The sequence below is a fragment of the Podarcis cretensis genome (genome assembly GCF_951804945.1).
Source record: "Podarcis cretensis genome assembly, chromosome: 13".
Lineage (NCBI taxonomy): Eukaryota > Metazoa > Chordata > Lepidosauria > Squamata > Lacertidae > Podarcis > Podarcis cretensis.
Window position 1 is genome coordinate 19,258,861 of NC_137182.1, and position 115,244 is coordinate 19,374,104.

A 115,244-nucleotide genomic window follows, 5' to 3' on the forward strand; every position below is an offset into this window, starting at 1 on the left:
CCACTCCCTGCAACATCTACTTCGAAATCCCATCCCCACACCGTCAAACTGGCACCTGCCATTCTGATCTCCTGCTTCTGCTAAGACCCCACTCTGCAAAATGTTAGGCCACCGTTTCGTTGTATTACGAGGTGCAGAAAAGACAACCCATGGGAATATATTGATAACACAATATATTAAGGGTTTGGGTCGGAGCCTCAGACTCTTATGCTCATAGGACTGTGTGGTGTAGGGTAATGAAGAAAAATCAGGCAGGGTGCAAGACGCACAGGAAGAAGCTGTTGGAAAGAGATTTGGTGGCAAGGCACAGGTTCAAAACAGCAGGAATCTAGGAGACCATAGAAGTAAGAGTGCTGGGGGCCGTTGAGTAGTATGGGCAAGAGGGATGGAATTGTGGGTATGGGCCAATTAAGAAAAAACTAGAGGGGGCTGTGGGTTTTTTAAAAATCTGATAGAGTAGCATTGGGTGGAGTGGCATAGGTTTCTTGGTGGATATGAGGTGGAACAGGGTGCAGGTTCCCTAAAGGAAAGAGCAGAGGGGTTGCCTAGAGATAGAATGTGGGTTGCTTTAGCCAAGCAGGGGCGAGGAATGGCTGGGCAGAATGATGGAGCTGGAGTGATGTCGGCTGTGCCTGTGAGCTATGTTGAAAATTGACAGCGCTCAGGGAGAATGAGTGTTTGGGGGTCTTTAGGGGGCCCAGACGGGAACAAAGTCGGGGGGGGGGGTAGAGCGTACGCTGTAAATTACTGGGTGTGCAAAATGGAAAAGAGAACTTGGTGGGAAAGGGGGGGTGGTCTGGTGGAGCTGGGTAGATTGCTTGGATTTTCCTTTAAGTGGGGGCATCCAAGGCTCAAAGGGTAACCAGGGACAGCGGAGCAGAGCTACAAACAAGGTTGGTCGGGGGGGGGTATGGGAAGAAATGAGTGGAGGGGAAAGACTTCTGTGCTTGGGGAATGGGCAGGAGGAAGGCGATTCTGGAGGAGAGAGGCCCCTGGAGAAACAGAGAGAGGGCCTTTGGTGAGCTGCTGCTTCCATGAAACAGACGACTGGGGAGGGGGTTAGAGGCTATAGGCGCCTCCCCAGCTTTGGCGGTGGGGCACCCTGTAGATCGCCAGCGCTGGCCATCACGGCAGGTCGACCTACCTATCTGGAGAGGCTCCAGGGCCCGGGTGGGTGGAGAGACGGAGGGGACGGGAAGGTGGGTCTCTGGGGCTGGGTGGAGATGGCTTGGAAGGTTCCAGGAGAAGGGGAGCCCGGAGCGAGGCTGCAGGGCTTTCAGAGAGGAGCCGGAGAGGGAGGAGGAGGCGGCGGCGGCGGCGGCAGGCAGATGGACTGTGCGCGGCTGGGCAGAGACGAAGAGGCAGGGCGCGATCTCGTGGGAAAGGGGCTCGGAGAAGGCGCCAGGGCGCACCGGCGGGGAGGCTGGGTTGGGCGGAGGAGTTGAGTTGCAGGGAGCGTGCCGGAGAATCGGGATGGGCGAGGGCGCGGGGTGGGGTGGGGGCGGCGGGTAGGAGAGGCTGTGGGTGCCGGGGTGGTGGTGGCCGGATCCGTGCGGAGCGCACGGAGAAAGGTGCGGGTGATCGGAGAGAGTAGGCAGCGGCGGGTGGCAGCGCAGGGGGTGCGATGGGGAGCGGGGAGCCCTGGGATGCGGGAGTCAGAGGCGCATTGGGGAAAGGCCGGCGGGGAGGGAGGGAGGGAGGGATGCAGAGACGGCAAGAAGAAGCTGCCGGACGATTTTGGGGCAGCTTTGGAGACGATGGAGCAAAGGCTCCGGACGGTCCCCTGGTGGAGAGGTGGCGCCCCGCTGGAGAGGGACGCGGAGATCGGGTGCAGCAGGGCGCAGCGCGGGGCTTCCCGGGAGGAGATGGGGGTTCCTGAGCTCGGCGCTTACCTGCCTTTGCAGCAGGCGGGGGAGGCTGCGGTGCTGCTCCTGGTGGTGCTGATGCAGGAGGGATGCAGGAGGGAGCCTGGATGCTGATGCTGGGCCCCCTCCTCCGGCCTTCAGGGGCGATTGCCATCCCTCAGGGGGACCCCACTCCCCAGCCCCGGCATCCCTCCCTCCCGGCCGGCCGGTCGGCCACCGCCTGGCGCCCCCCTCCAGCCCGCCCAGGCAGATCCAGAGAGCCAAAAGAGAAGCAAATCCCGCCCCTTCGCCCAGCGCAGAGCTTGGGCGCGCCTGCCCCTTTAAGAGATCTCTGATTGACAAGCGTTCCGACCAACGAGCCTGCGGCATGGTCCGGGACAGCCCTTTAGGCACCGCCCACGCGTGGGGAAGGGAGGGGAAGCCGAGCTCCGAGTGGCAAGGGGGCCGAGCCAATGGGGTGGGCGAGCTGGTGGGCGGGGGGGCTGCGATAAGCCAATTGGGGAAGCCTATGGGCGGGGCTCAGTTTTAGGATGATGTCATCCGGTGGTTCTTTAGGAAAAAGGAGGGGGGAAGGAACAGGAGGAGGAGAAAATCAGATGCATCGCAGGTTTAAAAAAAAAAAAAAGAGGGGGGGGGGAGTAACAAAAATGCACGAAATCCGTGCAATGACCCAAGGAAGCGTCCCAGCCCGTGTTAAATAACGCAACAGTCTGGTGAAAAGAATGAGACGTTGCATCACGGGCGGAAAATGCACCAGATGCGTGCAAAGAGAGAAAAATCGAGACAGTGAAATGCACCGATTCATGCAGCTCAGAGAGGATATTTATGCATGTACCACCTGGAGATACACCTACAGCTGAGAAAATGCAGCAACCCGGCGGAAACCACCAAGAGGATACACTCCAGCCCCATCGCCCCCGAGATGCACAAACTCTCTGCGAAAGGAGCCGGTGGGCTACAGAGGAGTGAAAATGCACCGGCCCATGCGACATAAAGAGAAATAAATCACGGCGCCCCGTTATGAGGAGATGCACCAGTTCATTTCACCCAGGGGGGAAACAGCAAACCGTGAACCTCGAGAAAACCTGGAAGGGGAGGAAAGGCGTGACACGCCAAACCACGTGCTGCTGAGAAATGCACCACTTCATGCGAGTCAGTGTAAAAAAAAAATAATGCATCAGTCCAAAAAATGCGTGCCAATCGGCATAGCCTAGAGAAATCCATCCACCACCTAAGGAAATGGCCATGCAACAACCTAGGGAAACTCATTTGTGCAAAAGGGAAACGTGAAACAATGCCCAGCAAGGTAAGCAAGCGGTTTGGTTGTTGAGCTCTCCGGATGAGATGCGCTTGCTTAAGAGAACCCAGGAAAGAAACATGGAAATATATCAAGACATGGAGCAGTAGGGGAAGGTGCAAAAAATCAATGCATGAAGCCAAATCGGAACAGCAAATCATTGCAAGGCAGAAGACAGTCCAGGGAGGGAGCAGCAAGCTTGCATCATTAAGGGCCTTTCCAGATGGCAGGGGAGGGAAGTAACACATTTTATTCTTGGTCCTCTGTCAATGCTAGCTCTGAATAAACTCTGGGATATGCTGTTTTGTCCTCACTGGTAACCTTTCTGATGTTTTCTTTATTTTATTTTTTTTGCACTTCCTTGGATGGAGAGGGAAGGAGGATGCAGAACCTTCAAAGAACACAATCTTTTAAAAAAAAGTTTAAAGAGAAAAAGGAATAGAAAAAGATTCATGAATGGCAAGACTGCAGGAGGATTGTGTATGTCCTGGGGTTTGTCAGTTACATTGGTGGTGCAACTGGGAAGCACCCAGTCTGTTTAAAAAAAGAAGAAAGGAAAGCTTGTAAAATGATTTACAAAAGTACAGCGATACGCAGGCACTAGCCAATAGGTCCTTGTTCAACCACAGTCCTTGACTATAGTTGGGAGGGGAGTTGTGGATCATCTTTGCCCAGTGACATAATATTTTGCTTTTAGTACTGGCAAAATGCCGTTGCCCTAAAGGGAGTGAGTTGCAACTCAGCACTTGAAAAGTATTTCCTGGAATGGCCCGAAGAAATGCGCCGAGTCTGTGACGAAGATGTGTCAAATGCATGCAGACGGTAGGTAATATTCTGATCATAACAGAGAGCAGTGGTGAATTTCCGTCGGCACGGACTGCCTGTCAAGCGCAAGGAGATAAAACTTGGGAAGTCCATCGCAGTAAGGGTGCAAGAAACATCAGATTGCATGAAAATGTCCCTATTTGGTAATTCAGAGACTGTGGCCCTGGGAAAAGAGGCAAAGGCCGTGGGACCCTGTGTAGCCTTACAGAGATGTGGAAGAAGAACCAAGGAACTACACACAACTGTATTAGCTGCTCATCTTCAGCAAAGCTGTAGCACCCATTCCTGTGGTCAGTGAAGAATGAATTGCTAGGAAGGAAACACAGCCCAGTTTTCTGATCCAACAGTGACATGTTAGCCAGTTCTTGCACACAGGAGAGAGTGGGGAACCTGAGGAATTCTACTACACTGTGCAGTCCATCGCAACCCAGAGAGAAGCGTACCAGTATGTAGACACGCAATCTGTAGGAGGATATGACCAGGGGTTTCAACTGGTGCAACATCATTTCCAGTAGCACTATAAAGATCATGGGCTGTTCCCTCTCCCAGGGGCTTCGTTATTACATAGTATACCGTATTTTTTGATCTATAAGACTCACTTTTTCCCCTCCTAAAAAGTAAGGGGAAATGTGTGTGCATCTTATGGAGCGAATGCAGGCTGTGCAGCTATCCCAGAAGCCAGAACAGCAAGAGGGATTGCTGCTTTCACTGCGCACCGATCCCTCTTGCTGTTCTGGCTTCTGAGATTCAGAATATTTTTTTTCTTGTTTTCCTCCTCCAAAAACTATGTGCGTCTTGTGGTCTGGTGCGTCTTATAGAGCGAAAAATACAGTACCTCCTATGTAAATGGGAGTTCATTAAGCCATTGCAGAGTTGGAAGGGACCTTGAGGATCATCTAGTCCCAAGTCCCTGCAATGCAGGAATATGCAGCTGTCCCATACGGGGATCGAACCTGCAGCCTTGGCGTTATCAGCACCATGCTCTAACCAGCTGAGCTATCATAGGTCACAGCCAATAGGTGTTCCTAGAAACATTCTGTGTTTGTCTAAGCCAGGGATGAGGAACCTGTGGCCCTACAGCCTCCCAAGTCGCATCAGCCTCAGCTAGCATGGGCAATGGTCAAGGATGATGGGAGGTGTGGTCCAGCCTCATTGGGCGGGCCATAGACTCCACATCACTGGTCTAAACCATGAGAAAAACGACTATGCTACAGGGATGATCACTGCTGTTTTAGTAACGGAATCTGTGGCACTCTGAACTACAACTTCCTTCATCCTTGATCATTGCCCATGCTCGCTGGGGCCAATGGGAGGTGGAGTGTTTTTTTTGCATTCAGGGAATGTGTCTCAGAAATTTGAAAATGCCTCTTGCTTACCAGAATAGAAACCTCAGAAGGATGTGTTAAGCGCTTGCAGAAACTAGGTACAGTGGTACCTCAGGTTAAGAACTTAATTCGTTCTGGAGGTCCGTTCTTAACCTGAAACTGTTCTTAACCTGAGGTACCACTTTAGCTAATGGGGCCTCCTGCTGCCGCTGTGCCGCTGCCACATGATTTCTGTTCTCATCCTGAAGCAAAGTTCTTAACTCGAGGTACTATTTCTGGGTTAGCGGAGTCTGTAACCTGAAGCGTCTGTAACCCGAGGTACCACTGTAAAAATGTTGGAATTTGGGTGTTTTTAGATATTTTTGTCATTTGTGTGTTTGCTACCACTGGCACATGGCTGTCCAGAATTGGGGGGGTGTCTCCACTTCAGGGCTATAGCTTAGTAGCAGAGAACTTGCTTTGCATCCATGTTCAATTCAAAGGATCATGCAGCAGGTGAAGGGAGAGTCATTAGCCTTGAGCTAGTTGGAGAACCAGTCTGTCCTGGATTTAAGACAGATTTCTGTCATCCCTGCTGGAAATATTGCCTTCCCTATAGAAATCTTTGCATCTCCAAGCTTCCCCCAAATCTGAAAGTGTACCCCTTTTGCTAGGTATACTCAAATTAAATTCCTGCTCCAAACCTTCCTGTAAACCCTTCCTGGTTGGCTTTTTATCTCTGTCTGGTTCTTTTAAAAATATCCCACACCCTATCTCCATAGCAGCAATCGGTTAATTTTAGACAACGCTCACTAAAAATTCCTTGATGTGGAGATGGCTCCCTTCTGGATCATTGGTCCGTGTGACATTGGGGACCTGTTGGCCTGCGGTCTGAAGGGTTGGTGGCTACAGCAGAAAGGCTCAACCTGAGCCAGGATAACGCCCTGAAACATCTTCTTGCTGCTTCAGGAGGCAGGAATCATGATACGCAATTGTGATGGGGATATTTATTTGTGCTTCTTGCTTCGGGTCTGAATTGAGAGCCATATTGTTCATTGGAAGGAGGAATACATCAGGGATAGCAATCTAGCCCACTGTACAAAGGTAAAGTTTACGTTCATTGCTCCGCCCATTTTGGCTTCTGGCTCCGCCCAACATTGGCACGTGGCCCCCAGAAGGTTGCGCAAAAGGAAATGGGGCCCTCAGGCTGGGAAAGGTTTCCCATCCCTGACATGAGATAGCTGCATTTGGACAATGGTAAAGAGGAAATAATAATAATAATAGCTAACACCATTTTTTAAGCCTTTGTATCTTCATGGGGCTACAGAATAGACTCTACCCATTGGCCTCCCTTTTAGGAAAATAACATGTACAGTGGTACCTCGGGTTACATACGCTTCAGGTTACATATGCTTCAGGTTACAGACTCTGCTAACCCAGAAATAGTGCTTCAGGTTAAGAACTTTGCTTAGGAAATTCTGGGTGTATGGCAACCGTACTTTTAATCAGTGTATACATAAATATACAGTGGTACTTCAGGTTACATACGCTTCAGGTTACATACGCTTCAGGTTACAGACTCTGCTAACCCAGAAATAGTGCTTCAGGTTAAGAACTTTGCTTCAGGATGAGAACAGAAATCATGCTCTGGTGGCGTGGCAGCAGCAGGAGGCCCCATTAGCTAAAGTGGTGCTTCAGGTTAAGAACAGTTTCAGGTTAAGAACCAACCTCCGGAACGAATTAAGTACTTAACCCGAGGTACCATTGTACTGTAGCCTAGTCACTTTCCCAGCTAGCATAGAAAAAACATTTCATACACCAGCTTTCCCATGTTGGGCATCAGGAAACAGTGGTGAGCCTCAGAAGTCTGGCGCAGCAATGAAACTGCTATCACATTAGCAAAGCTAAGCAGGGCCCAGTATGGTTTCAAATTGGATGGGGGACCTCAGGTGGAGATTTGGGGGGCGGGTTTGAGATTCCTGGACTAGATGACCCTTGGGATCACTTCCAACTCTACAATTCTGTGATTCTATGTTAACTTGGCCAACACTCGGAAGCCTGTATTACAGGAGTGGGTAACCTGTGGCCCCTCCACATGTTGCTGAACCACAACTCCCATCACCCCTGGCCATTGGCCATGCTTGCCGAGGCTGATGGGAGTTGTAGTTCAGCAGCATCTGGAAGGCCAAAGGCTCCCCACACCTGTTAGAATAGACTGCCCCTTGCACCTGGGATTAGATTTCACCAGCGTTTACCAATTTGGTACCCTCTGGAAGTTTTTGGACCTTAGGCCCCAGCCTGCGCATGATGAGAATTATAGGCCAAAACACCTAGAGGGCACCAGGTTGATGAGCAGAGTTTCTGACTTAGACGGAACTGCAGGTTCATTGGAATTGTGCCATGGAACCTCTTCCCCCATAGCTGAAGCACTGAGCCTAGCCAAGGGTTTGGTGCTTTTGTTGCCATGGCACTTGGCTGACTTGATGTGCCTGCTCCATAGCACCCACTGGCAGCTCCAAAGCTCTTTCTGGGAACGGACAACAGGAATCCCTGTATTCCTAGACTGATCAGAGCAGTCAGCACCCGACTTCCTTTCTTTTATGCCTTCAACATCCCCTTTTCATCTGCTTCAAAGCTTCAGCAGAAGCACCGCAATAATCATTTCTGGGCCCTGCTGCACTATACAGTGGTACCTCGGGTTACATACGCTTCAGGTTACATATGCTTCAGGTTACAGACTCCGCTAACCCAGAAATAGTACCTCGGGTTAAGAACTTTGCTTCAGGATGAGAACAGAAATTGTGCTCTGGAGGCGCGGCAGCAGCAGGAGGCCCCATTAGCTAAAGTGGTGCTTCAGGTTAAGAACAGTTTCAGGTTAAGAATGGACCTCCGGAATGAATTAAGTACTTAACCCGAGGTACCACTTTACATCTAAAGCAGGTATTATGCCACTTTAAACAGTCATGGCTCCCCCCAACGAATCCTGGGAACTGTAGATTGCTAACGGGTGGAGCTGTGGGTTAAACTACAGAGCCTAGGGCTTGCCGATCAGAAGGTCGGCGGTTCGAATCCTCCACGACGGGGTGAGCTCCCGTTGCTCGGTCCCTGCTCCTGCCAACCTAGCAGTTCGAAAGCACGTCAAAGTGCAAGTAGATAAATAGGTACTGCTCCAGCAGGAAGGTAAATGGCGTTTTCGTGCATTGCTCTGGTTCGCCAGAAGCGGCTTAGTCATGCTGGCCACATGACCCGGAAGCTGTACGCCGGCTCCCTTGGCCAGTGAAGTGAGAGGAGCACCGCAACCCCAGTCGGCTATGACTGGACCTAATGGTCAGGGGTCCCTTCACCCTTCACTTTCAAGGGTGCTGAGAGCTCTTAGGAGACCCCTGCTCCCTTTATAAAACTAAAATTCCCACTGTAGTTTAACAATCATCTTCCCATAGAAGTGTAGCTCTGTGAGGAGAATAGGGAGTCTTCTGCCTCCTTTGGTGCCACTGCATACTGCTGCATGCTTTGGGTGGGATGGGCACACCATGCACATGGCTTCTCCCAAGGAATCCTGGGAAATGCAGGCCTACAATTCCAAGCATCCTTAGCAAACCACAATTCCCAAGATTCAACCTGGCCTTTGATTGATTTGACATCCGATGCCCTTTTAAATGTGTTGCGGGAGGGGGAGATTTTTGGCTTGTTTTAGTTCTCATTTTTATTATGTGTTTTGTTTTTATATTGTAATTTTATGTTGTGATCCGCCTTGAAATCTACAGCTGTAGTGGTGTACAAATGTAATTCATATCAATTAAAAAATATGTTATTTGCACTGGCATACTTTATAGTGTTTGTTTTCATCAGACCACCGGGTGAAAATTAAAAACTCAGGAATGTTGAAGCGCGCCAGAACTGCAATCGAATTATAGGCAGGCAGGCAGGCAGGCAGGCAGGAGCTGGGGAAACCGACACAGAGATGTGAGCAGAGACTGCAACATGAACTGACATATAAATGAATAGAGGTTAAACCAAGATGATGGCGAGTCAACTTAAATGCACACACGCACACGCTTCCCCTACCATCAAAATGCCCAAGGCTGGATTTAGCCCTCAACTGTCTTGCAGAGTGAGAAGCTGGATACCAAGAGAACCTCACTGTGAGTGTGCTTTTGTCCCAAAAAGGGCTGTCTAAAGGGTGCAACCAGGGGTGGACGCGTTCAATCCATTAGCTGATTGGGGGCGATTACAGCGATCCCCGTCCAACTTTGACAGGTGTCAATCACCTGGCATCCTTAACATACCAGGTGGTTGACAGGAGGGGCGGTCTCATCCTACTATCAAAGTTGGCCTTCACAGGGTGTGGTACTGAGGGGAACTGGCCTCCCCCCGGCCGGATCCAGTTCCCCACGGCTGTGTTCAAAGGGTGCAGCGAAGCCCTGAGACAGCTTGGCCTCTGGGGAGAGGGACATGCTGCAAGCGTTAGTAAGAGGTGGGCATTTTACCCAGTCCCAACCCACCTGCACCCCTTGCAGAATTAGACCTAAATTTGAAACCTGAGAACATTTCAAAATCTTACGTTTCGAAGTTATGCATTTTAATTCCAAAATTAAACATGAGAGATAAAGGTGTCTACTGGATAGTGCTGGGACGTGGGTGGCACTGTGGGTTAAACCAGAGCCTAGGACTTGTCAGTTGTGGAATGCTGATTGGCTGATTTTATTTCTGGTTGCACACGTGTTGTTGATTTTATATAGACATACCGTAATACATAAAATTGGGAGGTGGTTGGCGCTCAGAAGGTCGGCAGTTCGAATCCCCGCGACAGGGTGAGCTCCCGTTGCCAACCTAGCAGTTCGAAAGCACATCAAAGTGCAAGTAGATAAATAGGTACCGCTCCGGTGGGAAGGTAAACAGCATTTCTGTGCGCTGCTCTGGTTCGCCAGAAGCAGCTTAGTCATGCTGGCCACATGACCCAGAAGCTGTACACCGGCTCCCTCAGCCAATAAAGCGAGATGAGCGCCGCAACTCCAGAGTCGGTCACGACTGGACCTAATGGTCAGGGGTCCCTTTACCTTTACTGGATAGTGTTAAGACCAATAAAAGATGATGGATGTGACTAAGGTTTACCAGCTTCAGCACGTCTACTCTGAGTAGGGCTTAGCTTGAGTACCATCCACCTTGTTGACTGACTTCCAGGCAACTTTGTTAAATCTTGGGCCTCCAGATCTAATGTTGTTTCTACGCTTTTGTGGCTGTCGAAACCTCATGGGCTCGACATTAGAATGCTGCATTCCAACGGCAGAAGAAACGTTTTATTTTTTGCGGTTTGCCTGAGAACTACCTCCCCCTCTTCCCGATTCATTTCAGTGCTGCTCCTGAACGGCAACTTTTCCAAAGAACCCAGAAATCCTGAGTTCCTGCTCTTCCTGCTAGGTTCTCTCTTGCCCTGCGAGAGAAAGAGGCATTGCTGGCTTGCAGAGTCCTATCTCCCCACCCTTTCTGGTAGATGAGTCTCCAGAGGGCAACCCAACCTGTAAAACCAACTCTGGAAGCGTAGTGGGGTGACTCACATACCCATTGGGCAGGGAGCAGCATTTTTCTTGTTTTTCTGGAACAAGACCCAGACCTCAATTTGTAGCAGTAGGTGGCAAACACACAGCAATACAGAGCCATTACTTCCCCCGCTCCCTCCTTTGGCCTACGAAGGGAATGAGGCCTAGCGCATGAGACTGAGGGGTGTGGTGCTGGGCACATGTGTGTTTTTTTTGCCTGTGGCTCCCCTCACCTGCCTCTCCTGAAATGGCACCTGTTCCATTAAGCAAGCACAGACCTGTCTTTTTTTTTTAAAAAAAAAAAAACATGAGCTTGTATTGGGATCAGGGAGTGATGGCGGCGGGGGAACACGCTGGAGGAACGGCTGGGAACCTGCCATTAAAAACCTATTTGGGACCTGAAATGTGTTGCGCCCAAAGGCCTGCTTGGAGGCGATAGGGAGCAGCAAGCAAAATGGAGGCAGTTTGGAGCCAGGATATACCTGAGTCTCCTGAGGGCCTTGAGGAACTGGAGATGCTGTTGAGACTCCAATTCCCGTCAGCAAGAATGTGGTCAGGGCAGAATTAGACTGAACCTTGCATTGTATAAATATAAGTTTGTAGGGAACTTAATAGAAACTACATCAGAAATATGTAACTGTGCGGTATAAGATAATCAACAGATAAAGTACAGTGAGACTAATTGGAAGTCATTTTTAATTTCTTGTTTTACAAGTTTTACAATCGTTCACATCACTGGGAGTACAAATGATGTTTGTTATAAGAATTGTGTTGTTTCATATACAGTGGTACCTCAGGTTAAGTACTTAATTCGTTCTGGAGGTCCGTTCTTAACCTGAAACTGTTCTTAACCTGAGGTACCACTTTAGCTAATGGGGCCTCCTGCCGCCGCCGTGCGATTTCTGTTCTCATCCTGAAGCAAAGTTCTTTACCTGAGGTACTATTTCTAGGTTAGCGGAGTCTGTAACCTGAAGCGTATGTAACCTGAAGCGTCTGTAACCCGAGGTACCACTGTATTCCTATTGTCTGTTTGTGAATTTATAGTTTGTTTATTTGATTGTATGTTTGTTGGTTGGTTTGTCTGCTTTCCTGGCATAAATGTATCTATTTTAAAAAATAAAGATATATTTTTAAAGAAAGAAAAGAAAAAGGAATGTGGTCAGGGACGATGGGAGTTGTGGTCCTGAAATACCCAGGTGCACGTTCCTTCTTGCGATTCCAGCGGCCACTAACTCTGCGTTAGAGAGAGAGAGAAATAACTTTCCTTCCTAATGTGTCATGTCTTCTTCACCTTCGGGCTGCAAACCCTGAGAATTGCATCTAGCATCCTCAGGAAGCTGCTGAGGCCATCGCAACCTGCCAGGGGCCACCTCCAACAGTTGTCCTGGACTCCCATTTTTTAAAAAATTCCCATGGTGCTTAGCGTTAGGCAGCTGCCATTTAATTTCCCCACAAGGCCCTTGACACAGCCTCACTCTGTGGAAAATTTCCATGGAGGAGTGCTGCTAGGCAAGGAGGGTATAGGAAGGGACACACGCACCCCACGGAGGGTATTACCCTCAAAGGGCTGAGGCTGGCCCTGCTGGAAACCTCTGTTATTCGTAATTTATAAAAACAGAACCTAGAAATTTTAGGGAAACAAACAAATATGATAAATATAAGAGGGCACGAAAAGAAACACACCACCGTTCTTTTTTAATGTGAACACAAAACATCAAATAGCCAGATATATCCGCTGATGATCACATATATTAGAAGGGATGAGGAACCAGCGGCCAGGCATTGTTGGACCAATTCTCATTGTCCCTGACTACTTATGGGGGCTGATGAGAGTTGGGAGTCCCAAGAACATCTGGAGGTTCATTGGTTCGCCACCCCTGTATTAGAATAAAGGTATATTGGCATAACCATTTCCATATTTAGAAATACATGTGTCCTGAAGGATATCGGAACACGGGAACCTTTAATGAAGAACTGGTATTTGCCAGAGGAACCTAAAAGCCAGGATTTCCTCAGTAGAGGGACCCTCTTGGTTCACTGACAGAAACCTTCCAACCATTGCACCTTGGGGTGCCATTTTGGGTAGGAATAAGTTGGCCTCGGCTCATCCACACCCCAGTTTTAGGTCACATATGATTATTCCTCAGAAGTCCCTATATTTCAGGTTATTCATTTCAAAGGGTCTATCACTTATCCAGAGTGGATTCCCTACGATGGTTAGATGGCACCTTGTACGCCTCCTTCCAGCAACTCCTGAGCCAAGCTGGTGCCAAATGTACAGTGGTACCTCAGGTTACATACGCTTCAGGTTACAGACTCTGCTAACCCAGAAATAGTACCTCGGGTTAAGAACTTTGCTTCAGGATGAGAACAGAAATCGCGTGGCGGTTCCACGGCAGCAGCGGGAGGCCCCATAAGCTAAAGTGGTACCTCAAGTTAAGAATAGTTTCAGGTTAAGAACGGACCTCCAGAACGAATTAAGTTCTTAACTCGAGGTACCACTGTTTTGCTCTACTTTCCTTTGGAACATGGCAGTGAGGCAGAGAGGGGATCTTGTCAGGGCACCCCAGGATCCCTATAAATGTTGCTCAGGCTTGTGCTCCAGAGAGTTCACTTTGCTTCTGCTAATGCAGCAAAAATGCCGGAGGCAGCAATTACAAGTTACCAGTCTCTGCAGCAGCCACAGCAGGCGCCGTGATTCTCCAGCAGTTTCACCTCCGTTGTCTTTTGAGGCTGACAGAAGCCAACAATAACTTATTTGGATACAACCTCAAGTGACTTACTATTAACAAATAAACCAATGGGTCTCTACTAGGTTCACAAACCAAAGGCACTCATTCCTTTACTTAAGAACGTACATAATAAAGGAGCAACTGATAACTAAGCAATATTTTCAGGACAGATCAGAACCTTTAAAAATTGAAGCAAAGGAATCTATGCCTTTGCCATGCATAAAACATGCTGCTTCTCTTTACCATTTAAACGTATCCGAAAGCAAGCCTTGAAAAATATTGCTGAGAATTTGAAGGCCAGTTTGCCATCCTTGTTTTGGTCAATTTCGCAGTGATCACTGAAGCATACTAAATGTTATAGGGATTAAATTAAATGATGAAATGAGACTTCCCCCAATAGCTGAGCTTGCAAGATGAAAGCAAAACACTTTGGGATCAGCTCACTTGTGTTCAAGACTGCAAGAGCTTAGCATATTTATCATTGGTTTACTTTTAGCAAAATCATCCAGCAAACCGAAGGTTTCATTGTTTTAAGTAATTTGAAACATATAATTTCAGTTGCTGACTGACCATTCCTTTGCTAAATGGGTTGTTGATGAATGGACCAGGATGGTCATTTGATGCCTCATGAATGGGATCTAACAGAGGAGCATGTCTCATTCCTCCCTGTTTTTGAATGAAATCTCAAGTTTGGAGATGGTGGCGAGGGAGGAAGCAGGGGTGTGCACCGAGTTGTGCCCTTTGAAGACAAGACAGAGCTCAGGAGCCTTGAAGTTGCCCATTGAGTTCCTAAACAGCAAACTAAGTACACATGCAGGTCACAGCTTTCTCTGTGATAGTGAGGTGTTCTGTATTTCTATTTACAATTATAGTAATTATTTCTAAACTTGCATCTAAACACAAAAATCAGCATATGCACTTTTTAAGCAAATAACCATCCTCTTCTGGTGACATGTAAGGGGCTGCCTTAAGCTCAGTTTGATAGCTGCCAGAAATCTTCCCTGTGGAATTATTTCCAAAGGAGTCCATCCAACTCCATTGCCTTCAGATTGTTAGGTGAGACAGTGCTCCATTTTGTGTGTGTTAGGGTTTTGCTTTCTATATTCTTTCTTTTTTTATAATACTTTTTATTAAGTTTTCCATTTTAACAATCCAATCAAATCACATTAAATATTCCAAATAATACAAATACATATCATGAAGTCCAAATATTTTGCCAAATTATATCTTTCTATATTGTTTTGATGTTAAAATTTGCCTTGTGAACCTTATTGAAGGCCAAATGACAGGATATATTTTAGCTTTATTTTTTTTAATAATTAAAAAAAATACATTTAACCGTTTTTCCCTAGATAAAAACCCACCGTGTTCCCAGGATCCTACCACTACCTTGGGGCACTTCCATCGTGTATGTAACCAGGATCCCATTGCCCAAACCAGATATATCAACTCAGTAATATGGCAGGACAAAGCCGCTGGTGAAACAGATTTTGCACCTACGATGGCTAAAGCAACATCTCTATTCCAAGAGATACACGTACCATGAAAATGCTCCTTACACACACTCCTGGAATGGCCACAAACAGAATGCAGCGCCAGCAAGGCACTAAAGGAGGTGTAAATACACCAGAAACCCAGTAGGGGGTGCTCTGCCAGCCATAAAGCCCTAGCCACTGTTTTTATGAACCTTGACCTTGCAGACATCTGCTGGCTGCCAATAAGCTATTGGGTCTAGTTTAAGGTTTTGATCTACAAAGCCCTTCAACTGGCAATCAGGTTACCTGCAACATCACCTTTCTCATTCACTATGATCAGCTGAGGAGACTTCTCTTGGTTGCGCCATTTTGGAGAAAAACTTGGTAGTAATCAGACAGAAGGCCTTCTCGGTGCTGGCCCCTCTCTGTAGGCTCAGATAGTCACAGACACTATTGATTTTGGCATATTCTCAGGCCTCTGCTGATATTTAGTCCCAGAGGTTTCGTTATGTCGATCTGCCCTAGCTGGATGCTGTATTTTAATATTTGCAATGCAGTTTTAATATCTTAAATTATGTCACTTAATTGTACAGTATTAGGTTTTCTTTGTGAATGGTGAACGAACCAACAAACTTGACAGAAAAGTGCCTTTGGAAACCAGGTTTGCCAATATTTCATCTAGTCTGCTTTGGAATCAAATCTTCCAACATTTCTTCTACGGCAAAGGGCATAGTTGTATATGATAAGCACCATAACACCACATATTATTGACAGAGAGAAGAGAGGCCCTTGATGTAACAAATGCCTTGAGTGTTGTGACACAGAACCAAGCTGGGGGTGTACTAGGGATGGGCAATATAGCGTCCAAAACCGGTTTGAAGTCCATATTGTGATATCGGTTTCATAATCTTTGACCTTGCAATATATCACAAATTGTGTGTGTCTGTGTGTGCGCGCTACACAAAAATCACAATGTGAGGAAAACCGTGAAGCCAACCAACGCCTCTACATCTACATAGCTCCATCCTTACTTCAGATATTGTGATATGTCATTACAGTGGTACCTCAGGTTACATACGCTTCAGGTTACAGACTCCGCTAACCCAGAAATAGTACCTCGGGTTAAGAACTTTGCTTCAGGATGAGAACAGCTGCAGCGGGAGGCCCCATTAGCTAAAGTGGTGCTTCAGGTTAAGAACAGTTTCAGGTTAAGAACGGACCTCCAGAACGAACTAAGTACTTAACCTGAGGTATCACTGTATATTGCCATGTTTAGCAGGTGATATATATTACAATGTTGAAAACCAGGAATCGCCCAACCCTAGTGTGTACATTTGCATAATCATTCTCCAACTGAGGTTCAAACACCCAGGGAGGGAGGGGAGTCGCGACTCGGCAGAGTCAAAGGGAATGTATGGCATTAATATGGTTTGTTAGAAAAGAATATGTAAGGAAAACAATAAAAATTTACTTGAAAAACAAACACGCATTTTAAAGAGCAGAAAGGGAGGGGGGAGAGAGATGCAAAAACAGACTGTAATACAAAGTGAGGCTTCTCAAACACTGTGCTTTACTAGTTTATTGATGTATTACACTTAAATCACACTCTTCTTTTGGAACAGCTTACACAGGAGTTCCCTGTCACTCTTCCCTTACAGCGCTGATCAACCAGTGACCTGCTAGTAGTATAATCACATGACACCCATGGGGACCGGGTAGCTGGCAAAAAAGCCCGTTGAAGTATGGGGTTCTGCTAAAGGAAGACAGATTTTCCTAGAGAGGGTTAATCAGCTATTAGGAGGAGCACAACACTTTTGGCTGAGCCTTTGGGCAAGGCGGGGTGGGGTGGGGGTTTGACTGGGTCAGGAAAAAGATATTTGCACCCCACTCTAGCAATGGCGAAGTGTTGCATGTGCTCCCCAACAACAGTGTATTATTAGGGGAGCTTAATGCCACAAGCAAGCTATTTGGTCCCTCTAAATCAGTGGTGGCCAAACTTGGCCCTCCAGCTGTTTTTGGACTACAACTCCCATCATCCCTATCTAACAGGACCAGTGGCCAGGGATGATGGGAATTGTAGTCCCCAAACAGCTGGAGGGCCAAAGTTTGGCCACCACTGCTCTAAATCAAGTGTGGCAAACCTGCAGACCTCCTGATATTTCCTGGACTATAAGTCCCATTTACTATGCCAGCTAAGGCTGATGGGAGCTGCGTCAAATCGCATCTGGGAAGCCACAGGGCTAGCCCAGTGTTTCCCAATCTTGGGTGCCCAGCTGTTTTTGGACTACAGTTCCCATCATCCCTGACCGCTGGTCTTGCTAGCTAAGGATGATGGGTGTTGTAGTCCAAAAACAGCTGGAGACCCAAGTTTGGGAAACACTGGGCTCGCCGCTCTCGTTCTTGACCAAGGCACAGCATCCTGGACCATTTCAGCAATCTGAAGAGCCAACGAGTCCAAGGGAGCCTCTGAGCTTGCGTTCTCACTCATCTAGCCTCCGTGGTGCATGGCAAATTGCTTTTAAAAAACAGAAGCCTGGGAGTGCCGTGAAACGTGTCACAGGAATATGCTGATCAGAAATGGGAATACAGAGTTTTAAACAAACCCAAAACCAATGGACAAAGGCATGAATCCAAGGAACCCCCAACAGAGACTGTGAGCATCAATAGCCAGGACCTGAAAAGTTGTATTTACCGTATTTTTCGCTCTATCGCTCTATAAGACGCACTGGACCACAAGACGCACCTAGTTTTTGGAGGAGGAAAACAAGAAAAAATATATTCTGAATCTCAGAAGCCAGAACAGCAAGAGAGATCGCTGCGCAGTGAAAGCAGCAATCCCTCTTGCTGTTCTGGCTTCTGGGATAGCTGCGCAGCCTGCATTCGCTCCATAAGACGCACACACATTTCCCTTTACTTTTTAGGAGGGAAAAAGTGAGTATTATAGAGCAAATAATACGGTATTTGCTTTTTAAGGCGCTAAAGCATATGTTCTTTTCATGACCTCCTCTCAGAGCCAAACTAGACCTGAAGTTAAAAGCCTTTTGCAATTTTTTTTTAAAAAATGCAAGTTAATTACAAAATCCTATCAGCATACTTAGGGGGCTGATAATTAACAGGATCAGAGCAGATGTAGAAAGGAAATTTAACCTTTTCCTCCCGTGCAGCAGTCTTGAAGCAAAGCCCTCTTGAACATGGCATGAGTTTGTTGAGGATGAGTGGGTAAAAACATCATCCAAAAGCAGATGAAGTGAGCCCACCACTTGTGAACCTTTAACCTGTGCACCTTCAAGTTTTACAGACATGGGAAAAATTAAAAAGAGCGCAGGGTTCCAGGAAAAATGACGTTGGGAATCCCAGCCACCACTGAAACCAATGTGTTTTGACTATACGCAACTCTGGCTTTTAGACGCGATCGCCGGAACGTAACTCCTGCATAAACTTCTGGTTTACAGCCCCAATTACAGAAGATTTTCCTCCGGACTGTGACATGGGAGGAATTCGCTCTCCATGCCTGCACTAATCCCGTTAATTATCAGCACCCTCTGCCCCCACCCCTCAAAGTTGATGCAACCTGCATTTTAAAAAACCAGCACGTCAAGTCTGTGGCTTGGCCCTGAGCCCATATTCTGCGCATACGTGGGGTGGGTCCCAGTTCTGCGAAGAAGTACAACTTGAAAGGAGGGATGTTTTTGGAAAAAACTCAGTTTTTCATTTGAGCTCAGGGGAAGTACTGTATGCAGAGAACCGATCCGGAAAAAAGCAACACCATATTCAAATAAATCTAGGCATTTACAAGGAGATTTGACACTCCTTTTGGATTATTTTATCGAATCCCAGCATCCAGGAAAATATTTCTTTTTAAATTTTTGCAATTTGACACATTTTGCCGTGGTAAATACAACCAGCTTGGACTGAACACAAGAGCTGGACAACTCTTAAGAGTTGCATTTTAGCATACAGGTGTGCTCTTGGGATTAAATGAAAGACTAGTTTGAACAGCCTGCTCAGCTATCTATTTCGCTGTAAATTAGGAAGTCGCCTTACAACAGGGGCAGAGGCTTTTCGTCCATCTGTTCCCAACCTGGGAGATTTATTTTATTTTGTTTGCACGCAGAGCCTATCAACATGAGGCTTTCGTTAGTGCACACTTCGTTTAATGCGAAGAACCTGCCTCACACAAGGTCAGAGACAATTTTGTCCATCTAGGCCTGGGTGGAGAACCTGCAATCCTCTATATCAGGCATGCAGAAACATTTCTGGGTGTTCCTGAACTACAACTCCCACCATCCACCCCTGCAGTGGCCATGCTGGCAAGGGCTTTTGGGAGTTGTGGTTCGGCAACAAATAGAGGGCTTCCCCCATCCCTGGCTTAGCATAGCAGCGTTGTCTATTCTGACCAGCAATGGCTCTTCCTGTGTCTCAGGTATCATCCGATCCTTTCAGCTGAAAAACACCAGGGCCTGAACCTATCCTGGAAGAGTCGCCCAGAGTGGCTGGGGCAAACCAGTCAGATGGGCGGGGGTACAAATAATAAAATTACTGTCAATATTATTAACTCCTGCAGGCAAAGCATGGGCTGTACCCACTGAGTTATGGGTCTTCTTCCTAAATTGCACCCTATTGACACATGAAAAAGGGAGGTTTCACGCAAACCTGTGCCAACTCCCAGCCTGGGAGACCTTTTTGCACATACTGTATTTTTCCATTTATAAGTCTATATTCCCCCCCAATTTTTTAAAGCTTAAAAGTGGGGGTCGTCTTATACATGGAATGTTGCAATTAATTATTTCTTAATTTGGGGCTCAAAAAATTGGGGTGGTCTTATACATGGGGATGTCTTATACACAGAAAAATACGGTAACTCTTTGGCTTGGCTTTCTGAATGTCACGACAAGTAACAGTGGGTTTCTCTGACCCATGCCAACTAAATCAGACTAAAGCAATCAGGTGACTTCAAGTCAGCATGGATCAGCTGAAAACTACAGGCTTTCGCATTCTGATGGGGCTGGGAGCCATGATATTTTATGTAAGCATTCTCAAATCATTATTATGCAGCTAGAGCCACAACTTCTCCCCAAAATTCACCTAAACATTACTTTTTCACAAATCCTGACCAGAGTTTCATTAAGTGCTCCACCTGCTGGTCAAAGGGTCAAACTGCACTGCAGCTTATTTCATTCTGATTTTCCCCCCTTTCTGCCAACACTCTGATGGAGCTTTTGCCCCTGGAACTAACTGAAAGCACACCAGTGCAGGTAGATAAATAGGTACCACTGTGGTGGGAAGGTAAATAGCGTTTCTGTGTGCTCTGGTTTCCCTCATGGTGTCCCCTTGTGCCAGAAGCGGCTTAGTCATGCTGGCCACATGACCCGGAAAGCTGTCTGCGGACAGGATAGTCATTTAGAGGCCTGTTAAGAGAAATCTAAAATAGAGGTCTGTTGTGATTGTTGTGGGGTAAGGGGGATTATCTCTTCTTACTTAGTATAATCTGGACAGACATTATTTACATACACGTCGTGTTATTCATAAAACTCCATAGCGTTTTGCTGTTTTTTATCTCATTAATCCTCACAGCAACTTTGCGAGGGAGGCCGTTCCAGCCCCCATTTTACAGATGGGAGAACTGAGGCTGAGTTTACACAAGTTTACCCAAAGATCGCCAGTGAGCTCTGCAGCTGAAATTATTGTGATTTCCCACATCCATATCCAACCTTGTTTTGCTTTTTTTCTTAAAAAATCACATTCTACTATGGGTTGCTATAGGAAAAAAAATGGTTTGGCTTGGTAAAGTTGTAGCCCTAGAGTCCTGGGACAGTTCTCTCCTTCCAAGGCTCTTATCAGTATTAATTGGCAAGATATCCCAAGGAACTCAAGGGCACCAAACATGGGTTTTCACTGTTCTGTCCTCACAACAACCCTGTGAGGTAGGTTAGGCTGAGGAGAGAGAGGGACAGGTGATATGGTCAGCCAGGTAGATTTGAACCCAGGCCCAAAGCCAGGGCTACACCATGCCTTCTCATCAGTGTTGGCGTTTCTGTGTCTAAGCCCTATACGGCTTAGGACCCTCGTACCTACGGGACCGCCTCTCCTGGTATGTCCCACAGAGGAACTTACGGTCTTCAAATAAAAACATCCTGAAGGTCCCAGGCCACAGAGAGGTTAGGCTGGCCTCAACCAGAGCCAGGGATTTTTCGGCTGCGGCTCCTGGTGGAACGCTCTGTCACAAGAGACTAGGGCCCTGCGGGACTTGACATCTTTCCGCAGGGCCTGCAAGACAGAGCTGTTCCACCAGGCCTTTGGTCAGGGCGCAGCCTGACTCCCTCCTTTGGCAATCTTCACAGAACTTTAGCTTAATGGTTGCCATCAATTTGATTTTAATTAATTTTTATAATGAATTGTTTTTAGAATGTTGCACTATTTTATTGTTGTTAGCCGCCCTGAGCCTGGCTTCAGCTGGGGAGGGCGGGATATAAATAAATTTTATTATTATTATTATTATTATTAGGGTGGGAGGCTGGCTAGAGAGGGGACCCCTCACCCTGCAATGGAAATGAAACCATCCCTAGAGGAGAGCATTATACGTGGGAGCTTTCCATTTTCCTCTAATTTTTTTATAGCCCTGTACATCATAGGCAGCAAAGAAGAGGCTCTTGGGGGCTTTGTGGTACTGTACCTTCTTCAGTTTCACAAAGGGTAGGGACTCGCACAGATACACAGTCACTCACACAGAACATCTTTAAATAAGAGGATTGTGGAGAATAAATACTGTACATAGGAACCCACCTCCTGGCAAAGAGGAGGAAGGCAGATAAATATGTCTCCTGCTATACAGATAAAACCATCGGGGAGGGTGCGGTGGGGTGGGGGAAAAAATCGCAGGCCAGCCCAAACAAACCAGATAGATAATGATGCAAATTATCCTCGGGACTCCAGGGATCTGAAGAAACAAAGAGAGACAAGAAATACCAACCGTGAGAGCAAGCAGGGAGGCAGGCAGCCATAAAAGAAAATTCTTAAAACTCTGAGAAAGGACTACAGTGGTGCCTCGCAAGACGAAAATAATCCGTTCCGCGAGTCTCTTCGTCTAGCGGTTTTTTCGTCTTGCGAAGCATCCCTATTAGCGGATTAGCGCTATTAGCGGCTATTAGCGGCTATTAGCGGCTTAGAAAAAGGGGGGGGGGAGGGAAAAAACTCGCAAGACTCGCAAGACGTTTTCATCTTGCGAAGCAAGCCAATAGGGAAATTCGTCTTGCGAAGCACCTCGAAAAATGGAAAACCCTTTCATCTAGCGGGTTTTTCGTCTTGAGAGGCATTCGTCTTGCGGGGCACCACTGTATTTTTTTTTTCCCATGTGGCCACTCTAGTTAACTAATGCGGGTGGTGCTGTGGGTTAAACCACAGAGCCTAGGACTTGCCGATCAGAAGGTCGGCGGTTCGAATCCCCACGACGGGGTGATCTCCCGTTGCTGGGTCCCTGCTCCTGCCAACCTAGCAGTTCGAAAGCACATCAAAAGTGCAAGTAGATAAATAGGTACCACTTCCACGATTCTGTCTGCGATTCTGCAGGTTGCGATTTGCCGCTTCTGCGCATGACGTCACTTTGCATGTCTGCTCATGCGCGAGCGGCGAAACCTGGAAGTAACCCTTTCCAGTACTTCCGGGTCACCATGGGACACAACCTGAAAACACTCAACCTGAAGCAAACGTAACATGAGGTATGACTGTAATTTGGTAATTTGGGTTTGTTTGCTTTTTTAAGTTGCCATTTACTCCTTAGATATATTTAAAATAAATGGCCCTAAATAAATTGATACTGAGGGTTCTGCACCCGGATTTCTCCTCTCTTCTGTGCCTGCCCTTTCCCCTTGCCATCACCCAACTGTGTCAATTGCAAGACGCTCTCTGGGAAGTATCAAATATTGATCTCTCTCCCTCTCTCTATAGGGACACACAGATTAATAGAAACCAGAGGCAAAGCATGTATTCCTTACCCCAGTTCTAGATTTGCACATGTTGATGAGATACCAGGAAGATTTCAACATTGGGATTTCAGATTTGATGCCGGCAATGGGGATGAGTCAGGTTCCAAAAAGAAACCCCAACTTCTCTCCCAAACCTAATGGCTGGACTTGTGTGACTCAGCTGACACTGTCAGCCACCTGGCTTCAAGCTACCGTATTTTTCGCTCTATAAGACGCACACTTCCCCCTCCAAAAATTAAGGGGAAATGTATGTGTGTCTTATGGAGTGAATGCAGGCTCCTTGGCTTCAGCGATAGCAATGCGAAGCCTCCGAAGTGCAGAGGGAGCATTCCCGCTGCGCTCCAAAGGCTTCCGGTTGCCTTCACTGAAGCCTGGAGAGCGAGAGGGGTCGGTGTGCACAGTGCCCCTTCAGCTAAGTGGGAGGACAAATGGAAGGGGCTCCATTTCTCCTGCCGCTTCGCTGAAGGGGCACTGCGCAGAGAGGGGGAGATTTTTTTCTCCTTGTTCTCCCCCTCTAAAACAAGGTGTGTCCTATGGTCGGGTGCATCCTATACAGCGAAAAATACGGTACACCTGCTGCCATCTCACCTTCCAGGTGTGGCAGCCCCGCCCTCTTCTGCCCCTGGCCACCCAAACTATCCCCTGGGAGAACCACTTGGAAAGCCCCATTTCCCGTCCCGTCACGTCCGGGACGTGAAGAAGAGTTAAGAGCCTCGGATATAAGATCTCCAGGTTGATGGACTGTCTGGAGTTGACAGAAGGGATGGCAGAGGCCGAGACCAGGGAGAGGAGACGGTGGAAGAAGATTGGAATTTAAAGTTTATATTTGGGAATTTTGTAAAAATTTAATGAGGGAGAGAAAAATCGTGGAATGAAATTCTTATGACCCTAGTAGAAATTTTTTAAGAGATTAAGTTCAAATAGATATATTAATTTTAAGGAGAAATAAGATTTTTTAAAAAAGTAAAAACGGATTGTTAATAGGTGAAAGAAGAGAATGTAAAATTATAGTACATTAAGATAGATTATAAGGACAAAATAAAGAGGGAAAGGATTTGCTGAAATATTTAACTGAATTAGAATACAAAAAAGGGAGGTGGGAGGAGGTCAAGGAAACAAGCAAATGAAAGATATATTATGTGAAGGTTTGATGTGTTTTTTGCTTTTGTTTTTCCTTTTTTCTCAATCTTTTTTCTTTTTTTTCTTTCTTTTTTATTTTTATTGTATTCTTTTTATTGTGATACATTGTTTTGTTTTTAGTTTAATTTGGTGTCTTTCTGTTTTATCTGTAACCTTTAAAACCTCAATAAATATTATTATTTTTTAAAAAAGAAAGCCCCATTTCCCGGCCCGCTCTTACGAGTAGCTGTTATGCTGCTGCCGGCGCCGCGCCGTCCGCATCTTCTCAAAGCGCGCCTCCATTTCTTCGAGTACTTTGGGCGTGTAACGCACAACCAGCTTCACGGTACCCTGGGCTGCTTTCAGGAGCTCCACCGCCCGCTCGTGTTGCTCGCCCTCCACACTCTGCAGGAAACAAGGAAGAAAAGCAATGCCACAAGAGCAGTAAGTGCATTTCCTGATTCAAGACTCCACCTTTCGCCTCCCATCGTCACTGCTGAGGTCTGTGAGAAGCAGCCGTCCCTGCCTCAAATGATGTATTTACGCAAGCAGGACTAGCAGCAAAATGCTGCAGTGTGAAGCCAGCCCCGTTTTCCCTCTCCTTAAATGGCTCAGGACCACAACACCTCAAGGACTGCCTGTCTCCATAAGAACCTACCCGGACCCTGAGATCATCTTCCAAGGGCCTCCATCGTGTGCCTCCTCCTTGAGAGGTCCAGAGGGTGGCAACATGAGAACGGGGCCTCCTCTGCAGTGGCTCCCCGTCTGTGGAATGCTCTCCCCAGGGAAGTTCGCCTGGCGCCTTCATTATACACCTTCAGGCACCAGGCAAAAACGTTCCTCTTTAACCAGGCCTTTGGCTGATTGACACCCAATGCCCTTTTAAAATGTGTCGGGGAGAGGGGATTATTGGTTTGTTTCTGATCTTTTTATTACAGTGGTACCTCGGTTTTCGAACATAATCCATTCCGGAAGACCGTTCAACTTCCAAGGCATGTTCAAAAACTGAAGCAGTTACTTCTGGATTTACGGAGTTCGAAAACCGAAATGTTAATCAACGGAGAAGTTCGAAAACTGAGGTCCCACTATATTTCTTATTTTATTTTATTGCGATTTGATGTTGTGAACCACCCTGAGATCTATCTATAAATAATAAGGAAAAAAATAACTATCAGCTGGAATAAACCTCCAGATGAACAGCACATGTTTTTTTGGAAACCATGTAATTTTATGTATTAAAGGTAAAGGGACCCCTGACCATTAGGTCCAGTTGTGGCCGACTCTGGGGTTGCAGTGCTCATCTCACTTTACTGGCCGAGGGAGCCAGCGTACAGCTTCCGGGTCATGTGGTCAGCATGACTAAGCCGCTTCTGGTGAACCAGAGCAGCGCACAGAAACGCTGTTTACCTTCCCGTGGGAGCGGTACCTATTTATCTACTTGCACTTTGACGTGCTTTCGAACTGCTAGGTTGGCAGGAGCTGGGACCGAGCAATGGGAGCTCACCCCGTCGCAGGGATTCGAACTGCTGACCTTCTGATCGGCAAGTCCTAGGCTCTGTGGTTTAACCCACAGCGCCACCCGCCTCCCAATTTTATGTATTATGTCTATATAAAATCAACAACACATGTGCAACCACAAATAAAATCAGCCAATCAGCATTCTGCAATTGACTGAGCACGCTCTGCACCTCCAGAGTTGTTTTGGATCTCCACCCACCCCATCTATTTCCGCTTCCAGCAAACCCTTATCCCGCTTCCATACACCACAAAAGCAACCTTTCGTATCGCCTGCCCCCCAATATACACACCACGCCATTGACCGACAGCAACTGATCTCCTCGCTTGAGGCCGCCGTGGCGGTCAGCCACGCCCCCTGGGATGATGCGGGAGATGTAGATGGGCGAGTTCTGCTCCTTGCCTCCCATGATATTGAAGCCCAGGCCTTCGTCTGTCTTGGGCAGTTCCACAACCCGTGGGTGCGCATGGCCTTCGCTTGCTGCGAAAGCAGCCACCGTCGCCTGGATATGGGGAGGAAGCAGAGAAGATTCTGCACCAGTATTTAGGACTGTTTCGAAGACTTCTTTAAAAGTCAGTGGCAACACCCTTCCCCTTGTGCCCCAATTCCCTCGGGTGTTCGTTTCCGACTCATCCCTCATCATCTCTCTTTGAAGGTGACCCAGAAACTACAACTAATCCAGAATACAGCAGCTAGACTGGTGACTGGGAGCAGCCACCGGGACCACATAACACCGGTCCTGAGAGATCTGCATTGGCTCCCAGTACGTTTCCGAGCACAATTCAAAGTGTCGGTGCTGACCTTTAAAGCCCTAAATGGCCTTGGTCCTGTACACCCGAAGGAGCGTCTCCACCCCCATTGTTCAGCCCAGACACTGAGGTCCAGCTCCGAGGGCCTTCTGGCAGTTCCCTCATTATGAGAAGTGAGGTTACAGGGAACCAGACAGAGGGCCTTCTCGGTAGTGGTGCCCACCCTGTGGAAGCGCTCCCATCAGATGTCAAGGAAATAAATATCTTTAAAAGACATCTGAAGGCAGCCCTGTTTACGGAAGTTTTTAATGCTGTATTGTTTTTAACACTCAATTGGGAGCCGCCCAGAGTGGCTGGGGAAACTCAGCCAGATGGGTGGGGTATAAATAAATCATCATCATCATCATCATCATCATCATCATTATTATTATATCATCATCTATATTATATGCTGGCTATCTAACTGGGTTTCCCCAGCCACTGCCAAATTACTCAAATTAACCTATGTGTACCCAGGGTTCTGCATATTCCATGCTAAACATTAGTAAATAAAATCAGTGCCAAGATAAACTGAATTTTACAACCCCATATAAATTATGCAGATTGCTCAGCTACCATGTCATCACTTATGTTGTAAGACTTATTCTTTCTTTTCTTTTTCAAGTTACTGGGGCAGGCGCTACACAGGGCCCTGAAGCCTCACTTCCAATAACTGGAAAACGTATTTGTCCCCAAACTTTCAAGCATATATTTGGGGCTATAAGGACTAGAAACTTGCTTTTTTAAAAAAGAAATGAAAGCAGAGAATCTCAGAAATTAGATTTTGAAACTACAGTAACATTCTGTGTTCCCCCTCCAACCCCTACAAAACTGTGGCACACATACAGTCTTGTATTCCCCATCACTTCCTCCTCCCTCCTCCTCATCTTTTCCTTTTGTGCCATGCCTTTTAGATTGCAATCTTGCACACATAAGGACAACATACTTTCCTGTTGCTTTTACTCATCTTATGCAAGCCGCTTTAGAACACTATCAAGCAGAAGAGCACAGGGAGACCACTTTATAAACAGCCCATTTCTAGCAATTTTCACATCATATTTGAAATGCAGATATTAGTTCTAAGGAAGCTTCATTCAGTTGACCACCCTGTTTCCAGGTGCTTCAGGGAAGCCAAAAGCAAGGCAAAACAGCCCTCTCCTGCTGTTGTTCCCAGCAAACTGGTACCCTAAGAGGTATATTGCCTCCAGACCCAAGGGGTACATATAGCCATTATGTCTAATAGCCACTGAAAGTCTCTTTGCTTCCCGAGTTGGTCTAATCCCCTTCTAAAGCTATTTAATCAGGGCCGGACTAAGCTGTTTTTCCCTCGTCCCAGCCCCACGTCAAGGTGCTTGCAGCCAAAGGCCGGTCAAGTTATTTTGACACCCGACGCACAAAACTCCTACTGGTACCTCTCCCTGGGTGTACAACCATCGCATAGTAAATAATAGTTTAAAAATGCCCTGCGAAACTAAATATCAGGTTGCTGTAATTCCGTGACATTGAAAATGAGCTGTCTGAGGCATCTGCCTCACTCTGTCTAATGAAAGGGCCGGTCCACAGCCTTTTAAGCAGTGTTAGAAACTCAGCTATATAAGTTAGGCACCAAATGGCTCCTTAAACCAGGGTCACAGTCGCCAAAACGGAATGCTTAGTTGATTTTGGGGCAAGACAGCTCGGAAGCAGTATTTTTCAATACGACTTTGTGGTTGGTTCCTGAAATTCATTCTGATTGTGCAGTTAAAATATAACGGATTTAATTCTACAGGATGTGCTGCTAGTGTGTGGAAACAGCCAAGATCCAAGGTTCACCAGGCAGGCATCTCCAGATGGTGGAGATGTCAAGCACCATCCTGGCACCTGGGAAAGTCTGATGCAAAACGCGCCTGGCTAATTTCGAACATTGCTTTAAAGCTATTTAGCACCATTACAGCAAATTCAGTAAGTTGAATGAAATATGAATTCTATGAAAAAGTCAGGAGAACTAGCAACTTCAGACCAAGCGTTGCACAAGAATTCTAAGGAACAGAATGATTTTTTTTAAAATAGTGCAGTATCGAAATCTGCAGTTGAAACCAACGCCGTTTTGAAACCACTGGTTAAAATCAGTGCAGCTTTGAAAGGTTCAGCCAGCCACCTCTGTTCAAAATGGCATCTGGCTGGATCCAAACATAAACCAAAATCATATTGCTTGATCATGCAAAATTTGGTTAACATGTTTTAAGAGGAATCACAACAAGCAGGCAAACAACTTCCCAAAATACATAGCAGGTGGTGGGAACCTACACAACTGGAAGCAAAGCAACAGGTTTCTTCTCATACCTTAGCCGTGGCATGCGCCCGAATTTCAGCACTCCCCGTGATATCCAGTGTGTCGTACAACTGCTCATAGACCTGTCCATAAAAGAGACAATAAAGGGGGGGAGGGTCAGGGAGATTTGTCCAGAGTTGATACCATTTGGAAGACAGATGCTGAGGAGGATACTTGAAAGAAGCATCTGCTGTGGAATGGGAATATGGGATGGACTGAACAGGAGATAAGAGAGCATGGAAACAAGACGGGGGGCGGGGAGAGCAGGTAGAACCAGTGGCGTAGTGTGGGGGTGCAGGGGGGGCCAGCCGCACCGGGCGCAACATTTGGGGGGGGCGCGCTCGCACTCGCAGCTCTCTGCCCCTACCTGGCTCACTCACTCTCTCACACTGCAGTGCTAGCTGTGCGAATCCGATCCGAGCTGCCGGATCGCCGCCCACTGTGGAGGGGGAGGGTGCCAGGCGTGTGTTGCGGTGCGGAGCGGAGAGAGAGCGAGGGAGGGACTATCTGGGGGAGGGACAGTGCAGCAGCCGCCCAGCGCAGCGCTGAGCGCGGGAGAGAACCACACCCGACCAGCCCAGGCAGCAGCAAGAAGCAGCTGGCAGCGGCGGCAGGTTAGGGGTTAGGGGCGCAAATTACTTGCCTTGCCCCGGGTTAGGGGGCGCAAATTACTTGCCTTGCCCCGGGTGCTGACAACCCACGCTATGCCGCTGGGTAGAACATCTCCTTTCATGGTGCTATGTTTTTATGATTCAGTACTCAGTACCTCCGAGTAGACATGAGAAATAACCCAGTCTGAATCCCTGGCGAGCTGCAGCCTGCCAGTGTAAACAATACAGTGGATGCTCGGGTTGCGAACGCGATCCGTGCGGGGATGCACGTTCGCAACCCGCGTCTTAGCATGCATGGGTTGTGATTCGGTGCTTCTGTGCATAGTGCAATTTAGCGTTTCTGCGCATGTGCAACCGCCGAAACATGGAAGTAACCTGTTCCAGTACTTCCGGGTCCGCAGTGGTCCACAACCCCCAAAAAACGCAACCTGAAGCGTCTGTAACCTGAGGTATGACTGTAATGCTCTAGATGGGACCTATGGTCTGAGTAAATATATAAGGCTGCTTCCCATCTTCCTAATACAGTGGTACCTCAGGTTACAGATGCTTCAGGTTACAGACTCTGCTAAACCAGAAATAGTACCTCGGGCTAAGAACTTTGCTTCAGGATGAGAACAGAAATCATGTGGCGGCAGTGGAAGGCCCCATTAGCTAAAGTGGTGCTTCAGGTTAAGAACAGTTTCAGGTTAAGAACAGACCTCCGGAACGAGTTAAGTTCTTAACCTGAGGTACCACTGCATTGGCTTTGAGGGGATACAGAAGGGATTAGGAGTGTTTAAAGGAGAGTCCAGACAGAGGCCACTTCAGACATTTTCCTGTGTGAGGCAGCAAGTGGTGTCAGCCCCCCCTCCTATAAAAGATGCACAGTGCACCAAGGCCCATCAAGTTATTTCGCCACCTGAGGCAGGAAAATCCCACAAGCACCTCTCCCCTTTGCCTAGCGTTAAAAGCGCAAATAATAATAAAGCTAAGTAACTAATGATTTGAAGCTCTTTTTAGGAAACCTCAAATCAGCTCTCTGAGGTGAGCAAATAACAGTAGGGCCGCCTTGGTTCAGAGGCGGAGTTAGGGAGTGTAACTGGTTTGCCCGGCCTGAGTGGGCGCTGCAAGAAATCATAAAAATCATGGAGTTGGAAGGGACCCTGAGGACCATCTAGTCCAACCCCCTGAAATGCAGCTGTCCCATCCAGGTGTTATGATCACAGTGCTCTAACCAACTGAGCCATCCAGGCACGAGATGATGCAGAGCGGAAGGCCAGAGGCTAGATGCACCAAATCAGTGGCGTAGCGTGGGGGGTGCAGGGGGGGCCGGGCGCACCAGGTGCAACATCTGGGGGTTAGGGTTAGGGGGCGCAAATCCACGGGTTAGGGGGTGCAAATTACTTGCCTTGCCCCGGGTGCTGACAACCCACGCTACGCTACTGCACCAAATTTTGGCATTGTGCTGAAATTTGAAAGCCCCAAGTCTGCCACTGCCTGATTGCAAACATAGGACAAAGGTCGGGGTGACAGGGGAGTGACAAGAGGCCAGATGCGTGTGACACAGGTGCAACTCGCAGTGACAGGTGGGGGAAGTGGGTGACGAACTGGTCTAGAGGAAGAAGGCCAGGCAAGGAGCGCGGGAAAGGAGAGGAGGGGAGGAGAGACGAAAGTATAAACGAAGGAAAGGAGAAGCGTCTGCCAAGGAAGGACCTAGGAAGAGTCGCTCGCTCACCTCCCTGATGGCCGAGCAGAATTTGCTCTGCAACACCCTCTGAAGGGCTTGGAGTTTCTGAGGCGGCACCTCCCCGCTGCGCTGCAGCCGCTCCAGCAGTTCAACCGCCCGCGCCACATCTGAGGAGAGGGAGAAGAGGCGGCGGGGTTGTCAGCCGAGCGGGAGGAAGCCCCGGGCCGCCTCGGCGAACAGCGCCACGCGCTCGCTTCCCTTGCGCTCTCGCCGCGCGTAAAGGAGAGCGCGCGAAAGCGAAGATCCAGGCGAGCTGCGAGGAAGCAGCTCCGATCTCCTCCTCAGCAGCCATGCCGAGCAAGGGAGGGAGGGAGGGAGGGAGAAAGGAAGGAAGGACCCACCCGCCACCTCCATCTTTCCGCGGGATCTCGCCTTCCCGCGCGCGCCCCGGCGATGCTCTCTTCCCTCCCCGCCATGCCCCGGGGACGCAGCGAGGGCGCACGGCTCTTGCTCGCTTTCGTGCGTCGGAGCTGGCCGATCCATCCGCCCCGATCCTCCTCCTCCTCCTCCATGTACGCGGGAATCTCCCCCTTCCAGCCCCCCGCCGATCTCTCCCACTCCAGGCCAAGAGATGCCCACCCCCCTCCAAGACCATGTCTCCCCTCCTTCTCCACCGCCGGCGCAGCTTACCCCTCTCCAGCCCCAGAGGCTCGGCCAGCGCTGCCATCTTCGCTCTTGCGAAGCCCCACCGCCGCCGCCTCTCGCACGTCAACGCGCGGAGAGCGGCGAGGGGAGGGAAGAGGGCTTTGCAACCTGATACGCCGCAGCCCTGCCCGCTGGGCTGCTGGTGCGCGTGTCTGCCGCGGCACGTGCGGAGGGCGCCCGGCCCCCTCCCGTGCACCGCTTAGGCCCGGCGGCCAGGAGATGCGCCCGGGCCGCGCCGCACAAACGCCCGAGCGAAGCAGCCCGAGGAGGAGCCATCATCCTGCGCGCGCCTCTCCACGGATCCCCCCCCCCTCCTTTTCCACCTACGTACCGCGTCCGACCCGCAGCCGGTGAGGCACCATGGTGGACTGGCCCGGCGAGATCCTTGGTCGTTGCAGCAGCAGCGCGAGGCGACGAGGGAGATCCGCTCACCGCTGCATCCCCTTCCACGCGTGCTCCCACCCGTGCAGGATGCGCAGCGACTTCCTTTTCTCCACCCCCACCCCGCGAGAGTGCCTTACGCGGATGTTAGCATCGCTATTAAAGCGCATCGCAGGTGAATCAGCGCTTTGAACTTGCCACTTCTAGGCGCCTTTGAAGAATCTGACGCAACCCAACCTCCTCGCAGAAGTCCCGTGCCTTGCGCACACGTTTATTACACAGGTTTGGAAAGCGTTGAACAGGAAAATATCTTTGTTAATGTTTCAGGCCTCTTTCCTGAAGCTCGCACTCAGAGCGAAGTGGAAAGCGGTGGTCCTGTCAGCAGGTGACTCTCATTGTGTCGTTTTCCCCCCTTTTAATTTATCCAGCTGGTCTCAAGTATTTTTTATAGTGGGCGATTGTGTAATGAAAAGCTAACGGCAAACACCTGACAAACATGTTACATTTGCACAAACTATCTGGAGCATAAAAATTATACACGCTGGATTTCAATAGGATATATGGGAAGGTAGACGACATCCAAGATGGGCTGCATTGCAGAATTCAGGATGCAAGAGCCATTTCTCTTCCCCACTGAATCATGCAGATCCCACGGGTTGAACTGCTATCACCCTCTATTGCACAAGATGGATGTGAAGATCAAATGGAGGAAGCAATCACGTTTACCAAAATTAGCTCCCTGGATAAATTTTATTTAACAAAATTTTCTGCTCGACTATAAGAAAACCACTTACCCACAGTGCCTCCATCTTGCTAGGGTTCAAGTTCAGCTTATTTTCACTCATTCATCCCATCAGTGCATCCAGGTACTGACTGGTCCAGGGCCTGCAAGGCCTCCCGATATAGATGTTATGGAGAAACAGGGCTGAGTGGAAGAGATTGTGAAGAGCGCTAAAAGGACCTCTCCAAACTGAGGGAATGGGCAGTAACATGGCAAATGCAATTCAATGTGACATAATGCAATTCATGTCACATAAACATTCATGGGGTGACTGACCAGGAACGAGACCTTGGATAGCTTGATGAAGTTGTTGATCCATTGGGGTGGCAGCTGTGAATAAGCTACTTCCACATCAGGAATCATTAGGACAGGAATTGAAAAACAAAACTGCTGATATTAAAGAAAGCTATGGTGTGGCATTTGGAATACAGTGTACAGTTCTGGTCATCTCACAATATTGTAGAGCTGGAGGTGGTTCAGAAAAGGGCAACCAAAATGATCAGGGGTGGAGCAGTTCTCTTATGAGAGAAAGTTGCAGTGTTTGGAGAGGTAAGAGGTGACATGATTGAGATTTACAAATTCATGCATGGCATGGAGAAAGTGTATAGTGAAGTTTTTCTTCCTCTCTGCAATGGCCATCCAATGCAGCTGAATGTTTAAAGATTATGGGCAGACAAAAGAAAGTACTGGTACTTCTCCACACAGTACAGTAAAACTATGGAACTCATGGTTGCAGGAGGCAGTCATGGCCAACTTGGAAGAGCGTTAAATAAACTTACGTTGGCTATGCTCTGCCTCCAGAAGCAGTATCCTTGAATTATCAGTTGCTGGAGATAATACTAATACCCCACCCGTCTGGCTGGGTTTCCGCAGACACTGCAGGTGGCTTCCAGAAACTTGTGCTTGGGTCCTGCTTGTGGGTTTCCCACAGGCATCTGGGTGGCCACTGTGAGAACTGACCCAACATCCTTGCAAAGAAATTGCCACTACTAGTCCAAACCTTCGGGGGTAAAGACTCCATCAAGGGTGTGCCCTTCCAAACCTTTGAATGTTGGACCAATGAGACAGCCCCATGGTTGTCATGTGACCATGACTGGCCCAGCAGCAGAATCCACATGGATACTGAAGTCATCCAGGACTATTGTCCTATGATCCTCTTTACACCATGTCGGACACCACCTCTGCCAGCTTGGTTAGGGATGCCACTGGGCAACAGGGTGGCCAGTAGATCAGCAGCTCCCCCAATTTGTCTTTCGAGCCCACCACCAGATGCAGACCTCTAAGACCACCCCTACATCAAGAGGTATTCTGGTAAAGGAGATAGTGCTTCTATGATAGCCAACACTCTCTCTCTTGACCCAGTCCAGACTTGTGTTGTATTTAGTACCCAGATGGGCACAGCTGAGTCAGGTCAGTGGCACCCAGTGCACCCCCTTCACCCGCAATTAAGTCATAGATGAGCATGGTCCTATTGTGGCATTCATTTATAAGACCACCAAACCAGAGGAGCCAGTAACCTCTGAAGAAGTAGGAAGGCTGCAACAGGGGGCCATTTCCGTCCCAGATGGTGGTAAGCCCTTCCATTCTAACTATAACTTCCCTGGCCCACCACCACTGAAACTGGGGCATCTTCTCAACTCCCTGCTATCTGCTGACCCAGATACAACTTAGTGCCATTATTAAGTGTCACCTACAAAGCTGGGAGATTAGGCCACAAGCCAAGTAGAAAGTGCATGCCATACTCCTCTTTGCCTCACTCAAGGGGAACCTGCCAAACAAAAATTCCCCTTCCTCCAGGCTATTGCCAGGTCATGGGCCTGTCTCCTACAATGCTTGACCTACAATTTCCTATCTTGATTGACGGCCGCGTGCCCCTTTACCTCCCCAAAGGCAGCAACCCCACCACAGTCAACTCTGCCAGATGTTGTCAAGTCTGCTGCTACAGTAAGGCAGGCTCTGGACCACCCCCATGCCTTAGCTGACAGGCAGTCAGTCAACATTCAAAGAGTATCACTGCAATCAGCACATACTTTAAGCTGCAGGCAGGTATCTAAACAGGACTAACCGATGCAAGGCAAACTCTCTCTTGGTAGCCCTTTCATATGGGATAAAAATGTTCTCTAGCAAATAACTCAATTTTTCTCCAACAAATGAGCCTGCCATGGTGGCAGGCTTCCCACACAAGAGAAAAATAGCATGGTAAACAGCTCAGACACAGACCAGCAGATGGGGCTTCTAAGCAAGAGTTCCACAGCCCATGCTTATAGCCGATATTTCTCCCACACACTCTGCTACTGTTCCAGGCATCCTTATGCAATTCTCTACTCCAGAACCAGTTTAGGCTAGCAGCTGTATGCAGCTTGCCTCCTTGCCAAATTCTGCTTGTAGGAGCCTGCCCTCCTATTAAATTAAGCTGCAGCAGAGATTCAGTACGCGAAGGACGATGAGCCATGAAAATGTCTACTTCCCTAAACGAATGATATTAAGACCCTGCAAGAAAAGTAGGCCCCTTAATACCTTAATACCTCCATCTCAGCCTAACCATTCCTATTAGCAGATATATTTTGTATTCAGGGGAGGTGGTAGCAAGGGCACCAAAAGCCTTTGATTCTGCTCGCCTAGTGTAATCTACTCATCACCAAAGCTTTCAGCCGCCACCTCTAGGCCTTACTGCCAAGCCACGACTCCAACTTCTGAGCTGCCCAGTGCTAGCAGGGTTATGTGTTCACTAGGGTTTCCTAGAATCTCTGCTTTCATATGACTAAAACAGGATTCTGGGCCTTACCAACACAGCTTCAAAGACATACTTGAAAGTGCATGGAGCAGTACAGTGGTACCTCGGATTAAGAACTTAATTCGTTCTGGAGGCCATTCTTAACCTGAAGCTGTTCTTAACCCGAGGTACCACCTTAGCTAATGGGGCCTACCGATGCTGCCGCGCCACCGCTGCGCGATTTCTGTTCTCATCCTGAAACAAAGTACTTAACCTGAGGTACTACTTCCAGGTTAGCGGAGTCTGTAACCTGAAGCGTCTGTAACCCGAGGTACCACTGTACTGGCAAAGATCTTGAAAGACAAGAGGGCTGGCTAAAACATACCCAGTGAGTTGCAGGTGTAAATCTTGTCCCCGCCCTTGCCTATCACTTAGAATAAATTATTAAAAATAATTTTAAAATGCATACTTCTGAACATACAAATTGTGACAGTCAACTTTTCTTAGTGTAAAATCTGGATTACTTGGACACAGAACTAGTTTCTTTCAGTAGAAAATATACAGCCTTGACAACACTGGACCTAGACTTTCTTCCTATTGCTGGGCTCCAAATTAAATTCTCCCAATCCTTGGCTTTTATCCACGACAAAACCTAAACTTCGTAGAGTACCTTCCTCACAGATGCCCTCATTAGGCAAAGTCTAAATAAACTTGAGCTTAATTTCAGTGCAGGGATGAACCCTGCTTGCCTTTTTCACCAGTCCCTTTTGAAATACTTCCTCCTAACCTATTTTTAGCATTTGGTCACTATCTTCCTGTTATACCACTCCTATAACTGAATTCACAGAATGAAGTTCTCACTGTCTTTCGGTTCATTTCCAACTTCTGCTGCCTCCCCCTTACTTTTCACTGCAAGCAAAAAGCTGAATCATTACTCCGTTACCAGAAAAGGTTCCAGCAACAGTAATGCGTTTGACATATAACCAAGACCTTCTTTGTGGATCTCTGAGCCGCCGACAACCTGGAATCCAGCAGAGCCTCTCTTTAAACATGTCAGTTCCAGACACACTTCACATGGAGAAGAAAACATTAACACTTTATTCTTGTTTAAAGAAAAATATCCAAATACACAAGGGATCCGTGGAAGGTTACATGTTAAGAAGAAATGGGGTAGGACAGGCAGAACTGAAACAGACTTACCCTTCTAAACAAAACCAGTTAAAATCAATTACATCAACTGGCTGATGGGGCCTCATTGGTTAGGCAGCCCGGGAGACAAAAGCCTCACCTGACTGGACCACACGGGGCACGGAAGCGTCTCCATTCATCACTCCATTGGGGGCTCAATCATATATCCATTCTCAGTGGACAAATAGCCATCAGCTGACTGCATGGATTCTTGGTCCAGGAACATATCCTGGCTGGTTTCTTCCAAGGCCTCTCCCATGCCATTGTCCTGCCCCCTCTCTTCCCGTTTCTCCCCTCCCCGCTCCCCCCGCTCCCGCTTGTGCTCCCTGTCACGGTCCCTGTCTCTGTCCCTATCACGACGACGCTCTCTGTCACGATCCCTGTCTCTGTCTTTGTCGCGATGGCTGCGCCGCCGATCCCTCTCTCTATCCCTGTCCCTGTCCCTATCTCTGTCCCTGCCCTTCTCTTCCCCCACTTCGGGCTTCACCTCCAGCCCATCTACGCCCATCTCGCCAAGGGTGGCCTCATCAGGCGGGGCCTCAGCCACTTCTGGCAGTTCTTCCTTCTTGTCTCTATCCCGGTCCCGGTCCCGCTTGCGATCCCTGGAACGGCTGCGGCGCTTGCGCTCCCGGTCTTTATCCTTGCTGCGCTCCCGGCTGCGCTTCCGCTCATCTTTCTCTCGGCTCCGCGTCCGCCGCCGGCGCTCCCGGGATCGGCTGCGACGGCGTTCCCGCTCTTTGTCTCGGTCTCGGCTGCGGTCTCGGCGATCCCGCTCCCGTTCGCGGTCTCGATCCCTGTGAGCCGGGGTGGTGATGAGGGGACAGAATGTACTTTCTCAAATGTCAAGTAATTGTCTTTAACTACTACTTTGGCACTGTACAACACAAGAGGAAACCCATGACTGAACATGGCATCTATACAAGGACACATCTGCACTACAAACCGGTTTAACTGTCATGTCTTCCATGGTCCAGCATTATAAAAAAGCAACACACAATAAAAGGCTTGCAATCCAAACTACCTTAATCACAGAATCTGGTTTAATACCCTTATCTTTACAATCAAGGGGGGTGGAGGTTGAGACAAATTATACAAATCTATTCAAATCTGTCCCATTTTGTGTGTATTTAATTTTTAAGAGATACAAGAGGAGGGTCTGGCTGCAATTGAGAAATGTTCTAATTTTAAACGCTAGGATATTTGCTTTTGACTTTAAGCCTATAAGCCTTCTGTACATTTAGCACACAGTTGGTGCTAAGTAATACTTTGAATGGGAGCTGCCACCAATCATTCTCTTGTATTAGAAATGAAATTCCTACAACAGTATAACTTTTTGAGGGGAGAGGGAGAATGGCAGTGATACCGCTCTGTTCTACTTTATGCAACTCAACTCACCTTTCATCGTATCGGGAGGTGTCATCCCGGCCTGAATGTCTGATGTTGACGTCAGCACCTCCTCGCCGGGTGCCACCGAGACCACCACCTGCAAAGGAGGGGAAAGATGAAGAGTTTGGATTTGATATCTGCTTTATCACTACTCAAAGGAGTCTCAAAGCAGCTAACATTCTCCCTTCCCTTCCTCCCCTACAACAAACACTCTGTGAGGTGAGTGGGGCTGAGAGACTTCAAAGAAGTGTGACTAGCCCAAGATCACCCAGCAGCTGCATGTGGAGAAGCAGAGACGCGAACCCGGTTCACCAGATTACGAGTCTACTGCTCTTAACCACTACATCACACTGACAATGTTGGGTCTTTCCAAGCTTCTTCACAGTTAGAAGGCCAGGGCTGGAAGAAACATCGTCCTTTAGACTTGCATGCCCAGTGTGTGCTGTTCTTGTTCTAATATATCTTGTTTAAATTGAACTCCTTTGAAACCAGAGGGAGGGAAAGGATCTCTCCTGGTTTCTGAGCCACATATGCAGTGAGAACAATTTCTCCTGCCTCGCAAAAAACATACAGAAAGCAGACCTTGCCAAATGGAGGGATCAGAAGGAAGGATGAAAGCACCTTGGAATGGTTCATGTTCATCTTTCCAGAAACTGACTAAGAGTTGACAAGTACCTCTGGCCCAACACAACCACCTTCAGAGAAAACATCAACAGATGCCTATCCAGCATTATTTTGAAAACTTCTCAAGCACAGGGGATTTCTCTACCTTTCAAAAGCATTTCTCCACTGGCAAACAGCTCCCACATGTAAGCAGGTTTTCAAAGAAACGTTTAACTCAAGTCTACTTTCCTCTAGTTAAGACCTAACCAGTCTTGGCCCACCCTCAAAAAACATAGGGAATAGCCACTTTAAGTACACAACTCCCTATGTTTCATTTTCCTTCTTTCTGGGCTGGACATATTTAGTTCCCTCAGTTTGTCTTTTAGATCTCCACTTACTAAATGTCAACTTCCTTGGTGGCCAGAATGCAGCAGTCTAGCAGCCCTGATGTCTGCCCCTCAAACCCCCCCCCGCCCGCCAAGACTTCTTGGGGCTTGCAACTATCGGGGACAAGGGTGGGGCAGAAAAACTGGCAGCAAGCATGGTATAGCTCTCTGCACACACTTACCAAGCCTGCGTGGGCGCCATCCCTTCACCGTGCGGCCTCTCTCTACATCCACCAGCACCCGCCTGCCATCTATTTTTTTTCCATCGGCGTGCTTGTAAGCCGCTGCAACAGATTAGGAGGGGTATCCAGGGGGGAGGGGAGGGCAAAGGGAACTGCCATTATCCGGACTGCACATCAACAAGCCCACCCGCCCCCAAAGACATGTACCACACACAAAGGATTCTGAAGGAGGCTCCCATTGGCCCCGCTGCCCCGGGCGAGGGATTGCTCCACATCTGCTTGGGAAGCGTTGCCTCAAAGCTCGTCCTGAACACAAGAGCTTGCCTTGATTAAAGTAGCTGGGCAAAATCCACATCATTGTGGGAATGGGGGGGGGGTGAGGGTGGGGGACACAACCGGCAAGTAAACTTTATGGGCTGCCTGACCACAGCTGCCCCAGAGCCCCAGAGTTGTGGAGCAATCCCCAGCACCACCTCACAATGTAGCCCCCTGGCCTCTGCTGCAAAAAGAAGGAAGGTTATTGAGCAGTCAAGACTCACGCTACATACATCACTTGCCCAGAAGGAAAAAGGCTGGGTACAGACAAGCAAGCCCTCCACCCCAGCCCTCCCAGCAAACCTCAGAGTGGGCCAGGCTCTGCTGCTTATTTGTACCCCCAGCCAGCCAGTCCCAAGATTGGCCATGCCCCCAAACCCAACCCAAAAGCAAGAGTTCCTGCCATCAAAATAAATAAATAAAAATAAATGGGGGGGGGGGGAGAGAAACCAAACAGGTGAAGGGGAGGGGGGAAGAGGGATATAGAAATGCTTTATAGGTTACAGGGGAGTGAAAGGTCTGGTGGGGAAGGAAGAGGGTAGTACGCACAAGGAAAAACACTCAGGGAACTGGCTGGCACCCTCGCTCAACTGGCTCAACACTCCCAGCCCACTTTAACCCACTATTCCGCCCCCCACCCTCACCCATGCCGCTTTCAAACCCACTGCAAATCTCTAGGACGACTTTAAGGGGAGAGGAAATGTTCTCAAGCCACTTGCTAAAGGAAGGGTGGGCGAGCACAGCTAACAAGTAAAAAGGAAATAAAAGCATTTACCTGGAGAAACTACTTACAAAACCATTGCAACTTTTAACTCCTCAAACTCACTGCATCGGGCTGCTAGCGCTGGGGCCCGAGGCGCAGCTCCCCCCTGCCCGGGAGCCCCCGGCTGGGGCGGTATTTTGGGTTTTGCATTTTAGCTGCTGAGCCGACCTTCCCTGCCTTACCTGTCTCAGCAGCGGAAGTCGGACACTCAGATCCCACCCCACCCTTGCCAGCCCCTCCCCAGTCCCCCCAGCCTCACCCCACTCCCCAAAACTACACAAAACTCTAAAGAGCTTGAAGATAGTTTATGCCTTAAGGGGTCCTTGCAAGCTTTGTGGCTCCCACGCGCCACCACTCCTCAAATATACTAAAGGCACCTATATGTGGTCAATAATGCAGGCGTGGGCAGTAGGTCCCATGGTCAGTGAAGCAGCTCTAGACACTACCAGAGGACTTCAATCCACAAATTTCTGAAGTATTCCCTTTTAAAAACATGCCCATCACCAAATTCAGAGAGCCAAATGTTGCTATTGTTTATTATCAGTTATCAAAGTGCTGGGTATCTTTTAAAAAAGAGAGCAAGATAGTTGACTGTATGTCTTTTTGGGGACACTTTCAGGAATGAAATTTTACTTTTACTGAACATGCACAGTTCAAAAGAGTAGGGGAATGTGTGTAGAGTTATTTTTAGATAAAAATGCTGGGGCTGTATTTTGTTGAGAAGCACAAAAAATTAACTATAATGGTTTAAAGCTAACCATGTGCATAAACTGTGCATTAGAGAAAAAATAAACACATTATCCTTAAGCATGCACATAAAAAAGGTAAAAGATAATCTCTCTCTTCGATGTGGGTAAATAGGATTTTCCCCTTCCTCACTCATGCATATATGCTCAAGGAGGATGTTCTCATATACGTAACTGGAAAAAAAGGGTTGAAATTCCCTTCTTATAGAAACAAATGGCAAAAATCTTCTGATGTACATACATTTAATGGGAAAATATTACTTCAGAAAAAAAGACTTGGAAGCTCTCCATTTCAAGCAGAAGGTTCCGTGAAATAAAGAAAAAGTACTGGCTCTAACTTATTATGGCACAAAACATTTTCACCTGTTCTGATTTCACCTGTTCTAAATCCTGATGCAACAGTACACAGCAGAAAAGCTCTGATTTTTTTTAAAAGTCCAAAAATTGGTTTCTTTGAAGGAGGATGTATTTTCCAACGGTCTGCCATCCCCCTAACCTTCATTTAAAAAAACAGAACAAAAAGTGGAGATTGTTCAGCTACTAGAGAAAGCTGTGGAAGGCGGAGCTTGACAAGATCTTCATCGTCAAGTCAGGCTTTGTCCAATGACCAATGGCAAAGATGTCATCCTGGGCCTCGAAGCCCTGAGAATCAGAAGCCAGTCACAGTCTTGGGGCACGATGACAGACCACCACCCCCTACAAATTGAGTCTCCAAGTTAGCCTCATGGCTCATTTCCAAAATGGGCAGCCAGTGGACCAAAGTCAGCAAGGAGCAGCGTCCCTGCCCCCCATATTCACCACCATTTTATTGAAGATGGGAGACGAAGATGGGCCTTTTCTCCAGTGAAGAGGTCAGTCCATGGTTGGGCGAGTCCCAGATTGCTTACCTGAAACCACCCTCTGCATTGCATCTTACCTTCCTGGGACGTTTTATAATTAAGCACAATGGCCCTAGCATAAAAATCCCCAAGCTTTTCTCAGGGCGTTCAAGGGCTTTGAGCACCAGCAGCAGCTGATATGTTGGGGAAGCTCACCTAGAACAGCTCTGTTGTCACATTACAGTTAGGCCTGAAAAGTTACTATTTCAAGCCCTTTCTGGTATCCCATCAATGACCAAGCCCTGGGTTTTCAAAGCTTTTCAATGCCAAGTTAGACCTTCAAACTTTTCTCTCTAGGAGAGGCCAGTTCACACGTTACTCTGGATAAATTGGTGAATTCATTTTTTCGTACAGAAATCTCACCACAAAGAGATTCCTAATAATTCTTCATGCTTTCATGTGCTTGCACAATTAATAAGAGGCAAGGACACGCAGGGTGTGCATTTCCATTCACTGTACCTCTCTCATCCTTTTTATAAGGGCACACCTTTATGAGAACAAATCAACAGAGAAGAATATATAAGGAATCCCTCCATCTTGTGACAAGATTGCTATGTAAAAGATGAGTATGAGACTCTCTGTAAGTAGCACTTACTTATCAGAATTTGGCAAAGTAACACTCTGCTCTGGATTGCTGGAGACACATAATCGCAATGCTGGGGAGGGAGCTTTCAGAATTTACCAAGTCCCTCAAGGAGCCAACAGCGAACACCTGTTAATCAGCACACTAAGCAGTTTATAGCTCCAATACTAAACTCACAGGCACTCTTGTTTTTTCCTGTTCTTTAATAGATCCAAGGGCAGCACTTACCGCTTTTCCCCTAGGATTCAGAGGTCAGCAGTTAAGTTTCAAGGGCAAAGGTGGGTTTTTCTTTGTTTAATTAACTTCCCAACCTTGTCAACAGTGCCCCAAAGCAAAGCAGAGGTGGACAGTACGTGCACATTGGCCTTTATGGTTTGCTATTTAGCGATATACTGCTGCCTTTGACATTCTAGATCTTGCCTTGCAGACGATGGCAAGCTGAAGGGCCCCATCTAAATCCTTATTAAGTTTCAATACTCCAAAGCTTAAAGGCCTCTGACAGAACACATCCTTCCAAAGTAAATACTGGGAGGCAACAGGATGGTCCTTTTCAGGTTTAAGTCCTGAATTTTACCAAGCCTCCCCCCACCTTGGCATTCCTAGCTATAGTCTGCATTAGGCAGGGTTGAGGGCTCCAAATACTACACAATTGAAAGATCTAAGCTAAAGGAGCCAGACAGAAAAGAAGATAACAAGAAAGAACAACAAGGTATGTGTGATGTCTCTGAACTGCCTTCTCTAGCAATAATTAGGAACCCAGCAACAGTGGTATAGTTGCCTGCTTGCATGTTAAAACCCACATTGGGGGATCAACGATTTAGAACCTCTGTTGAGACAGACATCCCAACCGTGTCCCACTTTGCAGGTCCCATTACGGCCTTGGCAAGCCCTGCAAGGGTAGCCAGAGGAATTACTCTACATAGCTTTGTGCTCCCACTCTTGCTAACTACCCAACCACCCATCAGCTTCCTAACTAAAAGCAGAGCTCAAATATCCTCAGTCCTGGTTCCTATCAATCGAAGAGCACAGGCATAAAAATGCACTCCCTCCTAAGAAACACACATCAGCCTACTCAGGGATTATGTACATTAACAGGAGCATCAAAAGATATTTGCCTCCAAGTTTGGCCAGGGGCAAGTTGCAGTGGCTCATGGTAAAATATTGTTAGTCAATGCAATTTCTGTACAGTGGTGCCTCGCAAGACGAAATTAATCCGTTCCGCGAGTCTCTTCGTCTAGCGGTTTTTTCGTCTTGCGAAGCAAGCCCATTGACGGCTTAGCGGCTTTTAGCGGCTTAGCGGATCAGCTGATAAGCGGCTTAGCGGCTTAGAAAAAGGGGGGGGAGGAAAAAAAACCCGCAGGAAGCAAGCCCATAGGGAAATTCGTTTTGTGAAGCGTCACCAAAACGGAAAACCCTTTCGTCTAGCGGGTTTTCCGTCTTGCGAGGCGTTCGTCTTGCGGGGCACCACTGTACCTAGAGATAAAGCAGCAAAGCCAAAAGATTTAAAATGTAAGGCCCCGTGTGTCTCAATCTGATTCAAGTGACCTAATAACTGGGAAGAATCCTCCATTCCACAAATGTACAATCTGTTAAAACTCTTAAATTCAAGAACTGACTTAAGTGGTAGTTGATATAGATGTTTGCTCTCCCCTAATACAGCTGTGCAAATAATTGTTCAGAGGATGGCTTTCCATTCATTCCTAAGCTTACCAATACCACTCTCACTGCTACCAGTCACTCCACTGCCCAGGCACCTAGTCCGGGTGTCTGTCCAAGTAAAGTGAGAAGACAGCCAGGTACACATGCTTTATGATGCTACCTTGTTTTCAAGATAGAATAATGGAGCTTATATGTGAGTGGCTCTATCCCTCTGGCACTGCAGGTGCTTCTTTGGGCAATTCTCACTGGCCACAAACATCAGGCAAGTGCTAAATTACAAAGCTACCTTAATATGCTGCAGCTTGCTTTTATTTAAGCTAGAATGTTTAAGAATGATGTAGTCTGGGGTTTCCCCACCTTTCCAAAGAGGACTAACAGAGCCCAGTCCTTTCCAAAGAGCACTAACACAATCTAACCCAGGTCTGTCAGGATATTTGGGAGCCTCGTATTAGCATCAGATATTACCATCTCTTGTGTCTACGCTATTAATGTAAGCAGTGATTGAAAGTGGAAAGATTAACATTCTCATGGCGATTTCAGAAAGTGACCTCAAATACTGTGATGCTTTCTTATGTGTGTTAATGATTGAGAGGAAGCATTTTGATCTAGCCAGTCTGAAAAGGACTGAGGAGCCCCTATCTACTTGGGGCAAACATAATAAAATGATATTTTTGAAATAATTCTCACTCGCCAACTGTTTCTGCCTGCGTTGTTTAATGATTGCCAATCCAGCCTCACAGACTGCAGAGCGTAAAACAGCACATGTGTGTCTTGGAGAGGGAGGGTTCACTCAGGATATTTGAGCCCTACTGGAGAGGGCTGACCTATTATTCTTCCCTCCCTCCCCATTATATTTATGCTGCAAAATATAAGGACAACAACCAAGCATAAGGAACCCATTTCTCCTTCTCCTTCCACACAGCAAGAGAACAGCGCAGAAGCCAGAAGAGAAACACATTCCTCTTCCTTCCTTCCTTCCCTCCACCCCACCTCCACACTAAGTCATGTCACCTAGCATCTGCCTTTGACCTGGCTTGTGTATAGAAGTGTGTTGGGTACTGCGGTTTCTTACCAATTATACAAACCCTTATACCAACCATACAATGAGATGTTGTAAAGGGGAAGCATAAGGATCAGCTGCAAGCCAGCAGTGGCAATAGCCATCAGAAAGGTGGCTGCAGTGACAATAAGAACACAGAATTAATACACCCCGCTCACAACACGCCTCTCAACAACAGCATCTTTTCAAAACACAGCTACAGGTCAAAGTTACACTTGCTTTAGAAGAACTACTTCTTCACAGCATTCATTCTCCCTCTTTAAAAAAAATTAACAGAAAGGAGATGGGCAACAGTTCAGTGTGGGGGGGCAGCCTTTATGACCCTGCTGGGTTCTGCAAGGCAAGCAGGAACTCCAGCTTGCCCAAAAAGATGCTGGCATGACTAGTTAATTGCCCACCCTCGGTCTACAGGGTTCCCCCCAACACAAGGGAATCTTGAGGGGTAAAGATGAGAGCTGTTGAACTGTTGCCTGTTACTTTAGCATACACACGCACACACACACACATTGCATTTGCAGCACCCCAGCTACGTTAATTTCTTTTTTTCAGAACTAGACAAAGAGATGGAAGTAACACTCTCGAAAGAGAGCAAGCCTACCTAGAGTAATACTGAGATTCCCAAGTCCAAACCCTACATGAATGACAAAATATATAGGGAGAAGAGGGTAAAACTTCCTCCCTTCTGGATTCTACTGTTGATGTGAATGGAAGGATTCTCTCCCCTGCCTCCCCCTCACTTTCTATTATTGGTATGACTGGAAGGGTCCTCACTTGGAAACCCAACAGGGCCAGATTAACGGAACTTGGGTGCTTGCCAAACCAAGCCAGGCTCCCCCACTCTGTACTTACCTGTTGGGGGGAGCCCAAGCCCTCAAATAACTCAAGGGCTTTGAAAAAACATGCTTTTGTAATTGAAAAACTAATTTATAAAAAGACAAAACACACAAATCATAAAAACATCCCAGAAAACTATTGTACTTACAGTGCATGTCACGTTCATGTTCGTATTCAATGAAGGCGTAGCCACGTGGCTTGCCGGAGTGCTTATTGTACACCATGTAGATCTGGAATGGAATTGAAGTGGCAGCAAGGGTTAACTGGTTAAATGTATAGCCCTAATACCTTCTTAGGACCCAAATGAAGTCCATCTCCTTATAAAACCCCATCACTTGAGACCACAAAGAGGAAAATGATGAGTACACATTCAACTCTCGGCTTCTTGGCTGACCATGCCTGCTATGGTGTAATTAAAGGGGTATTTCTGCAAAAAAAGATAGCTAAGTGATACAGGAAGCTCCAGATTCCAAAGCCTACATTACATTTTGTGTGAATGAAGCCTAGAAATTCCTTTCTACTTACTCTTTTGATAGGGCCATAAACTTCAAACTCCCGCCTCAGCTTGGATTCTGTTGTGTCATAGTTCTGCAAGGAAAGTGGGAAGTCAAATAAGGAGCAGACATAGAGATTATAACTGATAGAGTTGTTTTTGTTTGTTTTGCAGATATGACTTAAAGGATATAAACAAACTGACAGGCAAAAGATCACAGAAGCAGTTAAAGGTTTGCAGAAGAGAACCCATTTCCCCCCTCAAAGAGCAATATTATATTTGATGCAGACCACATGCTACACAATATGCACAATTTCTGAAATACCCTGGGAACCCTTCTGTTATTTTTTTCATTTATATGTGTATGAAATAAAACTTTACCAATCTGCATAGCTTTTCAGCCAGACTATTTGAATTCCAACGATTCATTGTAGCTCCAGATCCTTCCACAATTTTTTGCAATCACTGCCCTCATCAAATTAAGGTCCTAATTTTCAGACCATCATTATTATTATTTAAAAACAAATGCAATATTTATTTCTGTTATTTTTGTTAGCCTAGTTGTTTTGAAAATTTCCTCAAATATCTCATCCCTTATGACACGTCCACCACATGTTTGAAATACCCTTTGTCTTAAAACCTCTACAACATAATGCTGATGCATTGTTGTGAAAGTAAGAAAGTCCTAAGGGAGTTAATGATCATTATTGTGTTGTCCCAGTCCCGTTTCCCAGACTTTTCTTAACTCTTCAGGTGATTGCGTGTCCATTGTATTAAGAAATAATGCAAACTGGAAACTAGCCCTTTACATCTTTGTCATTTACTTCTAAAATTATCTTCTCATACTGACCCAGGTCTCTGGTTGCTTGTCCCATAATGTGGGGCAATCTAAAAGTAATCCTACTTGCTACCATGAAAGCCGCACAATGTTGGGATGGTGTAGTTAATGCTTCCACTGCTCCCTAGAGCCACATTCCCATGTAAAATTCCAATAGTTTATGAAGCTTAGCCCGTTTCTGTGATTCAGAAATGACCTGTTTCTCTCAAGAAAATCAGAATGACCTTGTATCGGGATGAATGGGGAGATCCCTGGCATGAGGGGTTCTTAGTGCTCTTTCCGTACTTTTAACACCACCTTAAAAGCTGTGCCATAATTTTTAACCCTGGTTTTTATAAGTTTATTTACATAGGAAAGTACTGCTGGCAATGGTGGAAACTGTTAAAGCAGCTGTTCGTTTCCATCTGTAAACTAACCTCTCCTACTGGTAAGGACATTAGCAATTTATTTTAAACAAAGTGTTGGCAGAAGGAAGAAGGTAACTTACAACTCTGGCCACAAAGAGAGTCTTGAAGGCATCTCCTTGAGCGTTGGGATCATTGTGAGGGTCCCCTGATTGGAAAAAGAGTAAGGTAACGGATAAGAAATGACGGAAAAGGGGGGTGTCATTTGTTCTTTCACACATGTGAACATTAGGCCCATCTTAAGAAGAATCAATGAAACATTGAATTCATTCATGGTTAAAGATCAAAAGTGGTGAGACTTTCACAAAGTTCATTCCTTCCCCCATTGCTCCTCTCCCTGACTTACACATCTTCAGCTCAGTCTCAACCTCTTGTTGCCGGCGCTCAATCTTCTCTCGCCTCTGCAAGGGAAGGTGTCAAGGGCAGAATATTACCTTCCAGTTCAGATTAACTACCTGAAGAAATACATCCCTTTGAAAGCAATAGGGACCCACAAACCTCAGCTTCTAAGGAAGAAAGCTACCAACAAACAGTCAAGGGTGGAACCCATGTAATCTAGGAATCCTGGATCAGAGTTACTGTTGCAATAACCCACAAATTGCTATGCCCTGTACATACCTTCCGTTCCATTCGTTCCTCACGCGTCTCTGCGCGGGTAGGTGGAGGAGCATCACGTGGGTCCTGTAAGAGAAAGAGCTCATTTTTAATAAAGGACAAAGTGTTGAAAAATAAAAGCTGCTCTTGCAACAGCCAAATTCTGCAGGCACTAGCCAACGTTCTAACAAATTACAAATCAGGCCAATTCTTAAAAGTACTTACCTCAAATTCTCGAATGTAGGGGGCAATGCCACTGTAGGGCTGATTATGGTGCTTCTCATGGGGTAGTTTCTCCAGAGGAGGTAGGTAGGGTATAGGATCACGGGGGGCAAATAACGCCAACAAATTTGGGGGCAGGAATTGCGTCATCTTGGAAAACCTGCCACACATAAGAAAAAGAACAGACAGTTTGAGAACAGGATAAAGACAGCTGGTGCAAACATTCCCTAAGAAGTTCTTAATATGGCACAAGAACTGTTAGTAATCTACATCCTTGCACAAATCAGTTAAAACAACAAAACACTTCTGAACATCAAACGTTGGAAGCTGGACTTATAGTACAATCCTATGTCCATTTACTCAGAAGTAAATCATACTAAGCTCAACCCAGTATCTCTCAGGCTCCCTCCTCCCTATACTACACCTCTCTTATCAGCTGGTGCAGCAGAGAGTAGTGTTGCAATGCTATACACACGCATCTGGAAGGAAGTAGACCCAGAGAATGCCACTGCTAAGAGACTGCTTCAAAGCAGGAAGTCCTGTTTTGAATCTGCTCCGATCTGAGGCCTGCTCCAGACATGCAGCAAATGGGTGGGTGGGTGGATGGGAAGGGGGTAGAGTGGACTGTACCATTCCACAGTGCAAGTGGGCAATTTATTACTGTCCGGTGCTCCTTGGGGCCCCTTCCCCCTGCGTACAAAACCACTTGCGAGGAGTGAAAACAAGCAAGCAAGTTTTACAGACCAAACCGCTCTCTCTCTACAATGCGCAGCTCTTCCCATCTCCGTTTTCACAATGCAGGAGAGCATTCAAAGAACGTGAGCGCACACATACGCACACCTGCAGTTTGAAGTGGCACAGTCCATTCCACCACCTTAGCCCTCCCCATCCCCGTCCCCCAATACTGCATTGGTAGAGGCCTCAGAAAGTGGCCTTATGGAGGGGGTGGGAAATAACCATATGGTGACCTACCTTGAAGGGCTGCAATAGAAGCAGTCACAGCACTTAAGTGCAGTGCTTTGAGAACGATGTGAATACAGCACCACAGTTATTACTATTACTATTATTATTATTATCATTCCAGGAGGCTCCTGGATCCCTCCCCCTCTTCACCCAGAATCACAGCCTCCCCTCTCCCTCCTTTTTTTGTAATCAACCTTTGCTTCTCTGCCTCCCTTCATAAAATCGCTGCCCTTTAACCTCCCCCCCTAAAAAAACACCCGTTATTCCCAAGCCCCTCCCCTCTGGCCCAACCGCACACAGACACGCGCGCGACAAACGTGGGGGGGGGTTAGAAATACACCACAACAACCCCACTTCTTCCTCTCACACAGCGCCCCCCCCCCACGGTTACTGCCCCCCGTCCCTGGGCCGCGACCACGCTCCCTCACGTACTCGCCGCCTCTCTTTCACTGCGGTGGGCCGTGGGCGCTCTTTTCGTCAGCTGCCTCGGCGCCCGCCGCCGCCGCCTCAGGCTGGGCCTAGTCCCTGCTGCCTCTGCGCATGCTCAGCCTCCAACATCCAACCAACCAACCAGTTCCCCCCCCTCCTCCAGTCAGCATGTCCAGATCCTTACGCGGCCGGTCCTTCTTTACCGCTTTTTTAAAAGCGCGGTGATCCCTCCGCGCGAGTTTTACGGTTGGAAGAAACTGAGGAGAGCTGCTGGTGGGGGAAGGGCGAGGGAAGTAGTCCTCTTAAGAAGAATAAAATGTTATGTATTGGCTGCGCTGAGGCCAGTTCGAGGGTGGGCGAAGGTTTGGAGTGTATCGCCTCGGGGCTATAGAGGGGAAGCTGCACATTTTGAATGTTTCTCCTCTGTGGAGTTTTAACACCCCAACAAAAACCCATTCCAAAGTCCATGTGGAATTTTGCTACTTTGAACCCTTCCTCCCGACGCGACAAAAACCCGCGCGCAGGAAAGCTTTCCTTGCTGGCGCATGTCAACGTGCCTGTGGTAAATCTCACGTGGAAGGGAGTTCCGTCGGTTATCTCTGGCCAGAAGGACGACTAGAAGTCATTTCGCCCAGATTTTCCTGATCATGTTGGATACAGAGGGCAGGGGCAATCTTTCCCCACCCTTAGATTTGGTGCAAGAAGCTGTTTTTCCGTTAGGACCACATAGCAAAAAGTGTTCACTGATTAAAGTAGGGTGGTTAAAGTTAGATTAAGGTGCAGTCTTGGGAAGAAAGCCACACTAAAGGGAGGAGCAGTCTAGTTTCTCACAAAAAAAGAATAGGACCTGTTCATTTTGCCTCATATCTCAGGTTCTACAAAGGCCAGAAACCCTTTTTTAAAAAAATATAATGGTACCTAGGAGCCAGTATAATGGTTCGAATGCTGGACTTTCCCCACTTTTGAGCCATGAAGCTCACAGGATGACCTTGAGTCTCTCAGCCTAACCTACCTCAGAGGATCGCCGTGAGGATAAAATGGGGAGAGGGAGAACCGTGGACACCACCTTTGCGTCTTTACGCCAGCAGTTCTCAGGGACAGGAGTTTCTATCATATTCATGGTGCCAGTGTAAGTAACAACCTTTGCTACATTGGAATGCTGCAAAATGAAAATAAAGATTCCATGTTCGTTCCTGCATTGCAGAGGGCTGGACTAGATGACCCCAGGGGTCCCTTCAACACTTAAGATTCTATGATTCTATGTCAACAGCACAACATCACCACACAACAAGCCCACACAAGGCAGCAGCTGCACATATATGCACATAAACACAGACGTGAACCCAAGTTAGGGTAAGTGAACAGGACAGATCAAATTTCATTTGGGGAGTAGGATAGTGTCTAGCAGGCAAACCAAAGCAATAACAGGAAAGGGAAACGATCACAATCATCATCATCATAAATTTTATAAATTTTATATATCCCATCCATATGATTGGGCTGCCACAGTCATTCTGGGTGGCATCCAACCAAAATACAAATAAAGCTTTTTAAAAAAATAAATAAAATCAAACATTAAAAGCTTCCCAAAACAGCTCACCAGAACCTCAATTACTGCACAGCAGTTCGCAGAAAGGAATATATCTGAAGTGAATTGACTGGCAGCAGGTGGCAGTGTTAGATAGTGAATGTTTCAGAAATATTCATCAGGAGAAGATCTGCCTGCTTGTGTAAGGTGAAAGAAAGCAGTAATACATAACTTTTCAAGATTTCTTTCCTTTATTGGCATAAGTTAAAACAGTAAAATCATAAAATTCATACAAAGTCATCCAAATACATTGCTAATCCAAACACAAACAATATATAAAAGACTAGATAACCACCATTGAATAAATCAGGCAACTTTAGATTTAGCTTTAAAGATTTAGGCTAAGTACCCCAAAACAATCTTGGTAGTTTTGAGAGTATCATCCCTCAGGAAATATTGGATTATAGACTCTTTGCAAATCAATATTTTGAGCTGTAAGGGAGTCGGTAGGAGATCTCTGCGATGGGTGTTGAGAAGAGGGCAATCCAAAAATATGTGATGTATTGGTGTTTTCTTATTACAGGAACAAAATCTGATCTGGAAGGAGATTTTTTGAAACCTTCCAAACAATACAGATGAGGGGAATGCATTTAGACGAGCTAGCACAAAAGCTCTGCTATACGATGGAGTATCTAAATTATAAAAGTAATTAGGCATTACTCCATGGTGGGGCAGCAATCCTTTTCAAGACTCCGAGGGATATGGTGAACCTGCTCTCCTTGCAATGTGGATGTAAATTGAACTCTGAAAACAAGTTAAGCCCTTGTCTGTTTTAACAATCCACAGTACAGTGAAAGGTGTGGCCATAAACAGGGCAGAGAAACAGTTTGAAAGTGTCATCTCCAGATACCCTGTTCCCCTCATGGCCTAAAACTGCACAGAGCAAAAGGGCTGAATGTCAAGGCTCACAGCATACTAAGAGCTACAGTTCTATGTAAATAGGTGTGATTGCAAGGGCACAACACAAAGACAACTGGAGGCCTCATGGATGATGATATTGTGCTCACAACCATTACAAATTAAGGAAACACAGCAGTCTGTGGTGTAGCTTGGATGGGCGGAACAGACCAGATTCTTTAGACCAGAGAAAGGGGTGCTGTGTGTGTAAAACACACCCAGAAGCCTTTAATCCTTTTTCTTACTGCCGGAATGGGGAACCTGTGGCTCTCCTGATGATGCTTAAAAACCACTTACAGACGTGTTGCTATGAGAAATTCACACTAAATCCTGATGCTTTTTAATTTTTTAAATTAAATATAAGAAGAAAAACAAACAATAACAGGAACAGACGTAAAGATCCCCAAAACCCTCCTGCCCACCCCTTCCGTCAATGGTACAATGGTACATTGTAATTATACAATGGTACATTGTAATAAATTCAAGTTTTCACATCAACTTTTGTTTCTACAGCATAAAGGGTAGAGCACAAAGTCTGAGCAGCAGTCAGTTCATCATTCACAAAGAAAGAAAAGTTATTTTTCCTGGAAGGAGATGTAGTCTGTAATTACAACATCCAAATTTGTAATGCTGCTGCTGATAATCAGTATGTAAGTCCAGTATTGTTGGTGTATGTAATACAGTAAATTGCCAAAATGCTGATGAATTTTGATGAGGATTTTTTAAAATGCAAAATGTAGAGAACTGAATTTTAGATTGGAAAAATTAGAAATTAGACAGAACCGAAACTTATCGATTCTTCCATCCCTTGCTGGCTGGAGTAACTATTATGATTAGTAAGCTACTGATTAGCTCATCCCACCCTGCACTGCTACTATTTCATTATCTGGGACAGAGGCTTTCAAACTTCCTTCCAGAAAAGCCTGGGCTTCGCTCAATGTTTATCAGGCTCTTCAGTTAGAAGACCGGTAATGGTGGCAGTATCCTCGAAACATACCTTGCACACCACTATCAAACTTCCATGCCAAGTGCAGCCATGGGAGAGAGCTAGTCATTGTCCCAGGATGCATTCTCAGTTTGCACTAAGCACCAGTAGTAGGGATAAGCGAAACTGCCAATTTCAGCTTTTCTCAGTTTCCCATTTTCCAATTTTTTCTTTAAAAAGAACCGGACTTTTTGAAGTTTGGAAAGTGATAGGGAAATGCATTGAAAAGTGTGGGGAAAGTGTAGGAAGATGTGCAAACACACTTGGCAAGCAAATCAGGATGAACGCAGGCTGAATACACATGTCGTATATAAACCCCTCACGCTGGCAAACAAATCAGAATAAATGCTCAATAAGAAACAGATACAATCTGAGCCCCGTATATGCTTTGTGCAAACAAATCAGGGTGAATGCTCAATAAATAGGTTGTCTGGAGGAGCTGGCTAGCAAAAATACCTGAATGTTTATACTCTCACTAGCATGAGGAAAATGCTTGAGGTGCATACATCATCATCACCGCTTAATATTGATAAATGCATCTAAAATATACTGGGTGTTGTACATGGATAAAATGAACAGATTCCTGCTTGCTGACTCACAATCGAAAACACATGAGACAATTTTGTATGCACCATACATTTAAAGCACATTTACAGCACATCTCCCACCCCCAATAACCCTGAAAACTATAGTTTACCCCACACAGAGCTATAATTCCCAGCACCTTTAATAAATGACAGTTTATTGCTTCAAATGTGCCATAAGTGTATGTTGTATACACAGTCTTAAGGAGAGGGGCAATGGAGAGAATGGGAAACCTTTGTATTTGTTGAGTGAAAAGCAAATTTTTTTTTAAAAAAAGAGTTAAATCCCGAACAGTTATGAACCTAGCAGTAGGAAGGAAAATAATTGAAAAAATCAAATAGAATATCCAGAAGGAAATGTGGGAGAGAGACATTTTGAATCAGTTCTTAAAGGAAGGCAAAGAAAAGGCCAGTCAAATATTGAGAACAAGAGAGCAGTGCACAAGGGACTGTGGGAGAAAAAAGCAAGGAAATTAGAAAGAACACAAAGGGAATGAAGACTGAGGATGAAGCTTTGTTTTCGGTGAAAGGAGAAGAATACAGAAGAAGCAAACAAAAAGATTAGAAGAACAACTATCATGAAGAGGCATAGAAGGTGTTTAAACTTAATACAATGATGAGGGGTGGCATTTGTGCAGGGCCAGGACGTCTTGCTACTTGAGTCAGAGCAGCAAATCCGCCCTCCCCATCTAGAACCCAAGTCTGGTTGAGTTATTTTGGCACCTGAGGCAGAACGCCCTACAAGTGCTTCTCTTCCCCCCACACCCTGTGCAGTAAAAAGACATTAATAATTAAATATAACTTGGTTGCCCTATCATGACTCTCTGCCACCTGTGGCAGCTGCCTCACTCAGGCTTACGGTAGGGCCGGCCAGCCCTGTGTTGGTGTTATAAAAATATGATTTAGTGTGGCGTCTCCTTGGCTGCTGATCCAAACCTCACAACAACCCTTGAGTCCTCCCAAGTCTCTCAGCCTAGCTCACGAGACCCCGCTCTGTTCTCAGAGACCCAGGTGTTCTGGCAGAAGCACCACTCCTCCTTTCTAGACAGCACAAGAGTTCTGGCTGGCAGGCCTCCCTACCATCTTGAAGGTGCCCTGCCCACCCCCTTCTCTGCCCCGGGCACTCTGCCTGCCCCTATGTCACCGCCATTCCAGTTATTTTTAGCTCTCCCCTCCTCTGATCAGTGTACTGCTGGGGATGGGGGCGGTGCTGGTTTTTTTGGCAAGGGGGCCAAGAGTCTGTACCGTCCTGGGCAACCTGATACCTCTAGGTCTGAGGAAAGTGTTTACAGGCAGAAACCTTGGACGCTGGCACTAGAAGGCAGGGGTGTTCTCAGAAAGGGGACATAGAGAAGGGCAGTGGGGAGGGGGATCTAGATTGTGGGTCTAACCCCTTTGCACAGAGAAAACCAGAGGAAGCTTGAATGCAGTGGAGCAAGAGGGGAAGAGTTAGGGAGGTGGCACGTGGGTGTCAGTGGCAGGAGACTGGCATTACGAAAACAAGTTCATGCCAAGAAAGGAAAGAGATGGTGTGAAGTAGGGAAGGGGTAATAAGCAAATGAGAAAGAGAGAGAGAGAATCAAGCCAGAAGCGAGGTCAGATATGCTTGAAGTAAGGAGTGGATCAGTGAAAGGAAAGGAAAGGAAAGGGAGCTAGAACAGCAGGAAAGTAAGAGAGAGAAGATGCCATCTGAGATTCAGATAACGGCGTGAGTGAACTGATATTGGGAAGTGTACAGAATAGTGTACAGAAGTGTACAGAAACCATTCTCTGGAGAGGGAGAGGGCATCAGGGTGAAGTCCAGCTCATGGCTCCTGACCTCATGCTAGGATCACTGTAGCTGCAAACCTGCCATGGAGAAGCTATTGCCACCAACAGCAGTGGACAATGAACCCATTGCCAACGGCGGGGGGTGTCGGCACAAGGACTGCTGTGAGCGGGTGGTGATAAATGTTTCGGGCCTACGCTTCGAGACCCAAATGAAGACCTTGCTCAGGTTCCCCGACACCCTACTAGGTGACCCGCGACGCCGAGTGCGATACTACGACCCACTGCGTGGTGAATACTTCTTTGACCGAAACCGGCCCTGCTTTGACTCCATCTTGTATTATTACCAGTCGGGAGGGCGGCTCCGACGACCAGCCAACATCCCCATTGATGTTTTCCTGGAGGAACTCAAGTTCTACCAGCTAGGGGAGGAGGCACTCAGCAAATTCCGCGATGATGAGGGCTTCATTAAGGAAGAAGAGCAGCCCATGCCTGATAGGGAGTTTCTCAAGCAAGTGTGGCTGCTCTTTGAGCATCCAGAGAGTTCCCAGGCTGCTCGCATCATCGCAATAATATCAGTGATGGTCATCCTCATCTCTATTGTGATCTTCTGCCTGGAGACCCTTCCTGAGTTTCGAGATGAGAGGGACATGACGTTGCCGGTGAGTGACTAGCTCCACATTGATCTTTCTTCTCTGCACTTGCTTCCAACGTTTGTCTTCTCTTAGTGGCACTGCCATAACAATTTTAGTAGGTTCCAAATCAGGGTGAGGTCCAGAGGGTGGCAATATTGGGCATTTGCCAGGGCTCCAGGTCCAGCAGAGGGCCCACCACCCTAGCAATGCTACCATTTCCAATTTGTGCAGAGTATCCAAAAAGTCAGGTATCAGAGAGTTCTCTCCCAGTGGGACGGGCACTGAAGGTGCCATTCCTGAGCCCAACATCCTAGAGCCAGCGGCATGAAAAGGTATTCTTATTTCTTATCCCTCAAAATTGTCAGATTATAACTAAGCCTTCTCCAAAGCTTCCGCATTTTATACAACTCTCATATGAGTCCCGCTTCACCACTGAGATTTGGAAATAATCATCTACCACCACTACCATCAAGATAGTAGTTCCACTAAAATATAAGGGTATTTTTTCACAGGCAGAAGAGAGGGAGAATCAATTGATGGCAAATATTGAATTTGACGTATGAAAAATGTCAAATGTGACTTTCATATTTTATTTTTTTAAACCCTTCTTTTTATTTCCCATTCACCACATTACCTTCACTTGGAAACCTGAGATTTAGGATGTCTCCTTGTAAAGAGTGATAGGGGTATGGGCAAGTCTTCAGTCTATGAACCCCCAAGGCTCTATCTTGGCCCCAACATCACAAAATATAAATTCCCCAAATAAAATGTTTCTTACCTATAATTGCAGAAGCAATTTAGTGGGGGTCGCATATGACCAGCTGTGAATATTGGGGACTGCTGTCTAGTATTGGAAGAAACAGGAGGCAATTCAAAAAACTACTGATGAGTCAAATAAGTGAATTTTTGGGGAAGAACTTCAGCATTCTCTTCTCCATCCCCTACTATCCCTCAGAGATATAGGTTCATATTAGAACCTCTCAGGGCCATCATTAAGATGAAAGTAGCAGAAAGGACGCAGGTGGTGCTGTGGGTTAAATCACAGAGCCTAGGACTTGCCGATCCGAAGGTCGGCGGTTCAAATCCCCATGACGGGGTGAGCTCCCGTTGCTCGGTCCCTGCTCCTGCCAACCTAGCAGTTTGAAAGCACTTCCCGCTCTGGCGGGAAGGTAAACAGTGTTTCCGTGCACTGCTATGGTTCGCCTGAAGCGGCTTAGTCATGCTGGCCACATGACCCGGAAGCTGTACGTCGGCTCCCTCGGCCTATAGAGCGAGATGAGCGCCGCAACCCCAGAGTCGGCCACGACTGGACCTAATGGTCAGGGGTCCCTTTACCTTTACCTTTACCTTTACCTTTACCTTTACCTTTACCTTTACCTTTAGTAGAAATAGGGATAAATCACAAGCTGTAATATTATGGATTGGTAAGTATATCTCCTGTGAGGCTATGACATCCTGGAATTGTGGAACAATGTCTTAGCAATGAAATACATCCCACAACCCTGCATGCTATGCTTTCAAATTATTAGCATTTTATCTTTTTATTTTAGAGGCAACCTGAACACCTTTGAAAAGGGTAGTAAAAGTGGATTCATACAGCTTTGGTTGCCATCATCTAGCCACAAATACATGTAGAAAATGATAGTGGAAAGGGTCCCATTCCAATACATATGGAGATTAATGTTGATGGGCCCACAGCCTCACCATACCTTGGGCCCTTCCAATGTCCCACCTACACATGTGTCTCTATTGGGAACAATCCTGTAGCAGTGGGAGAAACATTTGCATGAATTCACACTTGGAGGTTTAATGTTATGAAAATATGCCTTTTCTAGTCTACAGCCCCAAACTGCAAACCTCCAGAAGCCCCAGATCATGTTGCCATCTCCAGTGCCTCCATCATCTGTGTGATATCTCCAACCCCCAGTCGCTGCCGGGTGGTTAATCAATCTTCTGATGCTGTGGAATGGACACACTGTTTTCACTCTTTACTAGGCTATGTCCCGTTCATCTTCCATGGCCACTGGATCTGCTTTGACCTTGGTGGAATGCACAGCAACAAATACATTGTACTGAATGTAACTCAGTACATATTGGCTGATTTGGATTTAGGTCCCATCTGCACTGTGCATTTGAAGCCTAACGCTTTAAATAGCCATGGCTTCCCCAAAAGAATCCTGGGAACTGTCATTTGTTAAGAGTTGGAAGAATTGTTGGAAGATTCCCTATGCCCCTCAGAAAGCTCTAGTTCCCATTGTGGTTTAACAATCAATCCATTTCCCCAAGGAACTCTGAGAATTGTTGCTCTGTAAAGGAAATAGGGGTCTCCTAACAATTCTCAGCACCCTTAGCAAATTACAGTACCCAGGATTTGGGGCTGGCAGGGACAAAGACGACCCATTGCTGTTTAAAGTGTATGATATTGCTTTACATTTATAGTGCAGGTGGGGCCTTTGACCTGGAGATCAGGAATGCCGGTGTGAAACTGGTCAGAAAAATAGGATCCATGTGGTAGGATCTTTAAGTGGTTCATAAGGAAACCTGCAAAAGAAAAGAACTGCAGTGGTGGATGAAAGCTGGGTGCTACAGGGCTTTGGAGTGAGTAATCCCATAACAGTGGCTAGTAAGATCCCTGTGTGGTATTGATTAGATCAGGTGACTTAGAAAGAACAGAGAGATTCCATCATCCTGAAAAATAGGGAGGGACTATGTTGAGCCAAGGCTCATCTCTAAAACTTGTGCAGAATGCATTTCCTACATCAGTGAGCTAACATAACCTATGTGCTAGGGACTAAGAGATTCCAGGTTGGAAGATATGGCTTTCAAACAGAGCTCAGCAGTTTATGCTTTGAGGCAGAGTGAAGCAGCCACCTCAGGCAAGTGATTTGGGGCATCATGAAAGGGTATAATATAAATTATTATTTCATTATCTCTGTTGTATTTTTGCCACCCAGGAAGAGTGTGCTTCTAGGATTTTGTGCCTCAAGTACCAAAATACCTTCACTGGCTTTGGGCACTATATACCTTGAGCTGAAGAACACCAATTGCTGCTTTCCCCATCAGGCAGCAAAATAGCTTAGCTTATTAGAAATAACCGCTGACTAGAGAGCTTGGCCATAACATAATATTTTACACGGAAGTACCAGAGATAGCTGAGTCCTGTTTCTGATCTCTCTTTCTCTCTCTCTTCTCTGGTCACATCCACACCATAGATTTAAAGCATTCTTAAAGCACTTTAACAGTCACAGCATCCCCCAAATAATGATGGGAATGATTCACCATCACAGAGCTACAGTTCCCAGCTACAGTTCCCCCGGATATTTGGGGGGTGGGGGGAACCATGACTGTTAATGTGGCATAAGAGTACTTTAATTGTATGGTATGGATGTGATAAATTTATTTTCCCTCCTCTAAGACTGCATATCATGGAGTTCCCAATCCTGTATTTGTCCCTTTATCATTAATATGAAGATGGGAGATGTTTGCATATGGTGCTGGAGGAGACTCTTGAGAGTCCCATGGACTGCAAGAAGATCAAACCTCTCCATTCTGAAGGAAATCAGCCCTGAGTGCTCACTGGAAGGACAGATTGTGAAGCTGAGGCTCCAGTACTTTGGCCACCTCATGAGAAGAGAAGACTCCCTGGAGAAGACCCTGATGTTGGGAAAGATGGAGGGCACAAGGAGAAGGGGGCGACAGAGGACGAGATGGTTGGATAGTGTTTTCGAGGTTACCAGCATGAGTCTGACCAAGCTGCGGGGGGCAGTGGAGGACAGGAATGCCTGGCGTTCTCTGGTCCATGGGGTCACGAAGAGTCGGACACGACTAAACAACTAAACAACAACAACAACATGGTGGACAGGAAGTGGATGCTTAACTCTTCCTCTCCTTGTCAATTCTCCCTTACAGTCTCTTCACCCAGATGTTTCTACCTGGGCCCTCCCATCACCACTCATCCAGCACTGAGACCAAAAAATAAGTTCAAGTGTGCCTGTGTAATTTGTAGCTGTACAAAAGTTAAGTGATAGGGATGAGATGCAAGAGTCCTGATTTCCACTCTCTCTCAACCCATTTAACCTCCTTTCTAGAGAGCCATTTCAAACCTCTTAGACCTTCAGAAACATGCACTCAAAACTCTGCAGGAGTATTTGGCAGAGAGAAATCACAGCAGGAAATTAGTGGGCAGATTAAACTGGGAAGTTGTGGCAGGAAAACATTGGGCTGAGAAAGGGTTAAGCTTCTTTTCCCCCCTATTACAGTATTTATCCAGGCAAAAATGTCCACTGTCAAAGTTGAGATGATTTGCTAAAGGTCGTCATAGTTACACGTATTTGTGTCCCACAGTTAGTTTACTCTAAACCACTAGACACTTTCCAAGAGGGCTCTGGAGTTCTGGCTCCCAGCTGTCGTATTTCTCTGCAGGAATTGAAATAGGGTGTATGTGTGGTGGGTGTTTAACTTTGCAGGGGGATTAGACCCATTACCCTTGATGAATGTGGACTCAGCTGTATGGCAGCATGTGGGAGAGGGAGCCGTGACTATTTAGTTAGATTTAACTGAAGAAGGTTGACTTAGAGTTATCTGTATTTACATCAAGGGTGTGGCATCTGTGGCCCTCCAGATGTTCTAAGACTACAACTCCCATCATCATTGACCATTGCCCATGCTTGCTTGGGGCTGATGGGAGTTAGAATCTGGCAGTATCTGGAGGGCCATAGGTTCCCCTTTCCTAACTTATGCTCTTCTTGTTTTCTTGTTGGAACATTGCATAACACAGCAAATGAATTTCTCAAATGGAGTGTGCTCTTTTTCAGTCATGTGTCTGGTAGTTCTGGTCCTTCAATTGATCTAAGCAAATTCCTTCACATGATCAGGCAGAAGATGACTTATTTCAAAACATAAGACTCTGTTCAGTGATGAAAACTAACACCGAACTGTCGTTGCTGTGGTTGGAAGCATTTATTGATTAATTTGTGTAAGGATTTATACCTCACCCTTCTAGTGTTCACACATCACTTGGGACAGTTTACAACAATTAGTTGTACTGAAAGTTTAATTCCCAGTGAAATCACTGGGACTTTGTAACTAACTTGTCCCACTGCTTTTAATGGGACCCAAGTACAGCTAACTGAGCCTGGATGCAACTGATAGTACCAAACTATTTTTTTCCCTTTTCAACTAAAAAATGACAACACAACAGCCATATGTAAGTTATCAGCTTAAAATGCAGCCAGGTTGTTCTTTTTCTCAATGCAGATCAAATTTAGTTTGCTTTGGGGGGGGGGGGCATATCTATATGCTGTATTTCATAAGAAATGACAGGATAGATATGGATTGTGGCTGACATTGTGCACACCACTTCCCAAATAATTGGTGGGAGCACACTGGATACAGAGTAAATGGGAGCATGAACACAGCCTGAATCTGACTAATTTGTCCACCTCCATCCTCTTTATAACCACCATGCATCGTTCCTAAAAACTTTCTGCTCATACCTTGCAAATCCCCATCTTCTCAGAGATAGCCAAGGCGCCCTAATTGGCTGTCCAGCAAGATTTCTCTGGCGCCTGCCTTCCTCCTGGTGTGACTGGCGTTAACCTGCTGCTGGCTCTGCAGCAGCGGCTGGCGGGGGGTGGGGTGGGAGAGGGCATGAGCAGGTGGGCTGGATTAACACCCTTGGTGCTGTGTTCACTATCAAGGGATCCTGACAGCAGCAGGATGAGGGGAGGCAGCAGGAGATAATTGATGTGATGTTTCTAGCTTTAAAGGCCAAAAGGACCTGGCTTCTGAGGCCAAGAGGGGAATCCCTATGGGGCACACTGCCATGCAGAGCCCCCACTGCCCCTCCACATCATGGACTGCCCAATGGACTGCATCACACAGACACCCTCCCTTACCTGATACCTGTTTCAGTGCAAGCATGGAAGCATCTACATCACCAGTAGAAACAGCTGCGTCCTAATGCCGCCTTCCAATAACATTTTGCAAAGAGAAGCCATTTTCTTCTTTCAGAGCAACCTGTTCTCTTTGGGCCCTTTTTAAATTCTGGAACCTAAATTTGGAGAGTTTTACAATAAAGCTTGGTGTTTTGTACATTTCCCCCAACCCACTTGCAAGGAAGGAGTCGTCAGAATTGGCAGATGGGTGTAATGGGGCACTAACACTGCAATGCTATGCATGTCTACTCGGAAGCAAGGCCCGTTAAGTGCAGTGGAACTTGCTCCCAGGTAATTGTGCTGTATAGGGTTGCAGCCTTTCTGGGCAGTAAGCCCCACTGAACTTAGTGGGGCTTCCTTTTGAATATACTTGCACAGGATTGTACTGAAAGGGACCTTCTTTCTCATCTTGCCCCCATGGTTCAACAGCCCCCAGCCTCCTCTGTCCCTGGAGCCTGTGAACAGTTAGTCTCTAGTTACACTTCTCCTTGTTCTCTCCTCCTTCCCTGCTGCACCCGCTCCCCTGCACCTTTCTATCAGGCTCTAGTCTTCTCCATCTATACTTCTTTCAGGTCCCTCCTTCTCAGCAAACTTCTTTTTTCTTTGCATGAAGGCCCCTAGTTTAGTGGTAGTTTCACATCCGCTTTTCACGTAGAAGGTTGCAGGTTCAATTCCTAGCATCTCCACATAGGACTAGGGGAGGACCCTGTCTAAAATGCCAGAGAGCCATTGCCAGACATCAAAAAATAATATTGAGCTAGATGGACCAATTGTCTGACTTCATATAAGGCAGTTTCCTATGTTCCTATGATCTCTTCTTTCAATCACCCTTCCTCTGTGCTTCCTATGTTTAGCTCCCCCACCTCTTGATCTTTATAATCTGTCTGATTAGCCAGCACCCCACCTCTGCTTTCTCCATCAGTCCTGAAGTGCCTAGTCAAACTGACTTTTCACATCCCTTGCAGAGCAGTTGCAATGTTTGAGAATATTCTGTCCAGCCCCCTCAGATGCTAAAATGCTGGTGGTCACCAGCTATATATGGTAGCTGAGCCAGTCGTTTGCAAATGACAAAAGTTTATTTAGCCACGGAGATAAGATACCTGATGCATAATGCAGCTTGGAAGGGTTTTTCTTCCCCTTCTGCCTGGATGAAAGGTTTGTACTACACAAGTGTTCTTGCTTTTAAGTGATTAATTGAGAACTGATGACAGTTAACAATTCCATATTTCAGTGAGGTGAGGCTTTGACTCTTTTTAATGGAAGTAAGCATTCATTTCAATTACAAACACAAATTTTTGCTTTCTCTTCTGAGACAGCAGCTATGATTAAAACCTGTAAGCAAAATCCTGAACATCTCCACACCCATTTGTTTCTAGTCCTCATGGATTTCAAAGGAAAATCTAACCTAGAAATTAATGAATGTCTGGATAGGTGTTTGAGGCGTCTCGTGGAAGGAGAAGCCACTTAACCTACCTCACAAGGTCATTGTAGGGAATAACTGAGGAGGGGTGTGTGAACCGTGTACTCTTTGGAGAAAAAGGTGGCATATAACTGCAATAAATAAGCTCTTTTGCTTACCTAGGGACATGGTTGGCGCTGTGGGTTAAACCACTGAGCCTAGGACTTGCCAATCAGAAGGTCAGTGGTTCAAATCCCCACAACGGGGTGAGCTCCCGTTGCTCGGACCCTGCTCCTGCCAACCTAGCAGTTCGAAAGCACGTCAAAGTGCAAGTAGATAAATAGGTACCGCTCCAGTGGGAAGGTAAACTGCGTTTCCGTGCGCTGCTCTGGTTCGCCTGAAGCGGCTTAGTCATGCTGGCCACATGACCTGGAAGCTGTACGCCGGCTCCCTCGGCCAGTAAAGTGAGATGAGCGCCGCAACCTCAGAGTTGGTCAAGACTGGACCTAATGGTCAGGGGTCCTTTACCTTTACCTTTTTGCTTACCTGCTTAAGAAAACTGGAGGGGTCAGCCAGATGGAGATGTCGGTTCCCAACCTGGTATTCAGAGATCTCCACATGGTCACAACTGGACCCGCACCAGTTGCAAAACGTGCCTGGCACCAGGGGAATTTTGCACACTGGTGAGGAGAGAGCTTAACCCCAAGTCCTGGTTTGAATGACATGCAAAGGCAAACCTTGCCTTAGCTGAGTGCGGCATTAAAAAGGTCTAGGGAGAAGCAAAGCAGCTAAGAGCTCCTCTCCAAGAGCCCACACAGTTGCACAGTCCCAGCAAGTGATAGTTTAATTTACCATGTTGTATGAACCAGGCCATTGCTGAACTGGATGAACCAGTGGTCAGACTTGGTATAAGGCGGCTGGCTTCCTTTATGTTCTATGTTTCCTTTTATTGACTATGATCTGCTTCACAACTGCAATAAGATCAAGTAAAAACAAAAACAAAACAAAACAAAACAAAACCAAAACCATGATAAAACAGCATGTAAAGGTGTGAACCCAGCCAGTGTATCCATCCCTTACACCTTATTCATACCCAAGAGGAATAACAGATATGCATTCTATTTTTTTTATCAGAAGAATATTTATTAAACAATCAACATTAACTTACACAACAATACAATATATACACCACATTGCAAAACTTACTACATACACCTACTTTACAGAAAACAAAATAAAAATAAAGAGAAAGACAAAAGATTATAATAAATAAAATAAAATAAATAAAATAAAATAAAAGCAGATATGCATTCTAGTCTCCTATGTGTGTTCCCTTTTCCCTATTTCCCTCCTTTTCTTTCCTCTGGTCCCCATCTTTCTTATATTGCTGTGTACTTTAACACAATGTATTCACACCGTACATTAGTTTACCCTTTGGAGAGCTACAATTCCTGGCACCCTTAACAAATCACAGTTCTCAGGATTCTCTGTGGGGAGCAACATGCTTTAAATGCACAGTTTGGATGTGACTAAAGGTTATGTACACACTATAATACCTTTAAAGCACATCCATAGCACATTCTTTCCATGAAAGAATTCTGGGCATGGCTGTTTGTTAAGAGCTGCTGGGAATTGTGACTCTGAGGGGTAACCTATGGTGCCCACAATTATTCAAGGCAAAGAATGTGCTTTGAACGTGGTTGTCATGCCTTGAGTGTGTCAATAACACCAACCTCTTTCAAAGGTTTCAGTGACATTTTAAATGTGGGGTAAGCTGTAACTGAGTTGCATTGTGAGCAATCATGTGACCACTTACTTTACTACAGGATGAACTGCAGGTTGAACAGACACATTTCACAGATGGTAGATATTCACTCATGCAGCGCAATGCTATTTTGTCAACTTGGAAGTTAGCCCCACTCAGTTCTGTGGGGCTTAATTCTCCAGGTAAATGGGTTGCGTCCAACTTTAGTCAATCTCAGAGCAGACCCATTTAAACTAATGGGCATGACTAAGTTAGTTTCAGGGACGTGGATGGCGCTGTAGTCTAAACCACTGAGCCTAGGGCTTGCCGATCAGGTCGGTGGTTCGAATTCCCACGACGGTGTGAGTTCCCGTTGTTCGGTCCCAGCTCCTGCCAACCTAGCAGTTCGAAAGCACGTCAAAGTGCAAGTAGATAAATAGGTACCACTCCGGTGGGAAGGTAAACGGCATTTCCGTGCACTGCTCTGGTTTTGCCAGAAGCAGCTTAGTCATGCTGGCCACAAGACCCGGAAAAACCGTCTGTGGACAAATGCCGGTTCCCACGGCCAGTAAAGCGAGATGAGCGTCGCAACCCCAGAGTCGTTCACGACTGGACTTAACTGTCATTGGTCCTTTACCTTTACCTTTTTAAGTTAGTTTCATTAATTTCACTGGACGTACTCTGAGTAGGATACTTACTTGGATACAACCCAGTGTGTATACAATATAGCACCTTATATGAACAGGATGGAAAGAATAGCTAAATTGAAGTAGTTTTGCACATGACACTAAAATCACTTTTGAGCCCTTTGTATTATTAGTGTACATATTGGGATGTTGTTGGGAGTATACGCATTAAACTTAATGGACATGTCTCTAACTTAGGACCATTACTTTCAATGGGTCTACTCTTTGTATAAACTTTGTTTGGTAGAAAGTGGAAGATAGACTTCTTTAAAAATGCACGTTCTATTTTGTGTAGGTGTAGAGAAAATACAAATGACAGATATGGCAAATGCAAAAAGAACACCCCAGCCCAACAATTTAAGTATCACATGTGCAAACAATCAAGGGTTTTGGAGCCACATGCTGATCTTGGGCAATTTAAAGATCTGAATTTCAAGGAAATGAACAAACTGAGTGTTGAGAGATGCTCATCATACACATATATGCAGCTGGTAACTCAGAGGGCCCTGACCACCCCCTGACATATGCAGGGAGGGGCTGGATCCTGGTGGTAGAGCACATGCTTTTCATGCAAGGTGTCCCACAACCCACCCTGGCATCCTCAGTTAAAGGATATCAGGTGCCAGACCTTGGAGAACCCCATGGAGGCGGTGTTGGTAGAGCAGCTGTCTAAACTCGGGGGCTCAGGGTTGGGGTTCTTCTGGGTTTATGGACTGAACTGGGGGATAAAAAAACAGAGCAGGGGTTTAGGTGAGTTGTGGGGGTTGAGACTGTTTATGTGATTGCTTGTAAGAACACATTGGCCCAGTGGCGTAGCGTGGGTTGTCAGCACCCAGGGCAAGGCAAGTAATTTGCGCCCCTAACCCGTGGATTTGCGCCCCCTAACCTGTGGATTTGCGCCCCATAACCCTAACCCCCAGATGTTGCGCCCGGTGCGGCTGGCCCCCCCTGCCCCCCCACGCTATGCCACTGCATTGGCCTATATGTGGGTTTGGAAAATCAGAATACGACCACAGTCTCTTGGGAATTGAGGTGCAGGAAACCCAGAGACATTTACCCAGGCGAATAACTGGGGTTGATCCAGACTATGTTAGTCAAGCTTGAGTCTAGTGATGGGGAGCCTGTGGCCCACCAGATGTTGCTGGATTCCAACTCCCATCATCATAGGGTTGATGGGAGTTGGAGTCCAGCAACATCAAGAGGGCTGCAGGTTGCCCATACCTGTCCCACTGAAATCAGTGGGGACACGACAAGCTTCCCAATGTTTTCAATAAAACTAAAGTGCTACTAACTTAGTCTGGATCCAACCCACTCACTTTTAGAGTAGCCCTATCTCATAAGATTATTTTTACTTCATATATATTTATTATGTTTCCACATACCCTTCCTCCAAGCAGTGGTGGACCTTGGGGTCTCAAATTTCAGCGATACCAAAATTCGACGTCCCCACTCCTCTTTCCTTCCATTCCACATCAATGTTGCGGTGCCACCAAGGCTCTGCACCCAGCACAACCAAACCAGTTGCTCCAAGGAGCTCAGGGCAGCATTCGTGGTTCTTTCCCCTCCTCCATTTTGGGTTCACAACAACCTCAAGAAGTAGGTAAGACCGAACACAAGTAATCAGTTCATATTTATGCAACCTGTTTAAAAAACGGAGTAGCAATTTGTTACTGATTTAGTCACAGTGTAATATATAGCAAAGAGGGATGTGGGTGGCGCTGTGGGTTAAACCACAGAGCCTAGGACTTGCCAATCAGAAGGTCAGTGGTTCGAATCCCTGCGACGGGGTGAGCTCCCGTTGTTCGGTCCCAGCTCCTGCCAACCTAGCAGTTCGAAAGCACGTCAAAGTGCAAGTAGATAAATAGGTACCGCTCCAACGAGAAGGTAAACCGCATTTCCGTGCGCTGCTCTGGTTCGCCAGAAGCGGCTTAGTCATGCTGGCCACATGACCCAGAAGCTGTACGCCAGCTCCCTCGGCCAATAAAGTAAGATGAGCGCCACAACCCCAGAGTCAGCCACGACTGGACCTAATGGTCAGGGGTCCCTTTACCTTTAATATAGCAAAATGTATCAGATACAGGCCTTTCGGAAGGCGGAAGAGGATTAGAACACATATAAAATCATGATAAACTTTTAAAAACATCTGCAAGACTTTTCCTATTATTGACAGGGGGAAAGTGCATGTGAGTGCAATATCTTAAAGTTTGTAAAGTTCCAGAAGTCTTCTGTTACTGTTTTATGTAGTATGGGATCAGCCATGCAAAATGTAAGTAGCTTGAGCGAAGGGACGGGGACAAGAGGTGTAAGTTATACTTAAAAAGTAGTGTTTCATAACTGCTTGAACAAAAGCCCTCTCCCGCAAATTTAATATAGGGTTCTCTGTGTGCCCATTGTGGGACTCCTGTAGGGGCACACAGAGCCTGGAAGTGGCTGTTTTCCTTCCACAAGACACAGTTAACCCTTATACAGGTCACTCACAAGATATTCCTTTCACAGTCTTAAGCCCAGCACCCCCCCATCCCCTCGGAAACTGAGAAGCTGACATATCTGTGGCGTTTGTTGTCTTATTTTGGTCACCACCACTGTCTAGAAAGCCATCAACACCACAGGCTAATTACTTGGAACTATATTCAGCAGAGCCGTTTTATGTAATGCCCTGATGGCAGCCGGCGGGGGTTAAACTAAGGCACAGTTATTGCTGCGCCAAGCTAGTTCCCTTGAGTAGGAGTTTCCCACACCCCTAATATACACATATATACACATAGCTAACTGAAGAGCAATGTATATTTAGTTGTTAAGGTGAACCTGAGCAGGACCAAAACAGTTGTTTTGAGCCAGTCAAACGAAAATAAGGGCATAGTAAATTTAGCAAGCTCATACTGTACCTAAAACCAGTGCAATTAACCATTTACTGGTGTGTGATTAATGTTTAAAAGTATCCCTAAAACTCAAATGTTGAGGTTGGGGATCTGGAATTGAATATTCAGCTCAATTTGATTTTTGTTTCAGTTGTATGGCTATGTACACACCATACATTTAAAGCACATGACCCACCAATAAATCCTGGGAACTGTAGTTTATCTCCTCACAGAACTACTAATTTTAATGGATCATATGTATAGTTTTAATTCTATTAATGTTTAATTCTTTTTAATGATGGTTCCCCCCCCCCAATGTTTTAGCTGTTTCTACTTTATCTGTAGTTTGCCTTGAGTCCCAGTCAAGAGAAAAGCTGGGATATAAATATAATAATAATAATTCCACCCCTTCATGGATCACTGCCTTGCCGTGGCGAAGGGGCTTGAAGAACTCAGAGAAGCTATGAACTATGCCGAGCAGGGCACCCAAGATGAACAGGTCATAGTGGAGAGTTTTGACCAAACGTGATCCACCTGGAGGAGGAACCGGCAAGCCACTCCAGTATCCCTGCCAAGAAAACTCCATGGACAAAGACAACAGGCATATAAAAGTTATGACGCTGGAAGATGAGCCCCTCAGGTCGGAAGGCGTCCCACATGCTACTGGGGAAGAGCGGAGGGCAAGTACAAGTAGATCCAGAGCTGATGAAGCGGCTGGGCCAAAGCCGAAAGGACGCTCAGTTGCAGATATGCCTGGAAGCGAAAGGAAAGTCCAATGCTGTAAAGAAAAATATTGCATAGGAACCTGGAATGTAAGAACCATGAACATGGGTAAGTTGGAGGTGGTCAAAAATGAGATGGCAAGAATAAATATTGACATCCTGGGCATCAGTGAACTAAAATGGACGGGAATGGGTGAATTCAGTTCGGATGACCATCATATCTACTACTGTGGGCAAGAAACCCGTAAAAGAAATGGAGTGGCCCTCATAGTCAACAAAAGAGTGGCAAAAGCTGTACTGGGATGCAATCTCAAAAATGATAGAATGATCTCGATACGAATCCAAGGCAGACCTTTTAACATCACAGTAATCCAAGTTTATGCACCAACTACTGGTGCTGAAGAAACTGAAATTGACCAATTCTATGAAGACTTACAACACCTTATAGAAGTGACACCAAAGAAGGATGTTCTTCTCATTATAGGGGATTGGAATGCTAAAGTAGGGAGTCAAGAGATAAAAGGAACAACTGGCAAGTTTGGCCTTGGAGATCAAAACGAAGCAGGGCAAAGGCTAATAGAGTTCTGTCAAGAGAACAAGCTGGTCATCACAAACACGCTTTTCCAACAACACAAGAGACGACTCTACACATGGACATCACCAGATGGGCAGCATCGAAATCAGATTGATTATATTCTCTGCAGCCAAAGATGGAGAAGCTCTATACAGTCAGCAAAAACAAGACCTGGAGCTGACTGTGGCTCAGATCATCAGCTTCTTATAGCAAAATTCAAGCTTAAACTGAAGAAAGTAGGAAAAACCACTGGGCCGGTAAGATACAATCTAAGTCAAATCCCTTATGAATACACAGTGGAAGTGAGGAACAGGTTTAAGGATTTAGATTTGGTGGACAGAGTGCCTGAAGAACTATGGATGGAGGCTCGTAACATTATACAGGAGGCAGCAACGAAAACCATCCCAATGAAAAGGAAATGCAAGAAAGCAAAGTGGCTGTCCAATGAGGCCTTACAAATAGTGGGGGAGAGAAGGCAAGCAAAATGCAAGGGAGATCGTGAAACATACAGGAAATTGAATGCAGATTTCCAAAGAATAGCAAGGAGAGACAAGAAGACCTTCTTAAACAAGCAATGCAAAGAAATAGAGGAAAGCAATAGAATGGGAAGAACCAGAGATCTGTTCAAGAAAATTGGAGATATGAAAGGAACATTTCGTACAAAGATTTCCATAATAAAGGACAAAAGTGGAAAGGACCTAACAGAAGCAGAAGACATCAAGAAGAGGTGGCAAGAATACACAGAGGAATTATACCAGAAAGAAACGGATGTCTCATATACCCCAGGTAGTGTGGTTGCTGACCTTGAGCCAGACATCCTGGTGAGTGAAGTCAAATGGGCCTTAGAAAGCACTGCAAATAACAAGGCCAGTGGAAGTGATGGTATTCCAGCTGAACTATTTAAAATTTTAAAAGATGATGCTGTTAAGGTGCTGCACTCAATATGCCAGCAAGTTTGGAAAACTCAGCAGTGGCCAGAAGATTGGAGAAGATCAGTCTACATCCCAATCCCAAAGAAGGGCAGTGCCAAAGAATGCTCCAACTATCGCACAATTGCACTAATTTCTCACGCTAGCAAGGTTATGCTTAAAATTCTACAAGGAAGGCTCAAGCAGTATGTGGACCGAGAACTCCCAGAAGTGCAAGCTGGATTTAGAAGAGGCAGAGGAACCAGAGACCAAATTGCAAACATGCGCTGGATTATGGAGAAAGCTAGAGAGTTCCAGAAAGACATTTACTTCTGCTTCATTGACTATGCAAAAGCCTTTGACTGTGTCGACCATGGCAAACTATGGCAAGTTCTTAAAGAAATGGGAGTGCCTGATCACCTCATCTATCTCCTGAGAAATCTCTATGTGGGACAAGAAGCTACAGTTAGAACTGGATATGGAACAACTGACTGGTTCAAAATTGGGAAAGGAGTACGACAAGGCTGCATTTTGTCTCCCTGCTTATTTAACTTATATGCAGAAGTCATCATGCGAAAGGCTGGGCTGGATGAATCCCTAGCCGGAATTAAGATTGCCGGAAGAAATATCAACAACCTCAGATATGCAGATGACACAACCTTGATGGCAGAAAGTGAGGAGGAATTAAAGAACCTTTTATTGAGGGTGAAAGAGGAGAGTGCAAAATATGGTCTGAAGCTCAACATCAAAAAAACGAAGATCATGGCTACTGGTCCCATCACCTCCTGGCAAATAGAAGGGGAAGAAATGGAGGCAGTGAGAGATTTTACTTTCTTGGGCTCCATGATCACTGCAGATGGTGACAGCAGCCACGAAATTAAAAGATGCCTGCTTCTTGGGAGAAGGGCAATGACAGGCCTATACAGCATCTTGAGAAGTAGAGACATCACCTTGCCAACAAAGGTCCGTATAGTTAAAGCTATGGTTTTCCCAGTAGTGATGTATGGAAGTGAGAGCTGGACCATAAAGAAGGCTGATCGCCAAAGAATTGATGCTTTTGAATTATGGTGCTGGAGGAGACTCTTGAGAGTCCCATGGACTGCAAGAAGATCAAACCTCTCCATTCTGAAGGAAATCAGCCCTGAGTGCTCACTGGAAGGACAGATTGTGAAGCTGAGGCTCCAGTACTTTGGCCACCTCATGAGAAGAGAAGACTCCCTGGAGAAGACCCTGATGTTGGGAAAGATGGAGGGCACAAGGAGAAGGGGGCGACAGAGGACGAGATGGTTGGATAGTGTTTTCGAGGTTACCAGCATGAGTCTGACCAAGCTGCGGGGGGCAGTGGAGGATAGGAGTGCCTGGCGTTCTCTGGTCCATGGGGTCACAAAGAGTCAGACACGACTAAACGACTAAACAACAACAACAACAATAATAATTCCAACCACCATTAACAAACTACAGTTCCCAGGATTCATGGGAGGAAGTCATGTACTTTCAATGTGTTTTCTGTGTAAAGTGTGTACATGCCTCTGTTGCATCCCTTGCCTCTCTGATTTTGTGCCATGATGAGACTTGTGCCAGTGGCCTCAGTTTGGATTGCAGCTAGGTTAATTGTTTATTGAACATTCATCCTGATTTGTTTGCAGTGGGATTAGAGAAAGTTGGCTATTTACTGAGCATTGATTCTGATTTGTTTACGGGGAAGTTAGATGATATTGTGTCAAAGCCAGTATTATGCCACAATTTCCAGTGCATTTTACAATTTACCTGGATGTGATTGAATACTACCTGAAAATGCTGACAATCTGGAAGTCTCCTTAGTTTATTTCCCCTCTTTTCTTGTGAGGCCATGATGACCTCTGAAACGTGAAGAACCTCCATATGTTTGAGGCTAAAGTTGCTTCCTAGATGACCTGTTTAATCAAGCCTTCATCCTGATTTGTTTGCAGAAAGTTTGTGTTAGGAGATGAGGTGATGTCAGCTATTTATTGAGCATTCATTCAGTTTTGTCTGTGGAGAGGTTAGGTAACATTGCAACAAGCAAATGTTATCCCACTTTCTCCAGTACATTTCCTTATCACTTTCCTTCCAGCAAAAAGTCTGATTTGGGGGGAAGAGGAAGAGGTTTTGTTGCGCAAGAGCTGCAATTCAACTTTAATCGCTGAATCTGAATGTGCTGATAGGCAATTGAATCTCATCCCAAAATGCTGACAGTCTGGAAGCGCCTTCAGTTTCACCCTCCTCTCACCTTGGCTGAAGTACCCTTTTTCCAGATCTGGAAGGAGCTTTGTGAATTACCCTTTTCATGTTGTAACTATTGACTTAAACCGTCAAGAGCCTAGGAAGACAATATTTAATGTCTTAAGTACTCTGAGGCCAGTTTGAGGACGCCCTTAGCATTAAATACTCAAGAGACTTTTCTCTGTCAGATAATAAGCTCTGAAAAATCCCTATCCCTAGTTCCCGGAGGAGTTTTCAACTGTTTTCATTAGTTTGCTTTTTAAGGTGAAGGATCAATATTGTACGGCTGTTTAAAATAAATATTTTTTAAGTGCAGGCAGCACACCTCAGACATGAAGGGAACCAGCATTCAGCTTGCTGGTGTGATTATAGGGCAAACTAGACCAGCCCTGCAATTCAGAAAGAGTGAGGCAGCTCACCTATGGCACCATTTAAATGATATCAAATTGCTGCCAGCACACCATACTCTTCAAGTACATCACTTCCCCCCTCCCATGAATTCAGCACACCACAAAAGTTGTAAAATTAATGTGTGTGATGCACCTCTGTTGATCTTAACCTCTGAGAACATCTGTAGGGAAGGAGGTGGTCATTCAGATATTTGGGACCTAAGTCACCCAGAGTTTTAAACATTAGGTTAGAATCATAGAATCATAGAGTTGGAAGAGACCACAAGGGCCATCGAGTCCAACCCCCTGCCAAGCAGGAAACACCATCAGAGCACTCCTGACATATGGTTGTCAAGCCTCTGCTTAAAGACCTCCAAAGAAGGAGCACCTTAAATCAGGCCCAGAAATACTGTACACAATTTCTGCACTCTGGTTATATAGAAATATGTGCATTGCAATCAATGAGAGGCTAAATACAGTGGAACTCCCCTGGTGGAGTAACAAGCTACACATCTGCGGTTTGAATCACTGGAAATCAGTAGGATCAATATGTCTGTGTAATCTCATAATGGCTGCAGGATTTGATCCTCTACATGAGGCCTAGCACAGATTATTTGTTTTATTTAAGCCTAAAGCCTGTGCCTTCTAAAGAGTCAGAATGAATAATAAAATTGCAGAACAAAGGCAACTTCAGTCCTGTTTCCTCCAGGGCAAATGTGGGTAGGATGCTTGTGTCACTTAATTAATTTCCTGTTGGACCAAAAATGGTGTGAATTTGGACAGTACCAGGCTATCGCCAAGCTTCCCAAGTATTAGCTGCACGTACCCCCTGCCCTCCAACACACTGGTGCCTCCTTCTCAAAGTCCAGGAAGCCCATGCGCATGATGTCAGAATGTTGGGACATCACATGTGCAACTCATTGCCCTCACAAACTGGCACCTCTGGCCCTAACTGTTCCCCTACGAAAAATTTCACCGCATGCCCCTGATTAAGCTGTAACTGGGCTTTCTCTCTCCACCTTTAGGATTCCCTCCAAAAGGTTTTTTGTACTTTTGCAAACTGCTGAGATGCCCTAAGCTGGTTGATGTCTCCCTCTTGCATGGAGGTGGTGCTGTTTCGGATGGATAAGGATCTAGCTTGGAGAATATTTTCGCTATTAGTATGTAGGATGTGCTATGGGTTTTAGAGAGTGGTCTCTAAAGGCAAATGATGCAGTTCCCTCTGTAGACCAGAGTGAAGTAAATCTGAGGCCTCCCAATAGCTGGATTAGAGATTGCTTGACAGCTGAACTGATTCCACTCTGAGCTGTCCGGAGAACAGTAGGCACTAAGGAATCGACACAGGTTGCGTGGAAAATGCAGGATTTCTCTGGAGACTGCCGGGGTTCTCTCCGCCACAAATGTAAAGAAGCCTTGCTTGCATCTAAGCCAGTGTCAAGCAACTAAGTTCTATTCAGGGGAGGCCCTTTGAAATGAATGGACGCATGGTAGTCATGTTCATTAAAACATGCTCTGCGCATGCCTAACATTGAATGCAGCTCTTAAGTATGCTCTCTACACATGGGCATCAGACAGACTGATCTAGTCCAGGGGCTATTCTGAGTCCAAACAGATCTGAGACAGAATTCCCGTTAACCCACTACACACCTCACTTGCTTGCAAAGCAAACAAGTCCTTCTTACATAGTGAACAGGAGTCAAAATTAGCGAGCCAGGAAATTAGAGCTGACCAGAGGACAGAGCTGGGAGGGGTGTTTGACCTTGACATTCGGCTTTTCTCCAGACTTCAGAAACAGCTTTGATTCTCCCTGAGAATATATAGGCCAAGCTGGTATGTGTCCCTGCTCCCAATGGGCAATATATACATTTTTATATGACCCTTCTCTCCCTACCCCACTGTGGATCCATGTGGTTCCCCCAAAGAACCCCCCAAAGTAGATTACTTGCTCCCACAAAGGATCATGGGAACTGTAATTTACCCCTCACAGTGCTGCAATTCCCAGCAATCTAAATAAGCTACAACTCCCAGGTTTCTTTGAGAGAAGCCATGTGCTTTAAATGTATAGTGTGTATACAGCCCAAGTCAGAGAATCATAGAGTTTCAGAGGGGGTCTAAATCATAAAGTTTTAGATGGGACTGTCGAGGCCACCTACACTAGTCCCATGCTCAATTCAGGATTTACATTGTAAGATGCAGCTATTTATCTTCTGCTTAAATACCTCCAGTAAAGCAGATCTCACCATTTCCAGAGGCAGTTTGTCCCACTGTCAAACAGCTCTTACCATAAGGAATGTTCTGCTAATGCTTAGCCAAAATCTGTTTCTTTGCAGTTTCCACAAGTTTGTTTCCATCTGCTGTCTGACAGCTCTTTGGATATTTGAAGACAGTTAAAGCCTGTGGGTTAAAGCCTCAGTGCCTAGGACTTGCCGATTGAAAGGTCGGCGGTTCGAATCCCTGCGGCGGGGTGCGCTCCCGCTGCTCGGTCCCAGCGCCTGCCAACCTAGCAGTTCGAAAGCACCTCCGGGTGCAAGTAGATAAATAGGGACCGCTTACCAGCGGGAAGGTAAACGGCGTTTCCGTGTGCGGCTCTGCCTCGCCAGATGCAGCTTTGTCACGCTGGCCACGTGACCCGGAAGTGTCTCCGGACAGCGCTGGCCCCTGGCCTCTTAAGTGAGATGGGCGCACAACCCCAGAGTCTGTCAAGACTGGCCCGTACGGGCAGGGGTACCTTTACCTTTACCCTGTGGCTACATACAGACTATCTTTAAAACACATTCAAAGTACATTTGTGCCCCCCCCCCGAATTCTGGGTACTGTAGTTTGCGCTTCACAGAATTACAATTCCCAGCAACTCTTAACAAACTGTTGGGCAGGGTGTGTGTGTGTTATGAACATGTTTTAAAGGAATAGTGACACAGCCAGAATTTTCTCTTCACTGAGCTAAACGTACCCAGAACTTTCATCTGTTCTTCACAGGTTCCCTCAAATTGCTTTGATTCCCTCAAATTGCTTGTTTCCAGTGAGGATGGGAAATGGCCAGCTGTGGAAACAGAACAGGAGACCTGAGTTGCTTAACAGAACTCACTTGCCAACTTATAAAGGATAAAAATAAATAGCTCTTCCATCTTTCTCATTTTCTTGTATATGCATATCAGTAAAGGAATGTACCGTTTCTGTATACTGCATAGCTTTTCAATTCCAAAGCATTAGAAACAAAATACCATCCATTCAGAACAAAATGTGCTGTTCATTCAACTTAATTCAATTGAAGCATTCAGAGTGAACAGTAATAAAATAATATTTAACACCAGTATACAGCTTGTAAGTGTTCAAAGTGCTTCCTGTGTGTATCTAGCTACAATTCTTACCATAACCCTTTAAGCCAGGCATGTCAGTATTATTGTCTTCCACATTGCAGATGCAATGCCTTTACAACCGGAGAATGTGGCTTGCCTATGGGTTCGTGTCGGGACGCGGGTGGCGCTGTGGGTTAAACCACAGAGCCTGGGACTTGCTGATCAGAAGGTCAGCAGTTCGAATCCCCACGACGGGGTGAGCTCCCATTGCTCGGTCCCAGCTTCTGCCAACCTAGCAGTTCAAAAGCACGTCAAAGTGCAAGTAGATAAATAGGTACCGCTCCGGGGGGAAGGTAAACAGCTTTTCTGTGCGCTGCTTTGGTTCGCCAGAAGCAGCTTAGTCATGCTGGCCACATGACCCAGAAGCTGTACTCCGGCTCCCTCGGCCAGTAAAGCGAGATGAGCACCGCAACCCCAGAGTCGGTCATGACTGGACCTAGTGGTCAGGGGTCCCTTTACCTTTACCTATGGGTTCGTGTCAGTAGCAAGATTCCAACCAGGGACCTGCAGTTAGAATGAATCTGCCCATTCTGGCTTCCCATTTTCCTATCTTCCACATTTGTTTGATATTCACATTTTTGTATTAAATTTTGCCTGATGTACACTTTTAAGCAAACATTCTTGTATTTCTTTTCACTAACGTATGAATTTTTATGCACACTATTTGGTTGAAGAAGTGCAATGCAAAATTCAAAGAAGTGCAAATTTCAAAAGGTAGCTTTGGTTTTGGTTTGCATATGAGAAGGTGCCAGTTAAATGATAGGTAAATGTAAAGGGACCCCTGACCATTAGGTCCAGTCATGACAGACTCTGGGGTTGCGGCGCTTATCTCGCTTTATTGGCCGAGGGAGCCGGCGTACAGCTTCCGGGTCATGTGGCCAGCATGACCATGCCGCTTCTGGCGAACCAGAGCAGCACACGGAAACACCGTTTACCTTCCCGCTGGAGCAGTACCTATTTATCCACTTGCACTTTGACGTGCTTTCGAACTGCTAGGTTGGCAGGAGCAGAGACCGAGCAACGGGAGCTCACCCCGTCGTGGGGATTTGAATCGCCAACCTTCTGATCGGCAAGTCTTAGGCTCTGTGGTTTAACCCACAGCGCCACCCGCGTCCCTAGTTAAATGATAGGTTTGCATTAAAATCTGAACAGAATTCCCCTTCCCCTTCCCTCCTTCCTGATTCACAGCCAAGTCTCTTAGCTACTATATTCTGTCATCTCTCCGTGTATGAATGAGCACCTCACAGTGATGGCCTGTAAACCACCAAACTCTGTATCATGCACATGCCTACCTCTGTTCCCCGTTTCCCCATTATTCTGAACAACCAAGAAGAGGTCATCTGCAAGACGGGGTGTGTAGGATGTCATGGAGTACAATGTGAAAGCACAGCCTGAGCTGCTCTCTGTGGTGCAAAAATTGTGTAACTGTGGTGTCATGTACAGAACAGGAATTATATGGGGGGAAGTTGAGGAAGTCTTTTGGGAAAAGTGAGAACTTCTCAGTTGCTGCATACAGACCATGCATTTAAAGCACACACATTCCAAGCGCCCTGGGAACTGTAGTTTGATAAGGGTGCTGTGAATTGCAGCTATGTGAGGGGAACTACAGTTTCCAGGATTCTTTGCGGGGGGGGGGGGTCATGAGCTATAAATATATGATGTGTACTTAGCCAGTGTTGATATTGTGGATTATGAAGCATTCAGTGGAATGTAGTTTCTAAACTAGGAAAAGAAGGCAGGATAGCAGGGAGCAGTGACACAATTAGATCTGCTGAGCAAAGCTTTTTGGTTTTTTTAGTGTTCTAGACCTAGCTCCACATTTTTCATTCCTCCTGCTTTCGTTCCTTTCCGCTTTCCCTATTTTTATAGGTCAAAGTCGCTCTTTTTTTGCTGCCACCACCCAAAGTCAGCTTGCGCCTGTCGCTTTCCTCCTCCTGCTGAAGTAGCTTTGGATGGTTTCCAAGTAAAATAATAATGAACAACAACAGTAGATTTCTTACCTGCCCTTCATCATGAGGTCCAAGAGTAATTTCAAAAATACAGTTTAACACAGTTAAAATGGATTTCGATCAAGATAACAAAGTAGGGCCTAAAGTATTGTTACACCTTGTGCCAATAAAGGCTAGTAGTAGTACAGTAGTAAGTATTGTTACACACCACCCTCAATCTCTTAGCAGTTTGAGATTCCAGGGAGTTTCAAGCATACTTACAAGGGTCTCTGTTTCCTTTTGGACAATGAGGCACAGCAGAGACTATGGTGTCTTTATGTTATATGTTTCATTTACCCATATATACAACCTGAACCTGCCATAGAGAGGCTCAGAGCATCAACATTCCATGCAGGTCCTGCTTCTCCCCTAGCCACAGCAGCATCATTGCTCTGTGCCCTGCAGCTTACCTCGCTTCCAAAGTCACATCCCAGCCTACTCTCCTCCCTAACCTAAGTACTGGCCTCTTTTAACAGAGGCCCCACTTCCTTTGATCTTCTTATGTGAACGGCCCATTACCCCAGGCTATCATCTCAAGGTTATTACTTTCTAACACATGTTTAAAATTAAGGGATTGGTGAGGTGTCTAATACACAGTTTAGGAAGTGACCGTATTTTTCTCTCTATAACACGCACCCGACCATAGCACGCACGTAGTTTTTAGAGGAAGAAAACAAGGAAAAAAATATTCTAAACGAAACAGTGGATGTATGAGTTTTGTGGTTCATGCTGTGGCCACAGACATGTGATCTGACAGTGAGTTTGGAGTAGCCCAATGCAAAAATCCTGAGGATCCATGTGGATCCATGCTTTGTAACCACGTTTTTGCACCATTGCGGCCCCAGGCAACAGTGGGTGCGTGATTTTTTTGGTGCAAGATGTAGCCATGGACATGCTATGTGATCTGATGGTGAATTTGGGGTGACCCAGTGCAAAAATCCTGAGGATCCATGTGGATCCGTGCTTTGTAACCACGTTTTAAGTGGGGAAGGAAGGAAAAGCACTCAAGGGACCAGGAGCACGCGTGGGGTGTGTGGAGAAGGATGCTTCTAATAATGCAGAAGAGGGGTTTAAAGGGGGGAGAAGAAGCACGCGTGGGGTGTGTGGAGAAGGATGCTGCTAATAATGCAGAAGAGGGGTATAAGGGGAGAAGGCTCCTCTCCTCTCTCACTTTGCTCCTTAAAGCAAGCAGGCTCTGCTTTTCTCCCTCCTCCCCGCTCATCCCCGGCTTAGCGAGCTGAAAAGTAAAAAGGTAAAGGTACCCCTGCCCGTACGGGCCAGTCTTGACAGACTCTGGGGTTGTGCGCCCATCTCACTTAAGAGGCCAGGGGCCAGCGCTGTCCGGAGACACTTCCGGGTCACGTGGCCAGCGTGACATCGCTGCTCTGGCGAGCCAGAGCCGCACACGGAAACGCCGTTTACCTTCCCGCTGGTAAGCGGTCCCTATTTATCTACTTGCACCCGGAGGTGCTTTCGAACTGCTAGGTTGGCAGGCGCTGGGACCGAGCAGCGGGAGCGCACCCCGCCGCAGGGATTCGAACCGCCGACCTTTCGATCAGCAAGCCCTAGGCGCTGAGGCTTTAACCCACAGCACCACCTTTGCTGCTATTTAGCGAGCTGAGTGGGGATGAGAGAGGGACAGAGAGCCTGCTTGCTTTAAAGGAACCAACCGGACAGGAGCCGCTTACACTCTCCTCTCCCGCTTTGCTCCTTTAAAGAAGCTGGCTCTCTGTCCCTCTGTCCTCCCCACTCAGCGGCTCTTCTCCTGCTTTGCTGTTTCAAAGCGAGCCACAGAGGAGGGAAGGAAGGGGAAGCATGGATCCTCTGCTCACGACTGCAGCAGATCCCCCCGCCACCCATAGGCATTCCCTCCATAACACGCACAGACATTTCCCCTTACTTTCTAGGAGGAAAAAAGTGAGTGTTATGGTGCAAAAAATACGTTAACTTCATTAGTCTTGCACATATGCTAATTAAAGGATTGGAATCTTGTGGTACACATGGATCTATGCTAAAGACATGCATGGATCTATCCTAAAGACACATGAGTCTGGCTATTTCCCAGTTTTAGTACTCCAAGCCTTAATTAAACTCTAGCACATGGGTAGGCAAACTAAGGCCCGGGAGCCGGATCTGGTCCAATCCCCTTCTAAATTCAGCCTGCGGACGGTCCAGTAATCAGCATGTTTTTACATGAGCAGAATGTGCCTTTTATTTAAAATGCATCTCTGGGTTATTTGTGGGGCATAGGAATTCGTTCATTTCTCCCCCCCCAAAAAAAAAATATAGTCCAGCCCCCCACAAGGTCTGAGGGACAGTGGACCGGCCCCCTGCTGAAAAAGTTTGCTGACCCCTGCTCTAGCACCTACAAATCTATAACAATATATATCTCGGCAGAGTGCTTTCTCGGTAGTGGTGCCTGTGCTGTGAAACGCCCTCCCATCAGATGTCAAGGAAATACTGTAAACAACTAGCTGACTTTTAGAAGGCATCTGAAGGCAATTCTGTTTAGGGAAGTTTTTAATGTTTGATGTTTTATTATGTTTTTAATAATCTGTTGGGAGCTGCCCAGAATGGCTGGGGAAACCCAGCCAGATGGGCAGGGAATTATTATTATTATTATTATTATTATTTATTTATTATTATTATTATTACTACTACTACTACTTGAGTACATGGGCATAGCCAGGGGTGGGGGGGAAGCTGCTCCCCCAATCAAGTAAATCAATTTAAAAAAACTAACTGAGGTTCTGCCCCCCTAACATAAATCCTGGCTATGCCCATGTTCAGGTGCCAAAAAGCAAGGTAAAGAGGTGTGTCTTCAGCAGATGATGGAAACTATGCAAGGAAGGTCCAGATGCACCTCTGTGGAGAGGGAATTCCACAGCTTGGGGACTACGAAAGAGTGCTCCCTCTTGGGCCACTAACCCCTGAACCTCTGAGAGTGGTGAAAGTAGCAAATTGATCTTAACACCCAATAGTGCTGGAAGAAGGGGGACTTCCAGATATTTGGGGCCTAAGCCATTTAGGGCTTTAAAGTAGCAGGAGGTCACCTATGATACTTATGTGAAAGGATTTGCCTGGCACTAGCAAGACAGACCGTAGTTGTGGCACAACTGTGAATGCTTGTAGGCTGGCTCTGTGAACATGCTGCTGCCTCCCAGACAGCACAGCCTGTCAGGCAGAGTTAGGCAATGGGTGCTTTAGCCTGCAACTCCTATCATCCCTCACCATTGACCATGCTGGTTGGGGCAGATGGGGGCTGCAGTCCACCACTTTTGGAGAGCATCACGTTGGCTACACCTGCTGTAGGGTAAGATACAGCTTCCTTGGCACTCCCATCAGCATCCTTCAGTAGTACCATGGTCAGATGCCCCATCTGCCCGAGTGGAGGACCGGCAACGGCCCTTGTGATGGAACTAGTGTGAATGCTATGGTAGTGATGTCACTTGTATGTTTTAGCTGTGATTGTGTTAATGGAAAATGTGAAGAAGGCAGGAAGGCTTTGTTTCCATTTTCTGTGCTGGAGGAGGCGATGCAGTGGTCTTTGGGGAAAGGTTGACAGAATGGCACAAAATATATCCAGGGATGCAAGTCCTTGCATCTTACTTTGAAGAAGTGGACTAAACACTTTCCTTTGACCCTAATGCTTTGTACTATACAGATATTTTTTGTTATAATTCTGTTGAAACAGTAAGAATTTCAAACAAAACCAAAATCAGGGGGGAAAAACACATATGAGCAGTGTAGCTTGGTAATAAGCATCATATTTGAGTCCAGCATGACAGCCAAATTTCTCGCTGTGCTGCAGATAGAGAGTTTTGTGAACTCTTTCAGGTTTAATAAGTCATATTAACACAATGATGCCTTGACGTCTCTCTCTTTCTCCCACCCCTTCCTGCTTTCCACAGATGGTTCATCACCGTTTGAACAGCAGCATAGTACATCACCTGCCACCACAAAAGTCCCATTCTGAAGACCCTTTCTTCATTGTTGAGACCATTTGCATCTGCTGGTTCTCCTTTGAGCTCCTTGTGCGGTTCGTCGCCTGTCCCAGTAAGCCCGCCTTCTTCAAGAACGTCATGAACATGATTGATTTCGTGGCCATCATCCCTTACTTTGTAGCCCTCGGCACGGAGTTTGCCCGCCAGCGGGGTGTGGGCCAGCCTGCTATGTCTTTGGCAATCCTCAGGGTCATCCGGTTGGTGAGGGTCTTCAGGATCTTCAAGCTCTCCAGGCACTCCAAAGGCTTGCAGATCCTAGGACAGACACTCAAGGCCAGCATGAGGGAGCTTGGCTTGCTCATCTTCTTCCTCTTCATCGGAGTCATCCTGTTCTCCAGCTCTGTCTACTTTGCCGAAGCTGACCACGAAGGCACAAGCTTCACCAGCATCCCTGCGGCCTTCTGGTGGGCCGTGGTCAGCATGACGACCGTGGGGTACGGCGACATGTACCCTGAGACTGTAGGTGGCAAAATTGTAGGCTCCCTGTGTGCCATCGCTGGAGTGCTCACCATCTCCCTCCCGGTGCCTGTCATTGTCTCCAACTTCAGCTATTTCTACCACCGTGAGACAGAGTGCGAGGAGACAGGGCAGTACATTCACATTACCACCTGCCCATACACCCCGCCGCCCTCCCCTGCCCCTGCCGCTATCCGGGAGAGGGCCCACCTCAAGGAGAAGCATCACCATGGGGATACCCCCCATACTGTGCCCAATTCGGAACTGCTAGATGGCGTGGTGCCTATGGGCAACTCGGAAAACCCCAGCAAACGTCTCGTAACCCAAGTGTGACCCACCTTACCTATCCAAGTGACCGATCCCCACACCCCGACCTGACTTAGCCCTGCACCTCATTGTCTTAACTGGAAGGCTCTGCAAAAGCAAAACCCAAAATACCAATTAGCCCAAACGCCGGTCTCTGGTTTGGCTTTCGAAGCCAAAGACAGTACATTGGGTACAGAGAGAACCTTTCGCATCACTTTTAGAGAGGAGACTGGAGGAGAAAGACAGCTGTGATCAAATTTGGGATGGGGCAAGTCACAGTGGGTTGCTGGCGGAGCACATGGCAGGACAGAAAATAAGGGGGCATCACGTGAACTCGGTTGCAAGGAGACAGTTAGACAAACAGACACACCCTTTTGCTCTGCTCCTTGCTTGGTTGGCTGAGGGCGCAGTCCATCCAGGAAGAAACAGTCCCTCCTGCCCTCCTCTGCTCCTTTTTACTCCCCTCTCCCTCTGCCTTGTCACACGCCGCTACCCTTCTGTGAGTCAAAGAGGCCCTGGCATGAAGATGCCTCCATGAAATCACAGCAATGCGTTCTTGGGTTACATCTGTTGGAGCGCACAGTGGAACATACCCAGAGCGACCCAGTCCCAAATAGCAAGAGCGGGGGATAAATAAGGGAACACCATCAGCCACCCGCTTCTGAATCAGGGCATCATAGGGAACACTGTTAGCGCATTGAGGCGAGGGGACTGTAAATACATCTCCAGGATACAACTGGCAGAAGCAAAGGAGTTGTCAGCATCCATCTGTCCCTCTTTATAGGATCCCCTTTCATTAGGTGGCTATATTTCATTTTGCTGACAATCCACAGTGAAAGGGATAGGGGCAGACACATTTTAATTTCTTAGGCTACAACAAAGGTGTAATGCTTACATAACTTTTGTTTTGTTGTGAGCATAGCTCACTGGTAGAGCATCTGCCTTGCATGCAGATCCTATGACAGCTCTCCCTTTTCTTCCAAGACTCAGCCCCAAACCATTCTTCCATTCATCACAAGGTGGTAAATGCCAAGCCTGTCCACTTCTTCTGCTTTGGTGTCCCTCCCAAGACAGCAGTTGAGTGCAGCACAACCAAACCTTTTGCCCCATCTCTAGGACTGACTCCCTACTGATCAATAGGGCAAGGCAGCCTAGATCATGCTTCAAATTTTGGTGATACCCATGAAAGGGCAGCAGCTGATCAGTTACCGAGTTCAGGGGTGGCCCGCTACATGCTGTTAAACTACAACTCCCATCAGCCCCAGCTAGAACAGTCAATGGGCCAAGGAGAACCACAGGGCAGCCATCTTGATTTAGATAGCATTAAATGTTTAACACTAAGGAAAGGGGGAGAGTGAAGAATACTGCTTGAACATTCTGCTTCTGGCACCAGTATGTCTTAAGCTTAGAATTCTGCCTCCTACTGAGTCAAACCATTGGTTCATCTAGCTCAGTACAATCTGCCCTGACTGGCAGTGGCTCTTCCAGGAAACCTTACATAACTAGCAAGTAGAAATAGCAGGTAGAAATCTTCCCAGCCTTACTTTGAGACACCAGGGGTTGAAACTGGGACCTTCTGCATTCAAAGCAGTTGCTCTACCACTGAGCTACAGCCTTCCCACCTGCATGACTCAAAAGGGGATTGCCTTATTGCTCCCTCTGAGCTGACCCTTCTTCTCAGCCCAGTCACAATTCTCTGGCATCCTTGGGCAAAAAATCACCTTCCGTTCAGTCATTTTCAAATCCACTCAAGCCGCAGCATGGCCTTCTTCCACCCCAGTCTGGCTAGCTACAAAACACTTAGCCACATGAGCTCAGTTTGGTCTTCTGCCAGCTGAAGAGCACCCTTCACTCCCTCCAGGGAATCTCTCCTCTGATAAGTGATGTCTCTTTCAAAGTCAACCCCTATGATCTAGCCTGAGATATTTGCGCAGGAGGGGACAGTGAAGCGTTTCTCAAAAGTCTTAACCCAGCAAGTATCCAGCAAACGATCCCTACTCTCCCAGCCACCTTTCTTGTCTTAATATGTATTGTTTCCTGCTCCATTGGTCTTACAGGCTGGGTGGAGCGAGACCTAAGGGGAAGTTTACATTCATTCATCCACAGTGACATTTTTGCCCTGTCTGGCTGCAGAGAGAACGCGGAGCAGAAATGCTTTACAAATGAAGAAGAAATCCATAGCTACTTGGGCTTCATTAGGATGTGCGTAAGACTTATGCCATAAGAGAATAAAAGCTACTGTGTGAGTAACATGTGTGAGTAAGCTGAAGGTGTCTGGGTAGAAATGAAGAGCAGTGCAATTACCTAAGAAAAGGATGATTATGGTACCTATAAATAAAAGGGTAGCTACAGTTATGCCAATACTGCCTCCCCCCCCCCACTTCATTCAGATTTTGGTTTGCAAGGTAATTGTAAGTTATGTCAGAGTGTTAACTTACGTTGCAAACCACAGCAGATGAAGATTGTAACTGGTGTGCAGGGACAAGACAGAACCCTGTGATCATTGAGATGCTGTTCCATCTATGCAAGTATGGCTCCAGCAGAGCTCCGCTGGGTAAGATCAAAAGCCCATCTAATCCAGCATCATATTTCCCACAATGGCCAAACAGACAACTCTGGGAAGCCTACAAGCAGTTGTAATCCTAGCAGTGGCACACTGCCATGGTCTTCAGCAGCACGCTGTCTCACTTGATGCTGCAAGCAGCCATTGTGACCAGCAGCCACGGACAGAATTGCCCTCTACAAATAACTTAGGCCCATTTACTTCTGGGTAATACTTAATGCCACAAATTGCGTACTGAACAAAGTTACTGCTTCCTTTTTGCCTATGGTCAAATCTCCTGCCGAATGGTTTCAGTGGCATGCCCTGGGTTCTAGTTTTATGAGAAGGGAGAGAGAAAAATTATTTCCACATTCTCCAAACTCTGCATGTGCACTTATTACAACGAAACTAGGTGTCAGGATATGTACACATTAGCAGCTTGAAATGCAGTGATGTCACCCCTTCCCATTTGTGTTTCAAGTCTCTTTTTTTACATTGCTTTACACATCAGAGAGAGGAAGAGGGATGTTTTTCACCTAGAGCACATTATCTGACTTGATCTCCAATTCACTGAAGCTGATATCTGTGCATGTGCTGACATCTGCACAGGCATGATAGCTGGTCTCCAAAGTATACAACCTCACCTTCGCTGCAGCTTCTGTTTTCTAATTGGATGGAAGCTGGTTTTATAGAATCGTAGAACTGTAGAGTTGTAAGCGGGCCCAAAGGGTCATCTAGTCCAACCCCTTGCAATGCAGGAATCACAGCTAAAGAATCCCTGACAGATGGCCAGCCAATCTCTATTTAAAAACCTCCAGTGAAGTCCTCCACCTTCCAAGGTAGTCTGTTCCACTGTCAAACAGCTCTTATCACCAGGGAAAGCACATCACAGAGGACCGTTTTTCAAGAATGCAGGCTACATATGCATTGCAGTCCTGTGTACTGAGCCTCAAGAACCATTGGTGGGAGCACACAGGAACTGGAGTGAAAGGAGTAAACTCCCATTTATTTTGCACCCAGTGTGCTCCCACTGCTGGTTTAGGAAGCAGTGTACTGTACAACATTAGCAACAATCTTTATCTATCCCATAATTCCTTATGCAATACTGTGTTTTGATGCTTCCCCACCCCCACCCCCCAAACCGCAGCTTCAATCTGAATTGAGAAAAGAAAGCTTCATTTTAAGCCAGTGTACACAGCTAAGAAGAAAAAAAAGGTGACTCTTATTTAGGTTGTCCCCTTTTCTGATTGCTGCTCTGTGCCTTTAACAGAGGAGGAACTTCACAGCTGCACACTAGGCAAACCTTCGATCTCATAGTGGCTGCATTGTAGCTGTTTAACAACCAGGACCACAAATATAGGTGGCAACCATCTCTGTAACAGCTGTGACCTCGCATGTATGCTGCATTTTTCAAACATCCGAGTAGCATGTAATTTCTCTGTGTAATCCAGTAACCGCAGTGTGATTTGTGTACAGAATAGCTGCACTGTCGTTGCTAACCAAACTTGCCCTGGCTGCGTCGCTGTTGATATTCAATTACCTTGCAATTATTACTCTGCTGTTTTGGACACACAAGTCCTTGTTTAAAGAACAGATACAATTCAGAAGTTTAGAAGCAGGAACTTGTTATTGTGTGGATCCAGACAGCTGGAACCCACGTGGAAACTGTTGCATAAGTTTATTATATAGAAAAGTGGTCATCTGTTGCCCTCAGACACATGCTTTCCCATACACATTTTCCTTGCCTGTGCAGAAGATAGACTTGCTTTCCCCTTAAGAGCTAGTTTTCTATGTGGAGATTACAACCCCGTCTTAGGGGGATGTTCAGAGATGCTGCTCCTCTCTTGCAGTCTTGTCCAGGAAAGGCTACCATGTGATTCCGCTGCATGAGTAGCTCAGTTCTAAGTCTTCCATTACCATTGCAGAACTGCAATTATGGTGAATTTTATAAATGCCTTATGCACCTGCACAAAAACGGCATTAGAGATGGGCGCTGTCATGTTAAAAGTAAAACTGACATGTAAATTGCTGAGAATGACTCTCTGAATTGGTGCTACTGTTGAGTGCATAGTGTAGTAAATAAGAGTGACAGCCATTCTCTCTCCCCTCCCCCCATTGAGGTTCTGGGTCTTTAACAGCTGCATCACAGGTAGAAATTCCACAGCCAAAGCTGCACCTGTTAAAGATACAGTGAGAAGGGCCTCCGATGACATGCGCAGGTTCTGGGTCGGTTCATCTGGGGTTCATCCTTAAGGTATTAAAGTCCTGAGCCGTGTAAGTTGCCAGAGTTGCTGTTAGTTTAGGGTTACCAGACATCCCCGGTTCCCGGGGACAGTCCCCGGATTTGCAAATCTGTCCCCGGGAAACGTGGCAGTAGCAGCCTCAGCAGCCCAGAGCCAACCTGGTAGCACAGTTGACTCTGGCTAGCTTCAGGAGCTGCTTGCTGCCATGGCGCCTGCTATTTTTCCTTGCCAGAAGTCCTCATATGATGTGTCTTATGCACAACACATCATATGGGGACTTCTGGCGAGGAAAAATAGCGGGCGCCATAGCAGTGAGCAGCTCCTGATGCCAGCCAGAGGCAACTGCGCTACCAGGCAGGCTCTGGGCTGCTGATTGCCGCTGCCGCCGCCACTGCCGAAGGGGAACCGGGGACGTCCGGTGTACAGATCTCCTGTCCCCTTCCCCCTTTGTTTTGACTGAGCAGGGGAGGTTCGGGAGTTGTGGGCAGGCGGCCATTGCCCAGTTTTTTAAAAACTCTGTGCATTTATGTTTCACAGGGTGCAAAAGAAGGGCTTTGCACCTTTATACAATATGCATTTGTGCTTGGGCCCAGGGTCTTTTGCCTCACCATGCCCACTACTGACTCCCTGTTGTTACTCAGCTTCAAAAAAAAAAAGAGTCCCCGGATTCATTGAAAAAAATCTGGCAACCATATGTTAGTTGCTAGTGCTATTCATACATCGTAACTGTTGTGCATGGAACAGTAATATGCATGTGATTCACTCCATAGTGCAGGGATAGAGAAACACTGTGCCCCACCAGATGTTATTAGACTCCAATTCCCATCAACCCCAGCCAGCCTGGGATGATGGGAGTTGTAGTGCAATAACTTATGGAGAGCAACTGGTTCCTCACTCCTCCCATAGCAGCACCATTAAGGCTGCAATGGTACACATGCTTCCAGGAAAGTAAACCCCAGTGAGCCCAGTGGGACATATTTCTGAGTAAACATGGAAATGATTGGGCGGTGGGTGTGAGAATGGCAGTTTGGTTGTGCTCAGGTATGTAGCAGCTATACCTGCTGGGGATTGTCCACACACAAGGATTAACTGTGGAACTATGCTGTGAAGCATCTCCCATGACAGCTAATTTGTGAAAAGTGAACTATACATAGCAATTGCTCAATTCTGTGATACAATACCCCATCACATTTCAGAGGCAGGGTTTAATATACCTTTGGCAAGGGGGTCTTCTGACCTTCTCCATACATGGAATCTCCCCATCTTTGTCTTGAAACCTCAGAAGAAAGGGGGCTTCAAGTGGACCCCACCCGATGTTTTGCCTCTGATGCCATCACACCTTTCAGCAGTGGCACAAGGTCTGCTCTCTGATGATGCCTCTACCCCATATTGTGGAAGTGGAAACGCTTCCTGGCTCCTCCAGCAAAGATAATAGCCAAGCAAATGAACCTCAGGGGCTGATGCTTATTTATCTGATTTACTAGCCCCATGGTTGCTCACCAGAAGTTCTGTCGCCTTCCAGCGGAAGTTAAGTTGGGCCTCTATCAAAGAAACCATCTTCCTATGTACCTAGGCAACTGGCTTCTGTCAGCAATGACAGGCTCACGATGAGGCCCTCTCTTCCGGGGGAATATTTGGACACGTTTCAACATTTGGAGAAGTTGCCAATTTGCTTGCCAAGTGCCGTTTTGAAAAACTCACACTTGACGTTCAAGAGGACTCTCAACCAGACGTCACACACTGATGAATCCAGTGACTGACACAATGGATTACTGGGGTTCTGGATTTCCACCTGATGTAAGAGGTTGTGTTTTTTACAGAACACTGCTTTTGCTTTTCGCTATAGAGAAGTCTCTCTCTCTCTCTCTCTCTCTCTCTCTCTCTCTCTCTCTCATAGAAGAACTTCCCAGCTGCCATCTTGTATGTTGCCGTGAAGAGAAAAGGTCTCTCATCCCGTTTTATTTATCTACAATAAAGTACACAGCACTTGTTATTTGTTGAGAACAGAGAAGAGTTTTCTATTCCCTTCCCCACCGGGGATCCTCTTCAGATTGTGTCAACAAAACCCAGGATGAGGTAAAGAGGACTTCGATTAGCTCAGGAGCAACCCAGAATGAACCCCCTGCTAGCCCCTCCTCTCAGCTTCTCCCTCATGGTACATAAGCCTAGCTCCATCCCTGTCTTGGGAGGCCCAGTCATCACCTCTGGCGCGCTGAGGTGGCAAAGTTTAAATATAGGCTTCCAGAATAGCCTGGATTCCAACTAGGCTCAGGCAACAAAAAAATTGGCTGGACAAGCAAGACTTTAGGGGAGCCGAACACTCTTTTTTAAAAAAGGATAATGCAGGATGGCATCTATGAGGCCGAGGGCGTCCCCTTGTGGAAACCAGTTGCCCAGATGAAGCCTTGTCAAGAGGTTACCTTGGACCAAATCCTAGAGAGGGAAAGACTGCATTATTCAGCTAAATTGAGTTCGGCTTGGCTAGCACATAGAAAGCAATGTACGTGGCGACAGAAGAGTTTGAAATTTTGCACTGTAAAGCTTCAGGGTGCATGCACACACAAAAAATGAATCCTCCCCTTTGTACAGATTTACAAGAAAACAGACATACATTATGTTTAGGGCTTTTGGACAGGGTTTCAAGTTTGGATGGATGTCTGACAATACAGACAGAGGGCCTTCTCGGTAGTGGCGCCCACCCTGTGGAACGGCCTCCCATCAGATATCAAGGAAATAAGCAGCTATCTTATTTTTTAAAGACATCTGAAGGCAGCCCTGTTTAGGGAAGTTTTTAATATTTAATGCTGTATTGTTTTTAACACTCGATTGGGAGCCGCCCAGAGTGGCTGGGGAGGCTCAGCCAGATGGGCGGGGTATAAATAAATTTATTATTATTATTATTATTATTATTATTATTATTATTATTATTACATGCACCACCACCTACCATCACAGAATTCCTTCGATCTGTCCCCTCTTGTCTGTAGCACCAAGGGATAGAAGAAGAGCATTACCTGCCCCAAAATGTAAGATCTGCAAAACAGGGCCTTTTTCCAAGTGCCCTCTCTAAGAACCCAAGAAGAACCCTGCTGGATCAGGCCAGTGGCCCATTTATCCAGCATCCTTTTTCTCACAGTGGCCAGCCAGATGCCTGTGGGAAGCTCATAAGCAGGACCTGAGAACAAGACCCCTCTCCCCTCCTGCTGTTCCCAGCAGAACCACTACTGCCTGTGGCTGCGGAGGCAGAGCAAAATAGCCACGGTGGCTAGAAGCCATTGATAGTCTTAAGGCAGTGTTTCCCAACCTTGGGCCTCCAGATGTTTTTGGCCTACAACTCCCATCATCCCTAGCTAGCAAGACCAGTGGTCAGGGATGATGGGAATTGAAGTTCAAAAACAGCTGGAGGCCCAAGGTTGGGAAACACTGTCTTAAGGTAAAGGTAAAGGGACCCCTGTGGGACGCAGGTGGCGCTGTGGGTTAAAGCCTCAGCGCCTAGGACTTGCCGATCGAAAGGTCGGCGGTTCGAATCCCTGCGGCGGGGTGCGCTCCCGCTGCTCGGTCCCAGCGCCTGCCAACCTAGCAGTTCGAAAGCACCTCCGGGTGCAAGTAGATAAATAGGGAGCGCTTACCAGCGGGAAGGTAAACGGCGTTTCCGTGTGCGGCTCTGGCTCGCCAGATGCAGCTTTGTCACGCTGGCCACGTGACCCGGAAGTGTCTCCGGACAGCGCTGGCCCCTGGCCTCTTGAGTGAGATGGGCGCACAACCCTAGAGTCTGTCAAGACTGGCCCGTACGGGCAATGGTACCTTTACCTTTACCTTAAAGGGACCCCTGACCATTAGGTCCAGTCATGACCGACTCTGGGGTTGCGGTGCTCATCTCGCTTTATTGGCCGAGGGAGCCGGCGTACAGCTTCTGGATCATGTGGCCAGCATGACTAAGCCGCTTCTGGCGAACCAGAGCAGCACACGGAAACACCGTTGACATGCTTTCGAACTACTAGGTTAGCAGGAGCTGGGACAGAGCAACAGGAGCTCACCCTGTTGTGGGGATTCGAAGCGCCGACCTTCTGATCAGCAGGTCCGAGGCTCTGTTGTTTAACCTACAGCGCCACCCACATCCCTTGAGAGTCTTAACCCTCCATAAATTTGGCGGTGTGTACACATTAGCAGCCTAAAATGCTAGGAGGTCATTTTTCCTTGCTGCATTTTGAACCACATTTATACAATACTGTACACAACCAGAAAAGGGGCAGGGAAGTTTCGGAGGGAGCCTAAGAACAGAGGAGGGGGCAACAATTTCTATGGGGCAGACAATGTTGGTGCCTTTTGTGAACCTCCCAGTGTCAGATCACCTGTGGTGGGTTTCCACCTTTATCTCCTGAGACTCCTGGATCCAGAAAGGTTCAAAAACACTTGTATGCATGGTATTAAAGGTAATGTTTGCTCCAAGTGAGGAGATGGAAGGATGGAGGGATGGATAGATATGTAATTCTGGAGGCAAGTAGGCACCTGAGAGCAGGGTCACTGGAGGCAGCAGTGGCAGATGTCACACGCCCCACCCCAAATGGCTTGTGCTAACTTTGGGTCCAGGGAATCACACGTGGTTCCCCGTCAGCTGAGGGCAAACTTCTGTCTCCAACGTAAACACGCCGCATCTCCGGGTAGCTAAGAATAGCCTGTCCTGGTAACATGAGAGACCAGCGGAGGAGAGAAACAGGGTTTACCTCCTCCTTGGCCTTGAAGTGGGAAAAGCCCAGAGGGGAAAGGAATGTCCCGCTGAAGGGCAGTAATTCCTGACAGGGAAACTTCACCACCTTCTTTGCCCCCAAGAGGGGCTCCCATGCCACTCAGTGCTGCGCAAGAGAGAGGGAGGCTTTTGGCTGAGGAAAGATGTCTTAACAAGCAGCCTTCCTGGCCCACAGGAGCCCCCACCCGACCTTAATTCAGGTGATCCCAGGCCCACGAGGCAATGCTGGGGAAAAAATAGAATTCTAAAGCCCAGTGACAAGAAAGGAGTGGTCCCCATTGTGTACACCAGGAGGCAGTGCCTACAAAGGGAATGACGACTAGCAAACCCAATACAGTACAGTGTTACCTCAGGTTACAGACTCAGTGGTTTAGAGACCATAGTGCCCCCGTGTCCCTTTAATTGAAAAGTATTATCAGCCTTAAGGATGGTATGTTACATACGCTTCAAGTTACATACGCTTCAGGTTACAGACTCCGCTAACCCAGAAATAGTACCTTGGGTTAAGAACTTTGCTTCAGGATGAGAACAGAAATCGTGCTCGGGCGGCGAGGCAGCAGCAGCAGGAGGAGGCCCCATTAGCTATAGTGGTGCTTCAGGTTAAGAACAGTTTCAGGTTAAGAAAGGACCTCCGCAACGATTTAAGTACTTAACGCGAGGTACCACTGTATAGCGGGGCGCAGGGGGCGCTGTGGGTTAAACTACAGAGCCTAGGACTTGCCGATCAGAAGGTCGGCGGTTCGAATACCCGCGACGGGGTGAGTTCCCGTTGCTCGGTCCCTGATCCTGCCAACCTAGCAGTTCGAAAGCACCTCAAAGTGCAAGTAGATAAATAGGTACCGCTCCGGCGGGAAGGTAAACGGCGTTTCCGTGCGCTGCTCTGGTTCGCCAGAAGCAACTTAGTCATGCTGGCCACATGACCTGGAAGCTGTACGCCGGCTCCCTCGGCCAATAAAGCGAGATGAGCACCGCAACCCCAGAGTCGGTTACGACTGGACCTAATGGTCAGGGGTCCCTTTACCTTTACCACTGTATAGCAGGGGTCAGCAAACTTTTTCAGCAGGGGGCCGGTCCACTGTCCCTCAGACCTTGGGGGGGGGGGGGAATAAAAATGAACGAATTCCTATGCCCCACAAATAACCCAGAGATGCATTTTAAATAAAAGGGCACATTCTACTCATGTAAAAACACGCTGATTCCCGGACCGTCCGCAGGCCGGATTTAGAAGGCGATTGGGCCGGATCCGGCCCCCAGGCCTTAGTTTGCCTACCCATGCAGTATAGGGTAGCAGTTGAAAGTCCCAGGTATCACTCAGGAATTCTAAGAAACAAAAATTAGTGAGAGTTATAAATAGTGTTTTCCGTTAGTTTCTAGGGCTGCGGCTGTTCTCCTGCTGGATCAAGCCAAGGATCTGGGGAACACATGATCTGGAGTCAGGTGGGGGTGAGGGCAGAGCTAATGTCTACTAATAAGAGGGTTTTTTTAACCCTGTACAGTCAAGGGGTGTGTGGTAAGGAGATGCATCTTTTCCCCGCAACTCCCTGACTGCCCTGCAGAGGGCAGGAGGGTTCAATTCTGCCGGGTGCAGAATTCCCTGCAAGGAGAATCCTGGCAAAACAGACCCCTGCAGCAATAAGAGAACCGAGGGTCAGTTCAGCTCAGATTGGCATATGTGTGTGTCTTCCCCTGCTGGAAACAAACAGCCACAGTGCAGTATAAGGGCTGTTCAAAGGCCTTCTTGAAAACAGCCCCACACTGCGCTTGGCAGACACTATCTACCTCTCCTTCTTCCTGTCTGATGCCCTGCACCCTGACGGTTGCTCCAGGCTGCCCAACCTAGAGCAATTCAGGGCTGTTTTGACCCGACTCAGTCAAAGCACAGATCCACCTGAACTGATTCACAGAATCACAGAATTGTAGAGGTGGAAGGAACTCAAAGAGTACAATGCCTTACGATGCAGGAATCTCAGCTGAAGAATCCTGGCAGGTGGACATTCAGCCTCTGCTTAAAACCTCCAGTGAAGAACAGCCCACCATTTGAGGGAGTCCGTTCCACCTCTGAACAGCTGAACTGGCCTGATTCAAGTCAGAGTTGCAGCTTCGGCTGAATCTAGTGGATGGTCCAATACATTTCCTGCAAAAATTGGTTAAAGTCAAAGCAGTTTCGAAAGGTTTGGTCCAAAAGCTTGATTCAAAATCTTATTTTTATGAGGTGTGCAAATGCATGTCATTTGGAACAGTTCAGTCCGCCATCTTGATTCAAAATGGCATCCATTGGTATTGGAACATACACACCCAAACCCACTCCTTGAACTTGGAAACTATCACACCACATTGGTTGGCAAAATCTTCAGAGGTGTCCAAATTAGTGCCATTTGGAATGTTTCATTCCACCATCTTGATTCAAAATGAGGTCCCATGCCAAACTGGGCAGCAATATCCAGTGGCGTAGCGTGGGGGGTGCGGGGGGGGGGCCCGGCCGCACCGGGTGCAACATCTGGGGGTTAGGGTTAGGGGGCGCAAATCCACGGGTTAGGGGGCGCAAATTACTTGCCTTGCCCCGGGTGCTGACAACCCACGCTACGCCACTGGCAATATCTTCAGAGATGGGATGCAGGTGGCGCTGTGGTCTAAACCACTGAGCCTAGGGCTTGCCGATCAGAAGGTCGGCAAGATCCCTGCGACGGGGTGAGCTGCCGTTGTTCGGTCCCTGCTCCTGCCAACCGAGCAGTTCAAAAGCACATCAAAGTGCAAGTAAATAAATAGGTACCGCTCCGTTGGGAAGGTACAGTGGTGCCTCGCAAGACGAAAAGAATCCGTTCCACGATTCTCTTCGTCTAGCGCTTTTTTCGTCTTGCGAAGCAAGCCCATTGACGGCTTATCGGCTTAGCGCTATTAGCGGTTTAGCGGCTTAGAAAAGGGGGGGGGGAGGGGGGAAAAGTCGGAAAAACTCGCAAGACATTCTGTCTTGCGAAGCAAGCCCATAGGGAAATTCATTTTGTGAAGCGCCTCCAAAACGGAAAACCCTTTAGTCTAGCGGGTTTTTCGTCTTGCGAGGCATTCGTCTTGCGGGGCACCACTGTAAACTTCATTTCCGTGTACTGCTCTGGTTCGCCAGAAGCAGCTTAGTCATGCTGGCCACATGACCTGGAAGCTGTACGCAGGCTCCCTCGGCCAATAAAGTGAGATGAATGCTGCAACCCCAGAGTCGTCCGCGACTGGACCTAACGGTCAGGGGTCCTTTTACCTTTACTTATCTTCAGAGATATACAAATCAGTGCGATTTAGAGTGGTTCATTCCCCCATCTTGATTCAACATGGCACCCAACAGTTTCTAAACGTAAACCGAAACCTGCTCCTCCATCTCAGAAACCTTTGTGCCAGTTTAGTCTAGTCCATCATCTTGACTGAAAATGGCTTTGGATAGAAGACCAAAACCCTCTCCTTGAAATAAGGAACCGTTGTGCCAAATCAGGCAACAATATTTTGAGAGGCACATGAACACCTAGAGAACAGATGGACAGCTAGCGAGACTGACAGACAAATTGCTTTCCAAAATATATAGTCGACATACGTATATTCTTGCCATACTCCTGAAAAATCAGTATTCTTGCAAGCTCTGCCACGCAGCCTTCTAGAGAAAGTGGGCATGCCATAATTTCCCTGGCAGTTCCTTCTTGTTCTCACATCTCTTCCAGCCAAAAATCTTTTATTTCTTAAGGACCCATGAACCAGAGCTGGCATCCTTGGTCATGCCTACATCTGAGGCATGCGGTACTCCTCCCTTCATTTCCTCCCCTCTCAATCCAGCTCTCCAAGCAGCACCAGAGGCCAGATCTAACCATCCTTCAGATTTCTCACCTAGCTTCATTCTTGGCCATTGTAGGAGTTAAGACCACTGCAACCAAATAAGCCAATCAGGGCTGACTGGCAGAGAAGGGGTCTACCAGGAGAGAGTTTGTCCTGGTCCTCTACTACAAAGCTGGATGGAGCTCATCCTGCCAGGAATTTAACCTCACAAATAGGGCTGCTGACCTGTCTCACTTCAGGATTCCTGTGCCATTAACGGAGTCAGAAATTCAACACCAGAGCTCTCTCTACCACTAGCTCAGTTCCTGGAAAGCTTCATCTGTTGAACAGCTGCCTGGCGCGCACACAGTTCTTAAAGACACAATGATCCATCTTCCAGGACCATGGATCGACCATTTTGGTCTCCCAAGGAATCTAGATGTCTGTCTCCCAAGGAACCTAGCCACTGTGGTCTCCCAAGGTCTCCCAGGAAACCTAGCCACTGTGATCCACGCGACGGTCACCTCCAGACTGGATTATTGTAACTCGCTCTACGTGGGGCTGCCCTTGAGACTGACCCAGAAACTCCAGCAGGTGCAGAATGCTGCAGCGAGACTCCTTATGGGGTCCTCACTGCGAGATCACATTCACCCGGTGCTATACCAGCTGCACTGGCTCCCGGTGGAGTACAGGATCAGGTTTAAGGTGCTGGTTTTAACCTTTAAAGCCCTATACAGCCTAGGACCCTCGTACCTACGGGACCGCCTCTCCTGGTATGTCCCACAGAGGAACTTACGGTCTTGTCTTCAAACAAAAACATCTTGGAGGTCCCAGGCCACAGGGAGGTTAGGCTGGCCTCAACCAGAGCCAGGGCTTTTTCGGCTGTGGCTCCGATCTGGTGGAACGCTCTGCCACAAGAGACTAGGGCCCTGAGGGACTTGACAACTTTCCGCAGGGCCTGCCAGACAGAGCTGTTCCGCCAGGCCTTTGGCCAGGGCACAGCCTGACTCCCTCCTTTGGCAATCCTCACAGAACTCTAGCCCAATGGTTGCCATCAATTTGATTTGAATTAATTTTATAATGAAATGATTTTAGAATGTTGTATTATTTTATTGTTTTTAGCCACCCAGAGCCCAGCTTCGGCTAGGGAGGGCGGGATATAAATAAAAAAAAATTATTATTATTATTATTATTATTATTATTATTATTATTATTATTTGAAGGATGTGAGATACATCCCTCGCTTTGATCTTACCCAAGGACCCCGGACTCCACCTTCTCTTCCACCTCTCCCCAGCCCTAGGCCAAATAAACTCCTCTCTGTTTTATAGTTAGCTCTGTTAATCCCTTTTCCTCCTGGACATATTCATGACCAAGGAGGGAGATTGCCAACTTCCCACATCCCTCCAGGGCCTAAAGTGGGAAGAGCATGAGGCCAGCCGCTGCACGATCTTTTCACCAGTTATTTTGTGCTGCTAATCTCAGCCCTGACAGCCAGCCTCAGATGCACCTCTACCAGGTGAGAGAGTGATGTGTGTTGACACAGGGAGTCTGCCCTTATGACAGCACAGCCTCGATATTTGCAGGCGAAGAGAGCAGCTGTACCTTTAAAAGTTGCACAGGACGTTCTGCCCAGGTGCATCACCTGTCATCACCTGCCTTTTTTATAATAAGTACCAGGTAAAAAGCTTACAAAGAAGCGTGCAAGCTTTTAGGTTCATCAAAACTCTTAGTCATATACCCTTGATGAGCAGTTCTGATGTAAGTAAACATTTGACTTCTTTGCAGCATTTTCAACGGCCTTTATAAAGGTCCTTTTGGTCCAGCATGGCTACCTGCAATTTATTACGATTATTATCCGTGGTCCTGTTGTTTAGTCGTTTAGTCATGTCCGACTCTTCGTGACCCCATGGACCAGAGCACGCCAGGTACTCCTGTCTTCCACTGCCTCCCACAGTTTGGTCAAACTCATGTTGGTAGCTTCAAGAACACTGTCCAGCCATCTCGTCCTCTGTCGTCCCCTTCTCCTTGTGCCCTCCATCTTTCCCAACATCAGGGTCTTTTCCAGGGAGTCTTCTCTTCTCATGAGGTGGCCAAAGTATTGGAGCCTCAGCTTCAGGATCTGTCCTTCCAGTGAGCACTCAGGGCTGATTTCCTTCAGAATAGAAAGGTTTGATCTTCTTGCAGTCCATGGGACTCTCAAGAGTCTCCTCCAGCACCATAATTCAAAAACATCAATTCTTTGGCGATCAGCCTTCTTTATGGTCCAACTCTCACTTCCATACATCACTACTGGTTTACGATTATTATTCCCCTATAAATCACAATGTACAGTATAATAAAAATCCTAATAATATTTTCCTGTTTACTGCTTCCTTTATGTGGGGAACCTTTGGTCCTCTGTATATTTATTGAACTACACTTCTCACCAGCCCCAGCAAACATGGACTGGGATTGTGGGAGCTGTAGTTTAGCAACATCTGACGGGGCAAAGGGTCCTCATACCCACTTTTTGATTTTCCTATGCCATATTTTAGATTGTCAGCCCCATGGGGGGCAGGCTCCTTTCCTCTTTGGCCAGGTACACCAAGGGCCTTCAGGCCATTGCCAGACTAATATTTTTTTTATTTTTTTCATAGTGTTACAAGCTTTGTTGATCAGGGGAATGCTGTATAAGTAGCATATCTCAATTGTCTGAGAGGTGATATGATAGTCATCTTCAAATATCTGAAGGCCTGCCACATGGAAGATAGAGCAAGTTTGTTTTCTGCTGCTCCAGAAGGCAGGATCCAAACCAATGGATTCAAATTACAGTGATACCTTGGGTTACATATGCTTCAGGTTACATACGCTTCAGGTTACAGACTCCGCTAACCCAGAAATAATGCTTCAGATTAAGAACTTTGCTTCAGGATGAGAACAGAAATTGGGCTCCAGCAGCGTGGCGGCAGAGGGAGGCCCCATTAGTTAAAGTGGTGCTTCAGGTTAAGAACAGTTTCAGGTTAAGAACGGACCTCCGGAACGAATTAAGTACTTAACCCGAGGTACCACTGTACAAGAAAGGAGTTTCCAACTAAACATTAGGAAGAATGTTCTGACGGTAAGAGCTGTTCAACAGTGGAATGGACTGCCTCAGAAGGTGATGCCCGGTGTACAAAGAGTTATCTCTTTTCCTGATCTTGGATTTTGTACTTGGTAAGAGTGTTATGTAGTGAAGTTTCACCCTGGGCCAGCAGGGGGATACTGTATATAGTTTTCACTCAGGTCTGTAGATAGTTTTCACTTAGGTCCACGTCAGTTATTTTAGGCGGGAAACGCTGGGCTGTTGTTGCTACAATGTTGACAGCCAGCTGCCTATAAAAGCAGGCCGGCTGAGCTGTTTGCAGTCAGTTCTATTCCAGCTTACAAAATAAAGAGCTACTTGGAGAAATCGCTGTGTCGTCTGCTATGTCAACCCACAACCCAACAAAGAGCCTGCCTTAGCATTGCACATCTTACTACAGAGAGGCATCTGCTAACTAACTAAGCCTTTGATGGGCAGGCAACTTCGGCAGCAACCAACCATGCCCATTTTTAAAGTTTGCTCTTCCCCCGCACCAGCCTCCAACAATACAAGTCTCATTTCCCTACATCTGCTGCATCTGGCTTTTACTGGGCAGAATGCAATTTCCGCCCATAAAAGAAGAAGGAAAAGGGGGGGGGGGGTGAGCAATCCTCCCATTCCAGCAGCTGTTTGGAGCCCATCTAGTTGGGCAGACAACTGACACTTCCAGACAGAAAAGAGGAGTGTGCAGGAGGGCTTCGCTCTGTGAGATATCTCCTTTTGAAAGTTCACATAGCAGGATGGGAAGGAAGAGTGGGAGACCTATTGGTTACATAAAAGGTAAAGGGACCCTGACTGTTAAGTCCAGTCGCGGACGACTCTGGGGTTGCGGCACTCATCTGACTTTACTGGCCAAGGGAGCCGGCGTACAGCTTCCAGGTCATGTGGCCAGCAGAGCAGGGCACGGAAATGCCCTGCTGGAGTGGTACCTATTTATCTACTTGCACTTTGACATGCTTTCGAACTGCTAGGTTGGCAGGAGCTGGGACCGAGCAATGGGAGCTCACCCCGTTGCGGGGATTCGAACTACTGGCCTTCTGATCGGCAAGCCCTAGGCTCAATGGTTTAGACCACAGTGCCACCCGTATCTGCTTGGTTACATACATACCGTATATTTAAAGCCCATGACTTCCCCTCCAAAGAGTGCTAGTTTACCCCTCACTGAGCTACAATTCCCAACACCCGTTTGCAAACTACAGCTCTATACAGGGGGCAGGTGGTCTTTCAGGTTAGCCTGGTGTGAATTATTTTAGATTCTGCTTTCAATTAAAGCACATTGAATAATGATGAAATGAAACATCAAAAAGCCCCTTTTTCCTTCAACAACAACAATATATAAGCAAGCTTGCAGAGAGTTGGAACCCAAAAACCTTTCTATTTTAATGGTCCTAGGAAAAGGTGATCCCTGGGCTGGGCACCCTCCCGCTGTATGTTTCCCCTTCCAGATCTAGTTCTCTGGTCTGTTTTTGATCCTATTAGTTAGAAAACAAGTGTCAATCTGAGATTAGGAGCAAGATTCCCCCACTCTCCACCCCCCAGAAAGCATCTTTTCGGCATCTGGGAAAAGCAGGAAGTTAGGCAAGCAGGGCAGCAAGGCAGGGGCACATCTGGGTGGAAAAGAGGGGAGACAGAAGAGATTCCCTCCCCTGAGAAGGAATACATGTGTTCACTCCTCGTACAGCTCCTAGGCAAAAAGGAACATTTCAGTAATGAGTTGAATGGGGGTGGTTCAAATGTGATGCAACGCATTAAACTGCCCAGCAAACCTTTTTGCAGCACGTCTGTGTCCCTTGTTTTCTTTTCTTTCTCCCTGCTGCCCCCTGCAGCTCATAGTTTCACACTGCTCCATTTATTTCTATATGTAACCACAGTGCCGACCACTTACAAGTCTAGCCATTTGTGGGAGGGATTGCATCAAAGTGGATTAACATGCTATGTTGCTCTAGATTAGGAGTCAGCAAACTTTTTCAGCAGGGGGCTGTTCCACCGTCCCTCAGACCTTGTGGGGGGGGGCGGACTATATTTTTTTGGGGGGGGAGGAATGAATGAATTCCTATGCCCCACAAATGACCCAGAGATGCATTTTAAATCAAAGCACACCTTCTACTCATGTAAAAACATGCTGATTCCTGGACCGTCCGGGGGCTGGATTTAGAAGGTGATTGGACCAGATCTGCCCCCCCCGGGCCTTAGCTTGCCTACCTATGCTAGATGAACAATCTGTCATGGTCCGGTTCACAGGCGATCAAAGTCCTGGCTGGGGACGTCGGGACTGGGGGCAAAATGACGGGGTGGGAGCAGGAACAGGAGTCCAGAAGCCAGGAGTCAGAAAGCCAAAAGAGTCTGAGGGTCAGAGAGCCGGGAGTCACAAAGTCAGGGGTCCGAGGGTCTGGAAGCATGGAGTCACGAAGTCAGGGGTCTGAGGGTCTGGAAGCATGGAGTCACAAAGTCAGGGGTCTGAGGATCAAGGCGCAAGAAGTCACAAAGTCAGGGGTCCGAGGGTCAGGAAGCAAGGAGTCACAAAGTCAGGGGTCTGAGGGTCTGGAAGCATGGAGTCACAAAGTCAGGGGTCTGAAGATCAAGGCGCAAGAAGTCACAAAGTCAGGGGTCCGAGGGTCAGGAAGCAAGGAGTCAAACGCAGCAAGGCAGAGAACATGTTACTGTGGCAAAGAGCTGAAGGGAAAATGCTGACCTTATATCCCTTCCCGGCTCTTGCCACCAGGCAATTTAATTTTTTATTATTATTTAAATCAGATTTTTTTTATTTAAATTGGATTTTTAAAAATAAAATGCTTTTGGAGGAAAAATCTTTATAAAGATAGTTTTCTATTTAAGTTACATTATAGTCCAGAGGCTATTCATCAAGGATTTGTTATAAGTTTTTCATGTGTGCCAAAACTCAGTCTAAGGTGTGTGTTTTTTAATTGTTTAACCACATCAGTTAACAAACATGGATACATATGCTATAACATTATTGTTTTAGTTAAATAAATAGTTTAAATTGTTATTAAGGATATGATTTTTTTCTCCTTCCAATAAAGTACAGCAGAAAAGTTGTCCAAATATAAACAATAATTTCATAATTACCTGCCTTTGTATTTCTAATACTATAACCAAATCAGCAATTTTTGATATAACTGTAAAAACTACTCTGAAAATTTATTATTCCAAAAATGAAACCTTCATCTGGTTGTAAATATTGAGATTATACCAGCAAGAATGAGTCTTTCTGTAAAAAAAAAGATTTAAATCAAGTCTTACTGACTAGTGATTTAAATCAAGTCTTAATGACTAGTGATTTAAATTGTGATTTAAATCGATTTGATTTAAATCAAATCCACTCTGGTTCAAATCCTTGCTCAGCCCTGAAACTTTCTGGGTAACCTTGGGCCACTCACAGTGCCTTAGCCTAACCACAGGGTAGTTATTGCAAGGATAACATGGGGAGGAAAGATGGGGTATTCATGCAATGAGTAGATACGTAAGCTTGTGAGGTATTCACACAACTTCCTGTTAGTGGTCATTCATTCCCCCCACACTTCCAAACCGCAATAACCCTGGTTCTTTTAAAAAGTGGCTTTGTTGTGCTAGGCCACAGAGCCTTAACTGCAGACACACAAGTTTCTGGTTTGTGCTCTCGAATCCCTCCCTCGAAACCATGACAAATTCGAAAGCAATCCAGAAGTGGACCTCAACACAGTGCTGAAAACGACGGCGTATTCTTGAAGCTCTAAAATGTGCAGCATAACTGTGCTGCAGTTCGGAGAGAGCACAATGCATAGCCCAGCCAGTCTTTAAACACAATCTTACTTTATTTGAAACATAAGTAAACAGAGAGAAAAGCTTTACTTAGCAGCTGGAAAAGAATAAGAACAATCAGGCCAAAAAGCGTTAACATGGCTTACTAGCATACACAATGTATTTCAAGATAACCAGTGAATCTTCCTATAAAATATCAGCGATGGCTATAAAATATCAGGGTACGCCTGAACAAACATTAACGTTGCTAATAAACCGAACCCTGCCATATCCATTATCTTATTTCGCAGGCTATCGGTTTTCCTCATCTGGGTGTGTTGTACGAATCATTTACGACAAGCGAAGGCACCAATCGCTTTCTTGAAAGACGTGAGAGGGGGGGAAACAACATCTGGCCTAACCCCATTCAGCAACTGTTTTCAGGCTCAAGTATTGCAGCATCTTAAAGGCTAACTAATTTATTGTAGCGTTTGCTTTGTCAGACGCATCAGACTCACACACGTTCTCCTCTGGAACGTCTTTATAAGGTCATTTCCCAGGTGGCTACTGGGTCTGTTTCAAACAAACCACCGGGAAGCTGTGCTTCCACAGGCCATTAGACAAGAAGAAATGTACACTGAGGGAACTTCACCACATGCAGGAGTGCTAATGTGATTTACATCATCGGGTGTCTCTGTGATGGATTGCGTGTGGGAAAGACGACTAGATTAGCAGCAGGACGAAACAACTAAGCATGGCTCCCAGTACGTTTCCGAGCCGAGGTCCAGCACCGAGGGCCTTCTGGCAGTTCCCTCGCTGCGAGAAGTGAGGTTACAGGGAACCAGGCAGAGGGCCTTCTCGGTAGTGGCACCCGCCCTGTGGAACGCCCTCACCAGCAGATGTCTAGGCAATAAACAACTATTTTACTTTTAAAAGACAACTGAAGGTGACCCTGTTTAGGGAAGTTTTTAATGTCTGACGCTGTATTGTTTTTAATATTCGGTTGGAAGCCGCCCAGAGTGGCTGGGGAAACCCAGACAGATGGGCAGGGTATAAATAATAAATTGTTGTTGTTGTTGTTGTTGTTGTTGTTGTTTAGTCGTTTAGTCGTGTCCCACCCTTCGTGACCCCATGGATCAGAGCATGCCAGACACTCCTGTCTTCCACTGCCTCCTGCAGTTTGGTCAAACTCATGCTGGTAGCTTCGAGAACACTGTCCAACCATCTTGTCCTCCGTCGTCCCCTTCTCCTTGTGCCCTCCATCTTTCCCAACATCAGGTTCTTCTCCAGGGAGTCTTCTCTTCTCATGAGGTGGCCAAAGTATTGGAGCCTCAGCTTCGCGATCTGTCCTTCCAGTGAGCACTCAGGGCTGATTTCCTTCAGAATGGAGAGGTTTGATCTTCTTGCAGTCCATGGGACTCTCAAGAGTCTCCTCCAGCACCATAATTCAAAAGTAATTATTATTACGCTAGGCCAACAAGGCTATGTTCTTGCCTATCCCTTCTGCATTTCGCAGGAGGAGTGTGCCTCTCTTTTTGGCAGTGGAGAAAACTCTCGAGCATAATGGCACTTCCCTGTGCATTTTCCAGTCAGGCCACATACAACACCACATATTTACGGCATACCACTAGAAACAGTCACAGCTTTCCCCAAAGGATTCTGGGAGCTGTCATTTGCTAAAGGTGCTGAGAGTCAGGTGTTCTAACTTCCTAAATATTTGTGGGCAGGGGGTCTGGCCCCCTCACTATTGAAGGGACCTTCCTGCCAGCACATCCCTTTAATGATCATTAGGACACCTTCCTGGCGATCTCCACCAGGGATGTGGCGGGGACCATGGCGAAGCATCTTCTCCCTGGCGTGTCCCTTTGATGATCGCCAGTTCTTCTTTCCACAGTCCCAGCGCCCTCCTTTTTCATTCTCCGGCCTCTCTCTTCAATGCCATCTGGATTCTTCACCTCTTGCTTCCTCCGCGCTCGCTCTGTTTTGCTCCTATCAGATGTCAGGTATTAAATAATTTGGCAGTGGCAGGGAAAGTCAGGTCAATCCGAAATCCACACCTGCTTCACGGAGGATAGCTTGAAACGGGAGCAGGCTCCTCCATCCCCTGCCTACCAGAGAGTCGGCAAGCAGCCTTGAAGGAGGCGTCAACAGGCAAAAGGCTGGCAAAGATGTGCTCTCTCTCAAGCCCACATTCCTAGCACGTTCGCAAATCCTGTCTCAGCAACCTCTACATGGGCTTGGTCGTATCCACAGAATGGAAGATGGCAGGATCCCCAAGGACAGTCACCCCCCATGTACCGTATTTTTTGCTCTATAAGACTCACTTTTTCCCTCCTAAAAAGTAAGGGGAAATGTGTGTGTGTCTTATGAAGTGAATGCAGGCTGCGCAGCTATCCCAGAAGCCAGAACAGCAAGAGGGATTGCTGCTTTCACTGCACAGCGATCCCTCTTGCTGTTCTGGCTTCTGAGATTCAGAATCCCCCCCCCCCCTTCTTTTCCTCCTCCAAAAACTAGGTGCGTCTTGTGGTCTGGTGCGTCTTATAGAGCAAAAAATACGGTAAATGGGGAGTCGCCTGCATAATAAGATCCCTTTTGGTATGAAGAACTGTGAGCTCCGCAAAACGATTGGAGTATTTGGAGGCTCCTTACAAAATGTTTTAGGGAAACATTACTGAATTCCTCATTACAGTGGTACCTCAGGTTAAGAACTTAATTCGTTCTGGAGGAATTCGTTCTGGAGGTCTGTTCTTAACCTGAAACTGTTCTTAACCTGAAGCACCACTTTAGCTAATGGGGCCTCCTGCTGCCGCTGCACCGCTGCTGCGCGATTTCTGTTCTCATCCTGAAGCAAAGTTCTTAACCCGAGGTAATATATCTGGGTTAGCGGAGTCTGTAACCTGAATCGTATGTAACCTGAAGCGTATGTAACCTGAGGTACCACTGTATTGCAATTGAAAGGTTAAAAAAAAAAATGGTAAAGGACCCCTGGATGGTTGAGTCCAGTCAAAGGTGACTATGGGGTTGCAGTGCTCATCTCTTCTGGTGCAATGGAACACCATGATGGAAACCAGAGCGCACGGAAATGCCATTTACCTTCCCCATTTATCAACATATTTATTGACTTGCACTGGTGTGCTTTCAAACTGCTAGGTTGGCAGGAGCTGGGACATAGCACCTTGTTGGGGGATTTGAGCCGCCGACCATCTGATCAGCAAGCCCAAGGGGCTCAGTGGTTTAGACCATAGCGCCACCCGTGTCCCTTTAACTGAAAGGTATTATGAGCCTTAAGGATGGTATCTACAGTACAGTGGTACCTCGGGTTACAGACGCTTCAGGTTACAGACTCCGCTAACCCAGAAATAGTACCTCGGGTAAAGAACTTTGCTTCAGGATGAGAACAGAAATCACGCGGTGGCAACGGGAGGCCCCATTAGCTAAAGTGGTACCTCAGGTTAAGAACAGTTTCAGGTTAATAATGGACCTCCAGAACGAATTAAGTTCTTAACCCGAGGTACCACTGTATAACCAAATGTTGCAGGAGGGCGAACCTAGGGTCAGGATGTATAGCATCGTCAACCGTATTTCCTGTTCCCTCCCACTTGTCTCTTTGCCAGCTCCCCGATGCCTCTGGGTTTGGAAGAAGATGGTTTGCATTACCTGCTAAAAGAGCACCCATTGTCCCCTTCTTTGTGGAGATGACCTTGCCTTCCTTCAGAGAGAACGGAAGCCCTTAAAAGCCAGGAGGTTCATTTAGTCAAGCACTCCCACCCAGACCTGGCAAGTTAGGACCTCTGACATTTCACCTTTCATAGTTCAGTATATCTGGCAACTATGGGCAATTAGATTTAGTTTATTCATAATGGGTTGAGGAGAAGAGAAATCATAGACAGCAGTAATCACTTATAAAATTTCAACCTAGTACTGTTTAGCTAATATAAACATCATGCCTACTTTCCCTCATTCCAATACAGTGGTACCTCAGGTTAAGTACTTAATTTGTTCTGGAGGTCTGTTCTTAACCTGAAACTGTTCTTAACCTGAAGCACCACTTTAGCTAATAGGGACTCCTGCTGCCGCCCTGCTGCTGCAGCACGATTTCTGTTCTCATCCTGAAGCAAAGTTCTTAATCTGAAGCACTATTTCTGGGTTCTGTAACATGAAGCATATGTAACCAGAAGCATATGTAACCTGAGTTACCATTGTAAATATTATGGTGGTACACACAAAAGTCAATTTGGCATTAATCAAAGCAGTATATGCAGATATAACATTAAGATGACCACCTTTATAATTGCACACACCTCTAATTACCCTGTCTGTGGTAAAATGGGTCAGTGCATCTGGCTGCTAACCAGAAGGTTGGTGGTTCTTTTTTATACATATAACAATTTATTCATTTTCCAAAAATAAAAAACAGCAACAGCACGATTAAAAAAGTAAAATAAAAAACAGTAAAAAACATCATACATAAATTTATGTAGGTTTTTTTTTACATTAGTATAACTTTTAAAAGTCACTTGTATTAAGATGAAGAAGGTTTCAAATTGGATTATTAAGAATTTTTATGAAATTAAATTAAGGTTTTTACGAAATTAAAAGACACCTGCTTCTTGGGAGAAAAGCAATGACAAACCTAGACAGCATCTTAAAAAGCAGAGACATCACCTTGCCAACAAAGGTCCATATAGTTAAAGCTATGGTTTTCCCAGTAGTGATGTATGGAAGTGAGAGCTGGACCATAAAGTAGGCTGATCGCCGAAGAATTGATGCTTTTGAATTATGGTGCTGGAGGAGACTCTTGAGAGTCCCATGGACTGCAAGAAGATCAAACCTTTCTATTCTGAAGGAAATCAGCCCTGAGTGCTCACTGGAAGGACAGATCCTGAAGCTGAGACTCCAATACTTTGGCCACCTCATGAGAAGAGAAGACTCCCTGGAAAAGACCCTGATGTTGGGAAAGATGGAGGGCACAAGGAGAAGGGGACAACAGAGGACAAGATGGTTGGGCAGTGTTCTTGAAGCTACCAGCATGAGTTTGACCAAACTGTGGGAGGCAGTGGAAAACAGGAGTGCCTGGCGTGCTCTGGTCCATGGGGTCACGAAGAGTGGGACACGACTAAACGACTAAACAACAACAACAACAACAACAACAAGGTTTTATGGAAGTGCATGAATAAGTGTTAAACAATGAAGCCAAGAGGGGGAGTGGAGGAAAGTCAAGAAGGTTGGTGGTTCAAGCCTACCCAGGGACAGATGTGGACAGGATTCCTGTATTGCAGGGGATTGAACTAGATGACCCTCAGGTTCCCTTCCAACTCTATAATTATGTGATTCTGCGACTCAGCTAAAAAGTAAGGAATTGAAATAGTAATGAGGAAAGAGTATTGTGACAATTACATTTGCTGGAGGAATGGCAGGATATCACAGAGCCGTCTATCCTCTCTCTGTGCTTCTACATAGAAAGGAAAATGAGCTTCTCTCTATAGAGCAGTGGCTCCCAAACTTTTTTCTCCATGGGTCACTTGAAAATTTCTGAGGACCATTTAAGGATTTTTCTTCTGCCTGTTGGAGCAAATCTAATTCAGGAGACGGTGCAATTGAATCAAGAGAGGTGACTGTGCATCTCTAGCCTGTCACTAATTTGCAGGAAGGATTCCAGAAATTTAGGTTTGTGCACTCCGTTGCCCTAGCACAACAAATTCACTTTTTTTAAAAAAAAAACAAACTCAGATTTTTTTTTCCTGATTAGGAAAGTGACAGAGGGATGTAGTGTTACCTCGGGTTACATACGCTTCAGGTTACATACGCTTCAGGTTACAGACTCCGCTAACCCAGAAATAGTACCTTGGGTTAAAAACTTTGCTTCAGGATGAGAACAGAAATCGTGCTCCGGCGGAGTGGCAGCAGAGGGAGGCCCCATTAGCTAAAGTGGTGCTTCAGGTTAAGAACAGTTTCAGGTTAAGAACTGACCTCCGGAACGGATTAAGTACTTAACCCGAGGTACCACTGTACTGGAAAGTGTGGGATGGGACAAACAATTAACAGGAAGATGTGTCAGCTCCCCACAAGCAGATCAGGGCGAATGCTCATCGTCATATATCTGCCTCATGAGCAAATCAGAACAAATGAGTGAAAAATAAAGTCCCGACACAGTCCAAACTCTGCATAAGCTCAGTGCAAACAGATCAGGGTGGATGCTGAATAAACAAGTTGTCTGGAGCTGCTGAGAGAGATAATTCAATAGCAATATGGGAACCGATTTTTTTGTGGTAATTGCATGTTATGAAAGTAACACACTGACTGCCGCGTCTAATGAGATTTATATTAATTATACTGTGCGTCAGAAACCCTTTTTTGTTGTTGCCGTTCTTCGTGTTACTCTGTAAAGCCACATAATTTGATAGTTGCTAATAATAATAATAATACACAACAGCAATTATCTTCTAGGCATCAGTTTTAGGTACTTTTTATTTTCCCGGCTTTCTAACAGCTTGCATTTTAGGTGCTGGAAGGCTACTGTTTTTTAAACACCGGGAATCGCATTTTCACTGCTGCTCTCCTTGCTATCCCATTGTGTTATTTGTTTTTCAGAGTTTGATTATAGGTTATAGATGGAAGGGTGACTTAAAAATATAATAAATAATAGAAATTGTATGATATCCTGTTATGTATGTTTATGAGATAAAATTTGATATTTTAACTGTTTTAGATGGTTTTATTGTTGTATTTTATGGAGATTTTATTTGTATGTGCTTGTACACTACTTTGGGAGGCAATTTTGCCTACAAAAGCATTTTAAACACCTGTTAAACAAATAAATGTGCTGTTTAGCTATCAATTTATTGCATAACATTCATTTGCTTTCATTTCCATTGCAAACCACCTTGGGATAAATAGCACGATGGGAGGTATTTAAATGCCTTAAATAAATCAGTAACCAAAATGCTCAAGGGTCTTCGAGCAACTCTCCTATGATATTTATTTATCATTATACCACACCCATCTTGCCCGTGCCACTCTGGGTGGCTTCCAATATCTCTCTCTCTCTCTCTCTCTCTCTCTCTCTCTATATATATATATATATATATATATATATATATATATATATATATATATATACAATAAAACATTAAACACTGAAGGAAAAAAACCACCTTTCCTATCCAGGGCTGCCTTCAGATGTCTTCTAAAGGTTGTATAGCTACTTGTCTCGGGGGTTGCAGAACTCCATACCCTCCAATGAAAACAGGGACGTCCTAAAGAAAAGCGGAACATTCTGGGATCAAATCAGAAACTGGGATGGCTTCTATGAATCCAGGACTGTCCCTGGAAAATAGAGAGACTTGGTGGTTCTGCACATATAGACTCAGAAAAAAGGGGGAGAGTAGACTTAATAGCAAACATACAGACACAACATTTTCGCTCCTCATGGTGGTGCAGGTATAGGAGGGTAGGTAAAGGTAAAGGGACCCCTGACCATTAGGTCCAGTCGCAGACGACTCTGGGGTTGCGGCGCTCATTTATTGGCCGAGGGAGCCGGCGTACAGCTTCCGGGTCATGTGGCCAGCATGACTAAGCCGCTTCTGGCGAACCAGAGCAGCTCACGGAAACGCCGTTTACCTTCCCATCGGAGTGGTACCTATTTATCTACTTGCACTTTGATGTGCTTTCGAACTGCTAGGTTGGCAGGAGCAGGGACTGAGCAACAGGAGCTCACCCTGACACGGGGATTCGAACCACCGACCTTCTGGTTGGCAGCTTACTACACCACTTAAGTCCTTTCTACTTGTTGGTCCATCCACCCATCTACCTTCCTCATATGTGCCTCCGGAATTTCCTGGACTTAGCCAGGATTCAGCCCTCGTGAACAGAAATTGCTTAAATGTCTGAGAAAATCCGGGAAGTGTAGATTTTGGCAAATTTCCTTAAAAATAGCTCAGAAATTCATTTTATTTTACTTTGAATTTTTGGGAAGAAGAAGGAAAAAAAGCTCAACTCTTGTGTTCGGATTTTCACTTTTTGAAATATGGCAACCCTATCTGAATCACCACCCACCCCACCCTTCTTAAGGCAGCGGGATTATGCAATCATTTTAACAGGCTTCCCTTATTTCTGGGAAATAGCCTTGTCCTACAGGCGGCAACAGACGTCACTTATCGTGCATACTGGATTGGCTGCTGTTGCAATTTTCATTTTGACCGAGCAGCCCAGATGCATCCCCACACAGAAATCCATCTGTCCGTCTGTCTGCCTATGCTGAACAAACCTCCTTCCTCCTCTTTTTCGCTGACTCCCCTACACTTGGGTTATGCACGCAGTCCCTGACATCTCCAGGTCAAACTGGGAAACCACAGTCAGAAAGCCTAGCAGCAGTCGGTATATTGACAAAACTGAGCTGGATGGGCTGGTGATATAAGGCCATTTCCTATGTAACTTCTGTGCAAGGCCCTAGTCCTCATTGTTCACACCCATTCCCTCCTCCTTCCCCCAGTTTCCCTCCATCCATTTCCCCCATATCCATCCATCCATCTATTCTTGTAGAATTTATCGTGAGGTACAAATGTGGCACTGTGAGCCTAGGGCTTGCCAATCGGAAGGTCGGTGGTTCGAATCCCCGCGACAGCGTGAGCTCCCGTTCTTCAGTCCCAGCTCCTGCCAACCTAGCAGTTTGAAAGCACATCAATGTGCAAGTAGATAAATAGGTACCACTCCGGCGGGAAGGTAAACGGCGTTTCTGTGCGCTGCTCTGGTTTCGCCAGAAGCGGCTTAGTCATGCTGGCCACATGACCTGGAAAAACTGTCTGCGGACAAACGTCGGCTCCCTCGGCCTGTAAAGCAAGATGAATGCTGCAGCTCCAGAGTCATTTGCGACTGGACTTAACTGTCAGGGGTCCTTTACCTTTTTACAAATATAACATGGGGTCTTTTGCTCTCTCTCTCTCTCTCTTTGCATTTCTTTGGTCCCTGTGAATTACAAGAGGGCTCAAGAGTTATCAGGTTTCTCTCGCTTGCTCAGCAGATGTTACAACCAGGCCATCAGTTATTTTTAATTTACTTGCCTGCTCCGTTCCTCCCTTTTCCTCATCCATCCAGTCGTCTATCCATCCATCTAAGAGGGCTGGAAGGGAAGACTTCAAAGCCCTCGCAAACATATCCCTTCAAGCACATTCATTCCCAGCATCCCTTTTATTAATTTGGAAAATGGTTTTTTAAAAGGGCAAAATGAACAATAAAAGAATTGTTCATATGGCTGTGCACTGGCGGATTAGGGCACTAATATTTACCAAATGTGGGACAAACCCCCCCACCCCCCGCAATTTCCTCTCCCTCCCACCTCAGCAATGCTCTTGATTGGTTCATTCATCCTCCCCCCCTCCCCCCCAGCAAACCCCTTAAAAACATATGATTTCACCCATTATTTCACATTCTTTGTCCAAATGGTGTGTTTCTGTTTGTGCTTGAGACAAAACGGAGGGAGGCAGGGATTCAAACTTGAATGGAATAGGGTGTGCCAAGCCACCAATCCTGAGTTCTTTTGCAAGAAGAGGGTGGCAAGTGGTTAGGGACACCAGGCCGGAGACCATGAAAATTTTCTGCCAAAGTTATCCAATATTAAAGGTAAAGGTAAAAGACCCCTGACTGTTAAGTCCAGTCGTGAACAACTCTGGGGTTGTGGCGGGGCTTATCTCGCTTTACTGGCCGAGGGAGACAGTGTTTGTCCACAGACAGTTTTCCGGGTCATGTGGCCAGCATGACTAAACCACTTCTGGCGAACCAGAGCAGCCATGGAAACGCCGTTTACCTTCCCGCCGGAGTGGTACCTATTTATCTACTTGCACTTTGATGTACTTTCGAACTGCTAGGTTGGCAGGAGCAGGGACTGAGCAACGGGAGTTCACCATGTCGCAGGGATTCGAACCGCCGACCTTCCGATCAGCAAGCCCTAGGCTCCGTAGTTTAGACCACAGCGCCACCTATTTTTTATTGTGTACAGCATCCATTCCCTGCCCTTTAGCCCCAAAGCCTCAAGTGGCTTGCTGGCAAACCAGTATTAAGGTATAGTCCCTGCCCTCAGGCTTACAATCTGAAAGGATACAACGAATGAGGAAAAAAGAATGGAAGGGGGGAGGGAAAAGCAAGCTCAAGCAGTGATACCTCAGTTTTTGAATGTAATCCGTTCTGGAAGACCGGAACGACTGAAAACTGAAAACTCAATATGGAAGCCTCAAAACTCATTAACGAAAACTAAAACAGGAAGCCGCCTTGGAAGTTCTACTTCTGAGGCGTGTTCGAAAACGGAAGCATTTACTTCCAGGTTTACGGCATTCCAAGTTCCAAAACGTTCATCAACGGAAACATTCGAAAACTGAGGTACCACTGTACTGAGTTGCAGTTATTTTAACCTCTAGGATAGATTACTGGCTGCAATGAGTTATATGAAGTTGGTTTGGAAACTTCAGCTGGTGCAGAATTCAGCAGCCAGGTTGCTCATCAGAGCAAGACGGTTTGAGCATATTCCACTGATCCTGGTCTGACTGCACTGGCTGTCAATTAGTTTCTGGGCCCAATTCAAAGTGCTGGTTTTGACCTATGAAACCTTAAATGGCTCAGGACCACAATACCTCAAGGTCTGCCTCAGCTCTCTGGCCACTGACACAGATGAAGTTTTGAAATCCTGAACTGTATAGTATTTAGGTCACGTCGAGATGAGCTGTACATTGAACATTTGCCCTGATTTTGTTTGCAGGAGCTTAGTTAAGCAACGTCAGCTATTATTTCCTGAGCGTTCATTCTGATTCATTTGCAAGTGTTTTTATCCCACCCTTTCCAAAGCATTTACCCATCAATTTCCTTCGTGCAAAAAGTTCCTTTTGAGAGGGCAGGGAGGGAAGCAGAAAAAGCTCAAAATCAACTTTAACGACACA

General features: G+C 46.5%; 3 protein-coding genes and 1 long non-coding RNA gene across 8 annotated transcripts; 2 read left to right on the forward strand and 2 right to left on the reverse strand.

Annotated features, from left to right (window-relative positions):
* Nucleotides 1–16,582: 16,582 nt before the first annotated feature.
* Nucleotides 16,583–33,436, reverse strand: LIN7B (lin-7 homolog B, crumbs cell polarity complex component). 3 transcript variants are annotated; one of them, XR_013832489.1, is made up of 7 exons: nt 31,719–31,951; nt 31,077–31,195; nt 28,763–28,834; nt 25,945–26,154; nt 24,378–24,541; nt 17,177–21,972; nt 16,583–17,031 (listed from the first exon to the last, which is right to left on the reverse strand). XR_013832489.1 is itself a non-coding variant. In XM_079950121.1 (6 exons), the coding sequence occupies exons 1-6, from the start codon at nt 32,093–32,095 to the stop codon at nt 21,951–21,953; spliced, it is 618 nt and encodes a 205-aa protein (XP_079806247.1). In that variant the 5' UTR covers nt 32,096–33,436; the 3' UTR covers nt 16,583–21,950. The 3 variants fall into 3 exon arrangements, 2 of the variants coding, with proteins under 2 accessions (XP_079806247.1, XP_079806246.1); XM_079950121.1 differs by lacking the exon at nt 31,719–31,951 and adding an exon at nt 32,065–33,436 and having other exon boundaries at nt 16,583–21,972; XM_079950120.1 differs by having other exon boundaries at nt 16,583–21,972.
* A 3,241-nt stretch (nt 33,437–36,677) lies between these two features.
* Nucleotides 36,678–50,280, reverse strand: SNRNP70 (small nuclear ribonucleoprotein U1 subunit 70). 2 transcript variants are annotated; one of them, XM_079949807.1, is made up of 10 exons: nt 50,138–50,280; nt 48,746–48,902; nt 48,545–48,607; nt 48,273–48,327; nt 48,010–48,074; nt 46,717–46,779; nt 46,340–46,421; nt 39,354–39,455; nt 38,192–38,279; nt 36,678–37,626 (listed from the first exon to the last, which is right to left on the reverse strand). In XM_079949807.1, exons 2-10 carry the CDS (start codon nt 48,890–48,892, stop codon nt 36,936–36,938), a joined length of 1,356 nt encoding a protein of 451 aa, XP_079805933.1. In that variant the 5' UTR covers nt 48,893–48,902; nt 50,138–50,280; the 3' UTR covers nt 36,678–36,935. The 2 variants fall into 2 exon arrangements, with proteins under 2 accessions (XP_079805933.1, XP_079805934.1); XM_079949808.1 differs by having other exon boundaries at nt 36,678–37,590; nt 50,138–50,279.
* A 110-nt stretch (nt 50,281–50,390) lies between these two features.
* On the forward strand, nt 50,391–53,325 carry LOC307201115. 2 transcript variants are annotated; one of them, XR_013832555.1, is made up of 3 exons: nt 50,391–50,486; nt 51,110–51,263; nt 52,246–53,325. It is a non-coding gene; the product is annotated as an uncharacterized lncRNA (long non-coding RNA). The 2 variants fall into 2 exon arrangements; XR_013832554.1 differs by having other exon boundaries at nt 51,110–53,325.
* A 2,098-nt stretch (nt 53,326–55,423) lies between these two features.
* KCNA7 (potassium voltage-gated channel subfamily A member 7) lies at nt 55,424–90,935 on the forward strand. The gene is made up of 2 exons (XM_079949746.1): nt 55,424–56,617; nt 83,303–90,935. The coding sequence occupies exons 1-2, from the start codon at nt 56,042–56,044 to the stop codon at nt 84,182–84,184; spliced, it is 1,458 nt and encodes a 485-aa protein (XP_079805872.1). The 5' UTR covers nt 55,424–56,041; the 3' UTR covers nt 84,185–90,935.
* Nucleotides 90,936–115,244: the final 24,309 nt, after the last annotated feature.

Excerpts from the sequence above, each read along its gene's own strand:
- SNRNP70 (XM_079949807.1), bottom strand. The coding sequence starts at position 48,892 with ATGACGCAATTCCTGCCCCCAAATTTGTTGGCGTTATTTGCCCCCCGT. Across the intron at positions 48,075-48,272 it reads TGAGACTGAGCTGAAGATGT|GGGACCCTCACAATGATCCC; the intron begins GTAAGTCAGGGA and ends TTTTCCAATCAG. Across the intron at positions 46,422-46,716 it reads TTTATGGCCCTATCAAAAGA|ATCTACATGGTGTACAATAA; the intron begins GTAAGTAGAAAG and ends ATTCCATTCCAG.
- KCNA7 (XM_079949746.1), top strand. The coding sequence starts at position 56,042 with ATGGAGAAGCTATTGCCACCAACAGCAGTGGACAATGAACCCATTGCC. Across the intron at positions 56,618-83,302 it reads AGAGGGACATGACGTTGCCG|ATGGTTCATCACCGTTTGAA; the intron begins GTGAGTGACTAG and ends TGCTTTCCACAG.
- LIN7B (XM_079950120.1), bottom strand. The coding sequence starts at position 31,755 with ATGGCAGCGCTGGCCGAGCCTCTGGGGCTGGAGAGGG. Across the intron at positions 28,835-31,076 it reads TCTGCTCGGCCATCAGGGAG|GTCTATGAGCAGTTGTACGA; the intron begins GTGAGCGAGCGA and ends TTTTATGGACAG. Across the intron at positions 24,542-25,944 it reads TGCTGTCGGTCAATGGCGTG|AGTGTGGAGGGCGAGCAACA; the intron begins GTGTGTATATTG and ends TGTTTCCTGCAG.